Source organism: Chironomus tepperi, unplaced genomic scaffold, assembly GCF_022539635.2.
Source record: "Chironomus tepperi strain 1889 unplaced genomic scaffold, CSIRO-AGI_Ctep_v1 contig_219, whole genome shotgun sequence".
NCBI classification, from domain to species: Eukaryota; Metazoa; Arthropoda; class Insecta; order Diptera; family Chironomidae; genus Chironomus; species Chironomus tepperi.
In genome coordinates, this window is record NW_027226341.1 from 1,509,360 (window position 1) to 1,648,386 (window position 139,027).

General features: G+C 28.4%; 13 protein-coding genes and 1 long non-coding RNA gene across 17 annotated transcripts; 6 read left to right on the forward strand and 8 right to left on the reverse strand.

The window, feature by feature from the left end:
- Window positions 1-5,166: 5,166 nt before the first annotated feature.
- Window positions 5,167-22,929, reverse strand: LOC139090692 (ABC transporter G family member 18-like). Its single transcript, XM_070640493.1, has 18 exons — window positions 22,644-22,929; window positions 22,020-22,134; window positions 21,225-21,371; window positions 21,064-21,122; window positions 20,662-20,986; window positions 19,676-20,597; window positions 19,511-19,611; window positions 19,237-19,407; window positions 19,056-19,173; window positions 18,786-18,996; window positions 9,742-9,944; window positions 8,104-8,221; window positions 7,268-7,457; window positions 6,904-7,023; window positions 6,135-6,836; window positions 5,888-6,056; window positions 5,726-5,826; window positions 5,167-5,667 (listed from the first exon to the last, which is right to left on the reverse strand). The coding sequence occupies exons 1-18, from the start codon at window positions 22,757-22,759 to the stop codon at window positions 5,167-5,169; spliced, it is 4,389 nt and encodes a 1,462-aa protein (XP_070496594.1). The 5' UTR covers window positions 22,760-22,929.
- A 7,425-nt stretch (window positions 22,930-30,354) lies between these two features.
- LOC139090660 (uncharacterized) lies at window positions 30,355-33,110 on the forward strand. The gene is made up of 3 exons (XR_011544442.1): window positions 30,355-31,877; window positions 31,948-32,096; window positions 32,161-33,110. It is a non-coding gene; the product is annotated as an uncharacterized lncRNA (long non-coding RNA).
- bdl (borderless) lies at window positions 30,865-35,661 on the reverse strand. The gene is made up of 7 exons (XM_070640458.1): window positions 35,399-35,661; window positions 34,506-34,684; window positions 34,380-34,441; window positions 32,534-33,041; window positions 31,627-32,475; window positions 31,341-31,568; window positions 30,865-31,275 (listed from the first exon to the last, which is right to left on the reverse strand). The coding sequence occupies exons 2-7, from the start codon at window positions 34,636-34,638 to the stop codon at window positions 31,031-31,033; spliced, it is 2,025 nt and encodes a 674-aa protein (XP_070496559.1). The 5' UTR covers window positions 34,639-34,684; window positions 35,399-35,661; the 3' UTR covers window positions 30,865-31,030.
- A 544-nt stretch (window positions 35,662-36,205) lies between these two features.
- LOC139090659 (replication termination factor 2) lies at window positions 36,206-37,397 on the forward strand. The gene is made up of 3 exons (XM_070640459.1): window positions 36,206-36,359; window positions 36,421-36,709; window positions 36,768-37,397. Exons 1-3 carry the CDS (start codon window positions 36,291-36,293, stop codon window positions 37,316-37,318), a joined length of 909 nt encoding a protein of 302 aa, XP_070496560.1. The 5' UTR covers window positions 36,206-36,290; the 3' UTR covers window positions 37,319-37,397.
- Window positions 37,398-37,510: 113 nt separating this feature from the next.
- On the forward strand, window positions 37,511-39,803 carry LOC139090720 (uncharacterized). Its single transcript, XM_070640521.1, has 2 exons — window positions 37,511-37,683; window positions 38,025-39,803. Exons 1-2 carry the CDS (start codon window positions 37,612-37,614, stop codon window positions 39,558-39,560), a joined length of 1,608 nt encoding a protein of 535 aa, XP_070496622.1. The 5' UTR covers window positions 37,511-37,611; the 3' UTR covers window positions 39,561-39,803.
- Window positions 39,804-40,688: 885 nt separating this feature from the next.
- LOC139090772 (solute carrier organic anion transporter family member 74D-like) lies at window positions 40,689-46,301 on the reverse strand. Of its 2 annotated transcripts, XM_070640594.1 has the most exons (8): window positions 46,287-46,301; window positions 45,626-45,907; window positions 44,746-44,948; window positions 44,447-44,644; window positions 44,180-44,383; window positions 43,937-44,117; window positions 43,697-43,882; window positions 40,689-43,630 (listed from the first exon to the last, which is right to left on the reverse strand). In XM_070640594.1, the coding sequence occupies exons 2-8, from the start codon at window positions 45,787-45,789 to the stop codon at window positions 42,721-42,723; spliced, it is 2,046 nt and encodes a 681-aa protein (XP_070496695.1). In that variant the 5' UTR covers window positions 45,790-45,907; window positions 46,287-46,301; the 3' UTR covers window positions 40,689-42,720. The 2 variants fall into 2 exon arrangements, with proteins under 2 accessions (XP_070496695.1, XP_070496694.1); XM_070640593.1 differs by lacking the exon at window positions 46,287-46,301 and having other exon boundaries at window positions 45,626-46,105.
- A 1,393-nt stretch (window positions 46,302-47,694) lies between these two features.
- LOC139090589 (uncharacterized) lies at window positions 47,695-66,458 on the forward strand. Of its 2 annotated transcripts, none has more exons than XM_070640352.1 (4): window positions 47,695-48,193; window positions 62,717-62,977; window positions 64,998-65,244; window positions 65,314-66,458. In XM_070640352.1, exons 2-4 carry the CDS (start codon window positions 62,717-62,719, stop codon window positions 65,607-65,609), a joined length of 804 nt encoding a protein of 267 aa, XP_070496453.1. In that variant the 5' UTR covers window positions 47,695-48,193; the 3' UTR covers window positions 65,610-66,458. The 2 variants fall into 2 exon arrangements, with proteins under 2 accessions (XP_070496453.1, XP_070496452.1); XM_070640351.1 differs by lacking the exon at window positions 47,695-48,193 and adding an exon at window positions 62,502-62,638.
- On the reverse strand, window positions 56,905-58,955 carry LOC139090730 (carboxypeptidase N subunit 2-like). Its single transcript, XM_070640533.1, has 2 exons — window positions 58,904-58,955; window positions 56,905-58,843 (listed from the first exon to the last, which is right to left on the reverse strand). The coding sequence occupies exons 1-2, from the start codon at window positions 58,948-58,950 to the stop codon at window positions 57,394-57,396; spliced, it is 1,497 nt and encodes a 498-aa protein (XP_070496634.1). The 5' UTR covers window positions 58,951-58,955; the 3' UTR covers window positions 56,905-57,393.
- A 2,930-nt stretch (window positions 66,459-69,388) lies between the features above and the next one.
- Window positions 69,389-76,954, reverse strand: LOC139090816 (probable serine/threonine-protein kinase MARK-A). Its single transcript, XM_070640645.1, has 5 exons — window positions 76,872-76,954; window positions 73,255-73,468; window positions 70,929-71,245; window positions 70,541-70,841; window positions 69,389-70,473 (listed from the first exon to the last, which is right to left on the reverse strand). Exons 2-5 carry the CDS (start codon window positions 73,397-73,399, stop codon window positions 69,482-69,484), a joined length of 1,755 nt encoding a protein of 584 aa, XP_070496746.1. The 5' UTR covers window positions 73,400-73,468; window positions 76,872-76,954; the 3' UTR covers window positions 69,389-69,481.
- Window positions 76,955-83,094: 6,140 nt separating this feature from the next.
- LOC139090763 (uncharacterized) lies at window positions 83,095-89,592 on the reverse strand. The gene is made up of 3 exons (XM_070640580.1): window positions 89,285-89,592; window positions 84,573-84,791; window positions 83,095-84,512 (listed from the first exon to the last, which is right to left on the reverse strand). Exons 1-3 carry the CDS (start codon window positions 89,397-89,399, stop codon window positions 83,605-83,607), a joined length of 1,242 nt encoding a protein of 413 aa, XP_070496681.1. The 5' UTR covers window positions 89,400-89,592; the 3' UTR covers window positions 83,095-83,604.
- A 1,062-nt stretch (window positions 89,593-90,654) lies between these two features.
- ebi (transducin beta like ebi) lies at window positions 90,655-92,973 on the reverse strand. Its single transcript, XM_070640333.1, has 4 exons — window positions 92,752-92,973; window positions 92,539-92,688; window positions 91,677-92,470; window positions 90,655-91,608 (listed from the first exon to the last, which is right to left on the reverse strand). Exons 1-4 carry the CDS (start codon window positions 92,807-92,809, stop codon window positions 91,108-91,110), a joined length of 1,503 nt encoding a protein of 500 aa, XP_070496434.1. The 5' UTR covers window positions 92,810-92,973; the 3' UTR covers window positions 90,655-91,107.
- A 243-nt stretch (window positions 92,974-93,216) lies between these two features.
- RpLP1 (Ribosomal protein LP1) lies at window positions 93,217-94,131 on the forward strand. The gene is made up of 4 exons (XM_070640274.1): window positions 93,217-93,432; window positions 93,621-93,747; window positions 93,817-93,858; window positions 93,923-94,131. Exons 1-4 carry the CDS (start codon window positions 93,364-93,366, stop codon window positions 94,021-94,023), a joined length of 339 nt encoding a protein of 112 aa, XP_070496375.1. The 5' UTR covers window positions 93,217-93,363; the 3' UTR covers window positions 94,024-94,131.
- On the reverse strand, window positions 94,127-94,921 carry ND-B16.6 (NADH dehydrogenase (ubiquinone) B16.6 subunit). The gene is made up of 3 exons (XM_070640273.1): window positions 94,826-94,921; window positions 94,642-94,766; window positions 94,127-94,577 (listed from the first exon to the last, which is right to left on the reverse strand). Exons 2-3 carry the CDS (start codon window positions 94,757-94,759, stop codon window positions 94,246-94,248), a joined length of 450 nt encoding a protein of 149 aa, XP_070496374.1. The 5' UTR covers window positions 94,760-94,766; window positions 94,826-94,921; the 3' UTR covers window positions 94,127-94,245.
- Window positions 94,922-95,372: 451 nt separating this feature from the next.
- On the forward strand, window positions 95,373-109,588 carry drongo (Arf GTPase activating protein drongo). Of its 2 annotated transcripts, XM_070640519.1 has the most exons (7): window positions 95,373-96,075; window positions 105,455-105,643; window positions 105,704-106,221; window positions 106,446-106,574; window positions 107,051-107,239; window positions 107,306-107,556; window positions 107,819-109,588. In XM_070640519.1, exons 1-7 carry the CDS (start codon window positions 95,915-95,917, stop codon window positions 107,861-107,863), a joined length of 1,482 nt encoding a protein of 493 aa, XP_070496620.1. In that variant the 5' UTR covers window positions 95,373-95,914; the 3' UTR covers window positions 107,864-109,588. The 2 variants fall into 2 exon arrangements, with proteins under 2 accessions (XP_070496620.1, XP_070496621.1); XM_070640520.1 differs by lacking the exon at window positions 106,446-106,574 and having other exon boundaries at window positions 95,375-96,075; window positions 107,819-109,587.
- Window positions 109,589-139,027: the final 29,439 nt, after the last annotated feature.

Here is a 139,027-nt window from a genome sequence, read left to right on the forward strand (position 1 = left end):
ATCAAGCAAGTCATTTTTAAATTCCTTACAGAAAAAAAAACTTTGTCAATTTATTTTAATTCTTTTATCAAGAGAGAATTGAGAGTAAACATTTGAAACTGTGACATAAAAATCATGAGTAAATTTTTGACTTACTTATTTTGTAAGGCAATGAACTTGTGGTGATAACAAAGATGCGAATTTGGAACTACTTTGAAGGTCTTTAAACTTTGAGAACTTAAAAAAATATTCTAAGAATTTTAAATTTGTACTCATTTCTACTCAACACTCTTAATTTCTACTCAACGCTACTCATTCTACTCTAATAAATCAAATAACTTTGTATCATGCTGATTTTGATAATTATCTTGTCATTATTATTTAATATCTTGTTGGTTTAAATTAATTTTAGTGTAAGGTAGTATAGGAATTTGATATTTACTGTAATATATCTTAGAGTAATTAAGTTTGTAATTAAAACTAATTTATTAAAAGCGTGTATGCAAATATAAGGGAAATGATAATAAGTATATAAACATACCTGATCATTATTCGATTTATTTTCGTTTATAAATTTTATTATAAGTTGAATTTTCAAACATTTCCGAGAATTTAATATTATCAATGCGCTAAAGTTGTAAATGTAAACACAATTTTATTGATTCTTATAAAATCATCCTTTGAATGTTTTTTTAAAACTTTCGATATTAACACTTTTTGCTCATTAACAATTATTCAAATGAAATTTATGACTTTTACGTATGAAAAATTCCTTCCTGAAACATTTGTTTAGTAGTCTTGTTGGTGAATTCATTGACATTTTTCCAGAATCCTGACACATGTTAAGCATTAAAAGATTTGAGGTTTAAATGTTAAATGTTTAAAAAGAAATAATAGTTCCAAAAATGCTAGTAAATATCACAGAATCATATTTAAAATTATTATAAATATCTTTGAAAAAATTTGATTTTGTTAAATATAAATGTCATAGAAGCAAGAAAAATGATGACCAAAAAATCAGCTAAAAATGGATTTTGGGAAAAACAAAATTTATACATGCAGTATTTATATGCATATGACTTAATAGAAGACTGCAACCAATTTATCATTTTTTTCTGGTTGATTCTTTAAAAATTACTTCCTTACTCATTTACATAATCTGGAAATTATTTTAAGATAATGTTGCAGATGTTATGATAATAGGAAATATTCATGAAGTGTTCTGAAATGTGAAAAATCGCAAGATCAATTTGAGAATTAAACTGTTTTATTGCATTATTAGAAAAAATAATATTTCATATCCAGGGTTAGAAATAGAAGAACATCAAGTTTAGTAATAGCTTATGTAACAACTCCTATTTTTCTCCTTCAATTGACATGCGTTAAGCTGTATCACATTGCTGAAATGATTGAAAAACAATTTTGTCCTTCAAAATAATTAAATAACAGTACACAATGTAATTTAAATGTTAGGAATTTGATAATGGGCAATTAATAGTTGAAACGTCAAACATTTATTGAAGTAATTATCTAAAGTTTAACAATTAATCTGTAAAAAATAAAAGAAAAATGTTGCTTGATGAGTTTTCTCATCATTTCAATGCATGCAAATACACAACTTTAATAGAACGGAAGTTATCAGCTTTAAATCTATTTGACGTATTAACTTTACACATGTTTTGAGAAGCATTAATCTAAAGCTAGAAAGTAAGAGATTAATCATTACATTTTAATTAAGTGTTCAAAGACACGTGTGTTGGTAATTTAAACTGATCAAACTATTATTACGAGAACTACTAATGAATTGTTTGAGATTTCGATGATTTGTTAATGAGTGCAATTACATGGTCAATAATAGATCATTAGATTAAAATTGTAACGCATTGCAACGCTTCTGAGAATAAAATAATTTAAATTTAGATAAAACAATGAGTAAAAATCAGATCTGAGAACTGGAACACAACGGCTCACCACAGACGAAGCAGCCCTCGGTGCCATCGAGAGGTGTATATTGAAAGTAATTAGAATAACCATAAAGGTTCCATCAAAGATGACGAGGAATTTAGAAGCAGATATAATAATAAACTTTATAAAATAACACAGAAAACCAGATGATATTTAGCAGATCCAGCTTTCGACGAACTATAAAAGCGGCAATGGGCTTTCGAACGACTTCGCCAAAGAAGTAAAATAGCAGCTAAACAATCAGAACGCTTTACTTTCTACACTAAATTTAATTTATTCGTCAATGTATGTATTTTGATAGTAATGCAATTATCATCAAGACACAATTGTTACAGGAGTAGCAAGTACAAGAGATAATGATAGCATTGCTATCAAAATATTTTGAATTTAATAAAATAAATTTAGTGTAGAAAATAAAGCGTTCTGATTGTTTTTTCATTGTTTTAGTATACTTTCTACAGTTTTCCGATATATTCATTTTAAAATTAAAAACAGATTATTAAAAAGCAAAAATATTTTGTGTTTCATTCATTCACATCAAATGCTATTGGATTCTTATAAGAATTACCATCATACTATCTATGGGCATGTGAGAGAAGAAATGTTTCGCTTTTTCTAATTCCCCCTGTTCAAACAAATTGTTTACCATTTTTGTGAGTGAAAAAATATTTTAATATCAACAAAATTTGTTTTGCGAGGTAAAACTGAATAAAATCCATTAAAAATTTAATAGATTTGTAGATAAATATGAATTACAATGAAAACTAACGTAGTTAGAAGGATAATAATAGTGAATATATGTGCATAAAAAAAATTTTTGTTTGGTATTTCTAGACAATAGAATTTCAATAAATTTTCACCAAATTTACTAATCTAAAATTCAAAATTTCGTAGTATTATCTAAAAAAAATTTCAAAATTTAATAATAAAGTTAAAATTCGGCATCAATTTTATTTCTTTACTGTAGGATGATATTTATAGAGAGCATCACGTGTATGGTCAAAGATGAAACATGTTTAAGCATGTCATTTTCTATAATAAGTTGTACCAATCAAACTATTTATTCACATCTATTTGGATAATATTACTTAGAAAAATACAAAATTTACAAAGACATCCGATTTAGAGGACAAAAGTAAGCAAAATTTTTAAAAATGAACATTTTTGAAGAGATTTTTTGTAGATTAACTAACCAAGACTTATTAAACTTATGCTTAGTATGCAAGGCATTTAACAAAATTATTAGCAATAGCAGTAGGATTTTAAATAAGTTTGAAATTCTTATATCGAATTATGAGATTCGTGAATGGATTGGAACCAGAAAATATCGAAAAATTTATATCGAAGATTGCCGTGAAGACCGCTTAATAGAACACGGAAATGTTTTCGAAAGCATACACGATAGTATTGATGAGATAGCAATAAGAAATTTGTATGAAGCAGATTTAGGAAATTTAACTTTATTCATAGGCCAATTTGAATATTTGACAAAATTAAGCATATTTTCTCTAGATCTTTATGGCGATAATGAATTTCAGGAATGTAAAGGAATAAACCTCAAGTTTTTAAAAAATTTGACATTTTGTCAAAGCGATTTAATTTTGTTAAAATTGTTCACTAATGCACAACTAACATACTTCAAAATTTCTGACGATTTTGGAGATAGAAAAATCTTAATAAATTTTTTATTAAACCAAAAGAAATTAGAGACACTTGAATTGGCTTTTTATGAAAAACCGTCAGATATTTTAAACAACGAAGAACTTTTGAATGTAAATTTTAAATTAAAAAGATTAACTTTTGATGAAGAAAAACTTGAAGAATTTTCTGTAAATTTGCAGAAATTTTTAAACCTTCATGCTGAAACTCTCGAATATTTTGAAGTTTATGAAGAAAATTTTGAAATTATAGGATATCTCGAAGCTTTCAAAAATTTAAAAACTCTAAGAATATTTGGAAATTCTGATACAATTCAAATAAACTTGCCACAAATGACGAATATAGAAAAACTGGTTCTAGATTCAAAATTTGATGATTTCTGTTCTACTTTTCCAAATTTAATTTCATTAAAAATTAATTCTAGGTTTATAAATTTTAATAATCTTGATAAATTACAAAAGCTGGAAAATCTTGAAGTATGCGGCTTTTGTGACATTCCAATATTTAATAAAAATTTAAAATCATTAACATTAGTCGATTGTAGTTTTAAGAACTCAGGGAAATTTAATTTTGATGATAATAATCTAGAATCATTGGTAATAAAAAACTGTTATTATCTTGATTGGCTAATAGACTTTCTTCTCAATAAGAATCAAAAATTAAAAGTTTTGAAAATTCTTAATATGCAAACTGAAGAAAATCAATTAAATCATGAATTAGTAAATGCTGTAAATATTGCTAAACATAAAATTCATACAGTAATAACAACACAATGCAAATAATTTTTAATGTACTTTTATTTATTCAAAAAATTTAAAAATATAAATCCACTAATATGCAGCTTTAAAAATGTAAAATAGTACAAGAACTTTTACCATAAAAAATTCAAAATTACAAAAGTTTTACTAATAAAAGGTGGTGTTGTGTCTAAGAAAACATTTTCGGTATTATTGGCAAGAATATTTTATAAATTTCGATTAATCTTTTGAATAATGTTTTTAGATCACAGCCCAATATGCTTTGTAAGAAAATGTTAAAAATTTTGTAAAATTTCGATTTTTTATTACTTTTATTTGGAATAAAAATAACACTTTTAAAATCCCCTTTTTCTGTTTGGTAATGATTGATGCCAAGGCACATTTGCAAAATTTATATAAAAGCTTTCGATTGTAATTATTCTTAATTATTGTCATTATTATTTGAAAAATTTTCAGATGAAAATGAAACAAAATTAGATAAAAATGTATTTAACCTCAGCTTGAATATAAGTACGTGCTTAATTTCTATTACTATCGCATATTTTCGTACAGATTAATTCAATTTCATTACTATTTTATTGGATAGTTATGGTAATTGTCTGAGAACTAACCCACGTCATACATATGTATATCATTTAAATATCAATTAAAATTTAAAGTTTTGAAAAGGCCACAAACCATAAGGCTAGAATTCATTACTATGTATGTCATATATACGTAATTATTCGTCACAGAAAAAAATATTAAATATAAAGTCATTTAAAGCTAGTATACCATGCATTTAAAAAAAGGATTTATATTTCTTTTATCTTTGAGTCTTCAATTTCCATCTGAGGAAAAGATACGCTGCGATTCTCAATATGAAGAAGATGACAATTAAAGCTACAACGTCAAGAACAACATCTGAATGTACCATGTCAAGTTCATCAAGTGTTGTATGTGGATCCTTAAAGTGGCAATAAATTTGGAAACATTTGAGCTTTTCACGTCCATATCCATAGGTTGCAAGAGCTGTAGCCTCAAAACCATATCTGATATATGATAGATACGTAATCCAACGTAAGTAAATTGGAATGGCGTCAAATGATACGAAGAAACCAGAGAACAAGAGGAATGGAACAGACATGACAGGAGCGAGGAAAACTCCATTTTGTACATTCATAGCAGCACCGACTACTAGACCAACACTTTGTGCAACAAATGATATAAGCAAGCATGCAGTTAAGAATAATCCATATCTGAACAATTCCATAGGTTGTGATGTAAAGTAATATACGATTGATACATAAATGAAGCAGAATATAGCCTGAAATTAAACAATTATAAGGATTAATTGGCTTTAAATATTTCAATATTATACTAACTTGGAATGGAATGTCTGATATAGTTATTGCCAAATAATAGCTTCTAAGTGAGTACCATCGATTGAAATTCTCTTTTAATAACACAGGCATTTCTAATGGGACTGAATAATAAAATTAAAGTTAAATTTTTGATGAAAATAAATAAAAGATTTAAAGTCTTACATGATAAAATTGTGATTGTCATTGATGTGTACATGAGGAAAAGCATGTTGAAGAAGAGGAACCCTAAATTACTGAGAACCTTTGCTCCATCATTTCCAATATCGTAATAGAGTGCACCAATCAAAAATCCAACGAGAACATGAGCAAATAATCGAAGATACATAAGTGTCTGTATAAATAAAGAATAAATTAATTAATTTAAACCTGATGATCAGTAAAGCAATAAATGCATGTCTATAAAACATACCCAATCACGTCTGCTAAACAATAATGTTCGCTTAAGAACAATCCAGAATTGATGGAATTCTGATGTTGGATATCTTTCAGGTGATAAATCTCCAGTTTCTTCACTAAGCAATGCTGTCGTTGTGTCAGGTTCCTTGTCATCAACATTAATCGTCACTGCATTTTCTTCGTTTCCACCTTTCATAATATCATTGACAATTTTCGCTGGAATCAATGCTTTGCTTGTACCATTACCATTTTCAGAGAACTTGTCATTTTTCTCATAAGTCGATTTCAAATTTGCTTCTGTTGTATGAACTTTAGGAATATCGTTCTTTCCATTTATTGCTTTAACCTTTTCATAGTCATCTTCAGTACGAATATCTCTTTTTCCATTTTCAATTGCATTAACAAGCTTTCTTGTATGATCACCATGCTCTCCACATGCTACTTCAATAATATAACTAGCTGGATTATGATAAGCTTGACATTCAAGTCCAAGAGTAGCTAAGAAAGGAACTAATTGTCTTGTACTTCCTTGATACACACACTGCCCTTCTGATAGAGTGTAAAGCTGATCAAACATTTCAAAAAGACGAGCAGACGGTTGATGAATTGTGCATATAATAGTTCGACCTCCACGTGCAAGAAATTTCAATAGATTAATACACTGGAAACACGTTGAACTGTCCAATCCGGAAGTTGGTTCATCAAAGAACATAATCTGTTTAGGAATGAATAATATATATTAATTTCAGAGCCAATAAATGTTGTGTTTGTAAATTTCTTACAGGTGGATTATTCACAAGTTCCAAGGCAATAGACATACGCTTCTTTTGACCACCAGACAGATTTCTTGTCAGTGTTCTACGATGTTCTTCTAATCCAAGGGTATCCAAGATAGATTTAATCTGAAAAATTAATGTATTATATAGTTAACAATGTCCTTTTGCAAAGCTGCTAGTTTACGATTTTTTCATCAAATTATAATAAATTTTGTATATAGTAAACTACTCCACTTAATGTCATCAACTTCCCTTGTTCATAATTTACAATGTAAACTATAATAGTCTACTACAGTTGTAGAAACAAGGACAAAAAAATCATAATGTGAAATAAATTAATTATTTAATATTCTTATGTTCAAATACTCACCACATTCATTTTCTCGCTACGCTGAACTTTTTGACTCAATTTCAAGTTTGCTGCAACATTCATAGCTTCTTCAACTGTTAAATTTGCATGAAGCTGATTGTCTTGCATTATGTATGCTGACAATTTTCGGAAAAGGCTGAGATTTCTCTCTTTTCCATTCATCGTTATCGATCCTTCGATTTTTGTTGTTCTAAATTGTAAAATAGAGCAAAAATTGACGTCATGTTAGAGATCTTTTTTTTTCGAGATTAGCAATATTTCAAAGTTCAACAAAATTCATCACTCAGAATTATTTTTTGAGTGGAAGCAACTGTCAATGCCTGATAAGAAAATCATTCATTTCTTATCACTTAAAACACTTTGAAATGCTTTGTTATGATTTTTGTTTAGTTTTTGTTCGAATGTCAATTTATTGACTTATTTATAAGGCTATTAATGTCTCATTTCGATGCACTGATCAATTGATTCCATGAAAAAGTTACATTATATTTTGTAATTATCAACACCTTCAAAAAGTTTCAAAATTGATATCTTATCGTGTTAATTCTCTTAAATCAGAAGTCTGAGCTTCTATAGCTCGGATACAAAGTAAACGCGTTTGGTACATTTTGATAAGTGATAATACCATTTCGTTTTATTCAATAAAACTTTAAATGATCAAAGGTTGTAAAAGATAATAAAAATATCATAGTGTAACACGTAAGCGATGATACTTTTTCACGTACTATAAAAATTATATGCGATTGAACTTTGTCATATAGTTAAACAACAAAATGAATTGATTAACTAAGCCTTTTAAAGGAATTATTAATAAATTTGGCAACAAAGCTACTTACTTGTATCCGGAAAGAATATTGAGCAGTGTTGATTTTCCTGCTCCACTTGGACCCATAATACCACATAGTTCTCCAGGTCGGAGACGTCCACTGACTTCTTTAAGAATAGTTTTAACATCTAAAAGTAAAAATTGTGTTTTGTACGATTAGTTTTATCCACAATAAATATAAATTAAAATTTAAGCTTATATTCAAGTATTTTTTTAAATTATAAAATTCGTACTTTTGAAAATTGTTTTTTAATTAAAATCTGTTTTTAAAATCACAACAAAACAATTTTAATAAAATTATTATTAACGAAAACCAAATATTTACTGAACTTTAGCTTTTTGAGAATAAAGATATTAATCTATTAAAAAACTAAAAAAAAATGTTTTTTTAATTAGAACTCAACGAGTTGAAAATAATTTTCGCAGTGAACTTTCAATTCAAAATAATTGTTCTGTTTTCAATTAGCGTTATAATGATTCATCTACGTTTTATTGTGCATGACTATTTTAAATTTAAATTACGTAGAGTTGGAAATATAATTTTCATGAAGTTATAATGCTTAGGTTAAAGGCGATTGCGTGAATTGACAATTTCCATTTAATCACGTTTTGATGAATTTGGGTTTTTCACATTAGGTTGGCTATTCTTACAACTTTATATTTCATTAAACCAGTGCTTGAAGTCTACTCGACTTAATATAAAATTTGAGACGATTTCGTTCTCTGCAATAAACACATGGCATTTTTTGATTTCATAAATTTAAAAAGAAGTTTTGTCAAAACAATATTGAAAAATCTTAAATGAAATATCAAAAGGTGCTTAAATTTCAAATGACCTTTTAAAAATCTAATAGCTGAGGAAGACTAGCATTAAGACATTATTCACAAAAATATCATCTATTCAAGGCTTTACAGATGGTAAAATGCTACAAAATTTTAGACTCACAAAAAAATGTTTTTAAAATTTATTAAGAATTTTGAGTGGAATAATATTTTGATTTTATTTCTATATTTAGTATTAAATGGAGCTAAGATTAAAGAATATTTTAGAAATATTGAAATTTTTGTTTTGCAATAAATTACCTAACTAATTTTATGATGTTTTAGAATGAAGTTGGAATTGAATTAAGATTAAAAAATTTCAGTCAATAATACACATTAAAACTGTTTGCTTTGTAATATGTGCTGTCAAGCAAAAATACAGTTTAATTGATTTCATTCAATGCTAACTGCCTTGAGGGAATATTGTGTAACTAAAGTTTAGATCAAACTACTTATTAAAATATTCATAAAATTAGAATCATTTATGACAAGTACAATTTAATAAATTTCCTCATAAAAGTCATTAATGATGCATCATTTAAATATGCGTCAACATCATCACATGTTTAAAAAACCACGTTTAACATAGTTGAAATTGCGGTTTTATGAAATAAAATCAATCATTAGATTTTTATCTTTTATTCCTTTAATCATGTTGAAAATTCCATTTGTGGATCTAGGAAGATTAAATATAATTCTTTTTATCAGAACACAGCTTTAAAAATTGTTCACTTTGTTGTACGTACGTACTTGAACTTGTGCTAATTATATGCAATTAAATATGAGAATAGATAAGCTTTTTTTATAATAAATATTTAAAACTTACTGTTAGAACGTCCTTCCTTAACCCGATACGTCAAGTCTTTAAACGCTAATTCCACTGGAGGTCGCTTTGGCAAATGTGTTAAAGTTTTCGGTTGTGCTGGTACAATTTGAATTTTGGTCGATGATCCACTTGAACCAACAAGATTTTTCCTATCATCGGACAAGTCATTTAATTTAATTGAATCTTCCATTTTTAATCTAACACTTTTTATAGCTCAAAATTATTTTCAAATCAAGCAAATATTATTTTTCTTCACTTCCTTTGTGATTCAATATCACGATATTTAGCAGTTCCTCTATTTGCAATTATTTTTTAATTACTCATGTACATATTGCATGAAATTATAATTCTTATCATGTAAAGCTACAATTTTAGTAACTGTTTCAAAGTTTATTTTTTGACTTGAAACAAAAGTTATTGTCTCAATTGTTATAACAATTGTAAAGTAAAGTCTAATGAATCTGAGTAGCTTTCACAAAGGCATTTTATTTCCTTTCCTTGTCTTTGTATTTATTTCCGACTATATTTTTCCTTTTGAGATGTCAACGAATCAACAGCTTAAACTCAACTGAATGAGTATTCCTGGCTTTATTCTAAACTTCAAACTGCACACAGTTGTGGGATTTTCTCATTATTTTTTAAGTATTTATTTTCTGCTGTGTGAGTTCATTTTCTTTTTATCATATTTTGCATTAATACAACAAATTTATATTTTTTCTTTTAAAAAAATCACATTTAAGTTTATACATGCAAAGATTTATTTATCAAAAGGAGATAAGCCAATATTTATCGATAAATTTATCAAAACCTTTGATATTTAAAAAGAATTAAATCAAAAAAAAATTCACAAACACTTTCAAATTATGAGCAAATAATGTTTTGAATGAATGAATGTTTAGAACTGTCTTTCAATGTATTGTATTGTTGCTGAATTCATTAGGTTCTTTGTGATTCGATTTAGATATTATTTATTGCACTTTCAATAGAATTTCAAATAGATTAGCACTGCATTTAGATTATATTCTGTTTACTCTTCAAAAACACGCAAAAACTCCTCATTTTCATATATTTCTCAAAATAGATTTTTATTTTAATTTACACAAATTTTAAGCGTAAATTTTAAACGCAATTTTATTTTTTACAATTATAATTTCAAAAACATATTATCTTTTCTATATCTTTCAATCCTTTTTATCTTTAAAAACACAAATTTATCAAATTTAAGGATTTTCAATATATTTTAATTTTAATGTTTTATATCTTTTTATCCAAGTGCGTTGTATATGCTTGAAATTCAATCGTAAACTAAGAAAATCATAAAGAAGTTTTTTTACCCACACATTGATTGACTACAGAACTCATTTATAAAATTAGATTGCGTCTGTTTCTTTTATTTTAATACACACCGGTGCACAACATTCACAGCTGTTTCTATAAACACGAGTTATAAATAATCACAAATATTTTATTTGTATTCGTTCTGTATTTTAAACAACAACATGCAACAATATTGTAAAACATTGTGAAACATTGGATGTTTTCAGTAAAGTCTGAATAGAACGAACATGCAAATGTTTTTATTTACTTTTTAAACTCGATAGTAAGATTCTTATAGGATATTTATTTTAAATAGGTTTCGTTTCCTTAAATTAAATTAATAATATAATTTGAAATCTAAAAATGTCAAATTTCAACTATAAATCATGAAGCAAAAAGGTTACATGTGCAAAAATGCAAAAGTTTCATAATGTTAAATTAATTCTGTGATCAACTCATGATACATCGTAATATATTTGCATCTTTGTTTTACTAGTTAAATAGGTCACAATAACTTCCTAATAGAATTATTATTTGTACAAAATGCATGCTGTGAATACACTAATTTAACGTAGAAGTCTCTATTTTACAGCAAAACCCAGAAGTATCCCAATGAATTCCCAATAAAGTATTTTTAGGAAAAATATATCATAAAGTAAAGTTTTTTACATGACCTTTCAATAAATTTACTTTACTGATCATTCATTACATTGACTAAAGCATGCTTGAACTGAAAAAATACAACACCAACAGATTTACATTGACGCGTGTTTACTAGACAGCTCAGATTTTTCTCGAACGTATGTAAATATCAAGCGTAAATGCATTAACAAGTTGTAAATGATTTTATTTTTGCAGAAAAGGTAGAGTAAATTTTTATATCCAAAGTTATCTAATGTGGTTTTAAATATAGATACATATGCGAATTGAGACTGAATTATTTGAGATTCTGCTTAGCAGTGGTCTCGTAGTTCCTTAAATTTGTCGTATTTGACTATAAATATTTTCATAAATAAACAAGCTGAGTAAAGAATAAAGTTGAATTTCTGATGTTTTGTGTGCTGTTTACCTATCAATTTATTATTTCTCATTACTTACTCATGAGATCACAATGAAATGCAAATTGAGGTATCAATGATGTGTTTTCATATGTCTATACTTGTCAGTATAATAAATAATTTGTGTTAAAATTTTTTAAAACAATTGCAGGATGGATATTTTGAAACTGAACGATATTGAACTAAATATGTCGATTCTCTGTTTCAACAAATATTCAAATATCCTGTTTATTTTTTTTTGTATGCAAATTGCGAATAAAATATTTTGTCATGTATAAAAATCTGGAAGTATTGAGCAAAAATCTTGAAATTATTATCAAGCTCGTCTTTATTTTATTTTCTTACGATTCAACATTTAAACTGTTTAAACACAAATTTAACCTTGCAGTGTTCTTTATTTTTTTACTCATGTGAATTCATTAAAAGTTTTCCCGTTTAGCAAATTAAGCAAAAATTTATATTTATACTTTTTATAGCTGGGTAGTTTTTGAAGTTGTATATGAAATTAAAATCAAAAATAAAAAGACACAGTCGAGATGAAATTAAAATTTTTGCGGCATGAAAGTTCAACGATCTCACTTGTTCACTTTGGTGTGCATGCAGATTAATATGTCAAGTCAAATTCAATTATGTATAGGAAAAATTTCAAAAGATCTGACATTGGACTTTACGGACTAATAACCGATAAAAATGTACTGAATTATTTAATTATGATGACCTCAATATGACGTCATGCGAATCATGTAAGATAATTTAAGTTATAAGTTTTAAACTTTAAATCTCTGTTCTTGGTGTGTAGTGAAAAATATGATGGTAATAGTGTTAAAAGAACAACCTAAGTGACATTGAAATGAACTCTCATTGGTATTATTTGCTACTGATTTTTTTTCGCAATTCTTTAAGAATAAGGAAATTAATTCTTTGCTTTTTTCATTTGATAAGAAATTGCTCGTTTTAAAAGTTTATTTTTCTCAAATTCATGTCAAAATCTATAAATCTTTCATAAAAAATTTATTACCCCATTTTTCAATTAGAAACTTGAATTTCAAAGTTCACATCATGAAACACAATTTGGAAATTCATTTGAAAATTTTTTTGTGAAACTAAAATGCGTGATCATGATAGTTCTTGTATGTATTGATTCACAAGCTACAAATGATCGTAATACATACAAAAACTGTTTTAGAGAGAAATAATATGCTACCGAGAGCGATGAGGTCGAGGTTTTCAAGATAGAGAATGACAAAATAGCAAATATTGCCATAAAGATTTTTTTTGCTTCAAACAAGAATTTTATCATCTTATCTGTCTATAGATATTTTGTCTGCTTATTTACAATCATTTTAGAGGTTTTTGTTTTTAAATTCATTCAAATTAATTTTATTTTTAAACACAAAAGCGAAGAATTCTTTTTGGAATAATATTTTAAACTCGACAAAACAATAATTTTAATTTTATTGATTTAATCAGGTGTCTTATAGAATTTTTGAAAATATCAAAATGACTTAGCTTTTTTTTTGGGAAAGCCCCAATCATTCTTTAAGTTGTAAAAAACCTCTTATAAATTTTTCATAAATAATTTTTGGGAATTCTGATTTTTACCTTAAAAATGTCTTCTTAGAGACTTAAAGCAGTGTTGATTGTCTTGGACAATCATTTTTTCTATATCTGCATTAACAAGCACACATGATCTAAGAGAACTAATGAAATCTTCTTCATTTGATTTGTTAGCATTTCCTGTCATTAGTGATTACTAATAAGTATTAATTTTATGCATGTAGCAGATATTTATTGATTTAATTGAATATGACAACAGTTAATCAAACATGACAATTATTAGACATTTTGCAAAATAAAGTCATTGAGCATATTTTTATGCTTTATACTCTGTATATTCTCTATAAACTTTTTTACTTTAAAAAATCTATTTTAGTATTCAACACTTATTATGCAATTAAAAATCTAGTATATGTGCTTAGTATGTTGTTCGTCTGGCAATGGCATACATTAACGTATTTCCATTACGTTAGACGAAGTAAATTTACTTCCTTCATGTTTTATTGAAAAATCATGATCATTTTCTAAAAAAAATCATTAAAATCATGATTTTACATAGCTTCATATAGCAATGGCAGTAAGACTTTTTTAGAAAAAATGAAAAGAAATTAAGAGAAAGTTAAAAATTAACTATTGCGAATTCTACTAAAGCAGGCCCAAAATAAATATCAAGTTCAAGGTGAGAAATACATATCACATACTTATCATGACCAATCGACAAGGTAATATGATTTTGGTGAATTGGAATCTTCAAGTTTAGCTAAGTGACGCAATAGATTACCTTCCTCTAGTCATATTAATGTTAACTTTATTAAACCAATTTGGAAGGCGCCGTCATACAACTATTTTTTCTTAGTTTTATACAACAACGAGAACAAAACCTGTTTTTCTATTAATTTTTTTTATTGTTTGCATGCCGCTCTTCTTAACATTGGAATTATTGCTGTCGCTTTTTTGATACAAGTCAAAAACAACTTTATATTTTTGTTTTGCTAAGATATTAACAAATTCTTCTTGAATAATTTAGTTTTTAGCATTTTTTTAGAAATTAATTCCAGGAAATATTTGAATGAGTATTTAAAATAAGTTATTTTCAGGAACTGCTAATTATATAAACAAAATAACGGAAGTTGTAAAAATTGAGCTTTAAAATTACATACATCAATTTATTGCTTTTGCGATGCTTGATTATATAATAAATTTAATAAAAGCTTTAGTTTCTTAGAATCTTAAAATAATTTAATTTTATTTACCTGTTATTTTTCATAACAAACAAATTTTCTTTATCCACCCCGTTGCTATCCATTTTCGCACTTTTTGTTCGTCTTTATCAAACTTGAACTTTCAAGTATTTTAAATTGTTTTTAAAACTTTCAACTTTTTTTATTTTTTAAATTTTATTTTCCCTTTACAATTAGAATATTTTAATCTCAAAACATGAAAAAGTACCAACACTTGACTTGTATGTGCACTTTGTTTCGTTCATACAGCATTTAACCTCGTTTTTTCACAATCGATTTGTATTCTGTATTTACTCAATTTAAGCTTATTATTCTCAGTGTGTATAAAAAGATGAAAAAAAAACTGAAATTGCCCAAATGGTAATAAACGTGTTCTCAACTCAACAGACGACAAACTAATGCGAGAGATGAAAAAAGTATGAGTTTCTCAGTAGAAGTTGTTGAATCGTTGAGGAAATTTTTGCGAGAAACTTGAAGAAAAAATATTTCTTTACTCTCAGAAGTTCTCGCAAATATTCGGTTGTGAGTCATTTTTGAACACTTTACAATTTTAACTCGTTAATATGCTGAAAAAACTTATAGACGTCTAACTAATTTATTTTTTTGAAATTGAATAAAATTGTCAGTTAGTGTTGCTTACATAAAAATTTCTGTCAGAAAAATATCCATGATTTGACAGACTCAATAATATTTTCAGTTCCACATTAAATTACACTTTATCAATCCACTTATTCTTAAACCTTATTTACCTCGTTTTTTTTAATGATAATAATTCAATTAGTAGTTGCAAAATTTAAGTGGGAGAGAATCTCATACTTTAAGTTGATAATGATTTAGCTTTTGAATGTATTTATAAACAGGTAGCATTTTTATCGTACACAAATGTGAATGATATCGTCACTGCTTTTGTTAGTCTTGCAGCACTCATGTAGTAAATGCATTTTTTTTTTCATTGACGGTGACCCACATAGAAATTCAACCATAATATTTAGGTTCATTTTACTACAGACAGAACAAATAAACATAAAGCGGTCTGAGAACTGAGAATATTTTTTTCAATTGTTTAAATTGATGATACACAGAAAATCTGTCTCAGGTTTTATTTTTGTAAATGTGTGTGATCTATACTCAAACATTTTTTGTTACCAAGTGCAATGAAGTACAATGCAAAATACTGACATCAATTTTCATAAGGATGTGCTCGAAAAGCATTATTAAAATAGGACGAATCAAAAATCAATATTTGTTGCATGTGATTCACGTGGATGAATACATCCCTCTCTATTTGACCGTCAAATTAATCAAGAGCATTCGAAATTCAGAAAAGTTATCTTTTCATTGGCCTTTGCATACCTATTTAATTCACAGATAAACAAGAAATGAATATTTTATGCATAATCTCAGACGAATTGTGACTTAAATGTTTCGTACGAATTTGAATGAGAGACAAAAATAGCAATATTATGGATATCGTCGTGCAAAAAGCCGGCTGTATATTTGTTGCTTCTTTAACTAGTTTTCGCTATAAAATAATAATTTATATGCGTTACTATTACGAAATTATGATAAATACTACTCTGATGAGAAACGTTTTCTTCAGCAAAGACTCAAGTTTCGTTTGATCTATCATTGAATTGTTGTAAATAGTAATGTGTCCTAATGTGCATGCTGCAAGGGATTTTCAAAAGTTATTTAATTATGTAAAATAAAATACATGAGTTGTTCCTTTTCACTTTTATTTTGAATTATTTAAAATCATTATAAATCACTTCTCATACCATTTTATTATTTATCCCAAAAATAATATGAAATCAATAGTTGGAAATTGATTTACTAACCAAAGATATGTTATTCAGAAATTTTCAATGATTATGACATTTTCATTTTTAATATTACAAAAAAAATTATTTTAATTTTATCTTTTCTTTTAATAATTCTCGCAAATTTATTAACTAAAAAAATTTAAGATAAAGTTCAGAATGTCTTGATCAAGTTAAATCATAGAATAGAATTCGTTTATAACTGTGTTAAAACCAACTTAAAACTGATTATACTATATTAAAACAATTAAAGCAAATTATTGGGAAAATATCATTTTGTTGTGATTCAAATAAAATACAAACTTTTAGAACTTATGTCCTATTTCAATAATGTAATGATATGATAGATCAAAATGATTGCAGAATATGTGAATGAGAATGTGCGAGATATTTTTTAATTCTTTTTCGATTTTTGGCTTTAGATTTTATTTATTTTAACACTCACTAATTGCCACTTTTAATTCTCATTTTATTTTGATTACATACTTATAAAAAAATACTTTGCAATTAATAATTACTCTCACCAATATAGTTCTACAATTTAAAATTGTTTTTCAATTTATTACTTTACCATTTTCCATATCTTAATATCTAATAATAAATACAAAAGATAATAATGCTGCTAAACATAATCTATATATACTAGTTTTCTGATATCACAATCAAATTTAACAATTTTTTTAAAACTTTATACAGTTTTTCTTTTTCTAAAACTTTCTATTTTATTTTTTAAAAATTAAAAATTATTTTCTGTGTTAACTTTATAAAGAACTAATCATATACGATCTATTGTCCTGAATTAAATTCAGAAATAATTATTTTTAAGCTATAAAATTAAATTTTCACTGTTCTAACCAAAATACTATAGTAATGAGTTTACATGGTCTCAGAATTATTTTATTTAGTTTATTTTAAAAAGTTAGTAAAAACATCAAAAAAATGTTTTAAAGCTTTCATTTTTAAATTTTGTTGTTTGATTGGTTCGTGTCTTTACTTGAAACATTGACTTATATTTTTCATTCAACAATGTGAAAAACATTGAGCTTTAAAATAATCTTTTTAACTTCATCATTGCAAAACTCAATGAATCAGTATACAGTAACTAATCCAATTCCAACTGGTCTCTGTTTTATTAAAATATCATTCGTAGCAAATTTGTAGGCTTCTTATTAGAAAAATTTAACATTTTTAAATGCATGAATATGTTGTTTTTTTTTTAAATTATATCAATTGAACTATTTGAATTTGTCAATTAAATTGTTAGAAATTTTCGGCTTAAAAGCGAAATGAGATCTGTCAGCAATTTATTTATTTTCTTGGTTAAACTCAAAAATACATTTGTTTTGAGGTTGAAATCCATCAGCAATATGAACATTATTGAACATATTATGCAAATTTATCTATTCCACTAACAGGCAAAGAGACCGATTTTAGGTACTGTAGTGTCCTTTTTGTACCATGAAATCATCATCTTTGCTTGTTAAGGTTCATTGCAATTATGTTTCAAGTATATAAACCAGTTCACAAACTTCAGTTTTGTTTTCAAATAGTTTTTATGAGTAGCTACAAATAAATCCTTGGTCAATGATTCATTCTATTATTCGTGAGAATTTAAATTTTTTAAGTGTCTAAGTTATATGGGTGGGAAAATTCAACTGAACGTTGAAAATCTGTCTTTATATGCTCATTGTATATCTAGCATTCAATCTCTAATCAATTGTTTTATATTTATTTTAAATAATATCTTCTGTTTTTAGTTCAATACTTTATGGTTGTTAGAAGTTTCATGGTAAAATTCATTTTTGTCTATTAAAGTAATGAAACTGATTTTTGTATCAAATAGAAAATCATATAAAGTAGTTGACTTATTTTCATTTATATAAATATTAAATTTAATACAAAATCTAACTACATTTAATGCCCATTCACACAATCTATGATGGAGACTTAAGATTTTGATTATATTTTCAAGAATGATGATTGCTTAATGAAAAGTAGAATAATTTAATATCTATAGCAATGAAATTGCTCCAATGGAATGTAATACCATTTAACGAATAGAATGAAGTTTCCATCTAAGAACAAAGTATGCAATTACTCTTAATCCAATAAAAATACCAGTAAGTGCAGCAGCATCAACCCAGAAATTTGCATCAGCCATTGACATTTCAGCTAAAAATTTCTCGGGATTACGATAGTGACAGTAAATTTCATTGCATTCTAATTTCTCTCTTCCAAGTCCATATACAGATATCATAGCACCTGTAAAGTAATTTAGGAATCGTTAAATAAATGTTAAAGCTTTTTGACCAGAAACATACCTTCAAATCCAAATCTTACATAACTAACATATGTGACCCATTTAAGGTAATTTGGAATAACATTGAAATTGACAAAGAAGCCGGAGAATAAAATCGTTGGGATAGTTGTAACTGGACCCTAAAAAAATAAACATTTTGTAAATAAATTTCTAGCATTTCCAGTCACTAAAAAAAAGCTTACAAGAAAAACCCCTGCCTCGACGCTCAATCCAGCTCCAATCAATAGTCCAAGACTTTGTGCAACCAGTGATGTGAGAATACAAATCAACACAAACATACCAATACGATCTGCTTCCAACGGTTGACTTGTTAACAAATATACAACGATAACATAAACACTTGTAAACAAGACCTAAAATTAAATAAAAAGGTTGCTCAATTAGTACTTTACATGTGTAAATTCATTTAAATGTTACAATTTTAGGAGAGATTTTATGTCAAACAAATATCCATACCTGAAATGGTAAGTCTGCTATCGTTTTGGCAAAATAATAAGATTTCAGTGAGTACCAATAATTTAGATGCTCTCGTATAAATACTGACATTTCGGTAGGAACTAAAATAAATAAATAAATAATGATGTTAAGGTTGTTAGTTAACGTTGCAAATTCATAACTTACATGTTAATATTGTTGGCATCATTGCTGTAAACATTGTGAAAAGTGTTGTAAAAAAGAGACATCCTGTATTACTCATAATTTTACTCGCATCATTGCCAATTCCATAATAAATCATTCCAATAATTGCACCGACTACAATGTGAGATACAAGTCGCATTTGTGTAAGCGTTTGATCACGAATAATTGTGAGGAAAGTACGTTTTAATAAAATCCAAAACTGAGTCCATGACGATGTGGGAAATCCATTTATATGATTTTTATGTGAATCTTTCTTCTGCATTACAATCACGCTTTCTGTTGATGAATCTAAAAGTGATGTTGTTGGTCCGATTTGTTGTTGTGATGTATTTCCATTCTCTATTTTATTTGGATTCATATTAATAATTGTGTATTCAGCACGTCCACATGTTTTCACTAAATCAACATCTACCACAACGCTATCATGAGCTACAATATGAGCAGCTAATGGGCCATTACCATTTGATGATGTTTCATTACTTATGGTCGTTGTTGTCGCAGACGAAGATGGAATAGCTATAGTTGATAGATTCAATGGCTTCTCAACAGACAATAGCGTGTCCTGTCCAAAATTATTTAATAATTTTCGATTGTTCATTGCTGTTACTAATTTATAAACAGCCTCGCCATGTTCCCCACATGCAACTTCCATAACATAGTCAGCAGGATTATGATAGCTTGGACAAATATATCCATTGGATGCTAAAAAGGGCACTAAACCAGGCACAACGCCTTGATAAACACATTGTCCTTCAGCTAACATGTAAAGATTGTCAAACATCTCAAACAGTCGTGCTGATGGTTGATGAATTGTACAAACAATCGTTCTTCCACCACGTGCCAATGATTTTAGAAGTGATATCAACTGAAAGCATGATGAGCTATCCAATCCCGATGTCGGTTCCTAAAATGTTGTTAAGCAAAGTATTTTGTTATACACTCTTGAATAGGTTGTCATTTATATTTACATCAAAAAACATAACAGGAGGATTATTCACTAATTCGAGTGCGACAGAGAGCCTTTTACGCTGTCCGCCTGATAAACTCAATGTTTTTGTTGTTGCGCAATCGGAAAGACCGAGAGCATCGATAATTTCATCGACAATAAGCTTTTTAGCCGATAATGTGAGATCCTTTCCCAGTTTTAGATTTGCACTAACCATCATTGCTTCTTTTACAGTCAAATACGGCAATAATTGATCATCTTGCATTATATAACAACTAAGTTTTCTAAATCGTCGTAAATTTCGTTCCTTTCCATTTATCAAAACGTGTCCACTTAAATTTGATGTTCTAAATGAGATTGATTTGAAATAAAAAAGAATCAGATTAAAACAAATCCTGGACAGACTTAAGATTGTTTCACTTACTTATATCCAGCTAAAATATTCATCAGAGTACTTTTTCCGGCTCCTGAAGGCCCCATAATCTGAAAAAAAGGGGAACTTAAAGTATATTTTTCATCTAACATGGGATCAGAATTAAGCTATTGATTAAAATGTAACTTTGACAAATTAAAGATATTACTTACGGCCGCAAGTTCTCCCGATCTAAATTTGCCATTGATACCCTTCAAAATTGTTTTGTATCCACGTGCTCGACCTTCTGATACAGAATAAGAAATTTTTTGGAATTCAATATCAACAGGAGGTCGTTGAAGCAGATGTGTCAATTGTACCTATTGGAAAATGAAATTATGAAAAATACATTATAAGGGTTTGTAATTTGGCATTGTAGAAAGATATTTTTACTTGTGCTTCGTCCCAAAATAATAACAATTTCAAGGATTAAAATAATTTAAAAAAAATTACCATAAATTGAAGGTATTTATTCAAATTCATTACAAATTAAACTGAATTCTATCTTATTTTTTTTAAATCAATTACTCGTTTACTAAGTTTACTGTGTTCTTAAATTTAGAATAACATGATATGTTCGATTCCATTAAAGTTGAAACATTTACTCAAAATAAGTTTGCAACTAGCCTAAAGACAAAAAAATGATTCATATAATTTGTTACAACAGATTGTGTATATACATAGCCCGATGAAGTGCAGACGGCTTTCGCTGTACATATTTTATATCAAACAAATTTTTACGCAATCAATCAATTATTATTTATACGTCGATATATATTATTCTATATGCAGGATAGCTTAAAGTGCTTTGGTATTATTTTTATTAGAAATAAAAGAAAAACATTTTGTATTTTGGTTGAACGAATAATAGCTGGTATTTGTGAAAAAAGGACGAAGCTTTTAAAGCTTTAGTAAGTTCAATCATTCAGCTTTTTATAAAGGAAGGACTTGCTAAAATATTTACTCACCGTTGGTTTCCTTTGGCCACTTATTTCATTGGGAATTTTCCGCACTAATCCATGCTTTTCATTTATGTTAGTTACTATCGATCCATTACAAATGTTTAAATTATTTTGCGAACCCCTAAAAGAAATGAATAAAAATTTAAATTGCATCAATATGTGTGAATAAGATACGGATAAAGTTAGTTGAAATATGGGATTTTCTAGGCATAGCTACATAGCTTCTCAAATAAATCAACACGGAAAATTTGGTTTACGTAACTTTTTTAATTTTAATGTCAATTAACAAATTCACAAAAGCTTTAAATTGTCTGTACGTTAATATGTCAACCTTAATCAAGATTATAATCACGCTAAAAAGTTTTTTTGGGCTTTTTGAACTTTTCTAGTGGATAATATTTTTTCAGGTAGTAAGATACACTTCAATATTGATTGATAATTATAAAGCCTTTAAGATGAATTATCGGAACTTAAGTCTCAACATTTTATATGCACCAATCATTTATAGACATTTGGATTTCACGTCATAAAAAAATGATGACTATCGATTGTTTAAAGTTAGATAATATTTTGATTTAAATGCAATAAATTGATTTTTATTGGAATTTAAAAATCTTAAGTAATACTTACCCTAAAGCTGCCACAGTATTTTTAAAATTAGTTGATGTTGGTGGAGATTTGAGACTGTTTGAGGAATAAAACGGTTGACTATTTTCATTTTGGAAATGAACTTTTACTTCTGCCATAGCAACACCAGATTATAAGTGTCTTTTTAATATATTTGTGTATATTTTCTTGTAACAACTTAAAATGATTTTCTTCTATCTAGGACTTGATCATAATTTACGAAGCACAATATATTATTTTGTGGTTTTGAAATTTATGCTTTTTGGCACAAAAATTATTTAATAAAAATTCAATATATTTTCGAACTATAAGGTTGTTTGAATCTGAAATGACAAGAATTTAGCAAAAATTAAAAATTAAATCGATTTCAAAAATATTAAAAAATTTTCCCAAATTTCTTAAATTCCCATTAAATATAACAATTTATGAACAGGTTTACAAACAACCAATTCTAAACGATTCTGAAAGCTTAGCTTGGATCATAATATTTTCAAAATGTCGAAAAGCTTGATTTTTTGAATTTGAGTGTCGCTATTTGAAGTATCAATAACATAAAACTAAACAGAATAGAAAAATGCAAACAAATATTTCAACAGGAATCTCAGTGTTTATTTAAAATCGAGAATGTTTCAATAGATAAAGTTTGCTTTATTTTAACGCCACCGCAATAAAAATACTACTTGGACTTGACTCTTCTTTAATTATTTGAACTTGTGCTTGGAACTTGTTACATTACGTGCACAAAATTATTAGTTTCAATTAACGCTCAAAGGTCTTGCAGTTCAGTTGCAATATAATTGATCGCTAGGGTTGTTCTTAATAAAAATTAATTGTTCTTTATGTTAGAAAAATAAGTTTTTAAATTAAATAAGTAAAAGTTTCTAGGTCTTAATAAATATTCGAACTAACTAACAAAAAATTATTTTAAACGATAATCATGAACGAAATAGGAGTATGCTTTAAATTGCTAGAACTGTATGTTAGTAGACATCAATTTGTATCTTTAAGCCGAGATAAGACTTAATGGTAAAGTTTTTGAATCATCCTTACATGATTCGAATTTGCACGTGCTCAATCAATCTGTATTCTCATTATCTCATCAATCATTATCTCACCAGTTTTTTTCAAAAAAGTTACAATGTAAAACTTGATAAAAATCATTGATAAGATTTGATTTAAACTTCAACAAAGACTGTCTGATATCTTTGAATGGGCAAATTTTTAAGTAATCCTCTTTTTATTACATTTTTTTTGTTGTTACTATGTTCGGATATTACATTCTTGCTGTTTTTCAACAAAAGTGAACAGTTGTCACATTTTATCAATGCTTTAAAAAATAGAGAAAAGCTGCAAAGATCATAAGTTATTCATGCCTCTCAGAAAAGACATTTATGCTTAAAATATACGCAATTTGCAAACAATCTTATTCATTTCTCTTGTGAATTTCCTGGTACGATATCATTCTTACATTTCCTCGCTCATTTTTCATTATTTATATTCCTTGACATTTTTTTGTCATTTTCTGCTCTTTTATTTTGAGAAAAAGAATTTTATAACTTTAATTTTTATTTTTATATTCCCACCGTAATCTTATTTGAATGATTTGAATTTATTCTTTAATTTATTAATGGTTTCTCTTGAGGATTTTTAAATGATTTTCAGCATTTTATAGGAGGGCGGAAGTAAAATTCTCAGACAAGTTGCTAAAGCCTTATGATTCTTAGTGGATAAAAGTAATATCAATGTCCAAGATACTTTCTACTGTACGGTGTGAATATATCAACTTCAACTTTCTCACCGATACACTTGTGTAAGTTTGATTTGCTTCAGTTAATAATACTTTTAATTTAAATTCATGAATTTTGAACAAAAAATTGTTAATTTCATATCTGAGAGAATTTATTTCAAATCAAACTTTTTTATTAGCTACTTAAAACGGCATTTGACATTTGCAACAAAGATATAATATTAAATACTTAAATGCAACTTTAACCGGTTTTCCTTCATTCAAAGTTTTTCATAAATAAAGAAAAAGTTCAAATGAAGTTCACCATTAAGAAAGAGTTAATTGAAATAAATTAAGTTTTATTACGGAAACTGCAAAATATTTTAGTTCAATCAAAATAAATTTATTTAGGTTGTCAAGTTTTCATTTTAAAAACAATGAATGAAGTTGAACAAAATTTTAGTGTCTCAAAAATGTTCTTCTTATGATAAAAACACATTAGAATAAACTGAAATTTTTGTTTCATATCCACTCAAACATCTCATTATTTTCGTATGAACTAATTAATTCTCTTTAATTTCTATTCATGTTTATTAATAATTATATGATTTTATAGTTGCGAGTAATTCTGATTCCACTATAAACTGTAAGTCTACTGAGTGCAGAGCTATGGCACACCTTCACTATTAATAGTACTGGATCTCAATGATCTGAATAGCTAAAGATTTTCATATGTGATTTTATAATTTTGAGAATTTTATTATCTTACAAACTCGAATTAAAACTATTTAATGGCAATTTAATATCCTGTTGATGTCTAGTTATAACTTTCTAATTTTTGTCCATTCGGAAAAATTCTGATAAAATGCAATAAAATATTTGATATTGAATCCCAAAAACTTTGCGATGAAGTATCATTAAAGTAAGAAAAATTCTGAATTAAAAATTAAAAGTGCAAAAACCAAAAAAAAAAGTAATTCACTAAAAAATCAATATTTTTTTTCTTCTTTACGATTAAAAAAGTTTTTTTTTACTCTTTCTTGGTAACACAGAAAAGAAAGAATTGAATACACAAAGTTCAACACTCGATTATTTTTATTATTGGTTTTTTATGAATTTTTCATTGAATAAATAATTCTAATGATATTTTCACTTTAAAAACTAAAGGAAGCACTCACAAAAATATCCTTAAATGGTTTTATAGTCTTGCCATAAATAGAAAACTTAAGGATGTAACAATAAATTTACGGTTTCACTGTCGATAACTATGTATGTATATCTAAATTATATAAAATCCTGGTGCACAGTAGCATGAATGATAATCTACTGAACTCATTCAAAATCAGACTGTTTGATGTGGAGAAATACGGAAAAAGTTGAGAAAGAGCAGAAATAGAATGTTTGGAAAAATCACAAAAACTCGTTTATTCAAACAGCTGACTTGCGCCCGAGTGTGTATTCAATGTATTTGTGCTCATTTCAAAGTCAGACATGAATGTGTAAATACACAAATGTGCATATGATATTGAATATTCTCTCTTCTCATAATATTCTTATTATTGTTATTACAAATCATATTTTCAGTTTATATACCAAGTTTTAGTATTTTTAAATTCACTATTTCATAAAAAACGAAAAATGCAGCATACCGAACACTTATTCATATTCAAAAAAAAGTTGGGAAATATTCAAATTATATTTATCTTAAATTTAAGTTTTGCAGTTCATAAAGTAATTTACATGTTTACGTAGCTTCAACTAGATTCATATAAAAACATCTCAACCATTAACATCAAGGTGTATCTACTCATTTTGATTATAAACAATGCTCATAAGCATTTCAAGCCATACCCATCCTACCATTAAAATAATTAAAAATTTTAATAATAATTGTGTAATTTTTCATTCGCAAATGAATTAATGAAAATATTAAACTCGTGATATTTATGTAATTAATTTAGTTTTTAGACAGAAAAAGCTATAACGATTCAGTATTAATTGAACTTTTCACTTAGTATCTGTTAAAAGAGTCAAGCATACAAATTAAATTTAATAATTAATATCAATTAATGTGTCTAATAAAGCCATTGAGATGAGAAATGCTTCGATTCAATAATTCATATTAATTTAATTTATATCCATCAACATAAAAACATGTAAAGTTCGTTTGCACTTGTTACTTTTTGTAAATTCATTTAGGAGTACAAATTTTCATTTCAAAAATTTTTACTTTTCATGTTATTTTTTTTCTACAAATAGGTATCAGGTAGAGAATTTTTTCACATTTTCATAGACACAAATATGAAGGTCATCACTGAAAATTTTCTTTCATAAAATCAATTTTCAAAATTATTCCCTTTTAATTCACATTAAATACCTATTAAATTGATTGAATTAAAACAATTAATGTTTATGGTATTCTTGTAAGACTAATTGTTATTAATTGTGAACACGACAATTATTGAGAAAATTTTTATATTTTTTCAACACATTAAGGATAATTTTCTCTGACTACAAAACGTTTTTAATGTGGACTGTTTAACGAATCCTCCACAACTAAAATGACAAATAAAAACAGCATATTGAGCTTTGCAAGTTTTCCTCTCTCTTTCTCATAAAATCATTCACATGAGCAAAAGAGATGCTCATATTGTGAGTTCTCTGAACTTTAAATTTCTTTCATTTTTGCGTACTATTGTACGGATGATATAAAGAAAATTCTACGATATAAACAAATCTTCGTGTGGACGAACTTTACGAAGTTGAGTACATTGCACGAAGTTTAATATTGTTCTCTCAAATGCTCAGCTGAATGTAATAAATTTTTTGCATATGTATAGAGCATAAAATACATATAATTTGATGCACATGTTCTAAATAAATTTCTTATGTAATTTTTAAGCACAACTATGTTTATATCATATTACCATTTTTGAACCACAACCTAACCAATTTGAACCATTTTGGTTAGATAATAAAAATATTTTAATTTGGAAAAAGCAAAAAATTAAATTAAATTAACAAGAATTAAAAATAAACTGAAGGAAATAAAATTCACTTGGAATGACTCACATAAATGACTCAGTACTTCATGGATTGTTAGTTAAAGAATGAAGGGTCATAAACATGGAACTTTTGTTTTAAAGAAAACGATATGAATGCCTTCCTGTTTAACAACACACATTTTTAGTACTTTGGTTTGGCAACAATCGTCACATCTTAATTGCAGATTTAATTGATAACTTTGCATTCATATTCATTTAAAACGTTCTGAGTTTTATTTTAAAAATAATATTTTTCAATTAAAATGACTAATTTACAAAACTGTACAATTAAGAATCCCTAAGGATATATTAATTCAATTTGTCTATCCAAAATTTGTTTTGTCGTACAATCATACTAACCGAAATGTTTCCTGTCTGGACAAAAATTCGTTAGAACTTGACATCAACTGGAAATTAAAATGTCAAAGATTAGTTTTAACGTGTTTTTATCTCCACTCGGGTTTGTCCAAAAAAGCATAAAAGTATCATACTTAGAAACGCACCCAAAATGGACAACTCTTGCAATCATTCTAGGTAAACCTACTGTAAAATTACATCTTGAAAAGTTAAAGAATATTTGTTGATTCTAATTATACCAGGCAAATGATTCAACATTTATTAACTGTAAGCATATCATTAAGCTGCATACTAACAAACTATAATCAGTCTTCGTTTTAATTCTTTTTTAATTATTAAATGGATGCAAATACGTCATATAGAAGCAATGTGTGTCTGATATTGACATTATGAAATAAACTAATAGGAAATGTTGATAAAAAATGCTGGTTCAGTGCATTTTCGATGAATAGAACGGGAATGATTGAATTTGTGATTTCCATGAAGGATGCAGCCTTTATTGTTCGTTTATTAGGTATTAGCAAGTAATTTTATTTTCTTTGTTATGCCTTTGTGTGTTTAATAGTTTAAGCTGATTGTAAAATAATCCTAATGATGCAAAACATAGCACTCATTCATTTAAGCATTAGACATTTATCGATTTTATCAATTTTAAGTACTTAAAAGATTTAAATCATATGTTCCGTATGCAAATACAATTGTAAAGTTCTTAAAATACTTATTAAACAAGTGCATTTAATAGCCTTGGCAATTTCAGAAAATAAATATTGCAACACATAAATTATATTTTTAGTTTCTGATAAATACTTAAAAAACTATTCCTGTTTTTCAATCTAAGCATGTGTATAATAACATCAAATTGCCAGATACTTTAGAAAATACTGCACTCATGGAACTACTACTGCAATCACAATAGGTTGATTTAGCAAAATCTCTAGTCAATGTTATTTTAACAACAATATTGTTAAGCAACAAGCACTTTTTTTCTAAGAGTGTAATACTACATGCTGCCAGATACTTTAGAAAATACTGCACTCTTGGAACTACTAATCACAATAGGTTGATTTAGATCTCTAGTCAACGCTATTTTAACAATAATATTGTTAAACAGCAAACACTTTTTGCTGAAAGTGTAGGACTACGACACAAATGAAGAATACTCTACCACGAAGCATTTAATACCTTCTGTATTAATAGTCATATATATAGAAGCCCCACGGATCCATCTAATCTGCTCTGACCTTTAAATTACAATGATTTAGAAATTAATTACAAAAACTACGTTTCCATCGTCCCAGCACAATTAAAATATCATTTGGTACTAAAATCAACAATCCATGACAACAAAATATTCTTGACATTCGTCAAACAAATACAAGTTCAATGTCAACCCATGAAAATTTGAGTTTGTAATTTAAAACTTTTTCAATGATATCAAAAGCTTTGATTGAATAGAACTTTTGCCCCCAATGTATCTGTTTCCGGCTTTCAACGTTAAATGACTATTATTTTTGTTGACTGAATGATGCTGATACTTCAAAACAGTTTTGTCTAAACTGTGTGATGCGGCACACTGGCACACTAGCGAGAGATATTTACCAAAAATCCCAATTAAAGCATCTCAGACTTTATTTTTAGTTCATTAAGCCATCGCTAAATTTTTATTCGAATTCAACATAATTTTTAACATATTTATTTTGTTGATGTACCGTAAAAAATTTCTGTTGACCAATGGAATGCAGAGACAAATTCTCTAGAAACAAAAAGTGCTATGGCTCAAAGAAGTTCGGACATCACTGCTTCAAAATGAATAAAAAAAAATTTAATACAGCTTTGCAATAAGTAACATATCGTCATCAATTATATAAGTTTAAAGTTCTTATTGCAGGTTCTAAAGTAATAAATAATATAGTCATTCTTCGAAATTGTATAATTTTCCAATAAAGTTTAAGACTTTCGACTTCATCACTTGTGTGCATGACAAACATTTTGAAACTCAAATCTTATTCATAGATATAAATGTCGAAATCTAAAGAAACTTGAGAAAAGTTTTTTTGGCAAAAATTAAAATTATATGCTTAAATGCTGCCAAAAAATGAAAAACCCACAGGCTCAAATTTCTTTTATTTACTTTAAGTATATCAAAATGACATGAATATACCAAATTTTAAATTAGAATATTTTGTAGAAACATTTCTTCCTGAAGGTTTTCAAAACAAAAGCTGTAATTGAAGCATGTTGACGTAAAAAAGTATTTGTTCCATAAGCTTACCTAACAAAGGTACAATTTGATAAGAAATTAAATAACAAACTTTAAAAGTCCTCGTGCTTGATCGTATTCTATAAACGTAGATTTTATGCAACATATTTGACACGTTTAAGACATTCAACGATGGCTGGTTAAAAAATTCTTATACCATCGATGACACGAAAGAACAAAGTCCAATATTAAGCTTCTTATTCTTAACAGATTTACAAAAATGTAGTCAAAAGAAAATTAGCAAAGATGTACAAAAGCTTTTTCTCACAAATTTATTAAGAATGTTATTCCGAATTTCATGCGAATTTAGTTTTATTTAACACACAGTCTCAGCATGTATAATTGGAAGTAATAATAAAGAAATAAAATCATCATCGTCTGAGAAGGAATAAGAAAAAGTAAAAAAAAGCAAGGAATCATTTGACCGATTTACAGACGATATAACTAGCTCTGACTCATAGAAAGCACATGAGAAGTGGAGAAATAATAATGCGAGAAAACCAGTTATATAAGTTGAGTACATTTTCAGTACACATGCACTCAAGTATTGTTTTTTCTTCAATAGAAATGGAATGAGAGCGAAAAATATTTGATGAGAAGACTAAAGTAAAGAGAAAAATCCATTGAGGATGACGCATGTGCTTGTTATGATTGTATATGTTTTGTTTTGAGAGAATTCTTCACTTGTGTTCATGATAAATAACAAGTATACATCCACAGGACATTTACTCACAGTTTTTTTTGAATGAATGCAAAAATTGCATTTTGATTAATGTCAGTCAAGTTGATCAAATTGAGTAGACAGCGTCAAGTGTAAAAAGTAACTTTATTTATGATAGATCCTTGTCAAGCGGAATGAGAGATTTATTTATTGATTTATTTTTTGTTATGGTATATCTTTCTACAAAATAGTTTCTTAAAATTATTCATTAATTTGAAAATGACATTAGAAAAGTCTTTGGCATCAATATGAAAGCTTTAGCTTCATTTCAACTAAATATTATTATTCTAAAACTTTATCGTCATTTGAGTATGATGATGCGAACAAGTGTCGCTTCATATAGAACATGATGCCAGCAAGTGCCAGCAAAATGAGCAATCCAACTGCTCCAACTGTAATGGCTTGCACAATACGGTATTGCGGTGTTACAATTTTATATAGATCACTTGATGCCTCGTAGTTGTACGTTGAAACAGATGATACTTGAAAACTGTACGAAACACCGTCATCTAATTCATCTTCAGGAACTACAAACAAAAATATTAATATTAATACATGATGAAAATTAAATGGAAATGAATGTCAATTTCACCTGAATAAAAATTATTTCTCGTTTCTATTGATCCATGTAATTTATGTTCTGGTTCCAAATACCATCGAAGTACATAAACACCAAATTGATCTTGACCAAATTCTGGTGCATCCCATGAAACAAAATATCCATCTTTTTTCAAATTAACGGAAACATTACGAGGTGGACCGATTTGTGAAAAAGGAAGAATGCTATCAGGTAATTCAGATGGTTCTTCATAATCATGTGCTGTAAATTAAAAGTGTCATTTGAATATTCAGATAATTTACTATAAAATAATTCTAACCTTTTGTCCTATATCTGTAAGGTTTACTAAATAGACCGTCATTGTATCGATCTTGAGACAGAACCATAAATTCATATTCCCTTCCTGATTCAAGATTGTCAATGGTAGCTTCATATTTTTTGCTCGAACTTAATAAACGTGTCCTCCATTCGAGACCGTCCGATAAACGATACCAAACCGTGAATTTTAAATCTGGTCGGAGATAATTTTGTGTCCAATAGATCGTTATTGAATCTTTAGTACTATTTGCGGTAAGATTTGATGGAGCTTTAGGTGAAAAAGTTTCAATCATCAGTTCCGCTTCCGTTTCGATTTTTGCAGCTTCGTTAATAGCAGAGCAAACGTAAACACCTCTATCTGGAGCCGTTATATTTTCAAGTGTCAAATTTCCTCCATCGACAGTGTACCTTCCATAAGGTAAAGCTAAGCCATCCTTACGAGTCCAAGCTATAAGAGATCGATCTTCGTCGGTATGTTTATCGCGAGCAGAGCAGTGCATCGTAAATGTATCATTTAATTTTTGTATATAAACAGATTTGGGTTTCAAAGTAAACTCAGGTGGATGTTGCACAATCACATTGATTATTGATGAAGGTCCATCAGTTCCCAGCTCATTAAATGGTGTACATGTATATTTTCCAGAATGTAAATCATCAACTTCACTAAAATATAAGCTTCCATTACGTTTGTAGTAAACATCTCGAACATTATATGGGTCAAATAAGATTCCATCTTTTTCCCATCTCAAATTAGTGAGTGGAGGGTTTGAACGAAAGTGACAATCCAAAATAGCTGTTTGACCGTATGCAAAGTATACTTCTTTAGGTGAATAAACAACCTTTGCCTTATCTATAAAAGGATAAATGAATGATAAAAATCGGAAAAAATATCCAAAAATCTTTCTCACATTGTACATTAAGAAATGCAGATGCTTCCTCTACTTCTCCTACATTGTTTTTTACTCGACATTTATACATTCCCAGATCAGTCATTATTGTTGGTGTGATAAGTAAGCTTCCATCAGCACCCATAACAGTTCTCGATGAAAGATCAGGAAAATGAGATAAAAGCTCACCATCCTTAAACCATGTCACAAACATCGTGTCTGGATTTTTGACAGAACAATGGAAATAAGCAGATTCAAACTCAAGCACTGTTTGATTCACTGGCGGAATTTTCAGTAATGTTCCACCATCGACACTCAAGTGAAACCAGGTACCATTGTTGCGTGTTTGCGGTGAACGATTTGGATAGCTCATTTTACACTCATACCATCCAGTATCGGAGTCTCGAACAGATGTCAGGTTTATTGATGCTTTACCAATACCTATTTTATTATCTACAAGATGAATTCGACCACTGAATTGACCTGTTACTTGAGTATCACTTCCATACCATGCGAAAATCAGTTTATTCTGCAAATAAATTTCCATTAATATATGTAAAGGAACCATCAATTTTCAAAAACGAATAAAGATCAAAAGAAACCATTATTTCAGATAAAGTACCTATTAAACACATGTTCTCATTTTATGGTATTTTAAAAACTGACACATGATATTTTATGATATTGAAATTTTAATTGCCATTGCACTTCAAAATGCTTTAATACTGTTTATCAAGCAGATTAATTTGTAACCTTCAAAATTATTTTACATCACATGAGTTTGAATTTAATTGGTTTGCATAGTATCTATGCTAATTGACTATTAGTCATTAATTTGCATTTTCAAATAATGTCATAGTAAGTGAGTCATCTGATAAATTTATGGACAGAATACAAAGTATCGCTTATAGTTTTTAAATGTCCTGTTGTTTTGAACTAGTTATTGTCATATAATGCTCCGTACTTCCATAGAATCTTCATTCTTATTGAGTTTAATTAACGCTTGTCATTAAATATTTCACCCATAGATCGTTCGCTGACAGCGGAAATGAAAACATTTTCATCTCATATGCGATTTGTGTATTTCTTTTCCAATAAAATAAAAGGTCAATATGCAACCTGAGCAGCAAAGAAAATTATTTCCTCTATTGTAATATTACGTAATTCAATTTCATTCATCTTTTCATGTTAATTGACTTTAATTAAAATTGAATGCAGCTGATGCAGAGCATTAATAATTAAATGTATTTCTCCTTTAGGCTCTCAATTTTACTTTATTGAAGATCAGTAGAATTAATAAGGTAAGTGAAAGGTACCCCAACAGGCAAGGAATATGATCATGAGTTTGCTAACAAAATTGAGCATGCTCTATTATATTGATTGAGTATACTTATGATCTTGTTCATTTAGGTGAGTATGCTCATGGTCTGCATTAAACGATTTTGAATGGAAAAGTAAGCATGTCTACATGGAATACGATCAATATAACCTAGTGGTGGACAACTTGTGTGCCACCAAAATTTTTTGGAAATCTCATGAACCGTATGCCGTGTACAGTTTCGATTGAGTTTACTATCAAAGTGTGCCGCGATTAATAAAAGGTTGTCCACCACTTAAATCTGATTCCCTAACCCTAGCAGTGAAAACTTTATCCACTTAAAAATAAAATATTAATAAATTTCAATTAATGGCGCTATCAAATTACATTATTATTTACAAGTGTCATAAAAAATTAGCTAATATTCATCAATAAAGTATATTAATATGAATTTAGGTACTCATAATTTGTTTATATGTAAGGGGTCCTCAATTTCAATTGTTTTAATTTGGAACTTGATAAATAAACACAAAATTGACATTTACTCACATCTTTTCTCCAATGAAGATGATATGGAATAGGATAATTTTCCTGTGGAAATTCAACTGGGCCTGCAAATATTCAGAAATGAATTTTTGACATATCCTCATTATCTTTTAATTTGTTTATTCTTACAATTAAACACAACATATCCACCCACGCGTCCTTCAATATATGTTGGCTTTTTATGCTCTTCGTACATGCACAAAACGACCATCATATGCATGCATATTGTTATGGTGAAACATATCATTATAGTCGATGACATACTTCTCCACTTTTTTTGATTATCAAAGATTTCATTAATTACGAACCTGTGACGGAATACATAATTATAAAAATTCTTTTTTTATATCATATGCTGCTTAAATAAATGCAAATGTTAATTAATGCAGAAACAGTTTGCTTTGGGTATTTAGTTTTATTATATAGCATATAAAATAGTAATTTCATTTGAAAGGCACTCAAGTCTGAAGTCTGAATTCATAGAATTATTCATAATGTCTCTCAAGTGGACGTTTAGACCTCCGAATTTAAAAGTGTGATAGAGCAATTTTTTAATTATATAAACATGAAAAGAAGCTAGTGAGAAGAACCTGAAGTATTTAATTCACAATGAAATTAAGAAGAAGTGAAACTGTCGCTTGAAAATTCCAGACATAAACAAACTTGCTTAATTTGTCACTTCCATTTCTTAATGAAATCCGCCTCCTTTAAAATATTTTTAAATTAAGTGCAGCTCGTGATTTACTTAAGATAGATTTATTGAATATTTTATTCTTTTAGGCGTAATGATGTATGAAGTATGACAAGCAGCATTGTGCAATAATACATTTATAATTGACAATAACTAAATTAGTCCCATCAGCGTCGTAGTTTCTATTTCTTATTGTTGCTTTGACCTAGCCGTCTAATTTTGAACATCTTTAATTCCACGGTTAGTTCACACAAGAGGAAATAAAATTTTTCACTCTCGGATAACTTTTTTAAGTTCTTTTGTATTAAATATTTTTTTAAAGGCTGCTTACAGAACTTAGATCGAGTTCGAGTAATTCAATATATTTTATATTGGCATATATTCTCAAATCATTGAAGCATCACTCTGGTATTACAACACTTTTATTATAATTAATTTAAATATTATTATCCTCATTTATTTTTGTAGGTAGCTATATAATAAAATTAATTTTTTCATATGATCAGCTGCCACTAAATATTTTCTCTACTCCGATTCAGCACACTTTATGACCTCACAATAAAAACTAAACTGAATTAACAAAACTCAATTGCCACATGATCTACGATCATATGCGACTCTTTTATTATTAAATTTTGTTTACTTCATGATACACATTTAGATCTGTCTGTCCATACTTTTTTCTGGCCGGCGATTCTTTAAGATTATTTACTAACATTTTTTAGAAATTATGTTCGTGACATATGCTATGAACAGTATGTCTTTATTATTTCTTCAATAATGTTTTAGCTTATTATTAATTGATTGGGATTAAAAAAATTATTTCTTTGGATTATTAACAATTTTAGATGCTCAATAAGACATTCAGGTCATTCTCATAACGAGTTTTAAAAATTCAAATGTATTTTTTCGTTGAGTTTTTTCAAATTTTTTATGGCCGTTTCGTTTTTTCATTCGTCATATTATAAATTGTGATCATAATATTTCTTGCTTTAAAGTTGCATTACATGGTCGATACACCACCTAAGTGCTGATTTAGCTATTCAAAAATGAATTTAATTACCGTAGAGTCATATGAAATGATTTTTGAGTCTTAATATTTTTAACGGTTTTTTTCAAATTTGAAAAATTAGAACAACATAAACAATACTAAATAAAATACAACATAATAATTAAATTTATTAATTTTCGTTGCTTTCTCTTGCAAAAACTTAAAATAAATCATGGGATGTGATGGAGGAACTATTCCTAGACGAGATGAGCTTGTTCGCCTGAAGAAAAAACCAGAAGCTGTAAGTAAATTCATAAAAATAAAATAATTTTCTTATTATAAAATATTTTGTCAACTTCCAGAAAGACAAAGATTCAGAACGGCACTATCGATGGAGACATTGTGCATTAACTCAACAAAAATTACAACAACCAATTGTAATGTGTGGATTAGGAAGGCTTTATTCAAAACAATCTGTAATTGAGTGCTTATTAGAGAAGGATAAAATGCCAGAATCTTGTTCTCATATTAAAAGCTTGAAGGATATTAAAAATCTTCGTTTGACTGCTAATCCAGCATATTCAGCTGAAGATGAAAAGAATGCTCCATTCATTTGTGCTCTGATTGGTCTTGAAATGAGTGGTCAATTTCGTAAGTATTGCCTAAAGAGTAAAATATATGAATTAACTAACTTACTATTATTTTCCAGGATTTGTTGCTTTATGGACTTGTGGATGCGTATTTTCAGAAAGAGCTTTGAAGGAATTGAAGTCTAATATGTGCTCAATTTGTCAAACACCATATACAGAAGAAGACATTGTAATTCTTAATGGAAATGAACAAGACACTGATTTAATGAGAACTAAAATGGACGCAAGAGTAGCAAGATTAAAGGCAGCAAAGAAAGAGAAGAAGTCTAAAGTAATAAAAGAAGAAACTGTTGTTAAACAAGAGGAAGTACCATGTTCATCAAAATCGCTTGATTCATCAAAAATAAAACCAGATACTTCAAAAATAAAGCCAGAGACATCAAAATCTAAATCTCTTCAGACTATCAAACCATCAATTGCTGCTAGTAAACGTGAACTTTTGCTTGACCCACTTGGTTCAGATCCAAACTCAAAGAAAGTCAAGAAAGATTATAGCATAGCACAAGATCCAAAAGCTACGGAAGTCTTCAAATCCCTATTTACAAGTCATGAAAGCGAGAAAACGCAGGACAGAGCTCATTGGGTCACATTCAATCCGCATTATTATTAATTTTTAATCTGTTTTTGTGAAATATATAGTTTAAGAAGAAATAAATTCCTATGACATCAATTTTTTGAAACAAATCGAAGCACCGCTGTTCGTTTATTTCATTAAGCTACGAAAGTATGTAGAACTTTTTTCGGTGTAAATGGAATGAGTCATACATATGTTTTTTTTCGCATTTATATTTACTCACAGAAACTTTTATTTTCATTCAGTATCGAACAGCGGTTCAGTGAACAAGTGAAAAAATACTAAGTTATATCTTATCAGCCTCGAATCAATATAATAAATAATTCAATATGGAAAGAGAAATTTTGGCATCCATTGGTGATAATAAGTACAAAGTTGACTTAGGTAGCATCACTAAAAATGTAAGCATTAATTAATTACAAACAAATATTTATATTTTGGGCGTAAAAGAATGAAAATTTCAAACAATCAAATTATTATGACGAAATAAGTAGGCGTTCAAAGGTATAATAATAAGAATCCATTTGAGATTAATCAGATGTTACTCATTAATCTTTCAACAAATTGTGAAATTATCATCTATTAATAGAAATTTAGTCATTGCCGAAAAATTTTCAATCTAATGTAGAAAGAAGATAATTATCCGGCAATCTGACCTTGAATGCAAAAAGCACTAAGTGTGTAAACATTAATTGATTTTTACAGATATGTTTATCTTTTTTCTCTCTTCGTTTATTTTCAGTCATTTGAATCGATTTTTGAGTCAGACAATACCATCGAGGAATTTGATATTTGGTTGGAAATTGAGAATGAAGACGATTTACAAAAATTGAAGAGACTTTTCAGCGAGAAAGGAGCAAATGTGAAGAAGTTGATTTGGTCCAACTGGAGTAAATATGAATTATCTGCAGCAGATGTTGCTGCCATGATTAGCAACTTGCCCCAATTGAAAGTTGTTCAATTTTCATCATGGAACACTGAATTGACTGGAGAAACTACTGTTGGTAGCTTAGAATTACCAAATTTGTGCTGTCTCGAAATCAATGAATGTGGAAATTTCATTTTCGATTTCTTATCAGCTGCTCTACCAGATAACAAGCTTAAATGCCTTAAAATTAAAGGCGTTAATGAGGTAGATGCTAAATTGAGCGAATTTGTCAAGAAGAATCTAAATTTGAAGAAATTAGACATTTGTGGTGGTGACTACAGTACATTGGATTCACTAAAAGAATTGAAACTTGAGCGTCTCCGTTGTATACTGTATGAAAATAAAGATGATACTGATAGCCAGCGCGCATTTTTAAAAGGATTGATTGCATCACAAACAGAATTAAAGAGCTTAGACCTGCTTAATGATATGGATTATTCATTCAGTTTCGTCGATGATTCAATCTTTGCAGAAATTTGTGCTTTATCACAACTTGAAACCCTCCTTATCAATGTTGATGACATTTCTGTCGAAGGAATTAAATCGATTTCAAACTTAAAATCATTAAAGACTGTGGAATTTAAAACAAATAGAGACCGCTCATTGCCAGTTTTTCAAGAATTCAGTTCAATCAAGAATACCTCACTGGAAAATTTGGTATTGAGATTGTGGTCATTTGATATACCAGCTGAAACATATACTGCACTTGGAGCCAACTACGAGAACCTGAAATCTTTAAGAATTACTCTTGGAACCAGACATAAAATCAGCTTCTTCGTTGGAGCACTTCCAAATCTTGAAAGCCTTAGTATTAAATTCGGTGAAGCAAATAATCCAGTTGAATTTTCAAATGTTTTTGATGGAGATGAAGATGTCAAAAATACAAATTTGAAGAAGCTTCGTTTAGATTTCTGGGGATCAGAAAAGATTGATTCTGAAAAATTCTTCAAGCTCCTTGATGTATTCGAAAACTTGGAGTATCTTGAAATTAAATCTAAATTCCCATTCACTGCCGATTTTGTCAATCAGCTTACAGAGAAGTTGAATACTATTAAAGTTCTTAAATTAGTGTCATTTGCCATCTCAAATAATGAAACATTTGGAGCTGAAATTGTTGATGCATTTAAACAATTACGTACAAAATTGAGATATGCTAATCTCACATTCTTAAACCTTCAACAACATGATTTTGGTCAGGAACTTAACGAAGGAGAACAAGGCGTAAGCCATTCATTTACATATGAACCATTCGTTGAAGCTTTGAAAGGTGTCTACACAGCAAATGAATGTGGATTTGCAAACATTCGTATTCATAACAACTTGGTCTTAACTGCTGGAGATGAGGAATAAACTGGCAACTGTCTATGGACAAAATATGATAATATTGCTAAATAACTGCTATACTATCCAAATTAAATGCACAAATATGTATTAATGCCTTCAAAATAGATTTAGAACGAACAGAAATGAACCAAATTAACAAATTTTGTATTTTCTAATATACTAAATTTGTTAAAAAATTAAGTATTAATTGAAATGTATAACTATGTATACGAACTTAAATACTGAATAAATAACAATAATTAACTTTAATCAAGTTTTATTTTATTCGTCCTTTATCCCGAGCGACACAAATGAAGTAGACTCCACCATGGAGCTTTTAAGACCTCTTTTATAAACACCCAATAGAAGCAGCTTCCATTGACCGTCCATATGACTGCCAAATTATTGTAGTTTCTAGTTGGGTTTAGAGGAGTCTTAATAGATCCGTGACGGAGCCTCCTTCATTTTTGTCGTTTGGGTATGCATGGTGATTTTATTTATTTCCAGCATACTGCAGACATGATAATGAAATTTTAATAGTAAATTAGTACTTTCATAATTTTTAATGCAACTTCATGCATTCATATTTTAATTTTAGTATTGACATGTAGATGTCTCTGCTTATCATTATATGAAACATACGATAATACAAAAGCAAGTAAAATACACTTTTATAAGGTTGTTGATATTTATAAATCAAAAGCTTTGGAAGTTATAAAAATAACTTTTTGGTCAACTAAGCGATATTAAAACTGCTAAAGACAAAAAAGTTTTCGTATTTCGTACCCGTATAAAAATAAAATTGAGCATTTTTTAGAGGTCATTGAAGATGACAATTTATGTCTGTGGAATATTAAATTGGTTTATGGTAGTTTTCTTAAAAATGACATAAAATTGCACAAACTGCTCTCTTGCTCAAGATGTTAAGGATTTATATCAAACGAAAATTCTAATTTAGCTTTGCTCGATTATATGCTGCTCATTCATCCTTTTCATCCTTGAGAAATTTAATGCTTTCATCGACAAATTTTCCATACAACTTATCATGAAGCTTCTCAATGTCTCTTTGTTCTTTCCTTATTTGATTTGATTTTCAATCAGCTGTGGATGATTTAAAAATACACAAATCTATTTGAAAATAAAAAAGTTTCCACATTTTCTCTTAAATTTTCCTTTTATTTCTTTCTTAGGAAATACATATATAGAGAGAGAAAAACAAAACTTAAGTGAACTATGCAGAACATAAAAATGTTTGCTTAAAAATATTTTTCTCTGGAGAAAGCAAATAAAGAAAATATTTTTCACAGAAGTACTTTTTATCTCACATTGCATCTTAAATGGCATAAAGAAGAGACTTTTGGCTCTCCTTTCTTCGTTCTATCTTACTTTAGAATCACGTTAAGGGTGCTTTATGCTTCGTCTATGTGGAGAACAGAAAAGGCAAATAGAGGAGAGATAAAGCACAAAGTACAATATTCAAAGTCTATCATCGCTTACTCAATTCCTAAGCACTTTTCTTCTTGCTTTACCGATAGAAAAGGATTGAAATGTCAAAAAGTAATGAGAAAGAAGCAGCTTGATAAAACAAAGGATGTGAAATTAAAACAATTCTGAACATTTTTTAAAGTGTCAATTCTTTGTTCTACAGTTTGTATGATTTTGAGCACCGTCTTCCTTACTATGAAAAAAAAACATTTATAATCCCTTTTTCTATGTCATTGAAAATCCATAATTTAATCTTCAATATTGACATCAGCAAATTCTTTGATGTACCATTACTGTATGAAACGAATCATTTTTCTGGATAACAAGTCGAGACAGAAATTTAATAATATTTTTCTTATAGATGCTATTTTGATGAGATGAAAAGCAATCAATAAAGTGCATACATGATTTATCAAAATTCAGCATCAAGACTTTCTTTAGATATTTTTTCTAGGTACTATAAATCTGGGAGACATTCACTTATTTTGTAAGTGAAGGAAACTCCTAACATTCAAAGAGGCCGCTTTTAGATACCGTAATGTCCTTTCTGTATCATGAAAACAAACTCAAAATTTCATCAGGGGAGCATACTTATTGTGCCGCTAAACATTTAAGACACATCTGAGATGATTGTCGCGTATCAGCACAGTTTGAGTACCGCTTGTTTGAACAGTCACTAGACCCTATTTTCTACTCCTTAGTTCATGAAGGACTCCTTAAGAAAAGGACAATATGGATGATTTGAAGACTTTGAAAAAGCACAGACAAGATTTCATACAATATATGCAGCAATCAATTTATTTTGCATTGAATTCTAAATCTCTTCTTCGTTGCCACAGCAAAATGAGAAATGTCTCAAATTTATTTTTCTACCAATGTCAGATTCCATACTGCATTTACAATAAATCAAGTTTTGTTTTTATTTTGACTATGGTTGCTTCCAATTGAAATTTCTTTTCTTTCAAGCTTAGACTTAAAGTGAACATAGAATGCCATGTTGAGGAAGAAGAAGAAGACATGAAAATATTTTGATAAGATTTGAGACAGCATCAAATAACACAAACACAAATCAAAGTTTATGAGAATAATTTTCTGTATCCATAGGAAAGTTTTTATTTCATTTTTGTCTACAAATTAATAAGCAATCATTGAGTAAGCTTCTCCTTTATACATACTTTAATGACATTTACTTTACTGGTGCCTGCTTTAATGATTCCCTCCATTTCGCTCTTATTTGTTATCCCCTATTATTTATTGAAGGAATTCATTTGGCAAATGAAAAACTTTGAATTTGTTTCTCATAAAAAGTTATGACAGCAACAATATCAAAAGAAACATTGAAATGACTTTTTCCCATCGTATCCGATATTTAGTATGGAATTTTTCCTACATCTTCTGCTTTTTCTTAAACATTGTTTTTATGATGGAATGAAGAGGACGAAGGAAAAAGTTTTCCATTGTTATTCAGAATATTTTTTTGTTGTACATAATATGAAGGCACGTGAATGATAATAAGAGCTATGGAAATTTGTTTGTCTTCTTCACTACTTGGCGTGAACTTTGATTGTTGTCGGAACTTGTTCATAAAAACTGCCAAACATTTATTTATGGTAAAATTGTGGTAAATTGCTTAACATTTCAAGTTCACTTAGTCGTAAATAATCAAGTGTAAACAACAAAATTTTATAAATTAATTAGGTGCCTAATTTAGTTTATTCAATCCCACATCTTTTTCCTTTTTTTCGTTATTTTCATCTTCTTTCTCATCAAAAATTTTCAAGTTTTCCGAATAATGCCACACACCAAGATCAAACATTGCTCCTATAAAGATAGAGCCAGCGGCAATGAAATTAAAACTATATCTCAGTTTTAGATTATCATAAAGCCAACAATTTCCTCTACTTGAACATGTTTTACCAAATACTATACATGCCGAATCAAGGATGTAACCGAAAAATATTGGACTAGGTACAGAAGAGAAAAGTCGAACAAATGCCATTCCGAAACCAATGGCTACTGCTTTGTCTTCCTTTTCAATACATCGAATGCCTACCAGGAAATTTGATGCACGTCCAGATGCACCTAAAAATTTCATTATGCATGTAACAGCGAGAAAAATTGTTAATATTGATCGACAATCGACAGAACAAGGACCGATTGTTGATGAATTTCCCAATTTGCTTTCTATACATGAACAAGAATTGAACATTTTTGTGCTATTTAATTTTGTTATTTCCGTACATCCAGCATGGCATGCACTAATGTAAGTCTTTCCATCAATTCCACAAACTGGAGAATATTTCATGTAGTCACAATGGCATTCAACATTACATTCGTCTTCAAAATTTAATTTTACCGAATGTTCATTCTCACTGCATCCCATAAAAGCAAACGAGAATACAGCCAATGCAGAAATTATTCCTATAATTACATTCCATATTGTTAATTTTCTTGCAGTAGGTTGATATTTGGTAATGACAATTCCAGCAGTTAATATTCCAAGAGCAGATGCAGTCAAACCAAAACTACCAGTTAAAAAGCTTGAGGCTGATGCTGACGTATGATAGAGTGTTTCCATTAATTTTGGTGTATAAGTCCAAAATGGTTGAAGACTAAATATGAAGGAAGTAAAAAGTATAACAATCTATGGATTTATTGAAAAATTTTTAAAATCTTACCCAAAAATGTAGAAAACACTTGCAAAGTTATTCAGCATAAATACTTTATTTGTTATAAGCCTTTTAAAGGTTGCTATCATTCCACTAAATGAAATGCTCTCATCAACATGTGATTCCTTAACATCTAATGATTTCGCTTGAAGTCTTCTTTCTTTCTCCTTAGCAATACAATTTCTAACTGCAGCTCTAGATAATATATGTTTATGACTTTTCATACTAATATTTATTACAATGTTTTACCTTGGTAGTTCCTTTGGAAACATCCCCATGATTGGAACAAATAAAAACAGAATAAATCCAAGTATAATCCATCCTAGATACCAAGCACCTAGCCATCGTGGATCTTTATTTGTTATTGTAGGTGTTAAATCAGGTGCAATGTATATTCCTAGACATAAGGATGCTAAAGTATAGCCACCAGCTAAATAGAGATAAAGGATAAAAATAAGTTTAATTAAATTAATATTTAAGAAATTTTCTTACCTGGTCCAAGAAGGCGAATGAAATAAGAAAAGCTTATTAAAGCCGGTGTTTTAGATTTTTGTATGTTATCATCAAGATATGAAAGTCCCAAAGTATGCTTTAAACTTTGTCCAACACCAGCAACAAGTTGTGCAACAAAGAAGAAAATTTGAGCAAAAAAATTATCAGCATCACCTTTACGACACGTTTCGTTTTCCGACGTTGCTAAAAAAAACATCAGCACATGACAAAGCAGTTAAATTATCAGAAAATAAGATGCTTATCTACCATTTACTCTGCATAACATTTTTTTATCTCTTGCATCGTGCATGTGTTTTGACATTTCTACATCAGCTGTTGCACCGTATTCTGCTGTAAGCTGTAATGCCTCTTCACCAGGACCATAAACAAAATGAGGAACTGCATTAATGAAGCAATATATGATGACAATAATAATACTGAGTGCTAACCAACGAGGCCGATGCCCTTGAATATCAAAGTGTAAATAGAATTTTAGATAAGTGACTTGTTTATTTACAGCATGTTGATCAGTCATGATAATTTTAATTAGCTGTTAGTATATCTACCTTTTCCTACGTAGTAAGCTATGAATGTTGATAACATCAAGCTCGTAATATCATTCCCAGTTGCTATAAATCCTATGTTTCTTGACGGTATCTTAAAACGCTTTTCTATTGTGGTGATTGTTCCATTATAATAACTATGAGTGGAAGCAAATACTAATCCAACAACACCAAGAACCGCTACAAAAGCTTTTTTATTTGCAAATCTACAAATATTGGATTAAATAAGAACATCGCATTACAAATTCTATGAAAGGAATAAGATTAAATTTTATAGAGCGTATCTAGACATATAATAAAGAACGTGATAATATAATATAAATTATTAATAATAATTTTATTGTGATATACCCTACTTTTGGAATATGTTCAATTGTAATCCAAATACGTCATTTTTACTTTAATGATTCATATTCTTTATGCTCATCATTAAATCATTGAAGTAAGAAATGACAATATTGCATTTGGAATTAGAAATTGGCCGGCGATAGGACCACATTTGAGGGATGCCATGGATCACAATTGATCTGTACGACCAACGAAGTAAGTAAGAAAGCCTATATTCAAATTATTGTAAAAAGTTTATGCCTAGTAATTTTTTGATTTAAAACAATTTACACCTTTTTTTATTTCATAGAAAATATTTTACCACTAGTCAAATTAGTCACACGTTTTTATCTTAAAACCTTGAAATTGACAAATTTCCTATTCATTGTATATAGTTAATTGAATTTTCTGTGACCTTAACTTTTTCTATCGTTGTGAAAAGTGGACATTTTCACAAATGCAACTCTAAAATTATTTGTGTTAATTCCAGTACTATAAGTAGATGAGTAGCACCATGAAAGCATTCTCTTTGCTTGTTGGATTTAAGTTGTTTTACCTTTGTAAATTTCGTCCTCGACATGATCCTATTCCGCATAATGCATCAGCAGATAATGGCGCACGTTTATAAATTTCTTCAAAATCACCATTGAGTGCCTCATCAGACAAGCTTTTAATGTACTCGTCTAAGGTAGGTCTTTTGTGATCAATTAAATTTTCCATTTAGAATTTAATGCCAAGTAAAAGTTAAACGTTTAGTTCAATTGAATTAACACCACAGACTGAATTTTCGGAGAGCTTTATTCACTCATATCACAAAACGATCGTCGGGTTGGGAGATCTGAGAGATAATATCACAATAAAAACACTGCAGGCCTTTTATTTTTTGAATTTATTAGAGTAATATTTGAGAAATTTTATTATGATAAAAAAAAGCTTTGTTGCTCTTTTTATGGAGATTTTTTTCCTTTTATTTATTTTTTTAAAGTATTTACTAGCTATATAGTACTTGAATAAGTAAGAGTAAGAGCAAAATCAACAAGTTAGAAGTTCCACATTATTTTTGAGTGTAATCAATATTGAAATATTTTGCTCACAAAATCAGAACTTATTTTCTCATATAGTTATTATTTAAAAAGTTCACAATTTTGCACTTCAATTTTCCCTTTATAAATTTTTAATTTGTTTAATGAATGTTCACTTTTTCTAAGATTTTATACTTAAGAACCGTGTTGATCTAAAATAAAAATGAACTGTATACACTGCTCATCTTAAAATGTTTGTAAACTAACCGGTTGACCATTTAGCACTAAATTTATTTGCTCACCAATTTATAAATATTATCTTAAATAAACTGGTTTCCTATTAACATTTAAAAAAATTACGGGAATTTAACAAGGAAGCATTACCTAAAAGAATATATTAAATAATTTAAATCCATCGTTCCTCATGGAAAGGCGCGGTCAAAAGAGACGGGAATGTACTCATCAAGGGTTATTGACAAGCGGCTGCCATTGATATAGCCAGCTTCAGACGTAAACTAAGGAAGGCCATGTATCACGATTGATCTGTAAGGCCAGCGAAGAAAATAAGTAAGAATCCATCTTTCTTTTGTTGAATTTAAGCTTTAAAAGGTTTGTCAGTACCTAATAATATTTATCGTTATCCACGAAATAGAACGGAACGAGAATTTGGCTTTCTTTAAAGCCATCAGACAATGTTAAGTTAAAAAATAATTTTATCTCCATTTTATATTTTTGGCTTCAATTTTCATCGTATCCTTATGAGAAGTTCGTGATTCTCAATTTGTAGGAAAATTTCTTGTCTCAAGAGTAGATCTTATAAAATTTAACTTTATTGCAATGCAAAAACGCATTTTGGCTTTCTCACAAACTTTTTCATGCAAGTTTTTAAAACTTGATGTTCTCGTCTAGAAAAGAAGTAGAAGTCTCATTGTAATTCTTGACAATCTTTTTGTTTCAAAAATTTTCCTTTGTTAAAAAGTTTCTTTAAGTCTTAAATAATGTAACGTGAAAATTATACAGCTGAGACTTTTGCAACAATTATGCATTCTGAAGATGCAACTTATAGGAAGTGTTAAAAAGTTTTCTAAAACAGTAGCTTTATTCTACATTGCAAACTACTAAGAATGAGTTTGTCATAATTATCATCAATAATGAATAAAGGAACTAAAAATGAACTGAAATCTTAATGATGGAAAATAATGCAGATTAAAAATTAGTTTTTCATAACAGTTACCATAATCCTCAACTCTAATAAAGCTAGTTTGAAAAGTATATTAAAAGATTAAGTAAATGCAAAACATCAAAGATTACAAACATATGTTTGGATAAGACTTTCAGAGACATTTTTATGTTATTGCAATTTGACATTTTCATTGAACCTTAATTGGGCGCAATTATTAAAACTTTTTAACTTTTTTGACATTAAGCCATGCCATAAAAATGATGATGTCTGAAGAATAAGAACAATGAAAAAGAATTTTACAATAACATTGAAGCATTGGAATAAAACATTAGAAAAACAATGAACGTGCACAACATGAAATATTTCTTGAACATTTCACTGCTTTCATTGTACTTTGAGACTTTGTGGCAACCACACGGAATTCTTCATTCAATACGTAAAAAGATTTTTTAATAAAAAACATACAAAAGAATCACATAAAAATATCTGAAAACATATTTGCATTTAATGTTTTGTGACAAAAATGGTTTTGCTAAAGTAATAAAAAAATTAAAAATTTACTCCCAAATGTGAAGCTTTTGTCAATAAGGCGGTAAATCCAGTTACAATAAATATTACTCTTGTTAAAGTTAATTGAGTGTTTTGTGTATGCATAAAATATTATGTGATGATATGATGTAGTTTCAGTGAAAAAGAAAATTGATTTTTAAGCATAAAAAATTCAGATAACATCAAAAATTACACAAAGCAGCAGTCAATAGTGTGTTACAGAAAAAAGACGTGACGTGCATTGAAAAAAAATTTATAGTGCAAAAAATAAAATTGAGTATCATCAAGCTAACAGTAGTAATAATTCACATAAAGAATTCTCTCAACTGTGGATTACGTAGAACACGAAAAATTACAATTTATTAAGGAAGTATGTACCAAAAGTTTCATTATATTTTGATATATTACCTCGATTATCTTCTATTTTTTGTAATTTTTTGCAACAACTACTTCGCATTACTCTTACTAAGTAAAGTTCTTACGTTGTTTTTCTTGTGTATTCTTTTATGTTCGCTGAATAAACAATCCTCATTGCTTGGGTCAATATACTTAGAAAAGGATATCATAGAATAATTTTTTGATCAATTTATGAAGAATAAGCATTATCAAAATAGTCCTGTTTGAACAATGGGAAGTGAAATTTTAATACCTGTTTATAATTCATTGGCCACACTATCATTATATCATATCACATCAATTCCAACTCATATCTTCAATTAATAAAAGTATTATCTCAGCAGTACAACTTAAATGAACCATAAAATTGCAATTGCATTTTAAGCGTAAGCAAATTATAAAAATATGCAACAGTAATCATCATTAAATCATTGATGAGAGAAGCATAATTTAAAATGTGCAGCATAGCAATAAAAGTCAAATCTCTTCTCATCAAAATCTGCAAGTAAAGTTAATTAATATAGAAAATTTAGCTAGAAAAATCAAGAAACTCTGTTCCTATCAGCTGTCATCTTATATTATTGCTTATGGCTAAATGCAGAATGCAAAGTTGAAACGCAATGATGCACAAATGATTTTCTACAAGTAAGTGAATGGAATTTTTCTTCATGGCTTAAACAAAAAAATAATTATTATGTTGATAAGTTTTTCGCACATTAAGAGGCATTAAACTGCTAAGCAATGCGCATTTCACTTACTATTGTTAATTCTCTTACTTTTGTGTTGATAAAGCTTTTACCATAATATTTTGTATTTTCAAGCAAGCAAGCAAAAAAATCAAGTTTTGTTTGCTAATTGTCTCCGTAAACAACATAATTTTTGTGTTACTATAACATGTTAATCTATTTGATGTTCATCAGATTTGAAATATTGATCAGGAAAAGAAACGTGGAACGTCTAAATTGAAATAGGAAAGCAATTGAGATGGCTAACTTAAAGGCAAAAGAAAGAATCCAATAAAAAGAAGAGAAAATCGAACTGAACATACAAAATCATTAAGCACTGTCCATTCAATGAAACCATCTAATTCGTATCAAAAATTTGGCATCAGCAAAAAAAAGAAAAGAAATTGAAAAAATTTCTTTCATTTCCGATTCTTCTTTCTATATCAAATCAAATAACATCTCCGCACTCTTGTTTTTGCTATACATAATCACATATTGCCGGCAAAAAGCATTGCCCTACCGCAGTGCTGGGCAACCTTTAATTTATCGCGGCACACCTTGCTGATAAGCCTAACCGAAACCACACACGACATACAATTTATATCATTTCCAAGAATTTTTGGAAGCGGCACACAGGTTGCCCACCACTGCTCTACCGTGATACGATAATTACGGAAGAGAGAAATGACAATGATAAAAAACTAATTCAAAATGCGCTAAAAGTATGTATTTGTTGTGTATAGACCAAAACTTTAAAACTTGAATTGAAAAATTGTGTATTGTTTTAATTAAAATTTAATTCAATTATAAAATAATTAGCTTTATAATACTTCTGCACATTTTCATAAAACAAACAAGAAGGAATATGAAACAGGAGAATGAACTAGTTTTTATTATTTAATGTTTATGCTTTCATCAAAAATTAATTAGTCACAACTACACATTAAATTTTAATTATTCATGTACTGCTTGCATTCGCACATATGCAGTCATATGCTTCTGAGTTTGCAATGTATCGTACCGATAATAAAGTAGAATAAGCAAACGCTAATGAATCTACTGCTTTAAAATATTTTTAAAAAAATGTTATTGCTGAAAGCTTAAGTTCTTAGAAAATAATATTAATTGGAAATGACAAATATTAGAGATGTTTCAATATATCAATTCAGTTTATGCTCATGAATGATAAAAATTTAGAAGCACATCACGAAATATCAAAAAAGAAGAATCTTGCACAGCAGACATCAAAAACAAATCAAAATGTTTAGGAATGTTCATGCACAACAATAAAATGAGAATATAATCTAATTTCTGTCTCAAAAATGTGAAGATAGCAATTTTTCATTTCATGTCATAAAGGCATTGTGTTGAAGAATTATTGTTGACAACATTTGCCATCAATCTTATTGCTTACTAGAAAACATCTTACTGGATGCTTATAGCGATTTAGAGATTGATTTATTTTGGAACATCGAAATATAATTTTTTGAATATAAGAACTTGAGAAACAAATGTTGGAATTTAAACAGAATACAAAATAAGCCGTAAAAGCTTCAAAACATCATCGTTGATACTGAATCTTGCACATGTGTCATAAATCAAAGAATTATTTCTTTTTAACCAAACTTTGTAACAAGTAAAGCCTCTTCTGATGTATATAAATCATGTGAAAAGTAACAAAATTATAGTTAGTGATGAGTCTCAGATTTCTCGACATAGTTCTGAAATAAATGGAATGAAATAGAGAAGAAAAACATAAAATTTTGGGAAACTAAATTGATACCGTAAGCCACAAATAGTCTACAAGTTTTGATAATAGTCCGAATCATTTGGGTATCATTACTGATTGTGTGAATAAAACAATGAAAATACCGCAAAGAACATAAAGCAATTTTCAGTGTTTTCAATGATTTGTGTTGATAAATTTCCCATGAAAACATTGAGACAGGAAGAAGTTCATTAAACTAAGCACTTATATCTGGTCAAATTTCTATGCTAAATAACAGGTTCGTTTATTTAAATTTTCGGATCTTTTCTTTCATTTTTTGACTTTCAATAGGTTAGGTACTTACATTAGTTACCCAAATTTCAATCCAAAACAAAGCTTTTGATTTTCCTTAGTTAATGAAAATATTTTTCTTCTACCACATTGTTTAAAATATTTAAATGAACCTTCTGTATTCATAGAATCTAACGTGAGAGAGACACATAATTAAATTGCATCTGAAGAATATTAATCTCTTTTTGTTTTAAGCGTGCACATTTGTGTTATGTTACTGTAATGTCTTCAGGGTTTCTATATTTTGTTGGATGTAAACATTTTCGTTCGAGGAATTTGTTGTGTCTTTGTCTTTTTCTAGAATTGGTATGTAAGAATATTAAGTTTCTGAAAATGTCATTCTATGCTACAGGAAACATGTTTTTTTTTAAGGAAGAACTGTAAAAGAGCTCTGCAAAAAATTCCTCAAACCAAAAATGAGCGTGTTGATAATATTATTTAGCATGCTCAATTTTGTGAGCATATTTCTTGTCTGTTCGAGTTCATAGTGAATAGAAAACTAAGCTTGTAAAAATATAAATAAATGTAATGATAAATTGAACGAAGGCTTTCATTTTCTACGTATCATTCCCTAGCTTAGGATAATTCTCTTTTCGATGCATAAATAAATGAATTGATCACAAGAGAATAGCAAAGAGAATGGTAAATTTATTTATTCAGACATGCTAAACCGAATGAGTACTATCAATATTTGATGGTATATACTTAAGTTCTGATTTTCCAGTCATTGTTATAGTCTGCCGTATATTCTGTTTACTAATCGAAAGCATGGAACTAACAAATAAAGAACTTTCGTTTTACTTGTCAAATAAATTATTACAACATTCATCCATGAACAGAATTGTATGAATTGATACGGATATATTAAATCTATTTTCGATCATATAAACAAGGAGAAATGTCAAGAAATAAGAAGAAATTTTTGTCATTTTTTCTGGCAATAAATTTTTATTTTGTCATATCAGGCGATATCACCGAGAGCATCGAATCTTCATGTTTTCAGAATATCGTCAACAAAAATATAACATAGATAGTTATGGCATGATTTATTTGTTACTGGAGTTTGTAAATGATTATGTTTTTCCAATAGCTTTGGTTGAGCTGAAAAATATCAAAATATTTTTAAACAGGAATAGCTTTTTAACAGATAAGCTGATCTAATACAAGTCGAAATTTCAAAAATATTGTTCTAACTTTCAATTGTTTCCAATAAGTTATGTATTCACAAAGTTGTTAAAAGATTAAAAACACCACAAAAAAAATAAAGTTCATTGCTCAAATATTAGATAAAACAAAAATAGATTGAGGCCATGATTATCGTATTCTAGAAGGAGGTGGCGTCTGCAAATATTCATCTCAACCCCGCATCGCTCTAGTTTCACATCCAAAAAAATTTATATGTATGCAGACATTACAATAAGTTATAAACATCAGTGAAATCAGTAGCACAGCTCTTTTTTGCGCCATGCTTATCTAAACTTACACCGAATCTACCCTCACTGCAGGGTTGAAAAAGCAAAAAAATAAAAATTATTTGAATAACTTTTCTATTATCATTGCTTAGCATAAATCTATACAGTGAGAATATGAAAATGTTTTGTCGATATCTACCTTCATTTCCTCTATGCCGTTATGCTTTATTGTATCGAGGCATCGCAAGCACGTACTTCTGCTTTTGTTTTGTTACAATATTTGTGTAATATCGTGAAAAAGGAAAAGATGAAGTTTTGTACCTTAATATATTTTATGTAATTATATTTCTATTCATGCACACATCCATTCCCGTTTTAATGATAAATATCTGAGTTGTATAATTTGTTGAATAATTTTGTGGTTTATTTTCAATTATTTGTATTATTTATTCTAGGTATAGAGTTTTAAAATTTTTAATTAATTTAAATGTGTGTTACCTGCAACATTTTTTATGTAAAATATGTAAATATGGGTAAATATGTATTTAGCTGTACTGGTATTATGGAGTTCAGATAAGAATTTTCCGCATACAACTTTTCTCTGCATCCACCTTCACCTACATAATTTCACACCTTGTTTCCTCATCTTTAATTTGGAAATGGCAACATGTAGTAACATTAAAGTTCGAACAATGAAATATACAGACCTTTAAAAATTATTTTAAAGGCAGTAAAATGTACAAAATTTATCAATTTTCATTAACTTCTGACCACTTCTGATAAAAACAACAAAAACACAGATTACGACGGAAAATTAATTTTCCACCAAGGATGAATAAAAAATATTCCCTGCCACATCATTTCATGAACAATTTTTAATACACAGGGAATTGAGAAAAAATTCATTGTGTAAAAAATGTCACAATTTTGTTTGTATCTTGAACATTTTCTCTTTTTCATTACTTCCAAGTGTCCTTGGAGTCTGTTAGAATATTCATAAACATAAATTTTATCCATTTCTTTCGCATTTTCCTTTAATACAACGGTTGTAGAGATATGTTTGTAAAGCATTTTTCATTGAATACCATAAAAGCCATTTGGGAACACATCGTTTTTGTGTGAATATGAAATTCAGACCAAAAAAATTGTCACAACATTCAATATATGATTTTTGTTGCTTCGGAAAAGTAGTTAGTAGCGATGTGTATACAAAAAATATTCTAGGACATTGATATAAGTTTTTTTCAGATAACAGAATAGAACTTTTTACAGCTGAATGTAAAATGCCAAAAAAACTGTTCTTATAGAATAAATATTTAGGGAATATATGATATCGTGTGAAATAAAATAAATTTTTTTAGCACAAACTAAAGCGATAAATGTTTTTATTGCCATAGTTTCAACATTTTATTCAAACTAACATCTGAATTCATATAACAAGCCCTTATAAATTGAAGAATAATCAACATCCAACATAACCATAAAAAACTACAATTTCATGAAAATAAAATACCTTAATGCAATTGAATAATTTCTATGGACTACTCACATAGGAAATTAATCAACAGTGAGATATTTTTTTATATCACTAATTGAGTTTTAGATCAATATGCTCTTTTTTTAGGATAACATGACCTAAATAAACTTTTATATTTTTTCTAGATCCAACTCACGTTCATTTATTCATTCTGCAGTGATATCATTACACTGTATATTCACATGTATGAATACGCATAAATATATGTTGAATAATATTAAGGAACAAGTCAGTTTGAGGACTTTCATAAAGCCATCCTTTAATTCCCCAATTATTCATATTATTTTATTATCCCTATTTTTATAGAAAAACCCATTTAATGTTTTAGTTACATGCCATTTACCAAAAGGATATAGATAAAGTTAGAATTGCAAATTTTATATTTTTAGACCAACACACATATCACGTATGCAGATTTTTATATATTAAAACTTTTATGCTCCATCAGTTCATGTATAAAAATTTTTCGCACTCTTACATGAAATATGCCTAATGGACTACTCATGTATTCAACATGAATATGGAAACTGTTAATTGAGTCATAAAAAAAGACTGTAAATTTTCTCTTTAAATGAAAGGGAAAATAAAAAATAAACATGAATGTATGATATAGTTGAATGCAGTATAGTGAAGATGAGCGTAAAATGGCGATGCGGGATAATTGCCATACAATTAAAACTGTCCTGAGTGTTCTATCAGAAGCTCAAAGTAAATGGTTTTTAATTGAAGCAAATTAATTTTTTTATTCGAAATTTCTTTTGTTATAGTGGAACTGTCTGTTTTTAATGTTTTAACTGTTTTATATTTTAATCCTATCCAGTTCATTTATAACAGTGAATAATGCCGGTTGCGGGAAAGATGAAAGTATAACAATGTTTCATACTTGCACAACTTTATAATACTTCATATAGTTTTTTGGACAATTTATGCAAATTGATATTTTTCTGGCTTTAATTTTAAATTGAATTTGTTCGTCTTATTTGCAACTCCTCTTCAAATCTAGAACTTTAAATTGAATTGAATTTTCATAACGATATTCTTGATAAATTTGATTGAATTTTGAACACGATATAAATTTATTCAATATTTCAACTCTACAACATCCTTTTACTTTAACGTGTTCCGCTCATTCACCATGAAACATATTTTATATTAGAGAAATTGAATTATTTTACGGGATATTGAAGCAGCAATTATCCGGAAATTGTAATTTTTCCGAATACGATCAAAAATCATTGACAGAGACATGATTTCATTTTCCTTATTATTGACTTGATACACATATATTGAGATTTATTGATTTTTACCAAGTGAATCATTTTGTTGATGATAAATTTCTGTGATTTATATGTTTATTTATCAATAATAACATTGTTTTCATTATTTAGGTACACTTTCTCTATTGTTAATTAATAATTACTACCAATATAATTAATTAACTACCATGTTTATTTTTTGAAATCTTTTAATATTAATTAAGTTTCGCAAAATAATAATTGGAAACTTACTTCTTTTTTCTGAGAATTTGAATTCTACGTATTAAGTAATTTATTCGTTTAGATCATTATTATCAGAGTATGGATGCTAATAATTTATCATCAACGCACAAAAATGAAAATCAATACCAATAAATCACGATCAAATAATATTTATAGTCAGTTGATGCTAAAAAGAAGAGGAAAGTAAAAAAAATACAAGTCGTTTATAGAAAAAAAGCCCACAAGCAGGCTCATTAATTTTACATGAAAATGTATTTACGTATAATTCACAAAAACGAATAATGTTAAGCCAGGAGTTTTTCACTTATGACGTAGAATCTGTAATGATATTGATGATTGAAGACCCGATCGATAATATAACAAAAGAGGTTTAATCGAGCCTTTTAAATAAAATATATTTAGGTATTATTTAACTCAGAGGTGGGCATTTTCAAAAATATTTTTGCGACACTCTAGTCTGTCGCGGCTTACTCAATAATCAAAATCAGAACTCGAAGTCGATTCATATTTTGCTTGAACAAGTTGATTTGAATCAACTTCGAACTCCGATTAAAACTAATTTGATTCTTACTTAAATTGTTCAATTTAATTTTTCTCATGAACTTATCGATTAATAATTCTGAAAGTTCGCTTTTCATTTTTAAATTGAAAGAAAATTTTCTCATTCGTGTTTCCAAATTGCGTGTACATACATCACTTCTACGATTTTCTCTTCATTATTTTCATATAAGTAAGCTCTTAAGTGTCAATTACAAATGAGCTTACTCATCCACTAAGTTTGTTAATGACAGGGTAAATGAATAATTAATGTGAAATATTAAATTTCATAACAAGAGAAGCTAAATTTTGTTGTTTTGAAACCACAAACAATTGTTATTTACTCACATTTAATTATTGAAATTTGTATGCATCATGCTAATATTTAATTGAGATTCCAATATTTATTGCAATAAATAATGAGTGTTTTATTATGATGTGCGCTTAATCAATATCAATTTGGTTTAATGTTTTGATATTGGTTTTGTGGCTTTTGACTCATGCTATTTCTATTTATATATCATTAGTAATTTTAGCTGTACAAAAATGAGTAAATGAATTTAATTTAGGTACTGGAATTTTGTTCGAGTCACGTGAGAAAAGTGAGCATGTATAAAAAATTATTTAGGAACTTTTACATAAGTAAATATTGAAATAAAAAATAAATTTCTATTTCATTTAGAATAATGAAGGTAAAATCAATTATTTTACTTTCCTCTTGTTCCTTTTTTGCAAATTATTTGATAAATTCATTCATTCATGCTATAACAGTAAATTGCTAGTAATTGATTGTAAATGGAAAACGAATAAAAATATAAAGAATTGGAAAAGAAAATATGCCGGCTATGTTGGTAGCAATAGATGTAGATTAATAAAAGTAAATCATCTGGAATGAAACATAGACAATAGAATAAACTGTGTTTATTACTCAATACCTTTATATTGAACTCTTATTTTCTTTATCTTTATTGTTTTATTCTTCTCAGTTTCTTTTTCACGATGCAACAGATCTAAGTAGATTACGGGAAATTAAATAACACTTGTAATTTTATCAGTTTCATAATATCTATCAAGGGATCGTTCACTTATTACGTAACACTCATGAGGATCGAGATTTTCTTACGTTTCAAACAATCCATAGAAATATTGTTAGGGAAACGGGGTCAAAAGTCAATTTTACGAGCTACGTAAAATGTGAACGACCCCTAATGTTTCGTTTCTATCAATTTTGTTTAGTGCCCATTTGGGTATTTAAAATTAATTATTTGCAATTAAAGTTCAAGTATTTAAAATACTCACAAAAGTAAATATTTAGTCATTTTCACAATATTGATCTAAATTCAATTGAATTCTATTGAAATAGACTTTTGTGAGTTCATCTAGAAATTCAAATAAAATTACGTTCTTAATCAAACAAAGACTTCTTATTCAAATAAACTCGCTTCAGTCTTCGAGCATACTGAATATCGAAATATTCAATTGGATTCTTACTTAAGTCAATAATCTGCAAATTGGAGCACATTCTAAAAGCATATTTTGAAATATGTAAAATATTATTGTCACTAACATCCAAATACTTTAAATTTTCACACTTTGTTAATGTGCGTTCATGAATGAAAGTCATTGTACTGTTACTAATTGTTAGGAATGTTAAATTCGGGAATTTTTCAAAAACTATTGATGGAATTGTGCTCAGCATTGAATTTCTAATGAAAACACTTATTACTTCATTATCGCTGAATAATTCAGAAATATGATTCCCGCTAATATAAGAACTACTGGAATCAATATCTTCAATTACACATGTATACTGTTTTAAATGATCAATATAGTAGCGGCAAACGGCACCAACTTTACATTTGTTAGAAGTTGAATCAAAAAGATTTAAATCGTTTGAATTATCTGACTCTGAGACATGACATAAACTTTTAATTTCTGACATTTCACTTGACCAATGAGCATAACATTTTGACAATGCCTTATCAGCAGATTTAAAGTTTATTTGTTGAATTACTTTATGTTCAAATTCACTCGGAATGCATATTCCTTCACTTTTTGTCATTGTCAAATTTATGCTCAGCTGTGAATTTTCGTCTGTGAAAACTTTTTCAATAAACTTAGGCTCAATTGCATACAACGGATTATCATTTAAGATTAAATTTAATGAATTTTTCATAGCACTTTGATCAAAACTCATCATTGGTATAAAAGCTATTTTATTTCCATCAAAATTAATGATTTTTATGGTTCTTAATTTTCCAAACAATTCCTTATCTAGAACCTTAATTTCGTTATTTTTGAATGAAATGTTTTGAATATCTAAAGAGCTTTCAAATAATTTTGATGGAATGCAAGAAATTTTATTATGACTTAAATCTAATACTTTTAGATTTTTCAATCCACTTATTGCATCCTCATCTATACCAACAATTAGATTATAATTAAGTGAAATTTTGTTTAAATTTTTACACCTGTATGCAAATTTTGATGGAATTCTTGGAAAATTGTTGTAAATTATCGAAATTGTAGTAAGATTATCGCAATATGCAAATGCATCAGTCGTTAAATTTGACATAGAAACGTTGTTCATTTGAATTATTTGAAGATTTGGAAATATCCGGAATATTGTTGTTGGAATATAATTAATTAAATTTGGTGAATCAAAATTCAATTTAATTATTGAAGTATTTTCATAATTTTCGTTTTGATCCCACATTTGAATTGCTTGATCTTCAATTACAATCGGAGTAATGTTATGAACATTACAAATTGATTCATTTTGAAAATCACATGCAAAGTATGAAATGTACGCTTCTGATATCTGAACAGAAATTAGCCAGATTAATACAAAACATCTATAAAGAAATGAAAGGGATTACAAACTTAAGCACAGAATATAATATTAATAAACTTACAAAATTTTCGAAAACATCGTTGCTCCAGTTATTCCTGACACCTTCATAATAGCAGCTTAACTGACAAGTAATTGTAAAATGTTATTTCTTTTTAACAAAGTGCTCATTAGCAAACTATACAAAGTTCTATGAATGCGTACATTTGTTACTCTGTTTTAAATATTCTTTGTTGTTCAAATATTCACTCACATTCCATATCATGCTTCTGAGATTAAATAAGAGGTAAATCATCCTCTCAACAAAATTTAAAAAATTGCAATCATGAATATCGATGTAAACAAAAGTATTAATCTCAATAAAATTTAAAATCTGCTCTGAAAAACATTTCAATTAAAAATTAATCCTTTTTAAAATATGGTTTCTAGTCACAAAAATATTTGATTACATTTTTCAATATAATGAAACCTAAAAAATGTAAAATGTCTTGCAAAAAAAGTTTATTTCCTTCATCTCGGAAAGAAAAATGAGCAAACAAAATAAAACTTTTTAAGTAGCATACATACATGTAATGTACTTGAAGAAATATGCTTCAAATATGAAAATGATGCTCTTCTATTATTTTATATTTTGTTTTGAATTCAAGGATCATACACGTGTATGATTTGATATATTTGTGGGATAGCAGTAAATTGAAATTGAAACGTAATAAAAGTGTTTTGTGTGTTATTGTAGCAAGTATTGTTAAAGCTGTTTTCATTGCCTCAATGTTGCTTTTGTCTTAAATCGTTTGCCATGCGAAGTCACGTTGCTATGAAATATTAAAATATTTTCAAAAAGCATAGAAAACATTTAAACAGAATCGATCTTCGTTTATCGAAAACCTCATTTCATATGTAATTGAAAGTCTTTTGTCACCCTTATAAGCATTCAACAATAAAATGGCAATAAAATCCTTGACACGTATCTACGCATTGTCAAGTAAAAATTTTCACGTTATCAAAATAAATCGCTAAGATACGAAAGCTTTACACCCGGAAAAAACCACTCTTTCGAAGATTCGTTTCCCGTAAGGTAAATTTTAGATGTTATCGATAAACACTACATGGATATTCAATACATTACATTTCTCTATCGAGATGCATTATAATTTATGGTATTCCACAATTTTCTACAATAAATTTATTTATACCATGAACGGAAGTTATATCATATTTTGGTTTTCTTGGCTACATTTCTGACCATTAAATAAAATATGTCAACAGAATTTTTCAAGCTTTATTAAGATTATCTGAGCTTAAGTTAAGACAGGTCAGCTATAATACATTATAATAAACCTTTTTGAAGTCTAAGATCATATTCACACCAAATATAAATTGTGTTATTTTATCAAAAATTATTTCGCTTCCTAAAAGTAAATAACTTACTTTACACATTTTCAATTTTAAATTTACACACGTTTTATAGGATATAGTAAAGGGAGTTTGCAAAGAACGTTTTATTGAATTTTTATTTACTCAAATACTCGTGATGATAAATTTATTGGTTTATTTTCTATTCTTCTTTATTTTCACTTCCATAAAACATTGTATTTTTATTTGAATTTGGTTTTCTATAAAGTAAATAAGAATGCAGAACGGATACAAAAATTAAAATTGATTATGCTTACTTTAATTACATTAAAGATATTCATTTTAACTGATTACGATAAATTAATTTAAAAATAAAAAGCATAGAGCTTCCATTAATAACCTTTTGCTAAATTAGTGCTAGAAATATTGAACTTTATTGATAACATTTTTTCTTTGTTTAAGCAAATGTATGCATAAGTCCAAAAAAGCAAAATAAGCTTTTAGTACTAACATAAATTATGGTTGAGTAGTTTTAGCTAATATGAACAAAATCATAAAATGTTTTCTATATAACTTACTCTCCCTTCTGTATTAACTCTGTCCTTTACATCAACTATATTAAAGCTACCATTTAGTAAAATTTATTGTTGTTAGAATGAAAAGGAAGTTGATGTTTTTCCATATGTACATATACAGAAGCTTCATGTATATGTTAGTAACATCATTCGTTTCTGTCATAAAATTCTATCTTTTAAAAAGAGCAGAAATAAATTTTACAATATTATATATATATTGGCCCGAGCGACACAAATGAAGAAGGATCCACCACTGAGATTTTCGGCTCCGCTAAACCTATTTTATTAAGCTATATGGCCACCAAACGGAGGCAGCATCCATTTAGTGTTAATAAAAGAGGTTTAGCGGAGTCTGTAAAGTTACGCTTGTGAGCCTTCTTCATTTGTGTCGCTCGGGTAGGTATTTCAAAATATTTTGTTAATAAAAGAAAACATGATTTTCTTCAACTAACTACCTACATATTAAAATATTTTGCTTATAAGAAAACACAAAAATTCAAATTTCAAATTTAATTATCATTAAATTGAACAAGAAAGGCTTCATCCAAAGCTCTCAAAATCTGTTACTTTTCCTGGTAATATTTTTCACATCAACTTTTTTACTCCACTTGATTACATCTTTATTCAAAACTTCTTACAATATCGCAATCTATTTTTTACTTCAATACATACATATTTATGTATGAATGGAAGCAGTAAAAGTTTTTTCACACTGAAAGTGTTTTCTATGTATATTGCAATTCATTTTTTAAGGCAAAAAATTCTAAAAAGCTTTTCATCATTTAAAAAAATTTAAGAAGGAGAAATGAGAAAAGTTTTTCTCCATAGTAAAACTGAAATGGATATTTTGTATTCATCCTTAAAGGAAATAAAGTTGTATACAAGAAAAAAGAGCAAAAGCTATTCAACTTGAAAAAACAGTTTCATCAAAATTTCAACATGTAGTAAGGGAATGTAATATGCATGCATAGAAAAGAATAACAAGGGTTATGAGCATATTGCATTCATGAATTACTTGTCGTCGTACAATGAATTGTCGTTGATATCCAGAAAAATACATTTTTTCCTAATGACCATTGAAGCAACTCACTATTCACATCAGTTCCCTTCATAGTAAATGTGGCGAAATGTCTTTATGACTTTTTGGTTTTAATGCTATCTCACGTCGAGTTTTCATATTATAAAATGGCACAAAAAATCACAAATCGAATAAAAAGAAAGCCAAGATAATGGTTTTTTAAGCCTTTACTAAGGGAAAAATAAAGGCTGTGAATTTTAAAAAGATAAAAATGGATTGACTTTACAATAATTTAAAAGAAGCGTTAGACTGTCTAGAAACATACATCATTAAATGATTTACGTCATCTAGAACTTTAGTATAAAAATTGTTTTTCTGCTTTAAAGAAGCTGTAAACCATCACAACCACATTCAATTTAAAGTTTTCAGATTCTTTATACATATCTGGTATTTTACATTATACCTAGACCTTAGTTATAATTTATAAAAGAACATCCGTTCTGTTTGTGACACTCTGAAGAACATTTAATTTATTTTGAGATAGGGTTTTCTAAACCGTAATACACACACCTTGCAATGACGCTTCGCTATTAAAGTTTGGTGTGGAAAGTGTTTGTTTTATCACTCTCAGTTATATCGTAGATAATTTTTGTTTCGTAGTGTTGTTATCAGTGATAGAGTAAACACACAACTTTTGTTAGTCATTCGCGCGATTTTTTTATTGAATCAGTTGCGCTTCAACGTTTATTCTGTTGTGAACATTAAATTTACGTTCGAAAAAAAAACTTAAACCCTTAAATAATTTTAAATAAAGAGAAATATGCGAAGACTATTTCCCAGACCTGCTCATCAAGTTAGAGAAGATATTTTCTTAATTAATTTAAATTAATTAATTAATTCTCATCTATCTTCTTTTTGTTATCTTTTACAGATGGCACATCCGCGTCAACGTTTGAATTCGTTAAGTGATAATAGTACCCCATCGAGTGATATATCGGAGGGTTCAGAAACATATGACGCATCGTCAACCAGTCATGAGTGGCAATTAGATGGACAAAATGCACATTCGTTGATAATTGATAATTTGGATTTAAGATTAGACAGTTTAAGTTTGGATACAAATTCAGTTCCAGAAATATCAGACAATGAACGAGCACAAATCGAATCTTTTTTTAGTGGATTAGGAACAGAGGTGAGTAAATGAATATATGCACGAATTATTATGAGTAATGTGATATTTCTTAAGAACCAAAGTTATTTGTCGTTCATGCTTGTGATGAAACATATCGAATTGCATCATTATTTTGATATTTTTGTTAACAAAAATAGATTTTCTAATCAAAGCATATATCTTGCAAGTACAAACGTTAATGGTTTCAAAATATTTTAAAGCTCATAGATTATCATGACTCTATTCCTTTTGAAAATGTTCATGCTATTTCTCAAGTCATCGACTATGTTGTTTGCTATAGAATTTTCAAGTGACTGCTCTCTCATAATTAAATTAAAAATGCATTAAATGTAGCAATAAAAGTTGTCTAACTAATGGGAAAAGACATCATTTCAAGCAGCATGGTACATCCTTTAAATGAATAAATGCAGAACGTTATTTCATGATTTAAGGCTTTTAAATAAGCATAGCCTTTAGTGTTAATGTACTTGTACTTCAAGGAATCATTAAACAATTTAATTTATTTGTATAGAAAAGGCGCATAGTACAATAGTCTTTAATCTACATTAAAATTTTCAACAGCACTTAAAATTATAATGACTTTTATTACCATGCACTTTGCCGTCAAAATCATGTAAAATAAACTTTTCGCTTGAAAGAGTTGTTCAAGCCAGAACAATGAATTTTTTTTTTATTATTAATGTGCGGAAACCCCCCTTTTATTGATTTTTTTACATTTAATTTTTTAAACGTGTTTTCATAGGGTTCGTTTTTTTTTTTTAAAAAAAAAGTCAATACTATATATTATGTTCTAAAAAGGTTTTATGGATTAAAGCTTGATGAAATATAATTTCTATTATTTTGCATAATCTTCTAAATCTCATAACTTCCTCAGCTTTTCAAAAAAAGACACAATTTTAAAGTAAAAAGTTGCTTCCGTTTTTAATACAAATAAAGCTTTATCGTTTTTAAATAGAAATGTGTCATCCGTATTAAACAAATAAAGAAAAAGTTTCTAGATAATAAGTTTTATCATCATTGCTTTATCAAATTCATGGGTATCTTTTATTCATTTAAGAGAATCTATTAGATTAGATTAAAGTTAATTATCAATTTGAGTCTTAATTCTTTAATTTAAATATGTTCTAAAAAGGTTTTATGGATTAAAGCTTGATGAAATATAATTTCTATTATTTTGCATAATCTTCAGAAATCACTAAATTAAATATTTTCAAGTTTTAAGTTATAAATACAAAAAATTAATTTTTATTGAATTTCGCATCAACCTTAAAAAGTACATTAAATGATAACAAATGGTGATCAATGTTTTTGTCAACTTCGTTACGTCCTTCACTTATATGCTCGTTATCGGTTTTTTTAACTGAATTTTTGTATGTACATAAGAAAGGTTCTTTTGTATATTAAAAGAAATATTTCATTGAGGATGATATAATTCCTACACCCACACTGTAATGACATTCGAACCATACTTTTTGTATACATAATCTTCAAATTTGTTTTCCTTTCTTTTCTTTTTAAAAAATGAATACAAAGCTTAAACAACATATTTTTTAGAAAACAACAGAAAGCACATAGATAATGCTAAGAGCGAAAAAAAGAACGACGACAGTAATCAAATCACGTTCCGTAATAATGTTTCATTTATTTCATATTTTTTTAAGGAAAAAGACATCGAAAAAATTTAAATTGAACTTTAGATGCTTAAAGCTAAAACTCAAAAATATATTTCTAATATTTAAAAAAAATAAAATTCAGAGTTTATGAAAGTTTTACAAAAAATTTTATTGTTGCTCCTTCAACATCTGCAACTTTCATATCTATGCGACATGTTTCATGTGATTTAATACCACAAACCAAAGTATACATGCTTTAAAGCTTTTATAATGTGAAATGTTTGTTAGTAACAAAAAGTAAAGTTGTTAAACATCATCAATCATCTAAAAATGAACCCTTCATAATTTTGTTCTTTTGTGAATATATATATTTCATGAAATCTTCTTTTTCTCATTCCACACTGCAGGTCTATGTCAGTTCATCACTTGCAAATCTTTATGAAGGTATTCGCAAAAAGGATTGGCGTTTAGTATATACTGGTGTTCCAGTTTTACTTTATGATAAAGGTTTTGCACGAAGTCGAACACAACCTCGAGTCACGTTTGTACTGGCAGAGCGTGGAACGTGCTTTGCATTGTGGAAGGATACAATTGATAATTTGTCCAATTATAAAGTTGCCGGGCCAGCATTTCACACAATGTGTCTTTCATCTGGTAAGTTATTAAAGATTAAATTAATTTAAATTTTTTTTAGTAATTTTTACCATAATTACTTTTAATTAGATCACAGAAAAGTAGTCGGTTTCAGTTTTGATTCAAATGAGGCAGCATTAGAGTTATGGCAAAGTTTAGAGAGACTTATAACCTCACCAGAAAATATTACTCAATCATCACCTGGTCGCAAGAAGCGTTTACCATCAAAACAAAAACGATCAAAACAAGTTGCCTTGCCACCAAAATCACAGATCTCACATCCATGTCAATTTCTTCATGTTACAAAAGTCACAGCATATGATACACCCCGATTTTATAGCTTACAAGCTTTTGTTGCGTCATCACATCGACATAAGGATTATTAGTATAAAACATTCAAGGAAAATACGAAGGAAGAGAATTTTTTTATGGATTTAAGTTATGAACAAAAGATGTGAAATATAATTAAGATAGCATGTTTCATAAAGAACCGTCGTAGTTGTGCTCTTAATTTTTCTTCTGTACCAAATTTTTATTATTGATACTGTAATTTGGATACAATGAGCAGACAAGAAAAGAAAATGAAAAGTAAAATAGAAGAAACTTTTTATTGTTATAAGTCATAAAAAGGTGATAGGATATTGACATGCACAGCCAAGAGAAATCTCTAGAGAGAATTTGCTCGTTTGTAAATTTGAGGAAAATGATGAAAAACAAATTGAAAAAAATATGAGACGAAAAGTGAGAAAATGAGATTACCATGAATGAGAATAAGTACAGATATGCAAAGAATATGTCATAGGAAAAAGAAGCTTAAAGATGAAGCACGCAGAAATTATTCTTATGGGAACATATTTACTTATGATAAATTAAATTTTAAAATTCTTTTGATCATTATTCACTTCCATTACATTCATATGGCACTTCTTTTTATTAAGAAAGAAGTACTCATTTAAATTTTTAATTTCATATCTTAGCCATAAATGTTAAGAAAATTAATCATTTCTTGAAATAAAATCTAAGCATCTATGACTTTTATACATTAAAATTGTAAATACGAAAATGAATAATGTTTTACATCCCGAAAAATATAATTAATATTGTACACATTAGAGAATCAACAAACAAGCTATCGCGTTGTATAATAAATTTAAGGATTTGTAATCTGTAAGAAAAGTATCCGGATATTTCAAAGCAAATAGAATTGAATAAAATAAAAAACAGTTTTCTTCTTATTTCACGTTTAAATTATTTTTTTTACAGCATGAACCTTGTTCTCATTTAATCGGATAAAATAAAACCTTTAGCTATTCAGATCATTGAGATTTAGAGTTGCAGCAGGGCTAGTAATTGTTCAACAAATTAGGTTGCGCCAGACATCTGCACTCGGCAGACCTCCAGTTTATACTGGGATCAGAAACATTCGATTTTATCAGGTAAGTTCCTTGAACAATTAGTTAGCTGTCCAAATCCTCCTTATATGAAATAGCCAAAAATTCATTAAATCATTTTTATATTCTAATTTTTGAGCTTTTAAATTATTTCAAAATAGCAAAAAAAGAGAAGAAAAAACATTTAATTTTATCATCAAAATGTAGATGACGATGAAGGCTCATGCAGCTTTGAAAGTCAAAAGTATACAAATTTAGGAGAAAGAATTAATTAGGATTAACATGGATTTCAAAAATGGAAAGATCTCTATAGAAACAGCACTTCGTGGAGCATGTGACATTCTACTCGTCATGTTATAATGAATCAGAACATTTTTACTAAAAAAAAGGATTCCAAAGTCAGCAACAAAATGAATTTTTTTTACTGATTCCATTTTATGCATGAATGTGTAACTAAAGATTTAAAATAAATTGAATGCATTATAAATTAATTGTAACCAACTGATATTATCTGAATTGATTAAGTTTATCTTTCTTACTTTGAGCAGTCTTTAACTAAACAGCATAAAACCTCATAAAAGGTTTTGTTCGGTCAATTTTGATTTAAAGACTTTTAATAATTTTAACAAGATGGTATGGTGTTTTTAGTAATAAATGATTCTTTTGTTACAGGAAAATTTACAATCTCAATCTTGAAATGAAAAATGACTGTAGTCGTCGTAGCAAAACATAATGTATATTTTACGGGTCCATACTTTTTTATAACAGAAGTTTAAATGTTTTGTAAATTTATCTATTTCAGCTAAGTTTAATTAATCGTTTAATTATCTTTTCAGAATGTTTTATTTTTATTGGATATTAAATCCGTACTCATTAAAATCACAAAATATATATAATATATAGTATATAATTCCAAATCAATATATTTGTTTTTAAATATAAATTTAAACATTTCATTTCAATGAAATTACTGACGTCAATCAATTAAATAAATTACATGCTATGTGGGTATATCGTAAGAAATGTTCTTCAAGCATCTTTAATATTTTAATAACCACCCACATGAAAGTTAAGTCATCCATATGTAAATATCATTCAACGTCAAATGATCGAAACTGATGGAAATTAATAAGTGAAGAAAATCCATAATCATCCTTCAACATTGTTACAAGTGTTTTTCATAAAAATAACAAATTCAAGATATAATTTTATAAATTAATATCAAAAGTACTTGAATATTTATTATTAGCTATGTCTATTAAAAGGTATCAGCTATTACCTCATTGAGATAAATACTTTAAGGATAATATAAAAATAAAACGAATACATTATTAGAATATTAGTGTTTTTATTAACCTTGATGGTAATGACGGAACGCAGATGTGCTTCTATTTCAGATATTATGTTTTTATAATGTGCTGAAAATCAATCAAGAATTTAATATAATGCATTTAAAGGAAAATCAATTTATATATTTTTCACAATAACATTTATTTATCTTTCAATTATTCACTTTCATATAAATAAGCTAATGACAATTCAGGATTAAACATATAGAAATGTTACTCAAAAATATTTAAAACCCAATCGAATTGAATTATTTAAAACAATTGTTATTTTTTACTCATTAAAAGCTTTAATTATTCTTTTTTCTAAATTTTTAAATTTCACACTATTTTATACAGCGAGAACGGAAATCTTCAATTGTGTAAACTTTAACAGTGATGTCTATTTTTATTGAAGACAATAAATTAAAATTTTCTTGAACAAAAGATTACTCAAGAGTTTTGAAAATATTATTATTGCCATTTATTGTATAATTTCAATGGAGAAATATAAATTTTTGGATATTTTGATGATGAGATATGCTTATTATAATTAATATTACAAATTAAATCAATTTTTTAAAAAATAAGAAAATAAATAATTTCTAAAGTTGAAATAAAGTTTTGAACATAAATATACTTAATGACATTTACATTGTAAAATTCGAAATATTTTTTTAAAATCAAGAACGAAATATTTTCCTAAAATACTTCATACTACAGTTCCTTAATTCATTAAGTTTAAATTATACTTTATTATGACTAATATCTGCAAACATCTTAAAAGTTAACTTTGTCTTATCTACATTACTTTTGTTAAAATAAACTTTCAAAATTCTCGACTTTTTATGACTTTCTTAACGATCAAAAGATAAACATACATAATGCCTGAAACTATTTTATTTGAAAAAGCTTTTCGTGTAGAAACAAAATTTGAAAAGTTTGTCTTTAGTTATAAAATTTTCTTAGCATTATCACTTTTCCTGTTACAAGTTTTAGACAGTTACTCGACTAAATTACAAATTATTAAAAGATGGTGACTTATTGCAATAATAAGCATTTCTTTAAACTATAAAAGCTTCATGCACACTTGCCAATTTTATGAATATTCGAATCAAACTTTGAATGTTTATAACTTAAAAAAGCTATTTCCTTATTTGATGAGACTTTTCAGCAGAAAGTATCTATTTTATAAAATATATAAACTTAAAACTATTAAGACAACAAAAATGCAAATTTAGACCATCCGGACAAAGAAATCATCAAAAAAAGATTTTTGTATGAACAAAGAAACAAAAAATCTTGAAAATAACAAAAAGTTTTAAAGTTTGAAACTTAATAAAAATTTTAAGGAACATTATTTCCTACATTCTTAAAAAAAATCATAATAAAAAATTCAGAAGGATAAAAAAACGTGGAAATGGAGAAAAAACAGATCTTTGTGTCGAGTTTGAAAACAATAAGAAAAACTAAATAAATAATAATATAAAAACAAAAAAAAAAGATCTGAACATAAGAAGAGGGGAAATAGTAATAAAACGACTATCTGGATGTGTCAGCATTATTTTCAAATGGCCACATACTTTCTGATATAACAGTTCCTTTTCGATAAAATTGTGGTCGTTCATCAACTTGAAACGACACACCGACAACACGTTCTTGCTTGTTGTTTACATCAATATTGTCTACATCTGCTGTACTTCTTGTCTTCCTTCTGCTTCCTTTATGTTGATTTCTGTTTTCTCCTTCTTGATTATTGGATGTTAAAAGATTACCAAATGAGCCGTCCAAGATACTTAGTAAACTTTCCATAGTCGATTCCTTTTTGGCCTTTTGTTTCGGCTGAAGCTTGTATTCAGGACCTTCGTCATTATTATTAGAGGCATGCTCGACAATCGGATTGTCTTTCGGTTGAATAGGTCTTATTTTCGGCATACTAAGAGCAAGCGGATCATCATTTTTCAATCCATAAGTTTTCACTTTCGAATGTCCTTCAATAATTAAATTATAGACTGGCCATCCAACATGCATGTCTGGCTGCACGTAATGCTTTTGCTCATCTCGTTCTGTTGTTGATATTATCATCTTGTTTGTCGTTTTCATAGACATTGGTCGTACAGATGGTTTTGTTGGTGGAATAGTTGATTGTGTCACAAATGTTGTTGCTGATGAGGTAGCCATTGAATTTATAGCTTCAGGACTATAAATATTCGAAGTATATTCAATCTGATATGCTGATGAAGGTTTCTTAGTGAAACTAAATGGCACTGCAGATTCTGTTTGTAATATTGAGTGCAGTAATGGTTTTGTGGTTTTTATGCTACTACTACTACCAGTACTACTACCACTACTACTCATCATAGCATGACTATTCATAATCAGAGTACTGCTCCCAAATGGAGTTTGCTCATTTAGTGTTATTGTCATTGGTCGTACTGTTGTTGATTCTGTACCTTTACTGCTCATGTTTTGAGGTACAAAATTTAAAGGAGAAGAGTTTGAAGACATCGATATTGTTGAAGGAAGCATTGAATCTGTCATGAAATATTCAAATAATTTACGTTTTTGTCCTTTCGAATTGAAGGAACGAGTTATATTTACCTTGGAAATTAGATGATCCCGATGATGATATTTCTCTCGGTGGAATGGTCGGTAAAAAAGCAAATGTTTGTGGAAATTTTGTAGGTGTTGTTGTCATTGTAGGTCTATGCTGATGAATTGAATTTTCCAGTCTTTGTTCAGTTTGATACATGTTGTTATTTCCAAGAGCACTTGAAGGATTTTTCCTTGGTGGAGCAGTTTGATATAATTGTTGACTATGTTGATAATGATGTGTTGACATCATTGGATATGAATCGGGTGAGCTTGGCGTGCGATGATGAGAAGCTATACGCTGTGAATTCTAGAGAACATAAAGATTATGCAAATATTATGAATATGATAAGGATTAATAATTGTTTAGATATATAATTATATTTATATAGCTTACATATTGTTGATGTTGTGGTTGTTGATTATGGATAGGTGGAGAAAACTGACTTTGATAAGGCATGGAGAAATATGTACGTTTTATAGGTCCGTAGTTATTTTTCTTATTAGGAGAAGAAACTTTTTTTGATGACACACCAAGTAATAAAACTTCATTTTTATTTTTATGTGCTGATCCTTCTGCCCAATATCGTACTCTATCAAGAACAGGAGGCATATAATCGTAAGTAGGGTCTTTTAATGGATCGCCTCGTCCTACTGGCGTCCACTCGTTTGTATATTCTAGTCGTGGGAATAATGATCTACCTTCTTTATTTTCTATAAAAAGAAAATGTAAAAATTACAAAATAAAAAATATAAATCAAAAATCAAAGCATATGCAAACACCAAAAGCATTAGAAATTTGCATAAATATTGAGATTTTGATTCCATTCACGTCGAAAAGAGATGAACACAGCGTCGCCTGAATTTTTTTCTTTCCTTCGTTTATGGAACCAAATCGAATTGATATAACATAAGCATAATAAGAACAAAGAAGAATAAAAATATTCTGGTGAAAATATTTTCAAATCATCGAATCTACACAGAAAGCTTTAGCATCTGTTTCATAATTTCAATACATGAAATTTTATGAATGTGCAAATGGCATAAAATAAGAATCCGAAAATGGAAATTACACATAAAAAAGAAATTTTTTTGATAAAGGATGCAAATTCGAATTTCAAATCCAAAACAAAAACTTTAGAATTCAAGAAAGAAAAAAATTTGTAAAATATAAAGTATATGGAGAACAATAAAAAAATTTACGAGTTCAAGCATGGATGAAATTTAATGGAGTATGGAGAATCGAAATATTTTTTTATTTAAACTAGAATTTCATAAATGGCAGCATTAGTACGTCTGAGTTTTCTACGATATGCTCAAATTTTATTTCATAAAACTCATTAAGGGATGTTCACTTGTTACGTTCGCTTTTTAGAGGAGTTGGGAAGGCTGTCAATCTAACTCGTTTGCTGATCAAACGTCAAGTGTCTCACTTTTTCCCTGGTATTTCCTGTATTCACTAAGAACACCACTAGCGACAGGAAATCAAAACTACTATAATAAATAAATGTTAAACCTATTTAAACTCTTCGTCTGGAGGGCAACACCGAAAACAGGCAAGGTATAATAGGTTGAGAAGAGGGATCTATAACTTAAACAAGTAAAAGCTTTTTGTATGGATATTTTGTTTCGAGGGGAAGGGTTCTGTTTAAAACTTAATGAATTAATAACTGTTAAAGACTACAATTTATAGCATCTAATGTTATGTTTATGTAAAGATTTACTTTATTAAATTAAATTAAACAATTTAAGCGATATTTGGTCATAATATTTTCACTGTCCTTAGCTATTTTTATCTCAAGATGACAAGTCAAAAATTTAATAATGAAAATTAATTTTCAAAGAATATATTTTTTCTGGTGCTAAATCAATATTGTTTCCTTTGTTTAATGGAAGAATAGTGGGAGAATGAAAATTTTATTTTTGCAAAATCATCATTATGTTTTTTTTCTTAACCTTCTCTTCATTGAGCCTTATTTAAAAAATTACTTCCGTCTGTTGAAGTAAAAAGGCTACATCCCAAAAAAAGTTCTAGCTGCGTCACTTTTTAAAAAACAAAATCCAACAAAACATGAAAATAGAATTTTAAACATAATCTAAAAAACTCAACATTCATAAGTCGTGTTCATTTCGTTATGTCAGCACTCTGTAGCGGTTAAGCATAATGATACTTGAAATGTCTCTTATTATCATATACTATGAAACATAAATGTGACTATAGAATGTGTCTAAGTACTTATTACTCATAAAATCAAGAGCTATTATGCAGTCGTGAACAGTTTTCTGCTGTCTATATTATTACACAAAAGCAAACATGAGAGCACAGATTAAAGTGTTTTGTAGTGCGTTGTGGTACTAAATAATGGAAGCAAATGTAGTTGATTATCAAAGAAAAGCGAAAGCATTTGCGGGAGAAGCTAGACTCAAGGAAACGTAAAAAAAGGAAAAAGTAAAAAAATACAAATTTTTGACGAACATTTTCACTTGAAAATATTGCCGGCATTTTGTTTTGTTAAAGACGACAGCAAAAAATTTGCAGACAGTAGTAAATATGAAAACCTAATAACAATGTATAATAGCAACAAAAAGGCTATTCAAGTCGTGACAAAAATCGCTAATCAACTTTATTGACTTTCTTATGTTGATGTTAAGTGCTTTATTATGGTACGTGTATGTGAATATAATGTTGTCAATAGAAATAATACAAAAAATAAGCAACTTACCAGATTGAACATTTTCCATGCCATTTGTCATCGTATGTTGCTGCAAGGTGGTCTCGATATCATTTGCTTTAATCATGCGAGACGTGCTATCACTTAAAAGCATAAAGATTAATATGAAAATAATTCGATATTGTTTGAATAACATTATTGATTTGCTTCCTTTTTGGCTACTTGAAAGTCTAAGCTTTGTTTCCTCCTTTGGATATTCTGTGATCTGTAATGAAAGTTGTACATGTAAAAGGAATAAAATTATAAATATTAATTACTTTAAGAGCGTGAGAAATGTCTAAGGTCTTCGAATATGAATATAATAATGCTATGTTTAACTGATTCACTTTCTGACTCAGGCTCTATTTCAAAACATGAAAACATGACCAACGTATACACTAGTTAAGCATATGATTACAATATGACACATTACATGTACACGCAATTTACAAAGTTCTATAATATTGTTACTCGATGCTTTTAAACTTGATATTAGACAGCTCTATATAATTCAAAATAACAACACACACAATTTATTGTATCATTCATAAACGTGTAGAAGTGAATGAATGAAAAAAAAATGTAAAGCAAAAATATTGCATAAAAGAGAAGAAAATTATCTTGCGGTGCGATGAACTGAATGACTATGTATGTATGGAAGTACTTAGTGGCAATAGAGAATGTGTGCCAAATTCCATTTACGTTCTTTATACCTGCACATATGAGGCATTAAAAGAAATCGAAACTTATTTATTCTCTCTTTCACTCCCGCTTTATTGTACAGAAAGTTGATGTAATACGTACATATATGAATGAAAATAAAAACGAAAAGAACGAGCAAAAGAAGAAGAAGAAGAACTAATAAATCTTGATTATGTTGAAATAATGTTTTAATTATAATCATAGATCTAATATAACTAATCCGGTTTAAAGATGAGTTTGAATTCTGACGATCACATTTGTTAATGTCAATGCGGCACATTTTCCCATGAGTTCATACTTGTTTATATGGAGATGCTATAAGTTACACACCTCATGTTTTCTTTCATCTCTTTTCTGTTTCTCTCGTCGTCTGCCTACGATGTAACATCAATTTTACTTTCTTTTGAGAAGATATCAATTACAAGACATCTCGAAATGAAATGAAAAGTAAATATTTCTCGGAATTTTTCTCGTTGATTTTATTTACTCAAACTTTAAAGTTTTGCATTTTCTTTAACCGATAGTTCACCATTTTTTCCCTTTGTTTGATTGATTTTTGATTATTATATTGAGGTAAGTAATAAAATTTCAATATATTTGTAATCTATAGGTAATTTAAAGATTTGCATTAAATTTAAAATTCATATTTTTGAAAATAAAATTAATAATTTTTAGAAACTTGAATCAAAAAGGGAATATTAATTAAGAAATTTAATTTATTATAGGATACAAGATTTTAATAGACTTTGCTGAATCATAAAGCAGAATCACTAAAAATGATAGATAAAGCGTTGTTATTAGATTTTAAAAGGAAAACAATTTAGAATACAAATTATAGTCAAGAAAAGAATCCTTGCATTCAGCAAGTCTTCACTTTATATAATTTAAAATAGTAATTTTCTTGAACATTTTTTTTTTTAAATTTTTCACGATATCTGCTCATGTTTATAAATAAATTTATCTGTGACTAATTGATTAATGATAGCGAAGCTGTCATAAAAATTAAATATGCATGTTGATAATACAAATGAATGAATTATGATGTTTATTTATCATTCATTCAACGTTTCAATTAGGAATTGAAAACTCCCTGTGGTTATTTAAATAGACAAACTATGAGTGAAAATCAGAAATTTGCGGTCAAACGATTTCTTTTTCAATTGCCATTTGTTCATTTCCTCATTCTATATTTTTTCTCTTACGCCCACACGTTAAGTAACTTCCATTCATTGTCTATTTTTAACTTATCGATGAATAATTAAGAAATAATGCTGAGGTGTAAAGCATCAATATTACTCATTTTACATTTACAGGAACAATAATGTTCCTTAGTCATCAAGTGGGTTCTTTTATTTATAAACTTAGATAATCAATTTATTTCCCTTATTAACTTACCGATTTTCTACTAAAACATTCATTAATCAAAATGCATGTAAATTGTCTGCATATGAAAACGGACAATAAGGATGAAAAAAGTGGCAAATAGAAATGAATTGAATGAAATATTTCATAGAAAATGCTTTGTGTATAAATAATTTTCACAAGACATATGGAATGATGTAGCATTCCATTTTTTATTTGCTTTCAAAGGAACTTACTGAAAGAAAAAGATACAAATTGCCACACAACAAATGAAAGCCTGGATGACATATGAGAATAATAAGACAAAAAATGGAAGGTGCAAAAATGTAATTGGGGGATGCTAAAATCTTTATTTATGTGACATAATATGAAATTGTTTACTTCCGACTTCTTCTTTTTTAAATTTAATCATTCTTGCAACAAATGTATCTTTAGGCTCAAAATTTCAAATCATCACGACTTGATTTTCAAAGAGTTCTATTTCCTCGTCTATTAATTTTATGGTATTCATTATTCATAATTTGTCACTTTTTTCACTTATTACAAAAATGAACTGCAAGTTTACATGAAAAGTGACCAAAACTAGGCAAAACCACTGTTAAAGTGTAAATAATTTAAGGAAACCCTCGTAAATATGGAGTACAAAAATCCGTTTATTATTCAGTAGTTTTACACGACTTATGTGAAGTGAAATTTATTTGCTTATTCATTCAAAGCTCTATACTTTTTGGTGTTGGCCACTTTGAATGTTTTTATTCGATCGTGCCTTAGGGGTTTATTTTTCTGACTTTTTTTTTGGTTCACTTTTAAAAAATTACGAGAGTTGAATGAGAATAAAAAACAAGTATGTAAAGCCTTTAAAAAATGTAATAAAATTTCATATTTTTCGTTTTAATAAGAGATGAAACAAACAGCTGAAAATTTGCTTTTTTAATATCTATATCCTCAAAAGACAGGGAACATGCTCGTGAGTATGCACACACAATTGACCATGCTTTAATATATTGATTAAAGTCTTGATCACGTTCATTCAGTTGAGTATGCTCACTGCATGTTAGGGTATTCTAAATTATTGTTGCATTTTTTAATGCTTTAAAATGTATGTTAAAGCTTCACCAAACTTAAAAAATTCAAATGCATAGTTTGCACATTTGAAGTACAGTGATTTCTTTTATAAAATCATGCAGTCATTTCAGCAGCTACCAATGTGCGATATTGGCTGTTATTTGCATCAGAAATTTTTATCACCAAAGCATTTCGAGACGAAAATAATATTTCAATCGCGAAGCAGAAATTTGAGCTTTTGCCAACTCATTGAGGCAAAAGATTCATTTCCCATACTCGATTTAAAATACTTTTTTTTGTTTTTATAGCCTTAAATAATTAATTAAATTTCTTTTTTTTTGCATTTGCAGAACCGACAATATTTTTTATGTTAATGAAAGCTTCGTGACTTTAAGTCTGTATGTGTTATGATGAGCATTGTTTTAAATCGACATGTTGTACTATATACTGACGAAATCATTTTTTAAAATTGTTTTGTCGATTTATATGATTTTGCTTACCTTTAAAATTTTTATCCAGATTTTTTTTTTCACTTTGCAATTTTCTTTTTTTGGAATTAATAATCCTCAGACTAAGAAATCACACGATATTTTGTTCTTATGTTTTTATAAAGTTAATGCACATTTGTTTGTTTAAAGAAACATTTCATGCTTAAACATAATTTATATGTATTTAAAAGTTATTATGATTTATTTAACTTTCTTACAATTTTGACACTTTTTCCCTTAAAGTTGAGCAAAACTCACAATAATTCAAAGTTAAAAAAAAGTTTCGAGTTCGTCTTTTTAAGGAAAATTCACTTTTGTTTGTTCTTACTTTTGAAGGTAAAGATTATGAAAAATGAATCATGACAAAAAGATTTTAATTTAAATTTGCAAAAATTTACTTCCGATGATTTTGGATGAATTTTGATTGAAATAACAACAAATGATAACTTCAAAAGTCCTAGAATATTCAATATCAATAAGAATTAATGCAAATATTGAAAGGACAAATAACAAATAAATTAATGCATTTTAAAATAGCTTTTCTCATGCTTATTATAGGCTGAAAGAATTTTTTTTCATTTCATTTATCGGCTTTCGCTCTCTTTTGAATCTTTTGTCACGAAACACGCGCACATACAATATACGACATAAAAGAGCAATAAAACAAATGAAATGAAAAAGTTGAAATAAAAAATTTGTGTCATAAAGCTGTGGAGATCTTAATTGCTTCAAATTAAGTTTTATCACTTTTTTGGAGAATAAAAAACGAACCGTTTAGCTCCAAATGTTACACTTTTCTTTTCACTTCATTGAACTTCTTTCGATGTTTAAATCAATTCATAATTCAAATTAATTTTTTCAACTCTTTTTTTATGTCTCATGATGTTCCACAATCTGATAATTGTTTAAAATTCGAGTCTGATGCGGTTTTTAAAAATTCAAGAAAAAATTTATCACGTTTTTTTTCTCCTTTACACTATATTTGTCTTTAAATTGCGCGTCAATTTGCTTGCTGCTGTTGCCGTGCGATCGCTCAAAACTGAATTGAAGTTGAATGAAGTTTTTAAGAAAAAATTGAAGAAAAAAATACAACAGAGCTAAGTTATATTTTTTTTTATAATAATAATAATGGAAAAACTTCAATGTGTGTTCAATGTGGAAAGCCCAAAAACGGAAAAGAAAGAAGAGACAGTTTAGCTGTGAGTGAGAGACGAAACAGTGAAACAGCCAACAACCGCCAGCAAGCAAACCAAAGTAGTTTCATTGTAATATGAACAACAGTATTGTGCTTGTGTATTATGTTGCTTGCTTTTTTGTAATAATGAGGACAATATTCTTTTCTTTCTACACACTATGCAATGCCAATACGCGCATTGGAAGAAGAAATTTTATTTTTGCGCCGAGAGAAAGAATAAGAAGAGGAAAAAGAAAAACGTGTTGTTGTTGATGGCAATCGTAAAAACTATCACTGTCTGTCTACTGATATACCTTTTGTTACCGCTTTGTGGCGGGAGGGAAATTTAAAAAGAGAGTAAGTGAGAGAGAAAGATGTGCATATTCGGACGACACATTAAAGGAAAGAGGAGAACAAATTTGAGGTTTTCTGAAATTATGTAAGTTAATACTTTGATGCTTTTTTAAAATTTTAGTAGATTCTTTTCCTTAAAAATTTAATACACAATTAATCATTCTTGTAAGCCATAAATCACCAATAAAAAAATAAATAGAAATTTTTACCAGAAAACACATAAGACACACTACACATCCCATCACATCACTGCTTGCGTACATTTGCATCATCATTAACTTTTTGTTGTAACTTCATTCACGTTTTTATCCAACAATCATGCTATTGTTATTTTATTCTTTTCTCCATTTCCTCTCTGTTGGACGGTCTTCTTCAGCACTGTTGTAATTTCTTCAATACATAAAATCAATTGTTGGATGTGCAACAACAAATATCTTACACCAAATGTGGGAATAATAATAATATAAAAAGCAACATACACATCACATAAAAATATTTAAAAAAAATGCCAAAAAAAACTGAAAAGAAAAAGTGAGGAATAAAGAGAATGAACTACAATTTACTGCACGTATGAAGCAAGTTGGAATATTAAAATATCAAGTAAATCCATTTGATGTAACGCAGTTTTTCCAAACATTGCTTTTATAAGGTAAGAAGTTTTAATTAAAATACCAAGAAATATTATTCATCAGTTGGATGAAACTTGAAAAAAAGCCGCAAAAACCATGTCTTACAATGAGGTTACAGGAACACTTTCATTCATGTAAAATACACTACTGATGTTAAATTGTTAAAATTTTGTGTGCCTTCTACCCAGGCGCTTGCAATGTGATCAATGAAATCAGTGCGACCGAGACTAAACACAGTAATCTTAAATCACGTGTAACTAGATTAAGTAAATATTTAAGCATGTAATGCAGATGAAAATTGACTTCATGAAGCTGTGGAGTGCATTATTTGCATAGATTGTGAATAGAAAGAGAGAAGGAAAGAAATCTATCACAGAGCAAATATTGCTTCTTTTTCAGTCTTTATTGCTTTTTTTTTGTTGGTATTGTTGTCAATTAGCATTAGTTGATAGTGTTTTTATTATGCAGTGCATGTGGATTGACAACGTGATTTGATTTGCGAATGAAATGTGATGAAAATCTACTTTGAAATGGTGATGAATAAGTGAAATTATTGTCGGTTAGAAATTTTATTTTTACTTTACCGGTTATTATGAATTATTTAACAGAAATGTCTTGAAATAGTACTATACATTTTACTTCAGACTCAACATTTCAATTTCAATTTATAAAATGTCTATAAATCTCTGTTCAGTGTGCCTTCTTTTTTCATGATTGCCAACGAAAATGAATAATTTAATTTATTTATATACAATCGTTGTCAAACCTACGTTTTGATATTTTTTGAGGTTCGGGGTTCCCATAACAGCAGACCTACATTCCTTGCGTTAAACTATTCAATTGAAAGAAATTATTTTTAAAATCAATTACAACATAAAAGCTTTCAAGTATATTTAAGCTCATATCATCATTACCCAAACTTCCAAAGCTGTATAGAGTTTGGTATTAAAAAATCAAAATTTATTAGGATGAAAAAATTTGTTCTGGAATTTCCTTTTCTACACATTAAACTTGGAGAATATTTTGAAATGTGACTGTTATAAAGACATGGATATCCTTTTATGTAAAATATGCAAAAAGCTTTTTAGTGAAGGCAATAAAAATAATGGCATTTTGGGTCTGAAGCATGGTGAGATTCATGGCCTTTTTATATTTATTGAAATTTTTCCAAGCAACACTAAAAAAATCTCATTTTTTAACGAAAAATTATCCAATAAATAAAAGACAATTTAATTGTTTTGAGTTAATTTATTGGCAAAAGCAGAGTTAATTTATTAATTTGGAACTCTCAATTGGATGAGAAATGTGGTTAATATATCGGAGAAACCCCAAAATTTCAAAAATCTTTCAGGTTGAACGTATTGCCAGGATTTGAAGTTTAGTAGAAGTGGTCGAAATGAATCGTAGAAAATGTGAAAATTTTAAACAGAGAAATCTAAATAAAAGCGCAAAAAAAGCTTCAATTACATAAATATTTGGTTTCCTGCATGCTGAGGATTAAATCGTGACTCAGTTCTTTATTTCTATTTAATTTGCACTTTGCAGTAAATTTGAGATAAAAATGAAACCCATGAATTCCAAAATATGTGTTTTGCATAACTCATATTATTCAATATTAAAAGGATTTACAGCATATCATCATAGCATGTAACTTTATTTTTTGAATCTATTACTTAATTTTTTATGGCAAAGAAAATAAGAGAAATATGTGCTTTTCTTGATATCAACATCACGGTAAGTTCATTAATGACTATAAAATCAAATTTATATAAATAAAATTTGAAAAGATTAATGATTCATAAATGCAGACATGAAAAGGAAATCATTGAATAAAAAATTTTATCGCTAATGCATGAATGTCAATTTTTATGAAAGGAAGAAGAATATCCTAGATGAAATAAATAGGTACTTCATTTATACAATATGCCATCTGTATTTTTTGTTCCATTTAATTTGATATTGGTACTTACTATAAGAAGCAAAAAAAAAAAGATGTTTAACTCCAAGTGTACTGAAGAAAGTAAATAAGGAAAAACTAGAAACCGTTGATTGAAAACGGAAATGATGAAGTTATTAAATTCTGTTCAAGTTTGTTACATATTCTGAAACCAATTCAATATTTCTAATGATGACTCATGCGATACTAAGTTCGTTGACATAATCAATTAGAAGCGCACTTAGAAATATAATTATAAGAAATATGGAAAAGAAAAAAAAGCTGAATTGTCATTATGGATGTAGACATTGAATCATACTATTCGTTATGCTTTGTCTCATTCATAAGTATGCGATGAAAAATAAAATGAAGATTAAGGCGAAAATTGAAAGTGTTTTGTAGGTGTCCGATTAAGGTAAGTTAAGGGAAAATAAGAAAATAAATAACCATATCATATGTTTTTTATAGTTCAAATAAACAACGACATTGGAAAGTGAAGTTTAAAATGGAATTCTCAAAAAATAACATATAAATTTTTTCTATTTACGCATTTAATCACTTTTTATAAAATGACAAGAAGTGAATAAATGATAGAAAAGACGAGAGATACAGGGACAGAAAGAGAAAGACAAAATAATAAAGAATGTTGTCAAGTGGTAAGTGATATATGAGAAAGTGATAATTAGCTCCTAAAATGTACTTCATTTAAAGCGATAATATAATTCATTGTGTGGATACGAGCAACAATTATAAATCACGTAGTCTATGAAGAAAGTGTCCACCTATGAATTTCATTTCTGATGCACATAATATTCACATTTATGTGCATATTTATATTTAAAGCTCGTTTAATTCCGTTCAATTAAGAAAGCAAATAAAACTAAACGAATCGGTAAACTTCGCATACCTTTATGCCAGCACACAGTAGCGCTAAGGTTTTTATCGTTCTGAACTTTAATAAGAATAGAATTTTAGCAATCTAAAGATTTCTCTAATCCATAAATTTGATTACTTATATGACAAATTACGTGAAGTATACGTGACAAATAAAGACGAGGATTTTTGGAAATGGAAATATGTTTTTGCCTTTTAAAAAAAGAGAAACTGTATTCTGGTGAAAGTAAAATTAGCAAAAGTATTATCCATTGTTTCATCATAAATTAAGCGAAAATGTAAATCCCATTTGGTATTCGTCCTATGTTTATTTTTTGAAAAGCAAAAATTCACATGTCTATTTGTTTATTTACATTCGCTTCCTACACGACTTGCATGCACATTTCATAAAGCACCCCGAGTGGACAAAAATACGTTATAACTAAATGATGAGAAGTTAATGTCCAGTTGATGTCTAGGTCTGGGAAGAATATAGGGTAAACAAAATATTTTTCCAAATGATTTTGCAAGTTCCTCAAAATTCTCATCAAGCTTGAAATCCATTCATTCGAATTAAAATTCATTTTTTTATCAAAAATATCAGAACAAACGACTGTTGTTCCTTTTTTAATTGCCTATTTCTTTTTAATTTGCATAAATGTAAAATACTTCCACTAATACCGCCTTAAATGTTTTGTTCTGAATGTTAAGGAATTTGCGTCATGATTTCCTAGAATTTGAATGGTTTGTTGCATCACAGCTATCAGAAAGGACGAAGGCAAAAATTTTGAAACTAAAATACTTGCTACTTTCCCATGATGAATAGAATGAAATCAAGACATTTAAGTTTTTCTTTTAAATAAGTGATTCATATAAATATGGGAAATTCTTAGAATGAGGATAATTCTCTGGATAGGTCAAATTTCAAAACAATCCTTCATGTTTCTGAAAATACAAATTTGCTTGATAGAGAAATTTTGTTTTGAAAATGTCAGTGCTTCAATTTTAAATATTGGACTCACGTTTTCGTAAAGTTAATTACGATTTGGATTATGATAATTTGAAGTTTTTAAATATTAATGTGTTATCTTTGGTTTGGAGCCGTGACCGGCCCCTTGTTAATAAGAAATTTAGTCTTACCTTGTTAAGCTTAGAATTTTTTCTCGAAATGAATTGAATTGTTTTTGTCCGAATAAGGTGTCTCCTCCTGTATAAGCCACTTTGAATGATTAAAGTGAAACGTTTTTAAAATTTTACAAAAATCACAATTTCAGCTTTATTTTAAATTTATCTCATGACAATTCTTGCATTTTAGTTCTTTTAAACATTTATACATTTTAGGAAAAAAGTATTGTTATATATGTAGATGATCTTGCAGTAGATTAAAAACAGATATACATATTTACAGCATTTGAATGAATATAAGTTAAGTTAGTAGGAAACATCTGATGCCACTTGATTTTATTGTGCATTATTTTTTCTTTTGAAAAAAAAATTACATCTCTCTGCATTTATTTATTTCATCATTTGCAATTCGTATGCATTTTATTATGATGTCAACATGGGATTTTTCTGATTGCATTTTCTCATTCTGTTTAGAAATTTTGATTTAAAAATTGTAGTCACTTGCAAGTTTGGAATTGTGTTTTAAATTTGAATTGAATTTTATTTTTTTAAATAAAACTTTCTTCCTAATTTTTTATTCATCTTTTTATATCATCTAAGACATTTTTTCTTGTCAAAGTAACTTTTAATAATGTTTAAAATTTAATTATAAATCTATTTTAATAATTCATTAATATTTTCTAAATTTGGCATTTCACTTACAGTACGTTTAAATTCATTAAATTCGCAGCAAAGTACAAGTCCATTTTCAGCTTTTTTAAAACTTTTATTCTCTAATAAATGATGAATCCAAGTAAGTTCTTCACACTTGCTTGTACAAAATGTATCACGTTGCCTTTCCTTTTCAGATACTGAAGTTCGATTAAATATAACAAATGCTGCTGCTTTATTTTGAGATTTTACAACGTACCAAATGAATTTAGGAACTGGAAATTTATTTTCTTTTAGGAAAAGTTCCGTTTGTTCATCATTATTATTTTTAACTAGAAGTACCCCATGAGTTCCAGTATATACGTCGATTGTTTTCATTTGTAATTTTGAAATATCCTTTTGTAATTTTTGCAAGTTTTCCAACTCATCTGCATCATTGACGATTGCATAATTCCAAGCCAGTTTTAATATTGATTGATACTGTTTATGCGTCAATAAATCTTCATTAATGAATTTTCGCATTCCAATTTTGGGAATACTATTAGTTCCCAATATTTGTATAAAATATTCACCATATTCATCGGGACGTAATGCTTTGACAATTTCATTACGATAGAATGGTGTCGGATGTTCCGAACGTAAGTAACCGCCATTCATGACTTTTAGAGCTAATTCTGCAACATCATTATTTGGAGATTTCACACGTGTGTGTGCGAAAAGTGTCCTTCCACCTTTCGTACTTATGCATGCTTCGCCTAGCACATATGATTTTTGCTTTATTGGATTGGTATAACCGTATTCAATATTTCTTAAATTTTTTGGACATCCATGGATTGGTGTAATGATTTCTTCGATAGCTCTTGCATCACATGAAAGCTCCGAAACAAAATCTTTTTCCTCTCCATTGACCACTGTGAATAAAAAAAATTATAATGTATTTATTTTGGATAGATTAACATTAAAATACTTACGCAATGTGAGATCCTCTTTGCATATCGCTCTTATTGATTTTTCGGCGGGATTATCACGAAAATAATTTGGTGTACATGATAATAAAACTTCTGTGCCGGCACTTAGCGTTATATCTTCAACATCATCACCAGTATTTTCGGTTGATATTAGAGTTCCATTTAATGTAAATATTAATGGAGAATAAAATGTCCAATCTGGCTTAAGTGGGAGTATGCATTCTATAAATGAGATAATGATAATATTTTAAAGATGAGAATTAAACACATCACATCAAATAATAGGAGAATTTTAATAGTATTTAAATTCCCGACGAACAAAACACGTTAAGCAAATGCTTTTTTGATGACACGATCTGTAATGTACATATTTACTGATTATGTTCTAGATTTCTATTTTACCATGACCCTTAATGACCGAGCTTTAAAATTATTGTACATGTAGATTATTGGATACAGTTTTAAGTAAAAGTGTAAATATAAACTGTTAACAAACACAAGAATCAATAAAAGGATGCCAATTATGCTAAAATAATTTCACCCTTGCATCATTAGCATACTAAACTCCGCTCATCGCAACAGCAATTTCGAGAAATCTATTTGCTTTTCATGCATAAATTAACACGAGAGAACATAAATTTAATATGATTACTCTTTTTTCGTACACACTTAACACATTTAAGCATCAATTTTTCGGGTTAAATAAATTTGTTGAAGAAATATTTGGTACTGTTGCTATGTGATTCCTCAAATTATAAAAATAGTTTTTTTTTTAACGTTGATGATTTTTCATTTATATTATATATAGAAGTATTATGTACAGAAATAAGAGATCATTCGCTCTCGTAATGCTTCGCAGAGATGAAGTTTAATCAAGGAGATTCCAGACAAATCTGGCTACAATTTAAAAATGCGAAAGAATAATGAAAAAACGAGGCGAATATAAATGTTCGTAAAAAATTGAGAATTTGACAAATGAAACATGATGTTGCGCTATAGTAAGTGTGTCTTTAATTGTACTCTTAAAAGGTGATTGATACATTTCAATGATTATTAATATTGGCATAACCTTAACATATTCATTTAAATTGATAATCTATGAAAATTATGTATGTCCATGCTTTATGGTACACTATCAAAAATAATTAAAAGTGTGCTTTTGTACTTTCTATCTAGACAAACTACCTCGTGTTATCATGTTAAAAATCACTGTATTTTCTTAAAAGATTATGTACATTCAGTTATTAATCATAAATATAAACTTAGATTTTAATAGAAATGAGAACTTTTGTCAAGTTCAAAGTGTCAGTTTCAAGTTGAAATAAAAATTTATTGCATTTTCATTTATAAAATAATTTCTCTACTGCTTACGTTATTTCTCTCTTTGAATGTGAATTTAAATGATGTAAATAATCATCTGGTCGTGTGCGAGGCTGAATGACTTTGAAAAATGACATATGCGGTAAATTATGTACTTGTTGAGTACATATAAACATTATTTTTTTCCCACTATTTACATATAGTTATGTATAGTAAAATTAACTTATCAAGTTATAGACATATTGTCGGATCTCGAAAAAAAATGTCAATTATTTTTAGAATCATAAATAAAGGGTCAGTCATAAAGAATTGATTGTTTTATTTATATTAAGTCTGAATTTGAATGGGAAGTAAGGAAATTTGGTATTGAGGAAGGTCGTTACATTAAGCCCCAATTTTAGCAAATTGAATAATAATCCAAATTGAATCTTATCCAAAATTGTATTTTCTGAAAATTTTCAGCAAGGAAATGACTTTGTAATTATTAATTTAAATGGTTTTCCCTGTTGGTTTTTCCAAAGGGTTTTCACTTGTATTGTTTAGCTTTTAATAGAACTTTATGTCACTACACAACTTATTTCTGAATCTAATCGACTTTAGTTTAATAGTAGATCCATTGTTTAGTTTAAAGCCCATAAAGTCTTAAAATAATTAGCTTTCGAAATTTTTCGAATCGGTAGAATTCAAATGTGAACACCTAGCATAGAAGCATATGCTCAATGAACATCTTACAGTACCTAAAAAGCATCCTGATTTTTCTGTAGAGCTCACTGAGTAACGCTCGCTAAGGCTCACTAGGAACCAATGCTTTAGCGAGCGATACCAATGCTCACTAGGAACCGTAATATGCTCATGAAAATATGTTTGTATGCTTATTAATTTTGAAAAACTTTTAAATAAAATGGTAAAACGAAATAAAATTGAATTAAGCATGAGCTTACAAAATTTCAGAAACATTTGTTATTTCCAACTGAATTGGAAATTTAAGAAAAATAACGAATCAATATTTTCATCAATAAAGTTTAAAATTAAAATTGAGTTTATAATAATAAGCGTTTTAAGATTATAGAAAGGGAAAACCGAACAATTGGCACTAAAAAAATGTGTCGCTCATGTAGAATGATTGCGATGGTTACGTCGAATTCGCTACGCTTACATAATAAGTCATTATCATTAGAGCAATTGATACGAGAGAGACGGAATGAAGATTTTTGTGTTAAAAATAAACTTGTTAGGTAATCTAGGAGTTAACATAGAAATCTCCGCAGGGTATGAACATCAACATCATATGAAATATTATTGAAGGAATGAAAATTATATCGTGTATAATAGAGAGATAAGGGAGAACAGAATGTGTATTAATTTTTCATCATATTTTTTGGCATAACATTTATTTTGTAAAGGCATTACTTTTCTCAGTCATTGCATGCAATCATTTTCATCATCCATCGTTATCGTAAGCGTCTTCATTCTCTCATTCCCATTTGTAATGTTTTGGGCCTCTCTTTCTCCATAAATATGCATACATGTATGTGTAATATGTAGATAGCATAATTTACATCAATTCCTGTACCTCACATGAGCATATGTACATTTTTTTTTCTTCTTTCAATTCAATTGAATTAAATTTTAAATTGGAATTCGACTTGACGATATCTTGCAAAAAAAATGTGAGGAAAATTCAGTGAATACTGAGGATTGGACGAGTAAACTGAAAAATATTCAAATAGAGACAAAAAGAGCTGTCATCATGAATGTAATAAGCATGAGGAGAAAAAAAGAAGGTTGGGCTTCTCCAGGAAACGTGATTTAACTAATTGAAATTTTATGGCACGAAATGAATTTGCATAAAATTCCCATTTCGAAATTACATTTTATTCTTTGTGAATAGAGAATGGCTTCTCTGCTACTGTTTTCTGTAACTATTAGATTATTCTTATTTTCATTTTTCTTTTCTTTTGATTGTATTCCTTGAAAGTTTGTATACGGAAAGGAAAAAAAGGTCTGTAATTTCAATTTGAATTCTATTTCTTTTTTTTCTATTTCTTGGGCTTCACATTACACTTGTTTGTCTGATACTGTGGTAGTTGAATTGTTTTATTTACACCCTTTTCCATAGATTTTTCCAAAACGGATCACTTCCGTTTTTTTGACTCGATTTATGAATTGACGTTGTTTTTACACCTCTTTTTACATTTTCAAGATATAACAAAGAAAGATCTCCGAAATCCTTTGTCGTTTTTTAATGATTCTTTAAACTGATTAGCTGGATGACACTCCTAATATTACCTTATATTTAACTGTCAAATAATCAAAAGAAATTTACTGAATAAACTAAAGATAGTTAGCTAAGATTCTCAACCTATTTTAGATTTCCCAAAACGCGATTCTTTTTTATGATTCAAAAATTTCTCGCAATTCTACATAATACATGATATTTAACCTGTATCACAGAGCTTCATTATTAGTGTAGTAAGTTTAATCTAGTAATTTTTAACAAAGCTACAAAAAATTTGAAACTTTAAATATTCCTATTTAATTAAAATGATCCATACTTATTATAAATTTAATCATCAACATTTGGCATTCTGTCTGTCATTCCAATCTAAGCTCGGCCATCCTTTTGTTTAGGTAAATTTAGATAAATTGAAGTTTCATAAGCCCACCCCTTTTAATCCCCATAGAAACCCAACTTGGCGGGGTTTATAAAGTTCTGTCCGTCATACTTGACGGGATTAAACTTTAGTTATAATGATATTTTTTGGAACGTTAATGTAATACATACATTGTAATTGATATCTGATATGGAACATTTAGGGAGCTATTTTTTCTAAATTAAAATATGATTTTAAAAAGGATAATTGAAGTTAGCCGGTTAATTACTGAGCCTGGGGACATAATTAGTTACCGGAAAATCTGATTATAAAGTTAATTTTTTTTCAAGTAAATCCTATTCAATTTCCATCAATCACATCACTTTTTATGGATGTTTGTTGCCATTACTTTGCTATGCCTTTTTAAATGCTAGCCTAATTAATTACATTTAGGTATGAAAAATATCTCTAATTTTTATTGAAATCAGGTAGCCCTAGCCTCATGTGAAACCGGACATCCCAAAAGTATTGTACTGCTGAATTAGTTACGCAAAAATAAGTTCAATGAACCAAAAAAATGTTCTGTGTTGAAACGAGCGTACATAAGCATAAGTTCTTCTAATTTTTAAATAAAAAAATAAATTATTCACCCCTAACTAGGACAAAATTCTAATCTCATTAATTGCTTTTTTGCTAAACACATTTTCGCAACAGTTTAATCCATCCGTTTTTAAGAGATCTATGAATAATAAGAAATACCCGTATCGAGTTCTCCACGTTTCACCTATTTCCATTTCTTACCTTTTTTGCTATCAGTTGGAGCTGCCATGCCCAATTTAAAGCCACTGATTAAAATAATATATAACAAACTTAATCTGTGTGTTAATGGCATTTTAATTTTGTGAAAAATGTTCATTTTAAACTTTGTACTATATTTTTTAAACGATTAATTTTTTTGCAATCTATTTAATTTTTTTTTTTGTGCTGAATTGAGCTTTAAAGCTCGTTTCAAGCAAAAATGTCAGCTTCACTCTTCCTTCTTTTTTTTCTATTCCTTTATTATTTCTTTTTAAACTCCATTTAATTTTATGAGAAAAAAAATAGAACAAATTCACTTTTTACATCAAATAAATAACTAATAATAAAAACACAGACAATTTTTTATGCTGGAACTTCCGAGCGAACGAAATCCACAAATGCAACTGAACGAGTATAAGTCTCAAAATCAGAATTTATATTCCGTAAATTCAATCATACTTATCAATCATACTTTCATGACTTTAAACAAAGCTGGTGATTACATACACACATGAGTAAATTCGAAAATATAGAAAAAAATTGATCTTGTCGGGGACTCTCTAGATTTTTACTTCTACTCACAAGAGATATACATAAGATTTCTCTCGAATCTCATAAACATATATTTCAGTACTTTAAATCTTAATTTGTTTCCACTCGAACGAAGCTTTGACATCTCAAACTGAGAAAATTTTCTGATTTTCCATGAATGACTTAGCATGAATGTATATGAAGTGACGAGCCCCCATATTATACGATATATGATTGGTTAAATTTTTTATGCTAATTGTCTCTCATGAAAGCATTTTTTGAAACCCTCTCAAACATTCTTAACACAACTACAATTTTTTATTTTTTTAAAAAACTCAATATTCTCTCGCACTCTCCTTCCTATTTCTTACAATTGTAGATAAATTTTTATTAGTGCATTAGTTCATTAGAGCAATGCATCACAATGGGCTTGTTACATAAATTTGTAACTAGATATGATTTATTTCACTACCAAAGATGAACCTTTTTTTTCAACAAAAAAAAGGAAGGCAAAAAAATAGCTACTGATGTCCTTTACATTTAATCTCAAAGCCACACATTACATTGAAAGTGAAGATTAAGACATGTTTATAAACAATACTGTGTACATTCCATTTGCTTTTCTGATGATTGACGTAACAGATATCTGAAATGTGCATGCTGATTTGTATGACTTTGATAAGTTCTCTTCATTATAAATTGCAGTTCCATAACGATTAATTGTTTATGCAAATATATTGTGCAAGCTTGTATCATCCCACATCATCCGTGTGTTTCACGTGCAATAAAATTCGATGGAAATTCAACATAGTTGCAGCATATGACATTCAACATCATACATATTCATTTAAATATTTTTCCTGTTAATTTATTTTTCTTTTCTTTATTTGTTGTCTTAATTAATCTTATAAAAGCATTTTGCTCTTCATACAAGTTTTATTTTGACATTTCCATCTAACACGAATCAGTTTATAAAATAAAGTCGATTTGATTTTTCATTAAATTTATTATTATTATTTTTTTTGTAAAATTCCCGTTCTCATCATCTTTTCTGTGTCGTGTGCAGGAGGAAAAAAGAAAGATTTCAAAAAGGAATACTATTTTTGTTACAATTAACTTATTTAATTAACACATAATATTAATTACTATCTTAATTTTTTTTTTTTTGTTTCAAAACAATTTTAATGTCATCTGCAATAATATACAAATGCTCTTAAATCTTATTATTTTGCAGTGTCTCATTTATGAGAATCGTTAAAAAATTTTCTTTAATTTAAAAAAACAAATTATTTATTTTAAAGTTTTCTTAAATCTAAAACAAAAACTGATCCATCAGATGCACTAGCACCAACCTTGCATCCTTTTGAATTCCAACAGACTTCAAATATTCCTCCTGTTCCACGATAACTGTGTACAAGTGCTCCTGTTTGTGTACTCCAAATATGAACACATTTATCGAAACTTCCTGATGCTAAATATTTTCCATCTGGACTGAATGCTACAGAATAAACAGGCTCAGTATGTTTTGTTAATGTATGAATGGAAGTTCCTCGTTCAACATCCCATAAGCGAACGGTCGAATCAAAACTAGCACTAGCTAAAATAAGATTCATGTTGGGATTTGCTGTTCCTGGTCCAGTTGGTGACCATTTAATTGTATAAATTTCCTTTGAATGTGCCTGCAAATCATGAACATATGAATCGAAATTCATTGACCAGATTTTCAATGTCATATCATCGGAACACGACGCTAATAATTGACCTTGTGGATCCCACTTGATAGCATTAACTTCATTCTGAAAATTAAAATAATTATTATTATTATTATTAGCTCATATTAGTAATACATTTCTAAATTCCTTACCAAATGACCAATAAATGTCTTTATAGGCTTGTCAGCTCCTAATTTACAAACGTGAATTTGCTGATCTGTACTGCAACTTGCAAATGATGTGTTTGTCTGCCAATCAACATCAAGAGCTGGAGCGTTATGAAATGAAAATTGTTGATGAGATTCTCCCGTCACAGCATTCCAAATTATTGTGGTTTTGTCAACACCAGCACTTAAAATAAAATTTCCTTTCTTATTCCATTTTAACGCAAATATAGGGCCTTTATGTTGTCCTAGTGTATTTGCTAAGCGTCCTTCTGTAGTCCAAATTCTAGCATATCCATCATAAGATCCAGTAGCCAAAAATGTTCCATCGCAATTCCAATCTAATGATGTGACATCCTTATTTGATGGAACTTCTGCTCCTCCCTGTTTAATGCAATGACGTAAGACTAATTGATTACTGGACGATGCATTATCTGACATATCCCAAATTCGAGCAGTTGAATCACCAGAACCACTGGCTAATAAATCACGCATAGGATTCCAAGCACAAATAAATACTTCACTTTCATGTCCTCGTAATATAGTTGCCTTATTTTGAGAAATTTCTATGAAATTGTCAGTATCTGGATCATCTTTAATTGCTCCATCTGTCTTTTCTTGTCCAGTTGAACTGGCAGCTTCAGTCGTTTGTTCTCCATTCGTTTCCGTCGTTTCAGCCAGGGTTGCTTTTGTTTTATTCAATTGATTTTGTCGGTTTGCAACAACTTCCGGCATAACAGCATCAATGAGACTTAATTTCTCGACGATTTTTGTCTCGGTGCCTAAAAAGAAAACCAAGGTAAAAGATACATAAAAAAGAATAAAGACTATAAATTTTGTGAAAACAAACCATCCTCTCCAACACTAATTTCTGCTTCTGTATATTGTAAGCCTTTTTGGATGATTGATAAAAGAGCTGCTGGAGGAACTAACGCGCCATTTATATTGCTTTGAGATATATGCGATTCAATGCCAAACATATACGCAGAATGCAAGAATCCTGTAAGTGTAAAAATAATTTTCATTACATTTTATAATATTTACCGCTATTTTTTTCCCATACCTGATTCTTGTAAATATCTATAAACAAGAAAATTAACTTCGTCCGATGAAAATGACATTTTTCATATAATTTTGGCGCTTCTTCTTTTCCAATTATATTAAATCCTTTGAAGCGGCGTTAGATAAACAGTTTTACGCGTTTTTATTTGATTAGCGTTGGTTGATTTATCAGAAGAAATAAAATATTGTTCACAAATCTTTAATATACAAAAAATGTTGTCAATAAATTTCGTAGTTTTAAACCCCTCATTTTTACACAGAACTAAACCCTATTTTCAAACTTGTCTACTATTTTTAATTTAAATTAATTAAATGTATGATGATCGCACCAGTTGTTCAGTTAACTAAATTAGTTAAACTATAATGCATTTAATTTAAATTTATTTAACTTCTAAGTAACGTAATTATAAAGATTTTTGATTTTCCTATTGCGTAAAACACGTTCATTGTAAACATTGAGGGGAAATCTTCTATACTCGTTCTTTCTTACACAAACTTTTGAAGAAGTCACATCGTCTGAAAATTTCCGTGCTTGTTCTTCATAATTTGAAGCTAAGGAATTAACTAAATTCAACTTGCACAACCGTAAAATAAATAAAAATATCAAATTAAAATGGACAAGAGTGAATTGGCTTGCGTTTATGCTGCATTAATCTTGGTTGATGATGATATCGCCATCACAGTAAGTTATTCAGTTTTGCTTAATGTTTAACACACTATTTTAAGTTAATTAGAGTAATATATTAACCGTTTGATGATTCTATATCTTTAAAGATTAGTTAAATTATCAAAAACGTTAATTTTTTTAAGAAAATAGTTAAAATATATTTTGAGGTTAAATTCTATACAATCTTGTGTTTATAATTTTAGGGAGAAAAGATCTCCACCATCCTTAAGGCTGCCAATGTTGATGTTGAACCATACTGGCCAGGACTCTTCGCAAAGGCTCTCGATGGTATTGATGTCAAGTCATTGATCACAAACATCGGTGCTGGAGGTGATTATTAAAAGAAAAACATACAAACTAAAACTGATTTTAATGCTTGATTTTTATTTTAATTCGCAGCTGGATCAGGTGGTGCTCCATCCGGTGCTGCCCCAGCATCAGGTAAGCTTTATTAAACCTATCTTTAGACAATTTAGGATAATAATTATATCAATATTTAATTTAGCTGCTGCCCCAGCCGCTGCTGAAGCTAAGAAAGAAGAGAAGAAGAAGGAAGAATCAGAGCCAGAATCGGACGATGACATGGGATTCGGACTTTTCGATTAAGCATTTTATGCACGTTACAACAATGTGTTTTTATTAAGAATTGGAGTACAAATACAATGAATTTGTACATTTGAAAACATAAATAATAAAAGAGAATTCCATCTGAAATTTCCGACTTGTGGATTTTTATTACTCAACTATAATTTTTTATAATTTTCATATTGCCCAGTATCATTTTTGGGAATTTTATGTTACAGCATTAAATAATTAGTATAATGAAATTTAATTCCAGAGATGGAAATTTTGACGAAGTGCACTGGTGCGATAATCTGAATGGACACATAAATCATCCCAAGTTCCTTCATCAAAGTAATCTTTTGGTTTAGTTTTGTAAATTGGCTCGCCGTACCATGTTCCGGTAACCCATCCAGGAACATTTTTCATGAGCTTAGCTTCCTCATCACGATTCTTACGTACTTGTTTAAGAAACTCGCGATCTCTTTCAGCAATTAGCATAGGCATAAGTGCCAATTTACAGGATCTCATTTCAATTTCTTCACGTTGAATTTGCTTGTATGTGAGGTAATAAATATAGGCAGCAAAAGACGTAATACCTGGAACATATTTGCAAATCAATGTCATTGATAAGAAGAAAAACTATTGTTTATTAGTTCATACCAACATAGGCTCCTATTATTTGAAATCCAGAGAATAAAGTTTTAGCTGGGACACGGGCAAACTTGATCTTCTGATATCCACCAGCCGGTGGTAAATCTTGCGTCTTTGGAGCCGGCATTGTGATCCTAAAATTGACTAAAATTAATCAAAATTTTAGAAAAATATTTTGATGAAAATTTCTTACAATTATACAACTACCGTGTGTAATCAATCAGAAATACAACCTCTTTAATTTTTCGTCAACCTCTATAATTTAAACATTCAGTTATTCTAAGAAGCATATTCAAGCTGTACACTAACAGGACACACATATTCAGCTAATATGCCTATGCTATACTAACTGAGGAATGATTAATGGAAGAAATAGATTTTTTTTCAAAGAATTGCTTAATAATTAAATAAAAACAACACATTTTTTCAGTGTTTTACAATGTTGTTGATGTTTTTGCAATGTTTCTCTAGCAAATTTTGAATTTGTCGTAACGGTTAAAAGCTTTGAATTTTTAAAATCTGCTAAATTATGAAATTCATGAATTGGTTGTTTGATGATTTAAATCTTGGTAAATCTGGTATTGTTAAAGCAAAGATTCAAATTTATTTATGAACCAATTACTGATCAATGGAACAAAAGTGCACTGAAGTGACTCAATGAAACATAAGAAAGTTTGCTAAAAAATAAATAAACGGCCAAAAAAAATTTGAAAACAGGGAATGCGTCATATTTTCGAAAAACAGAGAAACTTTGAGTAGTAGTGGAAATTTTATTAAATTGATTTTTAATTCAATTATTTCTAAATTTTCATAGTGAAAAGATCGCAGAAGTGAGCCTGATCGACTAATGATCACATCGATCATTGATATTCTTTGTGTTTGTCTGTAAAAATTCGGAAAAAACACGTCAAATGATCAATTTATTTTAAAAAATATTTTAGTGTTTTTGTGAAAGTTTAAAAATATTTAAGAAAGGAATATTTTTTCTTTGTTTGCCTAATAAAGTTCTGATTTATTGTATCCAATTATTCAATTTATTTATCTGTGTGGAAGAAAAATTGAAACGCAGTTAATTAAGAAAATCTGATGTTTTGCAAAATAAGAGATCCAATCAAGTTTTGTGAAAGAAAAAAGTGCAATTCCCTTACATAAAAAATAGTTCTGTGAAAGTTTTACAAGGGAAATACAGGATACATACAGGTGATTGATATTGAGTCCAAAGTGAGTTTCGTAAATAAATAAAGAAAAAGGAAGTTTAAAAAATAGCAATAAAGTCGACAAAATGCTCAAACCAAAGCAGGATAATGATAAAATGTTGAAAACCTTACGCGAAATTGTTTCTTCGGGAAGCAATCGTCAATGTTTTGATTGTGGACAAAGAGGAGTAACATATGTCAACATGACTATTGGATCTTTCGTCTGTACATCGTGCTCAGGAGTGTTGTAAGTTAACAAAGATACATTATACTCATTAATAACTTAAATCTTTAAAAAATTATGCTTATGACGTCGTAGTCGTCACATAAACAGCTTTATCATGTTTGTACTGTATTTTAAGTCTCTAAATTGACAATTACTTTCAATTCATGCACACTAAATTAAACATTACTGTCACTTACATATTGAAAATATTCATTTCTCTTACCTAGCTATTTTTAGTAATGATGTGTCGTTATACAATAATAGTAAGAGACGTAAACAAAATCTAAACTTTTAAAAGACTTCAAGTTACAAAAACTTTAAGTTTTTATTAATTCGCAATGCAATATTATCAAAATGTGATGTAAAAAACTGTAGATGATTTTTATTTGACAGAAATTTGTGGGTAGATGACGAGCATTGACATTATGATTGTGATGCGTTATTTTCCATGTGAGGTGATTGACTTGCGTGGGCATATAATATGTCGAAACCTGAATCAAGAACCCTATACTTATCTGCAATATATTTATTTTGAACTTTAGCAATAATACGCAAAAGTTTCGTGAATGAATCATGGTGCTTCAAAAACATTATTTTGTTTATTTCAATTATCAGCTGTTCTACAAAGTTTACTCATTTTTCGTCGAAATCTTGAATTGGTTTCAAGTAGAAAAGCGAAATGAAAAAAACATGCATGAATTATTTCTTCTTCGACGTTAAAATTTTTTTATCAGCGAAAACTTCGAGAGTTGTTGAATCATTAAAAATTCCGTGACGAAATTCCATCTTCGTCTGTGTTTTTGTGCTGCGTTATAGTATTATGAAGATGATTTTGTTTAAAGTAAATGACGTCATTAAATGTATTTCAAATTCGTAGAAATACAAAGAAATGTAGGTAGAGGAGAATGCAAAAAAGTCTGATACTATAACAAAAATTTTCACATATTTAGTATTTTTGTCGTATGGGACTCAAGATGGTATTAAATAAAATATATAAGCTGCAACATAATTGGTTTGCCAAGAATTTTGAAATGACTGTAGATATTTTCTGGACTACGCCCAATGATATTATTCAACTTACGGAAATTCCATTTTAATTTAGCGTAAATGTACGAATATTTGTCAGATTTAAACGCACAAATTTTACTTCTTTTAAAAATAATCACCTGCTATTTTAAGTATTTTCGATATTAAATGTCCATCATTTTATTGTCATTACAAAATTCTTAGTGACATGTGCGTCAGATACAACGGTGTGAATTAGGCCAGATATCAATTTTGCAATATGTAGTTCGGGGCTAAAAAAATACTCTTAACTGATACAAGAGCAGAATAGTTCTATAAAAGTTTTAATTGGAATTGACCTCTCTCATTTGACTCATCAAATCAACAACTGTTGCGTTTCTTTCATTTACACATGCTATTTCAAAAGTGTAATAATGATGTCAAAAATGACAAATACATTTGTATAAAGCGGCTACGCTGCATGAACTTTATGGGAAAATACAAACAAAAAAAGCAAAATTTAAAAATATAAAGAAACACGATGAAAGAATGAGTAATATCAAGCACAAACTTCCTTATTTAATATTTCATAAATTTCCTGCTTCAAGAAACTTTTCCGTTTTGCTGATGTCGTTGAAAAGAAACCGAAGTAGTTGATATGAGCACTTATTTTAGACAAGTGAGCATATTTTTAGTGCTTCAAATTGATATAAATAACTTTGTATCATCCAAATTGTATGTAAACAAAGAATATTGTAAATCCTAAGATTATTAGTAGCTTAATAATTTATTAATAGCTAACAAGCTAAAATTCAATTTAGAAATACTTAAATTTTTCTAATCAAATATTAAATAAACATGAAATTACATAGAAAAGACGTTCATTTCACTTTCAATATGTATTATATATTCTTCTATAAAAGTCATTCATTTATACATTTTCGTTGCATGTTATTCTCTTCATTGAATGAATAAACGATAGCGATCGAAAGAGAGAGAAAAAAGAAAGCGAAAATTGGAAAGTGCTGAGGCTTGTTCAAGACAATTTTTTTTAAATTGTTTGTTGTTAGTCATTTTCTTATTTTTTACTTCTCTTTCTATCATGTTTAGCTTTATGTAAAGTCTCGCAATATTGCATATAGCTTTCGCATAATTTCTGTTTGTTTAGTCGGCATTTTGAACTTTACATGAAAGAAAAAGTTGAACATACTACCGTAGTCATTTCTTAATTTGCAGAGGTCCAAGATAGGATTTTCGGCTAAAATCATTTTTGTTTTTCGGTTGAATAAAGCCATATGAGAAGGATAATTGAATTGAAAATATCAAGAAGAATGTGATCTAATATTTCATGTAAAAACACTTATAATAACGGAAATACTTTTTAGGTGACTTTATTCCGCAAAAATTTTCGACTAATTATTTTAGTCAAAAAGTTATGTTTCTACCTCTGTTAATTTGTAATATTAATACTGCGTCTGTATTCAATAAAAGAAAATCTAGTGCCTTCTTATTCCACAATTTTCAGATTTCTGGATCGTTATTAAATATTAAACAATTTTGAGACATTTATATCCTCCTCAATATATTTCATAATCTTCTTTTTTCTCAACTTGCACTAGTGTTTTATCAACACAGTTTTTCTCACATATTTCATACAAGCTTAACGCACTTAATGACAAAATAAAGATAATTTAACCCAACGATGTCATCGACACACAAAACATTTCTCAATAGCTTTGTGCTTGTATACCTTAATTTCAATGCAATTTAAAAATAGAAATGTCACCATAAATGTAATGTCTATTGTCATGCCTAACTATGTTCTATAACGTGGTTAAGCCATGAAATTCTCTACCATACAAGAAGTGATCAATTGTTATGAGTTGGTATTAGTCGGCATTTTGGAATTGTAATGAATAAACAATCATTAAGAAACATGAAAATTAGACAACGTTGCCAATGAAAAGTACAATGAACAATAACTCGACTCTTTTACTACCATAACTAAATGTACAATTCTCTGTTCATTTCCTTTTATGACATTTAACTTTAAATTCTTGTCTGTAAACGCTTCTCTCTCTCTCTCTCTCAATTTGCAATAATTACTTAATTGTGGTTTGATGGTTAAAATACTACAAAAGCTGAGAACATGTTTTATGGTATAGGATAGATATTGAGGTGTTATATTTTTAAAACAATCTTTAAAATTGCGTTAATTAGTGATGAAACAATCAACAGGTTTTAAATTTTTTTCAATTAATCCTGATCTAATTAGGTCTAATTATTAACTTAAGGTTGGTGCTGTATACAGCTAGTATACGTAAGAAATAATAAATAGACAGGAGTTTCATTTCCTGCTTAACTTTTTTGCAATAAATTATAAAATAAACATTTGGCAAGCGTAGGTCTTAAAAATTACCTTTTTAAAGTTGTACCAAACAATGAATCATAATTAAAAGAAATTGAATTATATAGCGAAGTCGATTAAAGTAGAGAAATAAAAATGAACGTGCCGGAAAAAGGATATTTGGTACTTATTAATTTTTATGAAGTTATGCATTAATTTGAAATTTAAATAAAAATTTGATAGAAAGTAACAAGATTATCAGAAGAAAATATTTTGCAATATTCAAATACGTATTAATTCTTTACAATTAGTGCATTTTGTAGATTAAGGTTATCAAATGAAATTGAGAAATAATACGCAATCAGTTAATTAACATTATATGTATTTGAATTCATTTTGCAATCAATTAAAGATCAATGATATTTCTATCGTTTCAAATTTGCAATATATGTAGAACATTATGAATTGTTTTTTGAACCTTAATAAATAATCTCTAGTATCAGCGTTTAATTTTGTGCTTACATGTTCTTCATAACCAGATCAAAGTTCAGTGTAATGAAAGCTTATTAAATTGTCTGGTGCTAAAATGAACTAGGCATACTGATAGTGATAATGGAAATAAATATGAAATCTTATTGCTAATATTATGTCTACATATCAAATGAAATACAATAAATTGAATTTTATGAAGTGGGATTTTTAGGGCATTAGGTCAATGATTTTGATTTGATATGAATCTTCCAATTGATTTTTTATATAATTTCAACTTCAAAAAATTAAACACCATGATTGACATTTGTGGGATTATAACTCATTTTTCCATGTAATTCAAATATTAGAGAGCTGAGTATACATTTAAGGAATTGTCAGAAATAACATTTTAAATGTATATGTGTAATTATAAAAACCGAAACAAAACTTAATGAACTTAATGAAATTTAGCTATTTGATAGCCAAAAATATCATAAGAGGTCAATCGATTGAGATATTTTCTTCGATTCGACTTGAGTATTTTAAAATACAAATAAGAAAATATGATAAGTAAATAATTAAAACACAATAATAATTTCTTGAAATAATCTGTTGTGTTAAATCAAAAATAGTACATTTTTATTAGAATCTTTATCGTCTTGAATTTAAAATCATTTTGGTTAATACATAAGTATAAGAGCAAATTTATTCAGTCGCTGTATGAAATAAATTAATACAATTAGATGTTCCACTAACTGATACGTAAGTAAATATTGCACATATTCTATAAATATGAAGGTGCTAATATTTTGACAAGCGGTATACACTCCTTTAAAAAATCATCGTGCAATGTGTTTAAATGAATTTCATCTTAAAACTGTTAAAAATGTAAAGCAAATCGATTAACAGTGTGATGATGCTATTATTCTATTAATGTACTAGCTAAATACTCTTAAGCAAATAAAATTAATTTGATATTGAAATGTTTATGAAAATACCCAATATTCCAAACTTTTATGTAATATGTGATAATGGAGTGTTTATGTTGATCTCTAAGAGTGTTAATTATACAATTATTACAAATTTGCTAAACTATCAATAATTATTTACTGTGGTAGCAAAGTATTTAAAAGTACGATCTCGTCATTAAAATAACAATGCTTTTATTATCATTAATTTATAAAAATAGTAGTAATAACAAGGAAGAATGTTTATAAGGATGTTTGACACAACAGAAAGCATGAAACAAAAGATATAAAGCTAATTTGCATTATAAGTAATTAAGAAACTATCAACGTTATGATAATAACAATGAAACAACAGAACGGAAACTTATGAATGAGAAAAGAAGATAAGAACAGAATCAGCTTCATTTAAATGTATATATGTTACGCAGAGAACGGAACTGTAACGGATTGACAATGAAACTTGTATAAAATGGCATTTATTTGCAATGACATAATTTAATGGCCATCATTTCTTTACTGTAACATGATGTCAAGCAACTCAAAAGTATATTTGTTTTACTCTTATTAAACTAGAAGGTTCGATGTGTCATATTAATTAAAATTTATAGAACTTAAGCCCATAAACCAAAATCTAATGAAAAATCTTTACAAAGTATTCAAATTAGTAACGAGTCAACCTTGTAGAATCTATTTAAGTTATTCATAATGAAAAACAATACACTTTGAATAGAAATCAATCTGTTCGAATAAATACGAAGCAGATTATTTTTATCTTTTTAAAATTTTAAGTATATTTGATGAGTTTTCATTTCATTCAGAAAACCAGAAATGTGTTTCAAATATTTATGCTAACTAAAACTGTTGTTTGACAAAAACAGGTTGATGACCACCATGTAAACAATATATTAAACATTCTAATTATCATTTCTATATAACATTGATTAATGCTATAGATGGGAAGCTTCCAAATATTATGATTCGTTCCAAATATTTTATATGCGTTTTCATTGTCTCGTTCGGTATGCTTAGGCATATTATAACTTAATGAGCGGCAATAAAATGACAAAAATAAACAACAGAAGAATATTATTGATTGAAACATAATACATAAAAATATACACGTGGCGAAAAAAGGATTGATATTCTATAAGTCATATCCTTGCAACGGCAGACTCTATCATATTTCCTTATTTCTGATAATTCTTATTCACTTGTGCTTTATTCACTCATTACATTTTTTTTAATTAGATTTTGTGACATAGGGTAAATTTTAAAATTAATTATTTTTAAAGACTCCTTAAAAATTCATTTGCACGTTAAAAGGTTTCAATTTGTTCAAAGTATCTCTTTTCCAACTGTAGAAAAAAGAAAACCTTGCCTTTAAGAAATACTTAAAAGGAAGGAAATAATAAACTAAATCACATTCAGCAGATATCACTTCAAATGTGAATAGGAAATTGAAATGTACTTTTGTAAATTTGAAAACTGTACTTTAGGCTATTGAACAGAAATCATATTAGGAAAACCCCTAAAGGTACCAATAACAATAACTTGTTCCTATTGATTTAGTATCATGTCTTTTTGTGAATGCTAAATTGGATAAAGTAAATAAAATTTTTTTTAAAAAAAAGTTTTTGTCTTGAAGTCTCCTAGGAATTAAATTGCAAATATTATCGTAGGAAATTTGAAATCAATACAACACATTCAGGAACATTTCATTTTAGATTTATGCTAGACAAAATTAAATCAATATAAGCTTTATGTCTTGTTTGCAAAAGATTTACTATGTATTTTTTAAAGGGTTTGAAAATTCCATGAAAGTATGCATATTAGGGCTCAACAATTACATGCAAGTATGCGCATATTGTTTACAAGTATTGCATACAAGTGCTATATACATGTAGGGTTCGATGATATGCGCATATTGCATACAAGCGGCATGTAATTCTTGCACTTGTTTGTAATGATTGTAAACAGTATGCGCATATTTGCATGCAATTTTCAAACCCTACTTTTTTTAGTTAAATACATGTTAAACAAAATAAGATGACTTAAACAAGTTCTTTGCATTTGTTTACTTTTGCTCGTTTCGCCTTTTCTAATAATTTTTTCCAGGAAGTGAGCACAAAGTAAAATATGAAAATGAACATTTTCGGAATAATATTAAGCTTCCTATAGCAAGTTAAAGATGACTTTAAGTATTTGAGCAGTTAATAATTAGCATTTATTCATTTTTCTCTTCTTTTCTTTGTTCTTGCCTTTTGTGACCTTCATAGATCAAACTAAACGTATGCGCATATTAAGATGTGTTGATGTAAAATAATAAGCAAAAATATACACTAATATGTGTGTCATACACATTAGTCAAATCGTGATTTTATTTGTAATTCTAATATGGCTCATCGATACTATTCAAAGAGCGTTATGAATCAATTAAAATGATTTCTAAAAACGTTTACGAGAAGTATCATGTATCATTAATGAGTGCAAAAGTGTGAAGCTAATTTTGATACATTTATACTTTTGACATTCACCTTGACCGTAAAAAATCTATTGTTAATGTTTATTTTTCAATATCAAAGAAATTAGCAATAAAATATAGAATTGAAAATTATAATAACCATCAAAATTATAGAAATTAACTCATGCGTTATACTTTGGGGTAAATTTTAGTTCCCAATTAAAAATGGAAAATAACTTATTTCAACTTTTGTCCTTGCTTTGAAGTACAGTTTCTGCAATTATTAAATCATTATAATCGTAGCACTAACAAAATATTTACACAATGCAGTTATGTGTTAATACTTTATTTGAAATTATTTTTAATGTGCGTGGTATACTACATTAAGAAAAATGTAGCCGGTTAAGAAAATGTGTAGTTGCCGTTTTACCGTTTCAAATCATAAGAATACTATTCTTAAAAATTAAAATGTTCTTTGCGCCAGTGTCATTCGGCATTTATTTCTTTATATAGCGTCAATGTCAATGTCAAATGAAAGTCTAATGATGAACTAATTATATTGATTGAATTTAGTTTTACAAAACAAATGCAATAGAATAACAGGTTTTAATGTGCATTTTCACAGATTCATACATAAAATACCTGTTGCTTTAAAGCTGAAGGTATGAGTAATCAATCAAAAATCTCATTGTATTGTCGATATGATTACAAAATTAAAAGATAAAGAAATTATAATAATTTGCCAGAATAATCATCTATTGATTTAAAAAATATTCTACAGATATTAACCATAATTTTAGTATAAAATTTCTTGCAAAGACAGAGAAAGCATGATATTGATTTTAAACTACGCAAAATTTGTTTTTAAGAAGAAAATCGGTTACTTAATATAAATTAGCGTGATGAAAAGTTTTGTTTGACTACAGCTTTTTGCGTAACCGAATGCTTCTAATAGCAATGTGCGAAAGTTAGTATTATTAAAAAAAAACGAAACCGAAGCGAGTTTGTACTGAATATTATTGAGAATTGATATTATAGATATTTTTATCTTATTTATATACATATGTTGTGATATAAGTGACAATTTCTTAAAAATTAACTTTGATTTCCGACTTACATCACATTCTCTAAGGTGTTTTTAATTCAATATAAAAAGGAAAAACCCAAACAGCTTTTAGTTTACTTGACAGAAACTCTTATAGCAAAGAAAGCTTAAAAAAAACTTAAAACGATTTTATTTTCATTTATCCCTGCCATCTGTTGCACTTTTCTTTGAAAACTTCACCTACACTGTCATGATGAATGCTTTCTTTATTTCAATTTTTCACAAAAGAAAAATGGTACATGAAGAACTTTAGTGAAACTTTTAATATGATATTTAGAAAATAGTAAAGCCATTAAACTTCTACTATGGTTATTTAACTTTCTCGTTCGTTTTGAAATACTTCTTTATCCTATTCGAATTTCAAAGGACTAAGATGATGTTGAAAATTGTCTCTATAATTGACTGTAATGAATGGTTTCATTTTCTTTTTAAATACAATATTTATCATAATTGGAGTTCTGATGAGTTTTACTTTGAAAGTGTTTCATTTAAGAATTAAAGTCATTAAAGCTATGGAAAATGGAAGATAAAATTTTAATGTAAATTTCAAGTTGATTATGTACTAAAATAAATATTATCTGACACAATCTGACATTTTAAGATGATTATGGATAAAGTAAAGCAAACCGACATAAATGTCCTGACATTATTGCTATCATCATTCTTTATTAATACTTTAATATCAATGATGGAATATTTTTTCTGGCCATTTGTATCTAAACATTTGGATGCTTTTGTAAAACTCATACTAGTGGCAATATTTCTTATTGAGTAAATGGTGAGAAAAATATGATGAAGAGAAATGATGTGAGATATAAAGCCATCATTTATTATCAAGTAAATCATAAAAGTATATAAGTTAAGGAGGAAAAATTTATGAGGATAATGAAGTGTGTCATTTATAAATAATATTATAATGATTATTTTCTTCAATATCTTAATATTTTATCAATTACTTAATTAAGAAGAAAAAGTTGCTTACATATTAAACTGATGACTTAGTTATTAATAAAATGGTAATCATTTCATTTTCTTCTTTACAGACGTGGATTGACACCACCTCATAGAGTGAAATCAATTTCAATGGCAACATTTACGTCCGATGAGCTGGATTTCATAAAAACACATGGAAATGATGAATCTGCTAAGACTTGGTTAGGTCTTTGGGACTCAAAGCGAACATTAAAGCAAGAACATCGTGATTTTATGATCGATAAATATGAGCGAAAGAGGTAATGAAATTTTTTAATGCAATAATAAATTCATTGATATACAAAATCAACTCATTTTAGGTATTATCTGGAGCCTGCAAGTCCATTAAAGTCTATAAATACGTCATCGTCATCATCATCAGTAGCCACATCAACAATTCAACAGTCTTCAAATGGAATTTCTAAATCGATAGGAAATCATCATTCGTCAGATAGTAATAATCTTACCGTCCTCAAACTCACACCACCAGCGGCAAATAATCGTCATCATCATCAACGAACGCAACAAAATCATAATATTCAAAACGGACATCTTGAAATGAATGGAAATAGCCACAATAATATTAATAGTAATAATTTAAATGGAAAAACATCACAAAATGGAAGCATTAAAAGTGATAATAGTTGTAATGACTTTGTTGCCGACTTTAGTAAAGCAAGTATATACAATTCAAATAATAGCTTAAACAGTACTGGAAGTGCTGGTCAAATAAACGGAAAAACTGTAATCAATGGATTCAAAGAGAACATAACAAGTGAAAGTGATTTAAATGCTAACTTTGCTGATTTTGAGAACAACAAGATTTACAATGCAGCAGGTAAGCATCAGTTTCAAAGTTTTTATTTAATCGTAGAGCGTAGTAGATTAGAATTGTAGGATATTGAATTTTCTCACGTAAAGTGCGCGTATTATGTTATGATAATTTAACATTTTCTTCTTATTCTTCCTTATGCTTACAAATTATTGTATTAAAATATCAAAACAAATATTATTTCATCGATGGATACATCTTATATATGTCTATAAAATTATCTTATCCAGAAGAGTATTGCAAGAATAATAACACTTCAATTAATAGTCCAAACAGTAACTCAAGTAACATTCAATGGAATATTTGGCAACACTTTCAATGGCCTAATAATTCCAATCAGTCAGAGCAAAATCGTTGGAGTAAGTTTTTGTAGCTTGTGTTCATGTCGTCTTTTCACTTATTATTTCGTTCATTGCTTAATCGTTTTGAGTACTGCTTTAACATCAGTAACATTTTTTTTTTCACTTTGTTATCCCATATCGTTATCTTCATCATTTATTTGCTTCATTATATCAGCAAATATTTAACTAAATTCATGTGTAGTCAGAATTTTGTTAATTAAACTTAATTTATCAGAACACAATGCATAACCGTTCATTTATCATTTTGAATTTTGTTTCAAATTAATAAGAAGCTTGCTCATTTGATTTAATTTTTGTACCTATAACAAGTTTTTTCAGGTTTTTTTGAAAAATATTATTGCGTTACAAAATAAAACAAAAGAAATATTTCCAAAGCACTATCCCTTATCAAATTAATTTAGAGCCGTTTATACAAATATTTTATGCTAATAAGTAAACCGCAATGAATAATGAATAAATATATACATCTACAGGTTTGCCAATGTCAACAAGCTCTTTGAGCAATAATTCCCTAAATTCCAGTAGTGGGACATTTAATTCAAATTCATCGCTAAATTCTACAACGCCATCAGCAGATCGTTATGCAGCTCTTAAGGATTTAGATGAGCAATTGAGAGAGGCAAAAGTCGTAAATGAAACGGTCGAACAAACAAATCCATCGGGTAAGATATTTATTAATAAATCATAACGTAATAAAATATTCATTTAATTACATTTTATTTCCAAAGCAACGTCAGCAATTCCAGTTAATCCATTCAAAAATCCATTCCAAGCCATTCCACAGCAACAAACTAATCAGCAATCTTATCAAAATTGGACAATGCCAGAATCACAAAATTTTTTGTCAAACGGTTTTGGTTCACCCCTCAACTCGAATGGTTTCTCCAATGGATTTTTTTATGCAAACAACATGTCAAATGGAATTATATCACAATCTTCATCATTTGGTGGTAAAGCAGCCTTTGCAAATCCATTTATGGTGAGTGAATCAAATTAATTCATAAATCAATAGCATTAAGCGTATGTCATTATCACATCCTCAATTTTATTGATTTTTTAATCAAAAACAGAACTTTTTTGGTTTGATGTAAATTAGGAGAAATGCCAGCCTTTTAGTTTTTTTTTGTAAAACCCTCCCGAACTATCAAACAAAAAAGAACTGACCAAACTCGTTTCTGAAGTTGATGAATGATTTTAATTTTTCCTTTTTTCTCTCTTTTTCAATTCTTTTTTTATTGCAGACAACAGGAACTACTACAGCCAGCACCAATAATCCATTTTTATGAAACATGAAAGTGACAAGAATTTAGTTCGTTTGTGTATAAAATCTATTCCTACTTCTCATTTATATATAATGCTTTGGAAGTCTTATCATGAAGTGAAGAAGGGATTTGTTATTTTGTGATAACGGATGAATTAATTATAACGAACTTACATTTATTGATGGACGACTGCTCAATTCCCTCTTCTTATTTTTTTTTATTAATCTGATTGGTTATTTTCTCTTTTTTTTTTTGCTTTTGCATACAAGTTTTGTTTAATCTTATGACAGCAATCGACCTCGAAATGAAAAAGTTAGTGTTTCTCTCTCTCATAAAGTTAATACTGAACGAATGATAAAATTAAATGGAAGGTAAATGTAGAAGAAGCTCTCAATATTTCTTGATTAGAGTAAATTCAGTGATGATGCTCAGGTGGCATGAAACTTCAAAGTGTTATCATCCAGTAAAATTGCTCCTTAGAAAGCTGTTTCTCATAAAGTTCATCAACACTCGAAGATAAGCTATGGAGTCTTTAAATATGTTAAAAATTTTGAGTCCTCAACTCTGATTTATCATTTAAAGTATATTTTGATTGGTGATTGAATAATTTATGCGACGGAGCAAAAAGTTTTGAAATTTTCATAATTAATTAAACTTTATAACACAAATAATTTTTTGCTACTTTTGATTTTATTTCTTCTTCTACTTCTGTTGAGAAAACATTTTCCAAGTTTTTTTGCCATCCTTCATATGTAATTTGTGTGTAGGTGAAAAGTTATGAACTTTTTCAATATTTTTGTTTCTTCTATTTTTACCCTTTTTGAAATTATTAACTTTTATTTTAAAAATTTTAATGCAAATGACTAAAAATAAAATCTTAGATAGATATGAAAAGAAATTTCTTTTGTGAATGACATATGATGTTGATAATTCGTATTTTGTGGCCTTCTGTAGAATATTTCATAATATACATACTTTATATATATTGAATATTCTTCAAATTTTTTATGATTAGCTTATTTATATACATATAAAATTCGCCTAAACAGACATGAACAAATTCGTTTGCGTTTACAATTAGTTTGCAAGTTTCGATGTTAGTGAAGCTTAGTGATTTGATGATTCTGAATATGATTAAATTTTTCTAGATTATTACTTATTTACATTAAAATACTCGTAAACTTTCCTCTTATAACGTTGATTGTGAAATTCAAAGAAATTATGACAGCTATTGAATCACTCTATTAATCTGTAACAAAAGATAAATAACTTAATGACTGAGTGCTGTATGTTTCATTGAATAATGTAAACTGAATCATCAAGTCAATGAAAATGAAGTCGAAAAATATAAAATTTACTTATCTCTAATTAATCACAATGGAATTGTGACATAAAGTAATGGAATCTTATAAATTTTATTAAAATTCAGAGGAATTTAATAGTTGCATAAAATCATGCATATTTAAAATATTTAAGATGATAAAGTAAAAAACAAAAATTTGCCTTTCAAAAAAGAATTTCAATAAAGTTCTTTAAAATTTAGATAAAAAATGATTCGCATACAATTAAAGCATGATCAGTCACCAAAAATGTATTTAAAAAAATACAAGCAGAAATTTCAAACTAAATTTTTTTATTCATTCATTTTTTTAGAAAAATTTAAATTTTTTTTACTTGATTAAAGAAAACTAGAAACTTTACTTCTTTCTTGTGCGTTTTTCTTCATGTCATGATAAATTCAAAATACCTATATTATTAATTACAATAGCTCAGAACAAGAATAATTTTTTTAAAACAAAAAGATGAAAGATTAACTTTAATAAAGATTATTTGTAAAATATTTATTAAAAATTAACTAAGATAAAAGAATCACTAAAAATCAAAATAATTTATTTTTTTATATTTATTCCATTTTAAAGTTGTTTTCAGCATAACTCAATTCCTATATAAAATGAACTTGATTTTTAAAGACTACAGGAGAAAAACTTATGTTGGTCTTTAAATTCCATCAATTTGTCAAATCTTCATTTAAACTTGATTTAAACTCTGCTCCTGCTCGTTAAAAGTTCCTTTGAAGAAGCTTTTCAGCAAATTCCTTTTGTGAAAATTCTCCTTATATCTTTTTAAACATCCTTTAAGCATTAAAAAAACATCTGAAAAATTTTGCAACATCTTTTATAAGCTGCAAACAATTAAATTTGTAAAGATGCTTAAAAACGCGTTTCTTTTAGCATGACTTTATTCTATTTGTAACTTCTGTTGCAGAAACACTTGGAAAAATGCTTGTCAATTTTCTCACTCTAAAGTAGGGTTCTACAATTGGATGCTGTTTGCAAGTGCTGGAATATCAAGGTAAATTCAAATTTCATCAAGAATGCGCATATTGCGCATGCAAGAATTGCATACAATAATATTGTATACATACAAACAATATGCGCATACTTGTCTAACTTTATATTTAAAGGGATTTATGTATTTATGTAACCAAAGGATTCTTCTTTAAATATGAAATTCTTATGTCTATCAAACTACGTGCCAATAGTAAAAAATTCGTCGTTTAAAAATGTGACGCAACGACAAATATGCTTTGCAGAAACTGATAGCCAATACACCCATCTGCAATAACCCTACAATAAAAATCTTTAAGCTATCAAAAAGTAATGCATATAAATTAAAAGCCTTCATTACTATTCACATTTTTTAAAAACCAACATGAAATATATGAATCAGTGAGAATGATTTATAAACCGACAAACACTAAATTTTTTTCTAAATTATGATCTTTTTAAAGGGTTAATAAAAAACATCACTGAAAGATTTATTAAAATTGCATTTTTTGTTATTTTTCATATTAAAACAAAAAGTGCTGACGAGAAAACTGCAAAAAAAGCTCATCTTTTATGAATGCATGAACAAGGTTTTGTAGTTATGAGTGTTAAATAATGCTTTTTTGCTTTCACAATGAGAGTGGCTATAGAACTGATAAGAGAAAGCATGAATGTTTTAATTAAAAAAAATTGTTTTGGGAATTTTCTCACAAAAAGTTAAAAAACAATTTAAAGCATTCAAACTAAAATTTTCACAAGATTTTCATTTGTTCCCTTTAGATACATTCTTATAACATAGAAAAAAATTAAAAACAAGGAAATTGTTTTGAAATTGACCCAAACATCTAAAGAATTTGCTTTTGTCCATTCCAATCTGTTTCTTTATAATAGTTAAGAATTGTAAATGTTAAATGCAAATTGGAAAGAATTTTATCAGTTTTAAAGCTATAGTCGGTCAATAGTCGAAGTTATGTAATTGACACAAGTCAAAAATGTGACTTGTTTATAAGATATAATGAATAGGGTTCGACAAAAATGAAGATGCGCATGATTACAATTTTAAATTAGGGTTCGATATTTGAATGCAAGTATTGCATACAAGTTCTTCAATACAATCATACTACAATTGCATGCAAACTTGTAAACAGGATGCGCATACTTGCATGCAATTTTCGAACCCTTTAATATTAGTATATAAAAATCTAGCCACTCTAGTTGTGTAGCATCAATTATTATGAGAAGTATTACAGATTGATTTTCCGACTAAATATAAATATTTTCAATTTAGGTACTTATAAATTTATTCATGGAAAAATTGTAATTTAAGCAATATTTGCAGTATAGAGCATGAATAATTAATATTTGAGAGAAATTTTATTTGCAAATCCATTTTAGTACAAGCGAATTTGAAGTGTACAATTGAAATAAAAATATCAAACTTTATACATGTATAAACTTTTATTTTATTCGAAACAATTTGATACAATTGACCATTAATATTGATGAAAAATGCTTCAAAAATCGTGATGAAAAAAGGTTTCAATCGAAAATCTCAATTAAATATAAAATTTTAGCTTTTGGATCAGCAATAAATTGCCAAACAAATAAATTTAAATGAAATATTCAAAAGAAAGGAAAAAGTTGTTTGTGAGTATTAACACTCAACTGAGAACAGTATTGAATTTTTTATCAATTCCTGTCGTAATTTAATTTAATTTGATTTGCTTGATGAAATAAAATTGAACAAGAAGATGTAGCGTTTCCCATTTCATTCACAGATGGTGGTCAACTTCTAAAATAATTCAGAACTTTTTTCCCTTATCTATACTTTTTAATATCAATTTGGTTTAGGCATAGGCATTTATAGCACAGACGGTCTATAGAAACGAGGATTCGTGTACTTAATACAAAAAATCCACACTTTAGTTCTCAACCTTTAAACACAAATGCGAAAACTTTTCAAATAGGCTTTCTCCCAAAGTTTAATCAATTCTAAATGATTTTTGATACAAACGCATTTTTCATGGAGCAAGCGTAACTAATTTAATTCAATTCATCGTCCCTTTAAGCGTTACGTAATAAGTGAACGGCCCATTTTTGAAACTCTCAAATTCTCGATTTGATTAAACATTTTGTAACAAAAAATCATACTCGAATCAATGTTTCAATAACAAGCTAGTTCCAATTTCACTATACATTTTTGTACAAATATCAATTTTCTTTATGATAAATTCAATGGAAAAAGTTAATTTTTTCTGATCCACAGTCACAGCATTTTAAGTTGAAATTCAAATTTATTCATATTTTTGTATCGACGCTTATTTTGAGACTGTTGAAAATCGAATAAAAGAAAATGTTTTCATGACCTTAACATTAAATTATACAACCAAGAAGAACCGTCAAAATGTTGTAAAATTACACAATTTTCTTAAAGAATTACTTCCATTAAAACGTTTTTTATTTTTCTAACAAAGAATTGAGAAGAAAAAAATTACAAAAGTACTCGACCTTGCCGAGCGACTTCAGCGCATTTTTGCAAAAACATTCAACCTGGAAAAAAGATATAAAAGTTAAAAGATTTTTTTGTATAACGGTTTTTTTGAATTTAATTTCCTAACGGTGGTTAAAAATTTAAATTTATTGAAAGCAACGCTTTAAAAATATTTTTATTTTGTTTACAAAATGAAAAATTATTAATTAACGTGTATAAAGATGGTTTTGCACTTCCTGACATATCTAAAATAAAATATCTTGATAGTACAGAGCTAACGCTTCAAACTAGAGCTTTTAACGAGGTTGGGTTGTTGAGATCTCGTCCCTAACCAAGTCGAACAAAGTGTATTATTCAATTAAATTCCTTTTTTTTCAAAAGTGCGCCAAAAATTCTTCCATAAATACTTTAAAAAACAAAGTCATACAGGAAGCATTCTCAAACCTAATAAAATCTATAATATATGTCGTCCTGGAAACTTTTTTTTTTTAAACTGAAGATTTAGGTTGAAATTTTTCTTTTCTATATCTAAAAGCTCCCACGAGTTTTCAAAAAGTTGTTTCCTTTTTGGGAGCAGCAATGAAAAGAAAATTTTGTGACAAATTTTTTTATGCATTAAAAACTTTGTCAGAAATCTTCTTTTCAGCTCTTATTTTCTTTCACTCTCTCATCTACATCATCGTAATGATTATCATTACTTTTTTAATGAAGAAGTGACATTTTAATTTGTTTTGCTTTCTTTATGAAGCGATAACAACAGAGCAGAGAGAGAAAAACTTTGTCTTGCTTCCTTTTCACTTCCTCATTTTCAAATTTCTTTCTTTTATTATTTTTTTGTCCTTTAATGAGTTCTTGGTATGTATTACTTTATATTTTAATAAAGACAGAAAAAAATAGAACTGAGAGGCGGAAAACGACCAAAGGCAACAAGCAGCAATAAAGAAATAAGGACATTAATTAGAAGCTTTTTAATCCCCATAATTAAAATTGGGAAAAAGTTTCTTTGGAATTTGAAAGAATAACAAATGAGAAAAAACATTTTGAAAAGTCCCTTGATCCTCATTTGCTCTTTCTCTTACTCGTTTCCGTTTCTCTTGGACACAAAAAAGTTAAAAAAAAATCTTTCACTTCTACTTACTCTTTATTTATACAACAAAAGTTTAGGTAACGTAAATTATAATGAAATTTACATAAATGAATTCTTTGTGGCTCGCTAAGGGAGATTTTAATTTAATGATTCTTTCCAAAAGATTTCATGTCATGTCCAGGCCTTAAAAGTTTTCACTTTTCTTGCTCGTGTTTTCTATATTTCATAAAAATATAAATAAAAATAAATTGTTGCTGAGTCATAGATTGAGATTTAATTTGCTTCCTTTATATAAATATCCTCAAACAATGCTCTTAGCCCACTCAAATCTTTATGTAAAAAACAAGTTAATGAACGTAAAATAAATAAATTAAGAGTATATTGCAGCTCAGAGGTTTATATCAAAATCAACAGGTAAGCATCTTAAACAAAAGATAATCCGGCCATTTTTTTTCTTTTTTTTTTTTGAAGGCAAATAATGATGAAAAATATTTTGATGTACAGCATTCAGAAATGATAAGGTTCAAATATTGTCTTCATATTAATTGAAAATATTTCAGCATGAAAATTGTTCGAAGCAATTTTCATTTATTAGTAAGTATATCTACACAAGGTATTTCAATTTTAAACTAATTAAACTAGTCTATCTGCTTGTCCAACCAAGTTATTTCATTTAAATTGAATCGCATTGTATCTGAGCTTATTTATATCCTTACACAAGTTCTGAAAGTCTTAACTAACCTTCCTCCAATTTCCTAATTTAATAAAATATGCAATTATAAAGTTTAGATGTATAGGCGCATTGATCTGGATTTTAATCAATCGACACCTTAAAGCGTTTAAATAACTTTAAGTTTTATTATGTTGTATACAACTAGATATACAAAGCACAATCTTCAGAAGTATTTTTGTGTATCCAGTAGATAATTAATAACTCTTGATATTTAAAACTGGACACAAACCTCGTTCAATTTATCAGTCATTTAAAAGGTTTCTAGGTCCATTCAAATAAAAGCTGAAATATTTAAAACCGGTACAGAACAGTTGCAGTGCAGTATTGTAACTTAAGCTCTAAGTAACAGCAATGAAGTCCAAATTCAACACCAAATTTCTTGACCCGAACTTTATCAACTAACTTGAAAAAATTGAAGATTTATTAAAAATGACATAAAAATCAGTCAATAATTTCTCAATTTTCACAAAGCTAATAACTCTCGTAATAGGTAACAAATGAAATGAGAAAACTCAATCGTGTGGAAAATACCTCCAATGAGTTTTAATTAAAAATGAAATGAACTCTTTAACAAAAAAAAAGCTTTCTTCTTTACATTGTATGCATATTCAAAAGAACCTGATATGAGAAAATAGTTTATTTTCCTTTCATTCCACTTCATTCGTTTTGCACTCAATTAAATTCATAACTGATAAAAAAAAACTCGCATATTCATACATGCAAAAGAGGAAAAAATGTTCTAATGAATAATTGAAACAAAATTAAAATGAGCTCCACTTTTCTGTGAATGAATTCAAGTGTAAAGTGAAAATGTGCTGAGAAGAAATTTGCAATTGCAATGATGAGAATGATTATGAGAGGAGGATTTGCATTGGAATTATGTGGATCAGTAAGATATCTCTCATATATACTATGTATAAATTCCAAAAACGAAACGAAATAAGAATAAAAAGATGTAGTGGCAGATGATATGCTTAGAATACCATGTATATAAGCCAAATTTACATCGAGCGAAAGGATAAAATTAAATCAAGACGAGAGAAATATGTATGCGGAGTGGAGCTTTAAAATCGAGTGGCTTTAAGATCGAGATATTTTTAATATCCTTTCAATGTTCATATTCCATTGAGCATTTTTACCACAAATTCATGCTCATAAATTTACATTTTCAGGAATCTACATTTTCATTCACTGCAATTTCTTTCGTTTCTAAACTTTGAGTTTTTAATAAACTAAGAAGAACCTCCAGAAGAAGAAAAAAGCATATTTTGTGGAAGTGAATTTAGACTAAACCCCAATACCTACATATTCTCTCAACGAATTTTCATTGGTTTTTATTACTCTCTATTGTTACTTTATTTAAATCAAGGCAAGAAGCATTTATTACTAAATTGAAGATTTTTTTAGAAGGAGAAGATTGAAAATGTTTATGTAATCGGATGAGAACTTATTGAGCGATGCAATGCAGGAAGCTATTTCAAACTTATTTTTCACTTCCGTGATTTAAAATTATAGTAAATTTTATGGTGTTTTTTTCCGTAAATAGAACTAATAAATATATTGTTTGGTAAGCATATAGAACAGAGTAGCTAAATTTTGATGATGATAATGATCCACTATAATCAAAGGGGGTTAATAAACCGGTCGAATAGGTTTCTGTTCCTGCCTAAAGGCTACTATTTGATCCAAGAGTAAACATTTGAGTAACTCGAGGATTAAGTCCCGAACTATATAAATAAAGAAGGCCTAAATTTGACATCTATTTGATGATGGCTTCCATTTGGTGTTAATAACATAGCTTTAAAAGCTCTGTGGCAGAGTCTTCTTCATTGTGTCACATGAGATTGTCAGGTAAGTGTAAACTGGGGTAAACTATCAATTCCTGTTTACAACTCTGATATATCACAGCGATCAAATTTTGTTACTAACAAAATAAGTATCTTATAGTACCATCAAGCACCACACTTTTTCAGGAAAATGTTGTTATTCATCTCAGCAACGAAAAGTAAACAAGTTTCATATATCAATATGTATCATGTAAACATAAAATTATGGTAAAATGTGCAGAATATAGAGAATTATTTTATTATTATAAATGACTCAACTTTCGATGTATATTGAAGTAGATTGTAGGATTCATATCGTAGGCGATACTAAAATATTTGAACTGTATCCATACCTAAATGTTTAAAGATATAGAATTATTCCTTTTTTATTATATTTTGAAAGCAAAATAGCTTCTTAGAATAAAATTCAATCATATCTTTGACAGTAAAATTTAAAAATATTTTCAGGTGCATAATAATATAAAATTTCAACAACATTTATTAATAGTAAAATGTAGGCATTCCGTTGACATTTTTAAATATTTTTATTCAGTGAATTATTACATAAATGAAATATAATATTTCTGATTCAGTCATATTGCTCCTTTCGTGAGATTGGATTTCATATCTTAATCCAATATTTATTTATTTCTGTATGATTTTCTAAGGATAGACTGTAAAATTGAGTTTGTTATTGAGTTTATAAAGAACAACCTTCTGGGTAGTTGGAATCGTAAGTTAAAGAAGGAAGGTTGGGAACCATTTGGAAATTAGGTAACGCTTAGGGAATAATGGAAAAGGGGTGGGTTACATATGCATAATTTTGTTAGATATACATATGCATAATATTTTTATGATCAAGATGCGATGCAAAACTGATCCGAATCATAATTTATTAATTTTAGAAAAAAATGAATAAAAATGAAAGTAAAAACGATAAGAAACTTTTTCAGGAAAACATATTGATTGAGAGTCGTCCAATTTTTTCCCCTCCATAAAATGTTTGCACGTCAACAATTCCTTAAATGCTCAAGTTCCGTGTTTTCGATCAAATATTAAAAGAATATAAAAAATGTATTCGTAAGTACGATCATTAAATATCGAAATGCTCTTAAATCATGCATATACAACTATCTATACGTTTTCCCAATTTCTTACCCAAGGTTTGAACTTTCTTTCTTTTATTTTTATACTTTGTAAATTCTCAAGTCACATCCGTTCGTTTTACATCGTTTTCATATTTAATGAATGTTCTGTTGATTTTTCTTCACTACATTTTTTTATTCTTCTTCTTTCTACCCAGAAATGTACAGTAAGAACTTTTTACTTAGCATTTCCTAAAGCTCTCATTTCTTTATTGGAACAAACTACATGCAGAAAACTGTTCTTATATACTGTAAAGTAAGTGAGCGATAGAGCTGAAAATATCTCAAGAGAAAAATATTTTTCCTGCTCATTGAATGATGTTTTTATTGAATTATTGACAATTTTTCCTTTTTATTGAAGCTGTATTTCCACAACTGTAGCAGCAGTGCTACCTAGGAAACGAAAAACGAGAATTTTTCATGTTAAAGTAAAAAAATATGAAGAAAACGTTATATGTGTTGAAACATTGCATGTGCATAAAATTTATCAATGTGAGACAAATGGTAAAATAAAATACGATTTTAAGGTTGAATGGATTTGTTTCTATTCTGCAATTTTTCTGCAAAAGCAAAATAATTGTCATATATTAGTTCTTGTGACAGTGATACTTTGGTTTCTTGCATTTTGGTCATAATGTCTATTTGTAGCATAGTACAGTTCTATGATCGTTAATGTCTACAGCAGATCAAAAGTTGTATTGTGCCTATTGCATAGTATAAAAATCATAAAAGCTTTAAGGGGTCGTTTACTTATTACGTCCGCTTTTTAGGTGAAAGGTATGTCTCTAAGACAGCTTAAAGCAAAGAAAGGGATCCATTAATTCATTTTTTGCGAAACATAATAAGTGAACGAGCCCTAAATAAACCAAACTTTGCAAGAGTATACGGAAACATGTGTACAAAGGGGAGTTCATGACTTGTAAAACCAGCTAAATTTATTTAATAACAATTTAGAAAGGAACATCAATAATCTCTTATTTTACAAGACATCATAAGTAGCGTTGAAAACTCGTATTCAGATATTCGCCAGAAACTTTCTATAAGCAAACGATTCCTTAAAGTTCATTTAACTATAATCTTGTGAAAATAAGTTTCCTGTTTAGGAAACGTTGTTTTTATTAAACCATTAAAAGGGAAAAGTTACAGCTCTGTAAATACGTTTATGTCTTATGAATTAACTTTTCTCCCAATATTAACTTCCGTAAACTCGAAAGAAAAGTCCATTAAATTGCAACCAATGCTCTTCTCATTTTCATTTCACTGCATGATTCCTAATCTTAATGCAATCCTATATTAAAATTGCGACATACATATGAAAGTTTGCTTCTTTTTGCAAGAAGATTAAAATCATTGCAGCGAAAGGAAAAAAAATGTAAAGTCGACATCCTGAATGTTCAATTTCCTTTACAACAAATCTTCTTAATTTTTCTACTCGCAATGCAGTTACTTCAATTAAGCTCCTGAGAAGTAAAAAAACAAATTTTTAAATTTTATAAAAATAAAAACTTTTTTCCATTGAAAAAAAGAATGTGAAAATTGAGAAAGTTTATGCTTCTTACTATTTTTTTTTGTTTTCTACAAAACAACTGCTTACGACTGTATACGATTTTCCTCGTGGCACAAAATCTACAATTTAAAACGAATAGAAAAACAAACATCAGAATAGAGAATATCAAATAGGGTCGTGAACACTGGGAGATTTATTTATAAAGAAAAAAAGGCTTCAATGGGAAACAAAACCGAGGAGAGTTCCAAAGAAAAGTTTAAATTGAAAAACCAAATATCGTGGGTATTAAATTGTGAATTTATCAGCATGCATTCACATACACGGTAGTTTCGATAGGATTTTATTGAAAACTTTTCCGACTAAAACTTTTCAACATTTCTTTCTGGTTATTTTTTAGCAATGCCAAAACTTGAATGAATTATGAGTGTTCTTGAAGGTATTTTATAACAGTTTAACTCAAGGAAAAAAAAATTCTCATATTTTCATATTTTCTTCTTATTACTTAATGACATTTTGAATTGATGACATGAAAATTATATTTAGATCCTATTTGGCAATCTACGCATTTTATTCTATTTTATATTAGGTATTTGTAGAATATGTTGAATCACGGATGAAAATTTCAGTTCAATTCATTCGATGTTTACCTATAAACATATCCAAAAAAGATAATTGCTTTTTGTATGCTAACGAATAGTAAATGCTATTTACTAATAACGCTTCGACACTTTTTAACAAACATCTATTCAGGTGAGGTTTGATACTTCTGGGAAGACCGGAAAGGACTCGTTAGAATTATTTCTTTGGAAGGTGTGGTCTTATTCTGTATAATGTAATTAAGAATATTATGAATTATTAAAAATGACCTTTTTCTTATGTTACATATATTATGTATATCCACAAGAATTCTTAGTTAAAATACTTGTTTTTTGTGCTTTTAAGGTCATTTTATTTTATTAAAGCCATTCGATGGCATACATCAAATTAAATCAATATTTAAATTTCCTATGTTGCATTAATAAAAATGAGACTTATTTGACTAAATCACAAAAATGGAAGTGGGTTTTTCAGCTATAATTATTTTTGGTATTTTTAACGGGATAAACCCACCTGAAAATTATCTCAGTTATTAGAATTGCTCTCTTCATTAAATAATAGAATCATCAATCATTTCTGTTAAGCTTTCGAGCTTGTTATGCCTATAAGTTCACCAAATATGACCCTGGTCCTAGAATTCCTGTTGGATTCAAGCTGATTTAATAATAATAATAATAACTCAACGATTACATACTGAGAACAGTTTCATTAACTCAAATGGATTTAAAAAGTCTTAAAATATACAAATAAATGGTTGAAGCCAAAAAAAACTAGATTCGCCCCTTGCTAAATCATAAATATTTTGGCAAAACATAAAGTACATCAAAAGAATTCTTTTGACTCAAACAAATCATCAGAAATGTCTGAAACATTTGTATGGAAATTTATTCTTAATTGCTAGTAATTAGGTCTTTTAGAAAAATTTAAAAAGCAACATCAAAGGATTTTGAAGCAAAAGAGCATAATAAAAATAATTTATAGAAAGATATGAGGAAGGAGAATTTGAAACTTTTCTAAGAAATTTATTTTCCATTAATAAACATAATATCACCGCTGAGTATACTTCCGATGAGAGAGTGAATAAAGGAGATTTAAGTAGTATTTAATTTGAATATATTACCCGTGTCCTCCCCAAAAATATAATATTTCAAATTTTTCGGAAAAGATAAAGTTCCACATCTGGAATGATAAAGAGCTTCCGCAATTATTGGGGTAAGAACTAAATGTACATTATTAAACTAAATCCAGTATAATGAATATAAAGCTTTAAGGATAGTACAGAAATTTTCTATTAATTCACAAAAATAGCTGAAAATTTTCGATTTACCTTAGGCTTCTTTAGCACCTCATTCCATTAATTTCAACGTCCGCATCCTTGTAGATTTAAATTTTTAACACCGAGAGAACAATGTTCATTCACCGTGCATATTCACTTTCTCTACTACTCTTCTTTACAGCAGTAAAGTGAGAATAATTTTTATTTATGACTTCCATACATTATTCATCATTCATCCATCCATTCACAATTCTTTCTCATTTTCCCTTACTTTTTTCTCTACATTCACTGTTGCATGGCAAGTAAGCAACATAACACTTACTCACCAAGAGCAATAACAGTACTTGAAGATGATGGGAAAACATAAATTGAGGAAAAATTCAAGAAATTATAGCCATGTCAAGAGAATTATGAAGAGCCATAGAAAACGAGAATGGAAATATGAAATAAAAAAAATTTTATTTTGCGTAGAATTTTCTTTTTTAAACTTCTATAAAGTTTATTTAGCATATTTTATCATGTGTTTATGATGTAAGAAATGGATATATTTCATAAAGAAATAAAAATTTGTGTTTAAGCTTATAAAAATGGGAGAAAAGTGTGAATTATTTGTGATTATTAGGTGTCATACTGTAAGTGAAATGGTTGTTGATGTTAAATATCCGACCATTTATCATTTGATCAAAGTGGTGAATACATTCAGCAATCAAATAAAGGTTTATATATTAAATGTAATAAATAAATTCCATAGCAATTTAACAAATTTCCCAAGCGTTTGAAAAGCAAAAAGTCATTCGAAATATTAATTAAAATACTTCAACCTTAACTCCTTAATTAAAAGTTATCTTTTGAGCATTTATTTGCGTTTTTTAAATTTCTGTGTGCAGACAACTGGGAGAAATCCTCTCGAAACCATAAAATTCACATGAATGCATTGCAAAGTGAAATATGCCATAAAATTTCAATTACGATAATTTGCAGATATTACATTTCGAGTGCATCACATATATCTATATATTTTCATTATATAGAATATTTTATGGTGCTTTCATGCTCTTATGACTTGATGGTGTATATCCCACATACAGTTCGAATAAATTGTAATGATGATTTACCATACATTTTACATTTTCCCTGAGCACACTGACTTCTTTTAGCTTTATCAACTTTGAATGTGTAAGGCAAATTCACTGGAACGTGAATCAGTATGATTGATTTTACCATTAATTACTCGAATAAGCTTCAATTACAAATTGTACGAAAATTTGCTAAAGGCCTTTTGGCTAACATATAATTTCATTACTTTTAATTGTCTGGTTTATTGTGACCACAATGTACAAACGCAAGTTTATTCATTGAAGTTGGAGGTTTTTAATTAAAACTTTAAAGGTAATCCTCCAATGACACACAATAGAAATAGAGAAAGGAATCTACAATCAATTTTGATGCAATTCTATTCTCTCCTATAAAAATTCGTTGGTTTTCGCGTCAAAATTTCCATATCTGAGTCATATTCGTGTAATATTGTATCAGTTTCGTATAACCGTCACTGCAACACTAGATTTACTGATGGAATCATTGTAATGACGGAAGCCAAGTTGTGGTAATCCTATCCATGGATCCATTTGTATGCACAATTACTAAGTGTATTTTTATAAAAGTATCTACGTCAATGCAAAAGTGCTGCGACAAAGCTCTCGAATAGGGAAGCTTAATTATTATTCAAATCGTATAATTCTAGAGGATTGATGTCTTTTGGTGGCACTCTTTTAATTGATTAGTCATACATATGTCATTTATTTCATGTTTTTTATTCTGTTTTTCCCAAAATCCTCTCCTTACATAACTACGTCCTTGATTTCATTAAAAAATTTCTGAGTACTCTTCTTAACAAAAACTTGAGGAAATAATTTTTTGAAAGCTTTGCATAAAAAAAATTAAGCATAATTCCTTATTCTAAAAAAACTTCAGTTATATAGCCATTATTATGTACAAATTGGTACAGATATAAAAATAGAAAGCAGAAAATAAACTTTTTTTGTTAAATTTCACAGACTCTTCCTTCTCTTTTTTCTTGTTTCTGTTAATGTAATTGTGAAAAACTTTCTTTTGTTACAATTCATTTTTTCCCTTCAGCTGATGAAATACAAATGAAAGCAGAACAATAAAGAACAATTTTGAAATCAGAGAAAAAAAGATTTCAATTGTGTATCTCCTTTTTTTAAAAGTTATTGCCACTTAAAACTTTTAATGAAAAATTGGTAAAATTCCTACTTGAATTGAACAAATACTTGGACAGCGAGTTGAAATAAGTTTTGTCTAAAAATGGCGTACCCGAGCGACAAAAAATGAACAAAGTTCAGCCACGGAGCTTTAAGGCTTTACTATTCAGCCTTTCAGCTTCCTGGCGGAGTCTTCTTCATTTGTGTTGCTCGGATTATATAATTAATATTATAATTTGTCTGTAATATCCAATTATAATCTTATCCGTTTATTATAGTCTTAATGTGTTGTCTATTACGTGTAAATTACACTCACTAGAGGTGTAAGCGTCTGGAAAATCCTCAAAAAATTAAAATTATGGTAAAATAATTGAAATTTACAAACTTTGTAGTACAGTTCTTTTTTCATTCTCCACACAAATTCACCCATGTGAATAATTTCCACTCATTTTTCCATATGAAAATTTTCCCATAACATAATTGCAAAAGGAGATTTCTGTAAATAAAGGAGAAACTTTTCTATTTTGAATATGAACGAAATCGACGTAGGAAACAGAACGAATTACATGAAATGACAGCAAACAAGCCAATGTTGAGCAAAGAACGGCATCAGCTAACCATAAAAAGTTTCCTTTCCTTCTCTATCATAATATACATAGAAGCCATAACCATTACGTTTAATATCCTTTATATACATACATATACACACAAAATACCAAATAATCTCTTAATTTGAAGCTTTTATTTGAAACCAAATGGCAAATATGTGATATGAGTTGAAGGAATGTTTATATTGTGTGTATTTTGGAAAGTTTCATCTTTGTCTCTTTCCGGATTCACCATTGACAATTTAAGCAGTTTAAGATAAAAAAAAAAATGTATCCTCATTTGCTCATCAAATTTCACTTCCGCAATAAAGTCCGAACCAAACATTGTTAAATAGACAGATGGATGATTGGTATAGGTTAGGATACAACTTATAATTATAAAATGAACGTAAGCAATAGATTGAAAGAGCAATAAAGCAAAAATGAGTTCCTCTCATTCTAGACTACCCTTTTAATTACCACCATGCATTCAAAATGAAAAACCAACATAAAAAAATGTGATTGCAGCTGTTCTGTGTGCATAAAAACTTTTCAACATCTATTTTACGAAATATTTCAAATAGAAATTTTCATTCCACATACTTTTTAGCGCGTTTTTGAGAGAAAAGGCAACACTTTGTTCTTTCGTTCGGCTGCTAACAAAAACTTTTAAACCAAACATCGTAGAGAGCTCGGATTTGCTGCATTAGTTCCTTTCCATCAAGTTATTGGCCGTTGGGACAAAAAGAAAGTTTAAAACTACCTTTTATTAATAAGGAAATCAGAAATTTCATAGCCCGTGAGGATGATCAAATATTAAAACTTTTCAAGAAAAATAAAAAAAAAACATTTAAAATACAAAAAAAACAATCAAGTGACCATTGAAAATTATTTTTCTTCATTCAAAATATTTTCGTCACCACAAGACCGTTACCATCGTGTCGCTCCACATTGTCTTCAATCAAGTTTGACTTCCAAGTAATGTAAGCATAGATGTAAGTAATTCGAATTAAATACGTTTAATTCAACTTAATTTAGGAAATTGAAGAAAATTGCATGGGTCTATTAGAAAATGATCTAAATGTTCAAAAATTCAAGGATGAATGACCAATAAGAAAAAAAATGACAAAAAAGGAGCAGTTAAATAGAGTTATTGCGCAACGAGAACTGTTCCTCATGTGTATTAAAAACTGAGAACTAATGAGTCATTTTTAATAATTCAAGTGCAATTTTTTATCAATTTTCAAAGGTTGCTTAAATATTTTTTCACGATTTAATTTATTTCTCTTTATTTTCAGTTTGGATCTCTCAAGTTCAGCAAGTCCTAGCAGCAGAAAATTTAACAAGAAAATTTCAAATTCAAGATCGCAAAAATCCAAGTCTTTTGAAGCATAATCTTGAAAAGGCGCCATGTTAAAGACACCAAAAAATAATCAAGTAACCATTGGATTTTTTTTTTCTTTCAAGATCATTCAAAAATTTTTCGTCAATGCAACAAGATCATTTTCATCGTGGTATTTCAATTTGTCAATCAACAATATCGACAATCATGTTTGACTTCCTAAATTATGCTAGCTTCAATGTGAGTAAAGCGTTTAGTTCAATTAATTTTAGGAAATTGATAAAAAACTAGTATATCGTATAGAAACTCAATGCGGATATATTCACACCTTCTCAAAAAAAATTCTCTCGGGTAGGCCAAGCTTCGCTTGGCAAATGTTTGAGGAGTCAAGCTTCAGCGGGTAGGCCAAGTTTCGTTTCGCATATGTTTGAGGAATCAAGCTCCAGCGGTTAGGCCGAGGTTCGCTTGGCACATGTTTGAGGGATCAAGCTCCAGTGGGTAGGCCAAGCTTTGCTTGACACATGATTGAGGGATCAAGCTCCAGCGGGTAGGCCAAGCTTCGCTTGGAATATGTTTGAGAGATCAAGCTAAAGCGGACAGTGCAATTTTTTATCAATTTTCAAAAGTTGTTTAAATATTTTTTTCATGATTTAATTTATTTTTTTTTTATTTTCAGTTTGGATGACCACTTGATCGGTACCACAATAATTAGGTTCAAACGTACGAAACCATTCCGCCATCGAGCAGTCTCGAAAACCAATTGCGGAGTACAAGTAGGACATGTCACCGTTATTTGATAATTAAAGTCACTTATCCCTCTATGCTGAATCATTTAACTTTAGATAAGTATTAACATTTTAAAAATTATTAATTATTGTCAAAATTCTTATAATTTTTAGACGCATTTTGGAATCCGAATTTTTCGAGTCTCAAAATTTTGGGATCTGAATTTTTCAGGTTCCAAAATTTTGGGATCCGAAATATTTTTGAGTTCCAAAATTTTGGGATCCAAATTTCTTTTCAGTTTCCAAAATTTTGCGATTTGAATTTTTTTTTTTTGAGTTCTAAAATTTTGGGTTTCGAATTTTTAAGTTCGAAAATTTTGGAACCCGGAAATTTCGAAACCCAAGATTTTGTAACCTGAAAAACTCGGATCCCGAAGTATTACTTACTTACTGGATAATTGAACTTTTCAATTTCTTTTTCAGCTTTGATTATTGTTTTCAATTTTTATTTATTTTTAGTTAATTTAAAATAAAATACCACCTACTTACTGCCTTATCTTTTAATACTTAAAAACAATGGTCATATGCTTTAACTGTATAATGTTGGTGTATATTTTGTTCTAATTTTAGATCTGAATTATAGGTATGAAGGATTTGATGAATAATGAATAAGATAATTGAAACAACAAGATTTTGAAGATACATGGAAATTAATGATGCCTTTAGCAAAATAAAATTGCATCCGATCTTAATATCCAAATTTAATAAAATATTATATCTTTAAGACATTCACGAGCACTCCTTGATTCGAGAATTAAATAGACTCAAATGAACAAAGCTCCGTGATGGAGCATTTATAGCTCCTTTTTTTCAAAAATGAACAATGGACTCTCGGAATTTGTCTTTTAATGTCGGAGCCTTCTTAATTCGTGTTGCTCGGGGAATTAAGATTATACAAATTATAATGTTAATTCTTCTCACAGTACATCCATTTGCCAATGCAATTGGCGAGTTTTCATTTTAATGATGAATATGAAGATGTTAATGAGACGCCAAACAATTCATTTCTTCTTTTTCGTCGTCAAATTACACAATGCAAAAAGGTTCATAAGGAAAATATTTTGCTAAGTTTTAGGCATTACGGAAGACTTCAGAAAAAGGAGGGAAAAATATTAAGCTCATTTTAGCATGAAATGTAAAGGTAAGAAAAAAAATTAATTTTCTGATTTTCTTCTTAAGCCAACAGAGAAAATGTTGGATTGCGAAGGAAAAAAGGACGGAGGAACTGAGTTTAAAGCATGAATATGTCCTAAGGAAAGAAAAGAAAATTATTTTAAGAGAAGAACTTTCCACCTTTTTCATTCCATTAGGATAAGAGTAAAAGATGTTGACAAAGAACAATTAAAGCTTATTGACAAATATTACCATAGTTGTTCCTGTTTTGCGTTATCTTATCATGTTTCTTTATATCCAACGCTTCACTTTCTATGAATGAAAAGAATGACTAAAGTTTTATTTTTGCATTACTTTTACGTCTGAAAAAAAGTTTTATTTCTTTTCTTTTTAGCGAGTTTATCTTGAAAAGGTGAATAGGGAATCATGGAATAAGTAACTGTCCGTTCTTTTTTTTCAAACAGAGAAAATTGGTATTAAAATGAAAGGTAATTAGGTCTCTAAAGAACTCTTGGGAGGAATCTGTCGATTGAGACAGTATTGCACTTGTTATTGGTAATTGGTTGACGGAAGCCAGCAATAAAACCAGCTTTAGACGTCATCTGAGGGAGGCCATGGATCACAATTGATCTGCACGGTCAGCGAAGTAAGTAAGTCTAGCTTCCGTTGTACGTTAGTCAAAATCATAGTAACGATTATAGCTCTTAGTTTGAGATCCATTGATATTGGTCAAAGGACATCTATAGATTTTAAAAACATATTTTACATTATTTTCTGACACTTAGCAAATGCAGATTTGCTTTTCTGTTGTAAAACTCATGAAAACACCATTAATTCTTGTTGTAGTGAATAGATAGAGAATGAAAGAAGGGAAAATTGAGACACAAGGAAGTCGTAAAGAACAAGTAAAATGAAAAGAAGAGAAAAAAGTTAAAATTGGATTTTATTACTATTCACGATAGATGAGGATATTTCCTTTTATGCAAACATTCATACTGACACATATATAGACGGATATAGACTGTAGAAGATTTTATGTACATTAACAGATCACCCAAAAATGAGACAAAATTATGTTATAATCTATAAATAAATGTGGGTCATGGGAGTCATAACATATTATTTTAGAGACTTGACATTTTTCTTATATTTCGTTTCCATTGTCTTTTTTAATTTTTCTATTGGTTCCAAGTATCTTTGAAGAATCAAATTAATATAAAATACCATTTATTGCAGTTAGTTCCAGTATTATTTTAATGTACTAATTGTGGTATGTATCTTGTCTATCAAAGTATATAAACATTGAGAAAATTAGTCATTCATTTATAGATATATCATAAACCGTTGATATATATTCTGCGGTAACATAATCCTATAAATTTAATTAGTGAATAATTAGTGTAATTATTGTAGATATGAAGATAAGTTTTTACTGAAAACGATGAAACCACAAAGTCAAATAGATGATAAATCTCAACAAGCAAAAGTCTCAAGTTTTATTCATTACAAACAGGTATGCTAGGCAACTTTAAAACATTCCTCAAATAGCTAAAGGATTTGTTGAGGTTTTGCAATATGCGCACATTTTATGCTATTATTTCATACAAGTGCTAGAATTTATATGTAAATTCTACAGCTTTTACACAATAGTATAAAATGTGCGCATATTATAAATGCGCGTAAATCGCCTAATCCTAGAATTTACATGTAATTATAGCACTTCTTTGCAGTATGCGCATAATTGCATGCAATTGTCGAACTCTATTTTTTAGCTATCAAAATGTTTATGAAAAGTTTTTGAATATATATTTAGAATTACTCATTAGGATTCATTAAACTAATTTTTGGCTAACAATTGTAATAAATTAAAAAGGATCAACAAATATGCAAATTTTATTTTATTTATAAATAGGTAGGTATTATGAAAAAGTTTAAGCATGTAATTTATTTCTATTTTAATACAAAAGAAATAAAATAGGAAATTATTTCACTTAAAAGTTTTTTCAGTTTTATACCATTCTCTGTAAATAATAAAATAATGTTAGAGCAACATCTCATAAAAAAATTAATTAATTAACATAATCATAATAATTTTCATCAGCATTTAATTGAGAAAAGTTTTACTTGACAAAAGTCATAATCATCATCATTATTACGATAATTGTAATTATTTCAACAATGAGTTCTTGAGATGGTTCTTTTTCATTTGAGTGTGAGACACACAAAAGGTGCCTGTGGAAAGGGTCGAATTTAAATATGATGTTGAACATACTTACATAGACACTCATAAAAACAAATATAGGCATGAAAATGTGCTTTGACATGTTTAAAGCTTTCCGGCATCTCAAACTTTCACATTTATGCTGCCAATGTTTACGATGTAATTTAATTGCCTCTTTTAACAATTGTGTTGAGATTTCAGTTTTAAGGCAAAAGAAAATAACGGTCATTCAGGATTCAGTAACGGTTGTTCAAAATTCAAAGGTAAAGTTCAAAATTGAATAATTTTGGCATGAACAATTGTCGAACTCTATTTTTTAAAGGCTATCAAAATGTTTATGAAAAGTTTTTGAATATATATTTAGAATTACTCATTAGGATTCATTAAACTAATTTTTGGCTATCAACAGTACAGCCAAAGGACAGTGGACAATTGTAATAAATTAAAAAGGATCAACAAATATGCAAATTTTATTTTATTTATAAATAGGTAGGTATTATGAAAAAGTTTAAGCATGTAATTTATTTCTATTTTAATACAAAAGAAATAAAATAGGAAATTATTTCACTTAAAAGTTTTTTCAGTTTTATACCATTCTCTGTAAATAATAAAATAATGTTAGAGCAACATCTCATAAAAAAATTAATTAATTAACATAATCATAATAATTTTCATCAGCATTTAATTGAGAAAAGTTTTACTTGACAAAAGTCATAATCATCATCATTATTACGATAATTGTAATTATTTCAACAATGAAGTTCTTGAGATGGTTCTTTTTCATTTGAGTGTGAGACACACAAAAGGTGCCTGTGGAAAGGGTCGAATTTAAATATGATGTTGAACATACTTACATAGACACTCATAAAAACAAATATAGGCATGAAAATGTGCTTTGACATGTTTAAAGCTTTCCGGCATCTCAAACTTTTACATTTCAATGCTGCCATGTTTATGTTTAATTGTCCGATGTAATTTAATTGCCTCTTTTAACAATTGTGCCACAATCATCTCTCTCACTCTCGTTCTATAGATTGTTACATTGTTAAATAAATTCTCAACATAAATTGTTGTTGCTTTTGAATAGCTGTGTAGCATTCATACAAATGACTTTCAGGCATGAGCCTTCATCTATTCAGTAGCAATATCATAAAACCTATTTTTTATTTTCCTCTGCCTTTCTTTTACATACATTGTTATGCTAAAAAAAAAAGATGAATGAATAGAAGGAAAAAATAGGAAAAGGAGAGAAATTTTCTAAATAGAAAAATCTTTAAGACATCTGTAATTGCATGATGAATAAGCACACAAATACGTTATCGATTTATCATTCAATTTATATACTTACATCATTGATGACTTCTTGTGGCTTTGTATACATCTTCATTCGCCTGATGATTTCTTCTTACTTTTATATTGATTCTTTTTTTACTGTGAATCCCAGCATTATGATTGATTTCGATACGAAAGTTCTGAATGTTTTTCTTTCTCCTTAAACAACATAAATGTAAAATTATAATGGCTGTATGCCATCTACTAGTGTCAGAGAGAATCTCGAGGCCAACCCAATTAATCAAATATAAGACGCTGATTCGGCCAATAGCGCTATATTACTCGAAGTCAAGGAACATGACTATTGCAGTCGAACGGTGTGTCTTTGAAAGGAAGATCCTAAGAATCATTTATGAACCTAATAAGGAAAAGGACCTTGATAAATGTAGGAGCAATGCAATAATTTCAGGCGGTATCTGAAGGAGGATATGGGTCGCAGTACATCTATACGGCAAGTAAAGTAAGTAAAATATTTTTTTAAGGTTTCGACAGTTGCATGCAACTAAGCACAAGTGCTATAATTACTTGTAAATCCAACACTTATATGCAATTCATGCAAACAATATGCGCATACTTGAATAAAATCGAACCCTAAAAATATGACACCGCATTATAAAATTATTAACATAACTCTAATTCTCATGATAAAAGTTTGTAGATAAACATCTTGACATTTCATTGTGGTTCACCTGAAAAACACTCATTTTATTTAAATATTTATCACATTTTCCCTAAATACCTTAATTTGATGAATTTAAATTAGTATCGGTGAATTCTTGAGGGAATTTTAAGCTTCTTTGTTCATCTTTCTCATTTTCTCATATTATCTAAATGGCAGTTCAAGTAATAATCCCGTACTACCGTGGAGTATTATTTCTGGTTATAATTTCCGCATAATAAAGTGAGCAGTTCCTTAGTGACTTTATGAGAATAAGAAGAATGACGAATATCTAATAGAAGTGAAAAGCCGCTTATTGTGCTGTAGAACATGCTTCAATATAAGTTAAGAAGATAAACAAGCTGAAAGTAGTAACAAGTGTAGAAAATAAATAGAATAAAAAAAGAATCATTTTGTTTCATAAAAAATGTCACAAAAAGTGTCATTATAGAACAAATTCATGTCTCACAAAGTATCTAAATTGCCAAAAGCTTCTTAAAAGAGTAAAACATATGATGCACACACAAGCACATTTATTTATTTATTATAGCCTATAGCAATGCGATAATGACGATAAAGCTTAAATAACGGAGATAAAACGAAAGAAGGAATGAGATAAAAACAGAAACTAATGAAATTAAGCCATTGATGATATTGATGTATCATAGGCTTTTTTTTTTTAATAAATATTATGACTGATTTATTTTACAGCAGCTATAGCTTTATGACAGTTATTGAATTTTTCAAATAACTTTATTGGTATTATTGCTTATAAATAAAGAACTAAAATATTGGATGGACTAAAATTTCATTAATATGCTTAGACACGTAGCTGAAACAAGGAAGTTGATTCTTGGATGTTTGTATTTTTACCTTCTTCAGTTGCTCTAAATTATCTTCAATGTCATTTGATATTGATTTTAACCTATTTTCTTTCTAGAACAACTTTTTTTTTACTTTTAGAGAGCTACAAAGTATCATGCATGTTAATAGCTTCATAAACATAACCAACCACATTAAATATTCTTTTACAACAAATTATAAGATGAATGCACATATATTCCATTCACTAACGCAAACAGCGTTATGTACCACACTGTGCACTTGTTCATCATAATAAAGATGTTGTTGAAATAAGAAAAATTGAGAGAAGGGTGAATAAGTATATGAAGAAGAAGGACGAAGATGACGTTGCAATAAAAGAACATAAAAACTTATGAATATTGCAATATAAATTTCAGTAAGAGAGCAAGTAGCAGATTGAAGTTGCTTGAATATTATTACGAATGTAAAGTTCCACATTCACGTGTTTTGTCATGTACAGTAAATTTTATTATTGTTGAAGGATGTTGATACACGAAGAGTAAAAAAATGAGAAGGAATTGAGCTGAAAAGCATTGAGTGAATGAATTGAATGAAATATTTAATGAAATATGGTTTCTAAACACTTTCATCATGCTTTGCATTGCACCAAAGAATTTGCCTATTTTCATAGCAGCAACCACTCTTTTCTTTCAACTCTACATGCACTTGTCACGATTTGTATGACAAATTGCATGTAAATAATTGATTATTAAAGGAATGGAACAAAAAGCAAATCTAAAGACATGATAAACTAAAAATGTACCTTTATTGACACAAGACTTCAAGCATTTCCGCAAGCACTCAGTACATCTCTACATACATACACTACAAATGCCATTTTCATTTGAGAAAGGAAAACATAAACAATGCCAGTGGTACTATTTATTTAATTAATGAACAAGAACTTCTTTTTATTCGCATTTCCATATTCTTGTGAGAAGTTCCATAAGTATTTTCACAAGCAGAAGAAAATTAAATGAAAATAGTTACGAGTATTGAAGTAGACATTCCCACGTTTCATTTCACCTGCGGAAAATTATTTCACTTTAAAGCTTAAATGGTATACTTATGCTTTAACTTGCATTAAAATATGAATGTGTTATTTGATTTGTGCTTTAATTTATGTTAATATAATAACAATCATGTATCAATAAATCACCAAGCTACAGAAAACAAACAGCTAAGAATCAACGTGATGTTTGAGAATAGAGCCTGAAGTAAGCTTCTTTTTTATGCAATATTATGGACTCTCTCAATTAAATAAATTATGAACGTAATAGGTGAATGTTCCCCAAATTAATTAATGATTTTGTCTACTTAAGGTCAATTACTTGCAACAATTTTGAATCACGTAAAAGAGGATAGCCAAATGTGCACAGCTTTTGAAGTTATTTTGAATACGCCCAGTAGCACAGTACAATTTTGAATAGAGTCATAAAATTTTATTTGACTATTCAATGAGTCTGGTATGAATACAAAGAAATAACAGAATAGACTGTTGGTCTGGACATGCCATTAGCCTGTTATTGCTCTAATATTAAAGATTTAAATCGTGATTTTTTAGATGACAAAATAATTCAGGATGAATCCTGCTAGTAACGATAGTGATAATTTTACCATGCAATCCTTGCAAACAGTATGCGCATAGTTGCATGCAATTGTTGAACCCTACTTATAAATATCATTCTTATGAATTCATATCGTGAATAAATTTATGTCTACTAAACTGTCTGTTTTGCAATTTAAAATGGAAGAATGTACTGCTTTATATAATCCTCGTGATACAATGAATATATTTGGCTATAAACCATTGTGATTTATTTAATTCGCCGATCGATCTACCTTAAAGCATTTCAAAACAATGTAATGAAGATAAAGGCATAGACAAAAATTTCCGATCACATTTAAGAGTCTATCTATCTTTCATTTTAAATTCTACCCTCGCAATATCTTATAGAACAAACGAGATAAAAACATCTTGCGATATAACTAGGCAAGGAGAAATGGAAAGTGAGAAAGTGAGAGGAAAAATATGTTAATATTAATCTGTGTCGTACACGAACTTTGTTGAACTTTTGCTTAAATATCCTCGTATTGTTAGCTAAAAGCTAGATAAAATAAAATAAAATAAAATAAAATAAAAAATTGTGTGAGAGAAGCAGAGAGTTGGAAGTTGTCACAAAACATTGTATAGATATCTTTAATATGTCCCTTAAGCGAGGCATGACACAAACAAATTTCTGACTTTTTTATCAGGAACAAAAATAAAATGTTTACGTATGTAAATCAAGTGGAAAAGTTTGCTCCCTGTTCTATAAATGTATAAATATGATTCTTGTGTGAACTGTTTGATATTTTATATAGTCAAGTAATGTAATTAAAATTTTAATTTTACCGCAATGGGATTACAATATGAAGAACATGATTATTACACATTTATGTGCGTATGTGATTATTGTGTGAATCTGCTTTATGTTTATCAATTTTTCAATCCAAAAATTCCCTTCTGCCACTTTCTATCCATTACCTTTCTGCTCTATATCATTTATACCACATGCATGTACGATAAAAACATGATTAATCAATTATGCTGTACGTGTTGTAATTGACTAACAACATAAAACCGGATTCACAACCATTATTCTGTCATTAAATACACATCGTTGTGTAAGGGTTGAATAGAGAAAACAACTGAAAAGAGTAACAGGAGCAAGATGTAAATAAATAGAAAGAGAAATTTTATGCTTCACCTTCTTTGTGTGCAAATTATCTATTTTGTTGCACGAAGATGAGATTTACTTGCTATAATGAGATTCAATCGATAAAAAATGTTTTCTACTGAAGGTAAATACAGATGATGTTACAAAAAAGTTAGGGTTCGATAATTGCATGCAAGTATGTCTGTACAGTATGTCCATTGAATTTACAATTATTCTAGCACTTGTATAAAGTACTTGCATGCATTTCGAAGTCGAACTCTAACTTGGATCCAATAGCTAAAAGCAGTATGCGCATGCAATTGTTGAACCCTAGTCTGAATAAAATTTTAAATTTCGTTTACACGATTTAGTTGTCAAATTTCTTTACAATTTCAATAATATATTTATGGGTGATTTTTTTCGTAACTTTCGCATCTCAAAACATGCCACAAATTGCACCTGCTGTCTCCAAATGTTATGTTTACACATCAGTTTGAATATGCTAATTTTATCGTACTTTACATATAAAAAAAATTGTTCCTATGATAAACCATGAAAACGTGCACAAATGTTTAAGACTTTTTACAAAAAAAGGAACGTGCTGATTCGGAAACGGTGAAGATATTTTCATCGTGAAACTTTGGACGATCTATTTACTATCATCAATTATTATTTTGAATTATAAATATAAACACTTAATGTTCTCTTTAACATTATAAAATCAATATTTTCCATGATATGAGGAAATAAAGAATAGAATATCAAAATAAATGATAATAATAATCAAAAACTAACAGTTGTTATTAACATCATCACGTGAAAAGATAATCTGTTATAAATCTATGTATTTAAATCGAGATGAATTATTAATTACAACAAAATTAGCATCATTAGATTTCTACATTCATAAACAATGTGTCTACTAAAAATAGATAGCGTCATATGGAGCTTATATTATTTATTAAAGACAGTAGATTCATAAACTTTAATAAAATTGTACGCAATCGTACGATCAATTAAATAGGAAAATTTATCATATTTTTAAAGATCTTTGAATTTTCTATTTATTTGGCTGATATATATAATGTAGAACAGAAACGAAAAAATGTCAGCTTAATGTACGGACAGAGAATTTGCAACATGGGTAAATTCAGCTCATGCTCATTTTGTGTGCTTTGGTCTCAGTGGTAATTGCTTAATTAAAACTTATTTGGGTTTTGTGTAGAAAGGAATCAGAAGCTTTCAGTTAAAGTCATAAGGCTAAGAACAATCAGAAATATATAGAAATACTTCCTGATTACTCATGATACAATCTATAATTTTTAAATTTTATTTATTCACATTTTACAATCTACTGTTCATATGAGTTCATATATGCATGCAGATCTTTAGAAAATGAAAATAATCCTTAAATCTGCGAGAGAAATCAGGGTAAAATATTTCTTCATTTGTTTTCTTCAAAGAATCATGCACGTAAAGGAAGGAAGGAAGCCTCATCATGATAATCACTAGGGGGTAAAAGAAAGCAAGAGAAGAAGACCATTTAAATCTAAAGAGAATTTCAATTTTCATCATGATGATGTGGTAAAAAGAATTTTCTGTCGTCATTTGTAATCTTTTCTTCAGCTGAAGTACCATGTATAACAGTCTGCCTTAAAAAATTTGGAAGTAAAATATAAATGTTAAATATGATTACCGTGATAATTTAAGAAAAATTCCCTTTAACCACATTATTCATCACTTTGCATTGCTAAAATGTTGCAATGTATGAAAGATTTCCAAGTACAGACGCGGCTGATGTTGAAAGAATAATGTTCAAGACAACGAGAAAATTACAAAAGTTTTTCTTTCTCCATTTCCTTTCTCCTTCTCCGCTTCTCTCATTCCAATAGAATTTTTTTGTCTGTTTCTTAAAGTGCTTAAAGGCCTTGTAAATGCAAAAGTTTTTTTTTTCATTAAAGGATTGTCAACCTTACTGAAACTTGTATGAAAGTCTTAATTTCGTTGCTTAACATTGCCAAAAAAAATCTTATTAGTGAAAAAAATTAGTTCAAATGGCCAATATTTTCAAAAAATTACTTTTTCGTTCTTATGTATGTATCTCTCCTTGTGAAAGAAAACTAGTATGTACGTGGTCGCTCGTGATCGACAAAAGCGCATTTTCCACTTACAGAATCAGCATGTATTAAGTCATGGTCAGCTTTAGCCAAACACACATTTTGAGTCGAAGTTTGAGTCGAGTTTGAAGATCTACAGATGGACGGACGGAGAAACAAAGTACGGGCAATAGTGTCTGTGTTTTAGAAATGATTAAGAAAATGCGCTAAAAATTCAACCACATAGAACCAAGTTTTATAGCCATCATCATTAGTAAATAGTTGGCAAAAATAGAAAAGTTTTTTGTCTGTTCTTTAAATGATTGTCTCTTCCAGCACTGATTCACGTTAAGGCTATTTGAAAATCAATACTTTATTACTTTAGCATTGGCTTGATTTTCTATAAATTGTATAAACAGTAAGTTTCAGTCAATTTCTTAAGGGAGAAAAGTTTAACATTTTTCAAGAATCAGTACGCTCCTATAGCCGGTTCTACAATGAACCTTGAATAATGAAGTAATAAAAAGAGTCATCTTGATTGACGTCTAATGAATGAAATGAATACGATTTGCAATAAAACTATGTTGACGAAAATTATCATTTTTACCACCCAAACACTCATAAACTTTTTCTTATTCTTGTCTAATTTGTGTTTCTTTTTTTCGTTTATTGATTGCCTTAAGCTTAAACTGTGCGTAAGAAAAATTGTAGGATACAAAATTAGAAACATTATAAGTGAATGAGGTATATCGATTTATCATTCAATTTATATTCTATATTATATCCATGTCTCTTTTTTCCTGATGAATGCTGTTGTCAAGCTTTCATATTTTTTTCTATCAATGTCAATATCAATTTTTACGTCTGCATTTTTACCATTATGCTTGCAAACACGTGGGTATTTAAACCTTTTCATATTCCTTCATGATACATATTTCTAAGCTTTTTTGTAATATTACAAAACCAGAATTTCATCTTTTTAAACTCCATTTTGTTGCTATCATAAAAAATCAAATTAAATCGTTGATAAAAATCTAAGAATTTCCATAAATCAGCATATTTTAACACAAAATTCAATCTTTATTAAATGACATGAATCAACGCTTTATGAAGTCATAAAAAATTACTGTCCCATTAAAATTGAGTAAAAACTTATTATCTAAGAAAAACGACCATTATTGTTCAGGATTAGATTCAATGTTTATATACTGGTGACATGCTGATTTATAATATTCTGCACACAACTAATAACAGACCACATTTTGCTTAATGTTTTACAACAGTATATTGAGCGAAGCTCATATTTATACACTACAACAAGTACAAAACTGATTTAATAGTTGTTTGCATTAAGATAATATTAGTTAGAACCAGAAAGTTCGTAAAATCAATTTTTGTTTAATCAATTCTGTAAAAAGTTCAGCACTGCTCTTTTTTATATTAAATTGTCGATAAAATATATTTAAAAATGGGATTAATGCAACAAGATGAATAATTATTGGATTTGATGATAAAGTATTTTTTTATCAATATATAGAGTATGCCCATAAAACTGAGCACGTTCAAGAGTATGCTCAATCATGTACTCTCTTAAGGATACTCTCATGAATTTATCGAGTATCATCTTGAATACATTGTAAGCGTACTTAGATGGTGACACTTTTTGAAAAGGATGTGTTGATCTCAAAAAGCACGTGGACGACCAAAAAACTCTTAGAAGGAAGCTGTCGATAGACAGTTTTGGTAATTAGCAGGAGCAAGCCAGCTTTAGGCGCCATCTGAAGGAAGTCATGGATCACAATTGAAGTGAGTAACTATGAGTACATAGTTGAGTACACTCAAGCTAATGCTCATCTAAGTATACTCATTGAACACATTGTTAAGCCTTGTTAAGCGTACTTATATAATGCTCATTTGAGTAAGCTCATGTGTACACTCACTAAATTGATTTAAGTAATGACATCAATATGGATATGGAAGAAAATTTTAAAGTGCTCTTAATATGCTTTTTGTCTAATAGGGTATTTTAAAATATAAAATATTGACGATATATGCTTGTTTTATTCTATCTTAGAAAATAATCGTGTGAGTTTAGTATCTTTTAAAACAATATATCCGATTTAGTGTAGCTTAGAAAATTTTGATAGGTCAATAAACTTTCCAAATGGATAATACACAGATTAACCTTGAAACTTTTTTATGTTGTCGATATCGAAACTGTAACCAACTTTGAAATGTATTGTCATTTCATGAGAGACGCGTGTTCTTTCGAGGATTATT

Bases quoted from the DNA above. Each gene is read 5' to 3' on its own strand.
- LOC139090763 (XM_070640580.1), bottom strand. From the start codon at position 89,399: ATGAACATTTTTCACAAAATTAAAATGCCATTAACACACAGATTAAGT. The intron at 84,792-89,284 runs GTAAGAAATGGA...TCTCATTTATAG, and splicing joins TCCAACTGATAGCAAAAAAG to AATGCATACTCCCACTTAAG. The intron at 84,513-84,572 runs GTAAGTATTTTA...TTTTATTCACAG, and splicing joins CAAAGAGGATCTCACATTGC to TGGTCAATGGAGAGGAAAAA.
- ND-B16.6 (XM_070640273.1), bottom strand. From the start codon at position 94,759: ATGCCGGCTCCAAAGACGCAAGATTTACCACCGGCTGGTGGATATCAG. The intron at 94,578-94,641 runs GTATGAACTAAT...AATATGTTCCAG, and splicing joins AATAATAGGAGCCTATGTTG to GTATTACGTCTTTTGCTGCC.
- ebi (XM_070640333.1), bottom strand. From the start codon at position 92,809: ATGTCATTTTCATCGGACGAAGTTAATTTTCTTGTTTATAGATATTTA. The intron at 92,689-92,751 runs GTATGGGAAAAA...TTACACTTACAG, and splicing joins TAGATATTTACAAGAATCAG to GATTCTTGCATTCTGCGTAT. The intron at 91,609-91,676 runs GTAAGGAATTTA...TTTAATTTTCAG, and splicing joins AGACATTTATTGGTCATTTG to AATGAAGTTAATGCTATCAA.
- LOC139090772 (XM_070640594.1), bottom strand. From the start codon at position 45,789: ATGGAAAATTTAATTGATCACAAAAGACCTACCTTAGACGAGTACATT. The intron at 44,384-44,446 runs GTAGATAAGCAT...TGTTTTTTTTAG, and splicing joins AATGTTATGCAGAGTAAATG to CAACGTCGGAAAACGAAACG. The intron at 43,883-43,936 runs GTAAAACATTGT...TATATTATCTAG, and splicing joins TTTCCAAAGGAACTACCAAG to AGCTGCAGTTAGAAATTGTA.
- LOC139090720 (XM_070640521.1), top strand. From the start codon at position 37,612: ATGGAAAGAGAAATTTTGGCATCCATTGGTGATAATAAGTACAAAGTT. The intron at 37,684-38,024 runs GTAAGCATTAAT...GTTTATTTTCAG, and splicing joins TAGGTAGCATCACTAAAAAT to TCATTTGAATCGATTTTTGA.
- bdl (XM_070640458.1), bottom strand. From the start codon at position 34,638: ATGTCATCGACTATAATGATATGTTTCACCATAACAATATGCATGCAT. The intron at 33,042-34,379 runs GTGAGTAAATGT...ATTTATTTGCAG, and splicing joins ATCTTCATTGGAGAAAAGAT to AATAAACTGATTTTCGCATG. The intron at 31,276-31,340 runs GTGAAATTGACA...TTTTGTTTGTAG, and splicing joins GAGAAATAATTTTTATTCAG to TTCCTGAAGATGAATTAGAT.
- RpLP1 (XM_070640274.1), top strand. From the start codon at position 93,364: ATGGACAAGAGTGAATTGGCTTGCGTTTATGCTGCATTAATCTTGGTT. The intron at 93,748-93,816 runs GTGATTATTAAA...TTTAATTCGCAG, and splicing joins CACAAACATCGGTGCTGGAG to CTGGATCAGGTGGTGCTCCA. The intron at 93,859-93,922 runs GTAAGCTTTATT...TATTTAATTTAG, and splicing joins CGGTGCTGCCCCAGCATCAG to CTGCTGCCCCAGCCGCTGCT.
- LOC139090589 (XM_070640351.1), top strand. From the start codon at position 62,606: ATGCGAAGACTATTTCCCAGACCTGCTCATCAA. The intron at 62,639-62,716 runs GTTAGAGAAGAT...TATCTTTTACAG, and splicing joins TTCCCAGACCTGCTCATCAA to ATGGCACATCCGCGTCAACG. The intron at 65,245-65,313 runs GTAAGTTATTAA...ACTTTTAATTAG, and splicing joins CACAATGTGTCTTTCATCTG to ATCACAGAAAAGTAGTCGGT.
- LOC139090816 (XM_070640645.1), bottom strand. From the start codon at position 73,399: ATGTTATTCAAACAATATCGAATTATTTTCATATTAATCTTTATGCTT. The intron at 71,246-73,254 runs GTAAGTTGCTTA...TTCTTTTTATAG, and splicing joins CATGGAAAATGTTCAATCTG to AAAATAAAGAAGGTAGATCA. The intron at 70,474-70,540 runs GTAAATATAACT...ATTTCATGACAG, and splicing joins GGGATCATCTAATTTCCAAG to ATTCAATGCTTCCTTCAACA.
- drongo (XM_070640519.1), top strand. From the start codon at position 95,915: ATGCTCAAACCAAAGCAGGATAATGATAAAATGTTGAAAACCTTACGC. The intron at 105,644-105,703 runs GTAATGAAATTT...AACTCATTTTAG, and splicing joins GATAAATATGAGCGAAAGAG to GTATTATCTGGAGCCTGCAA. The intron at 107,240-107,305 runs GTAAGATATTTA...TTATTTCCAAAG, and splicing joins CGAACAAACAAATCCATCGG to CAACGTCAGCAATTCCAGTT.
- LOC139090659 (XM_070640459.1), top strand. From the start codon at position 36,291: ATGGGATGTGATGGAGGAACTATTCCTAGACGAGATGAGCTTGTTCGC. The intron at 36,360-36,420 runs GTAAGTAAATTC...GTCAACTTCCAG, and splicing joins TGAAGAAAAAACCAGAAGCT to AAAGACAAAGATTCAGAACG. The intron at 36,710-36,767 runs GTAAGTATTGCC...ATTATTTTCCAG, and splicing joins TGAAATGAGTGGTCAATTTC to GATTTGTTGCTTTATGGACT.
- LOC139090730 (XM_070640533.1), bottom strand. From the start codon at position 58,950: ATGAAGGTGTCAGGAATAACTGGAGCAACGATGTTTTCGAAAATTTT. The intron at 58,844-58,903 runs GTAAGTTTATTA...ATTTCTTTATAG, and splicing joins ACGATGTTTTCGAAAATTTT to ATGTTTTGTATTAATCTGGC.
- LOC139090692 (XM_070640493.1), bottom strand. From the start codon at position 22,759: ATGGCAGAAGTAAAAGTTCATTTCCAAAATGAAAATAGTCAACCGTTT. The intron at 20,987-21,063 runs GTAAGTGAAACA...AATCTCATTTAG, and splicing joins AATATTTTAGCTGGATATAA to AACATCAAATTTAAGTGGAC. The intron at 6,057-6,134 runs GTATGTTTTATA...TTATTTATACAG, and splicing joins TGTTTAGCAGACGTGATTGG to ACACTTATGTATCTTCGATT.